Genomic DNA, 144,179 nt, shown 5'->3' on the forward strand with positions numbered 1-144,179 from the left:
ACCATGCAAAATGAAGACCTACTCCCAAAGCTAATATACATTTGTCCCATCACCAACCAAGACTTGTGGCCATAGTTTGCAGTGTCCCTGGCAACTTACCTTTTCAGCTATGTCACTGGGGCTTTGCCCTGCATCATCCAACTGCTTAAAGAAGTTACCATGGTTGTATAATGCAGTCTGACTTAACTGATTCAGACCCTTGAGGAATTTCGTCAGGCTCTCTTTGACGCCTCCATGAAAACACACACCCACAGAAACCAGACCTAGAAAATCAACTGTTTTTTTTTCCCTGGCCACACTTCATTAGATACTCTCACACAGGGAGTCAAGAAGAGACTATGGATGCCGGAGTTATTGCTTCTCATAATCAGTGTTGGCAGTTTTCTATGTTGGAAAATGGAATTTCCAAAAAAGCCTATTCTTTAATGTATTCAGGTGTGAGTTACTACGAGCTGTGTCGACTGCTGTTTAATATAGGCCTACTTATGTTCCAATTTTCCACATTTTTTGTCAATATGGTCCTAAGAAACTACCCAGGAGATATATTTTTAATATTGAAATTCATTTATATAGTAATTTAACGCAATCAGAACTTGAAAAATACCCGACTATCCTCCCACTGCTTATCTTAGTCATGGGGTCTCTGGAGCCTATTCCAGGCAGCATGGAGCAAACGCCGGCGCTGCGACCTGGAGGGATGCCAGCCAGCCCAGTATACCACGTATAATTTAGAGACGCCAGTTAACTCTGTCTTTGGACTGCGTGAGGAAATCGGTGTAAAAGGAGGCGACAAGTTCACACCCGGAACACGGTACTTTTCGAGCCCCCAAGTGAGAGGCAACAGTGCAACCTACTGAGTTATGCTGGTACACGCTTTCCAATAAGTTGCTATAACAATTTCGCATACGACCAGAGAGTGGTGGTATGCATCCACCAGTTTTTAAAATACCGTTATTGCACATAAGATTATTGTAAAATTTATTTTAAAAAAATCAATTCATTGACGTATGTGGCGCAGATATTAAAACGTATTTTTTAACATCCGTCTCCACTCCAATTATTTTTCCTCAGTTTTGTAAAATCATACTAAAACGAATACTCTAGTATCCCAAGTTGTGTTTTTTCCCCACCGCAAGAGCAAGGTTATCGGTCAGAAAAGCCATCGGCCTAATCGCCGGATTCCCGCTCGCACCTCAGACTCAGGCGCTCCCTCCCTCCTTCCTTTCCTCCGTCCTTCCTTCCCTCCTTCCTCGTGTGCACTATGTCCTTTTACTCAACTTTCGCCGGCTGACTTGCATAATTTAACCGAACCGAACTGGGAGAAAGGTTCCATCTTTCAGCTTCGGCTGCCTTGGGGAAAAAAAGAACCTTCACTTTATGACAAAAGTAAGAAACGAAGATTTTTTTTGCGATAGGCAAACACTCTCCAAAGTTCCGACGCAAATATCACCTCAGGACTTAAACCGTTTATATTTACACGTTACTGCGGATATGCGATCGGATTTTGAGAACCAGCCTTCTGTTTACGCAGCAGGTGGATGTGACGTCACGGCCCTGGAACATCAAATAATAACAACAATCCAAATCCGCCGAGCCTCCCGTGTCTAGAGGCGCATGTAACTGTAGTATTGCCACCGGCAGGCTGTGCCTCGTATCCGGCAGAGGAGCCGCCATGGAGCCGCGATCTCTCCCCCTAGCGCACTCCGCACAAGCCGCAGTCGCTCTCCGTTGCGGTCAAAGTTAATTCACCTAAAGCGGAGTAATATCCTCCTTTACGGAGAGTCTGCTGCGCCTTGTTTTCGGTGAACAGGATCGCCTGCGCGGTTCGGCAGCCGTGTCAAGAAAGTACTATAATTCTTCTTTTTTTTCTTGTTTGCGATCAAGGATTTTCCGTCTTCGGTAAGTTGGTGACCGCTGTTGCTAACGCACGGGCGGGGATTGCTGTACGATTTCTTTCCCCACCGTATTCATATGGAGTGTGGGGTTTTCCCAGGTTTCGTGTTCTGTGTGGATATAACGAGCGAGACGAATTCGTGTAAAAGCCCGACGCTAATAAGTATGACTAAAAACACAGAGTGCTATATTTCCCGTTTATACTGAGAAATGTACTCTAAGGTTCGGCATCTTACGTTTAATGCGCATGCAGTCTCTAGTTAACACTGAACCCCCATAAGTTACGGATGTGAAACATTGAGAATTAAAGTTGACAGATCGGTGTTTGTATGTGTTCGTTTTGCGGGGAAAGCGTGACTGTGTTCAGTGTGTGCGAACACGATTTGTCTGGAAAGGACTGGAACTAAGTGGAGGTAAGTAACCAGCTCCAGTCCCGTAAAGTCTGGGCGTGAGTCGCGATGCCCGCACACACGTGTCACACACTGGCACCCGGCTTTGTCGCGATTCTGCGGGGTTTAGTTCTAATCGCCGTCACATGTGTCCTTATGTACTTTTCTCCAACCATAAATAATGAAGAGTTTGTGCAGAATGATATTGGTATGCTCGTTTGGAAGAAAGAGCCCTGGAAAGATGTGGGAGAACAGTACTTTGATTTTAACTGATCTTTATTCTTGCGTACGTGCCCCATATTTTGTCATATATAGTTTGTAATTTTATGGTTATTATTATTATTAATAATAATAATGATAAAAATGTCCTGTTGTTTAACAAAGATGCATTTTGGTTTCTTTTAATGCGCTTAGATTTTTTAGGATTCCTCTTTACTGATGTTAACACCGGCTTTTCACTTTAATGCCAGTTTACACTTTTACATTTTGATTGATTGACCAAAATCATGGCGTAGTTTCACGTCTTAAGAAGCCATCGTTCACAGTTCGATTTCTGATTTCTTTGTCTAACTACATTTTGCCTTTATGCACAAATTGGCGTGTGGCTAACCTGCAAGGTACACAGTTTGTGCCGAGTTTGAGAATCTGACTCTGTTTCAACTATAGGTCATGCATCTTCCATCTGGGCCTTTATACCCTTACAGACTGGGTGAGGATTATAGAAAATAATTAAAGGGGTGTTTCTTGTTTAAGAATTTCTTATTTAAGAATATAAAGATATGATATTAATTGGGGTGAGAAGCCCTTATCTTATTTTCCTCCATATATTGCTGAATAATATTGGTAAACTTGCTTTTTGGGGCATCGGACTGTACTTGCCATTTCATTTCACAATAGCAAGTGCAAGAGGAGTGCGGATGAGAAACCAAGAGCCATAACAATGACGCACGCAGGACGAATAACGAACAGCCGGGTAAATATTTAACTTAGGCCTCAGTCCATAGAGGAAAACAAACAAACTGCAGACAAATAAACAGGAAAGCAAACTTTGAAGGCTGTGCCACCTGTATATGCAGAGGCTAGCCCCACCCTGCTCTGAATTAAAGGCTGAAGAGGCACCCCCCTGTGAAGTCGGAGCTCAGGTTGAGTGTGTTTCAGGCCATCACCAAGAAAACGGTGTGACATATGGAGGAGAGAGAGAGAAATGGCACACACAAGAAAGCTGCTTGTCCCAGCATATCTCCGTTGTTTGGATAGGCCTCCTGGTTATGGGAGTGCAGGCAATTCTCTCGCTCCACCCTGTTCCCACTTGACTCTGTTGCTGCGGAGCAATCGGTGTGACTGCTCCGGCCTAGATCTCACCATTAAGCTGAACGTTCGCTAATCTTATGTGTAGAAACCACCATGGATAAGCCTCCTAATAACAGTAGTATGCAGCCATATACCTCATAAAGGCTTAACACACAAATGGACGGTTTCAAAACCAGTACTGAGCCCACACTCCAACAAACCTGTTTTTATTTTTGTTTAACTGCTCTTGCTTAGGTCTCAGGTGCCACCGGCGTCTCCACCTTTTGCAAAAATGCGCTTATTTTTGTGTGACAGGCTTGTTTCTTAGTGTCATCCTCATAACATACAAATAGCATGAAGAATGTACATTTGTGTCTTTTTTTTCTGGGGGAAGTTAATTTTAGCAGCTCTGGTGTTTGTATTGGAACAACAGTTCACTGATGCAAGAATGTAAGATTGTTCAAATGAGACAGGACAATGGATACTACAGAAAAATGGGGCAAATAAAACGCTGTTCTGTTGTAAAAACAAAGGGTTGACGATTGATAAATAGGCTGAAATCTTCCAGGATTAAAAATATAAAAACATGAACTTAACATGCTTGTTCTGGAACTGGTGGAGTATGAGACAGAAATTGGGCAGTCTGTGCCATTTATTAACTATTATAGATGGGAAAGTAAGATATATCTAGATGGAATGGGGTATGCTGCTCTGCTGGCTGTTTGCCGAGAAGCCAACTGAGAAAACAAACTGACAGTTGGTGAATAGGGGCTGGGTCCTCTCTTGCAATGCAGGTCAGTGGCCTGTACATAGAAGTGTGATCTGCTTCAGTTTTGAGGACATACTGACCCTCTCAGAGCGTCTTTGTGAACCATTACATGTCTTTTTACATTTGCAGCAGTTCCCACACTTATGAAGTGCTGTTTCTTGTGCCGAAAATGGGCAATGGAACTGTGATATTTATTTATTTCCTTGGGTTTTAATTTCTGTAGGAAATCAATGTTCAGCGAATTTTGTGGTTAATCCTTGGCCGCCCTCTTGCTTACATGGCCTTGAGTGAATCATGCAGATGTTTGCTTTTTGACAGAGAAGCTTAATAGTTCCTTTTTTTCTTACCACACCCAGCAAAAGTACATATCTGCATTTCTGTTTGTCTGACACATGGCATATGTAAATATGTGTGCATATGTGTGTATGTAGACATTCTGGCTGTCGGATTGGATGTGTAAACATTGCACGTTTGGTGTTTGTTTTATACACATCAGAAATGTGCCTGCTTAAGGCACTGTTACCTGTGTTTGCCGTGAACATTTTCTACAAATTTGAATTCCTGAAATACGTGGCTGCCCCCTTTGTAATGTTCTGTGAGTTTTAGCAGAATTTTGATGTGAACTCAGTGTAATTTTCTATACTCTTGGCTAAAGTGAGGTTGCTGGTCTGAATCATGCATGGTTATAAAGTGTGTATCTCATGCTTGAAAATCAATGTATTTTTAGTTTTTTCAAAAGAATGTTTCATGTTGGTGGTATAATAAATATTCTTGACCGTAATGTATAGCTTGTTTCATACCCACACATTCATACCCTAAACACTCTTTCATTCAGTTTCCGGTCCTTTTTTTTTTTTCTTGTCATGATATTAATCAAAGTTGCTTCCCTTATTCTTTCAGCCTCTTTACATAAACTTTCAGTCTTTCTTTGTTCCTGTTGCTGAGTGGTTGTTAATTTCTTTCTTTCAGACTGTGACAGCTTCCCTGCTCAGCAGCCGTGTTCAGGAAGTAGCACGGGCTGATGCTCCGTTGGAGCGCCGTAATGACCATCTTGCAGGAAGCATTTGGGAAGAGGTGAGGAATCCTTGGGCGGCGTCTCCCTCATCATAGTGGTTGACGTATTACTGCCGTTTTTACAGATGTTGGACTGCATATTTACAGTGCAGTATGTCATTTGGGGCCTTGTTGTTTTGGTGTCAGTACATGTCCTTATGCACTGGGCCTGTATTCCTGCTGTGGATTATTGGGCCCCATCCGTTTACCTCTAAAGAAGCTTGGGGAAGGAGATACAGAAGAGCACTGTGCATCAAGTTGTGAAGCACTTGGGGTTTTTATTCTAGCTTTTGGTATAACCTGGAGCCCTCCAGATGTAAAAGTACAAGTCTTTGAATACTGCCAAAAATGCCAGTTATGCTATAGAACACAATTTATGATCTTTTGTAATATAAACTATATTGTGAATTTTATATCATGAAATTTCACTATGTGAAAGGACATGAACTTAATTTCCAGAATTTTTTTTCTGGGTTGCTTTAGAAACCAAAGCCAGCCTCTACCCTGTAAGTCCTTCTAGGTCATTCTAGAGCTCTGTCACTTCTGTTCTCTCATGGTTTATTCTCCGCCCCCTTCCCATTGCCTGAAGGCCAATTATTTTTTTCCTTCCCAAGGCAGAGACAGTCAACGGAAGGCTTGTGAGGAGGAGAGAGTATTTGCTTACAGTTAGCCTCGAAAATGTGAACTCAGGATGCGGTTTCACACAGGATATGTGCTCATCCCCCCCAATCTGCATGCATTTGATCATCCCATAAAATAATACCAACGACACGGAGTTGGGGGGGGGGGGGGGGGCTCTTGGCTCGGTGCCATCAGGAGAAAGTGTCATGTGACCGGCCTGGCGCTGCTGATTGTGGCCTTGAGAGCATGATGAACGGCATGTCCGCTGACTTAGGGCATCCCCTCCTTTTTCGCCTGGCTCTTCTAGGTCTTTTCGCCTTTGCCACTGTGGTAAACAGTCTTTGGAAGACTGCAGCAGAGGTGCCATGTTGGCTGTGAACGATACCATGATTTAAACGCTGCCAAGTGATTGGCTCAGCCCATACCTGTATTCGGAATGACTGGCCCTCTCTTAGGAAATTCGTTCATCCCTTGTTATTTTATTTAGGTACCCGAAGTGATTTTTCATTTCACGACAGCAGCGTTCCTTGTGGGACTGGAGTCCACGACTTTGTGTGTCCCAGCCAATAACCTGCTCCAGATAAAGCTGTCATCTGCGCCTTGACTTGTTGTTTGTTAATTTGTGTGTTTATGTATCTTATATCCTTTTTGTTATATACCCTGACTGTAAAATTGCCCTCTTTTTCACTCAGTTACTAGATATAATGTCATGCAGGAGAGAAGAGCTGCAATTAGGAACCCTTGGGATCTTGCAGGTACCCGACATGTTACAGGATGAGTGATCCTACCTTGGTTGATTGAGGCCCTCACTGCCCTTGGATGAACACAACCCTCACGAGCTGTCTGAAAAATTCACGGTGTAACCGGCAGATTCAGAATGAGACCCATTGGGTGACGTCCTGCTCAAGGAGAGTTTGTTACTGCTTTAGTAATTCTGGAGGTCCCAAGCACGATGTTTCATGGTTACTAAACCAAGTGTCCCCTTCCATTCATTTCAGTTGTGCCCTGGTCCGATTGGCAATACCCCACCCTATTATACATTGTTTTTTTAGCAGACACTTTTATCCAAAGCAAAGTAGAAGGGAGACAAACACCATGTTACAAATATATGACTGTCAAGGAGTCAACTAGATAGAAATGGAATAAGAGCTACATTTTCCAAGAAAACAAGAATATAATAGGACAATTATTTTAATCAGAGGGAAGGGCGGCATTAAGAGCATTTGTTGAACATGGAATTGTATAAGACAGTGGAGGCCTTCCTGGATCAGTTGGGTTTTGAGGCTTTTCTTGAAGGTGGAGAGGGACACCTAATGAGCAGCTCATTACACAGTGAAGGAACAACTCATGAGAACTGTCTGGAGTGACACTTCTCAGCTGCTGGAGGGATCTCGTAGCTCCACTGTTAAGAAGACCAAGGAGGGTTTTTGGTCCCATAATTAATAATTGTATAAATACTTCAGTCTTTTTGTAGTTTTCTATTTTCCATTTTGAAGAATACAGAAATTAGCAGCCTCCTGAACAATAATCAACATGGTTTGTGTTTCTTAAGCGATGCGTTAAATGTATTAATAAACTGTTTCAGTCGTGTCTATACCAGGACATTTTGGTATGGTTAAAAACCATTGTGATACTGTTCCCAGTGATCCAACTGTTCTTTTGGCCATATCACGCAATTTCATGATCACGGACCTCAAACAGTGCTTGGACCAATCAAAGAGAAGCAATTAATACGTATATTACCTGACATAACATGAAACTCTCAAAATGGCTTGCCCACGAGAAGCCTGTGACTGCTGTAATACTAGCTGTATATTCAGCATTGAGTCTTCTGGCTCTGATATCCTTAAACAAGCAGGCCAGATAGTTTTTAATCATAGGCCGTTGGTGTCCACAGGCAGAGGACACCAACGTTAATATCTTGTTAATATCTGCTGTAATGAGATTGGTTCAGCATTTTGAGTTGGTAGCAACTTTTGAACACCCCTTTGGTTTTCTAGATTACTTTTGGTGGATTCCAGTATGTCAACACCTTTGTCATCTTTCCTCTGTGTGTGTAGGCAAGTACATATATTATATTATGGGGACCGCATAACCCCACGGTGTGATTAAAAAGCTGTTATTTTTTACCTTGTGAGGACATTTTTCCTGTCTCCACAACAGAAGTCTGTTTTATAAAAATCTGAGACTGTAATAAAAAACAATAGGGATCTTGCAGCTGTCGCCGCTTGTTCCCCTAATTAGCCAAAAGTCTTTTGGTTGGTCATCTAGGGTTAGGGCTGGGTAGGGGTAAAGGTTGCCATAGTTAGGATTATGGTTTTGCCCATAGAAATAAATGGACGGTCCCCACAAAAATATAAAAAGAAATGTTAGTGTGTGTGTGTGACATAGATAAAGGAGTATCGAATGGGTTATGAAGGGTGACAAGTTTATTTAATACTGAATAATAATAACGGGATTATGAATATTAATAAATAATTATGAAAACCACAAAGCACATATTTGGAAATCAAGAGAATTATGTTAACGACAATTAACCTGTGCATATGCACACAATCTGCTGTTAGCATGCTTTTCCAGCTTCACCGGCAGCCTTGGTATTGATCTTTGCCGTTATTTTACTTTTGAATACTTCATAATTTACCATAACAATTCATTGTTCCGCTGCATTGCAATACATAGCCATCCTTGCGTGATTGGCTAATTGTTGCACGCGGCATGCTTTTATGTGTACACGCTCAGCAAGTAATCATAGTTTCAATAAAATGGCGACAGATTGCTGATAGTCAACGTTGTGATACCGTTTGTCTTGGTTTGCATTTGTATAGTCAAGTTGGAACTTATTTTGGAAGCTCTTACTTTGTTGAACCAGCTTCCTGATACAGGTCTGAGTTAACAGAACCGGAACTGTCTGAGAATTCCAGTGCAACTCAGTCTTTCTTGAAAGTTCCCTCTTCCCAAAAGGGAGAATTATGAATTATTTAACCATTCTATTTTTCGAGAAGTGTGATGGAGCCCCTCATTTTGCCAGGGCCTAGGCTATAGCCTTGGGTAGGCTATGCATTAATCTGCCCCGAATCATGAAATATGAACCCAGCATGGCATATCCTGAAGTATTTTTTACAGACTGTCCCCAACTTAGAACCTATGTAATTAGCTGGAGAACAATTTAAAATGGATTTGAGGAAGCACTTCTTTACACAGCGTATAGTTAGAGTATGGAATAGTCTTCCTGTTAGTGTAGTGCAAGCTAAAATCCTGGGTTCCTTTAAATCAGAGCTAGATAAGATTTTAAGAACAAGTTGAGTTCTCCCCAAACAAGCTTGATGGGCCGAATGGCCTCCTCTCGTTTGTAAATTTCTTATGTTCTTGTGCAACGTACATTGACTCCCCCCAAACGACCGAAAAATTGTGCTAGGCTGGACTATGCTACCTAGTGTGCGCTACATTACCACGGGAAAATACTGTACTGTATGGCAGCACATTGCATTCCGAGGTACAACCTGTCTGTCAGAACAGAACCTAGTTGTAAGTCAGGGACATTCTGTGTCATAGTTTCCGTTGTCCTGTAATTACCAGATTTCGACTAGGAAAATCTGTTGAAGTCTGACAAATTTAAACCTCTCCGTAATGTTTGTAAATGTTGTGGTAAAAAACAGTACTATATAAATAAAGATTAATTGATTGATTGAAAATAATTCCCATTAAGCAAAATTTAAATTGTATTAAAATACGCTTTCCTATATGCAGAATGAAACTGCATTTGTTTTATTCACTCTGATAACACGCGTCCGATAATAAGCACAGATAATAATTGAATGGAATATCTCCCATTTGTCTGGGACATTGAAATCTTACCAGATGTGCAGACCGGCACCAGTTTTTTCTAACACAAATGCTGGTCTGCATATGTGTTTTTAAAGTCCTGCTTGCAGTCATAGTGCACAATGGCACTAAGCAGGAATCAAGCTGTTTACTCAAAAGCCCGTTCTACTGGGATGGTTTGTGAGTTTTTTTCATTGCCATGGTGACTCTGGATTAAGCTCTGTGGAGAAGACACTTAAAAAAAAAAAAAAAAAAGCACCTCACTGCCTGGGGTCTGACGCAAGCCTGCATTAGTCTTTATTAATTACCTTCGGCACCTGTCCTGACCTGTACTGTGCCAGAGCTCCTGCCCGTGACACTGCGATGACAGCGTGCATGCACATCTGCATGCTACCTTCACCCAAAGACCTGCCCTGGCATGTTCTAATGGAGGCATTTAATGGCCTTCAGGGTCTAATTAGCCTTCTGAAATGGCAGGATATTTATATACATCAATGGTTCTCAATCAGTTTTAGTCTCCGCCCACAGCCAGTTCACATATTTGTCCCAGTCCACCACCTGCATGCCTGAGTGAGGTTGGGGTGTTTGTAATTAAGATCAGACATGTTGGTGGGGAAACAGGGCAAAAGACATGAGCTGGCTTGGTAGACTGGAGAACCACCGATGTAAGTGCTGTGTAAGTATGTGCTGTGTACAGTGCAGTTTGCATGTACTTGGCCAGCAGTGGCCTGTAATGAAGCACTTTCAAATTATAAATGAGAGGTTGGTGACTCTGATGTCCCACATGCCCTTTGCACTTGTCCTTCACAGCTGTCCTCCTTTTCAACTGTGCATTATTTTTGAGTCATTAAAAAAAACATGTATTGGGTTTTTTTTTTTTTAATTACTAAATGGATTTATTTGTGAGCTGCAGCGGAAATGATGACTCTGCATTCTGTCCAATAGGGTTAGTTTCACAGAAACACCAGCTGGGCATCACCCTGCCTCCCAAACGTTGACATTGAACTTCCGCTGTTCTCCGGGTTTGAAAAGCACTTCTTGGGTTCCTGGGGGCGCTCCACGCTTCCCAAGATCAGATGGCGTCCCGGAATAATTTCAATGGCTCTTTGTTGGTGCATTCCCTGTGTGCCTGTTGCTGCAGGGTGGGAGGTGGGTGAGTCGAGCCACGCCAGACCACGCCAGACCCCTCCCTTTGCTGGCGGGGAACCGGGGGCTTGTGCGCGACTGGTCACGCCGGAGCATGGTTTTCAGTTTTACGAGACTGCTGTGTTTTCGTAGAAACCCCCCGACCCCCACCCCCACAAACTATGCTTGTGGATATTTATGGAAAGAACTGACTTTCAGAACCTTGCTGAGGGATGCCACCCATTCTGCTCCTGAGTCAGCAACCGCTTAGTTCAAGAAGCTGGTTTCTTAGAAAGATTTAACACAGAGACATTTTATTAATGTGCCTTTGGGATGCGGCTGTGAGTCGGTATTTAGAGCTTCTCTCCCTCTCCCCTTTGCTCCCTTGAGGTGAGAAGGATGCCAGAGGAAGCGCGGAAATCTAATTTGCTGATTTTTAGCTTTTTTTTAATTTTTTTTTTATTTTAACTGCCCTCCAAAAAAGATTCTTCAGAAATGATCCCTCAACGGCAAGACCGGTTTTGAGAATGCAGCATTCAAATGAAATTAAGTGATATGAGTTTCTGGTAGAAAAAAAACTGTTCGGCCTATTATGCTGGAAAGAAATCTTGGAGTGCTTGTTAATGTTTGTATGTATAGAAAAAAACTAATCAAAATTAATGGAGACACTTTATAGTTTACATTTTTCCGTGCTTGCTCTTTAAACTTGGCTTGTTGTGGGGTATCGATTATTATTATTATTTTTTTTTGTAAATTAGCGCTGAACAGTTTTTAGTAATTTCAGAATAGCTCCTTTTCCATCTAAAAACAGATGGGTTGTATTGTGCAGCCCAAACTCCAGTTCAGTGGGTCCCTTGTTCTTTTCTGAATCCCTTGTTTTCGTCACTGTGACGTGGTTGTAGTATTTGTGTAAATTAGAATGATCTAAATAAGGCCCAGTGGATGGTGGCGTTTTGGACATGCATTCTCTGTGACCGCTGGATCATGTTTTGAGCTAAATGGTAAGAGGTCATAATTGGCTAACTCTGGGTTTTTCTGTGTGGTATTTGAAATTTCTTTGGTTACCGTAAACCTAAATCATTTTGTCAGGCATGTGTAACAATTTCACAATTCATCCTGTTTGTGGGTGGATTAGGTGCTGTGGAGTTAGATTAAACTGAGCATCAATCAACAGATGGAGAAATTAGTGAAGTTACTGAATTGTGATGACAGTGATCTGAAGTATGAGCTTGATCTTCATGGAAAAAGTACATGTTCTCCTGCTGCCTGTCCGTCCATGACATGTTTCACGCTACATGGAAAAAAAAATCCCAAATGAAGACAATTTTAAGTTTGTCCCATAGCAGTTCTTCACAGTCGATTATATTTTAATCCAATTCCTGATGTTAAGTATAGATTAAATGCTTTGGTGGCATTGTGTTGGGGGAAAATACTGTATAGATTTCAACAGAACTGGTTTACAGTGTAACTGGATTTTGGATGCAAAATGTCTTTGTGGAACTGTTTGGTTGAAAATGCATATCTCTGTGTTTGGGTGTGCGCTATAGTGTGAGAATTCCACCCAGGTCGTAGGTCAGGGTGCAGTTAGGTAATTTAGTGTGACCCAGGAATAGGGGCAAAAATGCACTGCAGGGGGCCTCGGGGGTGTACAGGGCTCCCTGTGCGACTAGTTTTCTGCCTCATTTTCTGTTTTTGCTGCCCTTTTTTCTCCTCTGTAAAGTACCATGTATAGTAAGTTGAGTGTATTATAACCCCCCAGGACAGGTGAAGGTGCCCAGGGCCCTATAAAAATACCGGGGTATCTGGTTTATGCATGCTGACTTGCTAGTCACCACGCCTCACGAGATGCACCGCCCTAACCCCTGGATCATGCGACGTGACTAGTCACTGCCTGTAAAGATGCAGTGCGTGGGTCTGGTAGCTCCATTGCAGTGAGATCACTGGTCGTGGCAGGCTACACGCTCCGTTAAAGAGGACAGGTTACAGTATCTGAAGGGCGCTCATTAGGGAGAGTCAGATGCTGCTGCTGCACGGTAACCAATCCTAAGTACTTGCTTATTAAGGAAGACTGGGGCACTTTTCAGCTGGAAACACCACTTTTTTTTCACAAACAACTGGCATGTGTGTTGCTTTAATCAGCAATCAACTTTTTTTTAAGTGCCAGTCATCTTTTATTCATTTTATTTTGTATCAGATAATTTATTGAAAGTATTTTTACTTCTGCAAAGCGAAAAAGTATACATATGCATTAATTAACCTAGAAAAGGCAGAATTGGCAGAATGTTGCTGATAGGCATGAAGCAGATTTGAAACAGATAGGGGTTTGGTTGTTTTTGTTGCGCTTGTCAGTGGTGGGTAAATGGCTGGGTCTTTTAGCTTATCAGACATCCTTGCGGTATGGGTTTAAGACTTGGACTGTTTGCTGACGTAAGCACGCGTGCCATGCTCTGCTCTCTGCTCTCCTGTGGATGTCTGCTGATGCCCTTTGACCTGCTTTGCTCAGACGCTAATGATCACAGCTGATGCTTTATGAAACCTGTCCTTGAGTGTTATCTTGTGAGGTTGGGGGGGGTTGTATGTGGTGTTTGGGATATGCAAACTGAAAAATTTGTTGAATCTGTATAATTGATATTTGTAACCCTGTTTTTGAGCTATTGTCAGTTTTTTTTTTTTTTTTTTTGGGGGGGGGGGGGGGGTTTGTCAGCAGGATTGTAGAGGATTACATTTGTTTTTATGATGTTTAATATCCTTGTCCTTCAGTAATGCCCTACAGTGTGCAGCGGCTGATGAAAATGCACTTGACGCTCTAGTGAAGGAACTGTCAGACAGCCAGTGCTGTCTCTAGAAGTTATAACTTTGATGCATCTGAACACACTCTACCATGAGCCAGTGTGTGTGTCTGTGTGCATGTGCATTTGTGTGTGTGTGCGTGTGTTTGCGCATCTGTATATGAGCTGTGTGTGTGTTTGTGCATCTCTATATGAGCTGTGTGTGTGTTTGTGCATCTCTATATGAGCTGTTGTGCGTGTGTGTGTGTATGTGTTTGCATCTGTATATAAGCTGTTGTGCGTGTATGTGTGTGTGTTTCTGCATCTGTATATGAGCTGTGCGTGTATGTGTGTGTGTGTGTGTGTGTGTGTGTGTGTGTGTGTTGCAGGAAACATCCTCAGGATGTTTAAAAAAGCACTGAGCTGTCTGGTTACTTTTACCAGTCTAGGATTTATTATTTTAATATTTTTTTTTGAGGTGGGGCAGAATCTAAACCTGAAATAAGTCATACTTCAAAGGAGCGCCATAAACTCCTGATGTGTCTGAGCTGAAGCTGCTGAATAAGATCACGTTCCTTTGCATCTGAGAAGGAACCGTGTGACCTCTTACCTCAGTAGTCTTTTATGGTGGGCAGTAAATTAAGCAGTAAATTGTTTAATTTACTACAGAAAACCATTTTTCTTCAACGCATATTTTCAAATTTTCTTGAAATTTATGCTGCATGTTATTGAATCAGTTTAGAAACTTTCCCTAAAGTCTTTAAAAACAAGCCCTGCAATGACATTAATTTGGTGGCGAGGTTATTTTCTGTATTGGGAATTTGCATGCTCAGTTCAGTACTGAAACATAGCTGTCTGACATGGCTCAATGCAGGGAAATGCTGCCACACGCCAGCAGCCAAATTATACTGTGCACTTCTGTGAACCCCTCTGCTCTGTTTTTATGCATCCTCAATAGCTCACTGCAGAAATTACTTATTAGCTAAATGGTCTCATTTGGTGAATTTATTGCCTGTTTGTTTTAAAGGTAATTGCTCTCAAACTGTGTTGAGCTGTAAAAAGTTATTGTTTAGCACGAGGATTAAGCCTGTGATTCTGGAGCCCTTTATAGAAATGCTGTTTTTCTGAGCCTTAATGACCTTGACAGCCCCCCCCCCCCCATCCACTGTATTTCTCTGCAGCACTGAGCACTTCTGGCAATTTCTGCTGGTTGAAATTTAAAATATACCCATTTGGATTGTAATCTGTTCAATCAACACTGATTAAAAGCAAACCAGAAATGCATTTCTGTCCATGATCTTGCTTGCATGATTGCATGATAAGATCATTACAATGCTGTTCTGTCAGTGGTCATTGGTGTACCGATATGTAAATGTGGTTTTTCATGCTGTTGCGTGTGTACATGAGGGTGTATATATGTCCAGGTATACCTTACCTTGTGGGGACCAAATGTCCTCACAACGTGATGAATACCCATTTTTTTTACCTTGTTAAGTTTCCTAGACCCCATATAGGAAAACTTTATAAATTTTTATAAAAATCCTAATTCAGGGTAGGACAAATCTGCCTTATTTGTGTATTCTGTTTATAACGAAGGTGAAAATAACGGTCTTTTGTTTATTAAATTCCATTTGTTGATGTTATGAATTTACACTTTACGGTAAAATAAAGGTAATCAATTTTGCCACGTTGGGGGAGTGGGAGTTGGGGGGGGGGCATGGAGTTTTTTGCCTAGGGCCCCCAGGGTCTCTAGAATCGTCTCAAATGAGTCATAGTGTCATATCACATGACCTGGTCACCTGACCTAAATACAGCAGAAACAGAGCGTTTTGGTCACTGCACAATTTCATGTTATTTTAGGATCCTTCTGATTTTCTTGTTTCCCGATATTATTTGTGCTGGTGAAAACCGCCACCAGATTAATTACTCTCTGACTGCTGAAATTATTACTGATGTCTCCTAATGTTGCATGAGAGGTGCTGAGATATGAGGTTATACTGTTGAAAAACAAAATGTCTGGTGCATTTGGTCAGTGAGTTTGCATTGTAGTCCTGGACTTTGCTATTGGACCTTGGAAACTCCCAGTGTTTCTGTAGCTCTTTGTTCCTGCATGTACCTTTAGTTTTACTCTTTTAAATGTTCCCCAAGTACTAATAATTAATTTTAGTGGCTTGTTTCATTACTTTTGTAATTTCTACTTGCACTAAAATGAATCAATTTGATCTAATAAATTCAGAACTGTTTGTATACAGTCATGTGAAAAAGTAAGTACACTCCTTAAAATTCTTTCATTATCGCAGTCAATATTCAGTTAGTGGTTCATTGTTTTAAAGCACCTGGTCAAAGGGTTACCTGAATCTGGGTTAACACCCACACTCTTACAATTTAAATGGAACTTCAACCAAGATCCAGTTAATTGTGCAGAAGTAATTAAAATGTCTTTGTGGCCAATATTCCGTTATATAATTTTTCCATAGATTTAAGGCTCTACAAAGCGAGGCTAATTTATAATAAGGCAGCATTCACGTTGGGGGAAAGAGACATCTGGTGGCCTGATAGCTGCTAGTGATGAGGTACCTGCTGGGGCAAAAGTAGCAAATGAGGTCTCATTGAAAAGACATGACAGATGTTCCTGACCTGTAACATACTACAGCAAGAAGGATGGGCTTCGGTAAGCAGTGTCTTGGGTTATGCTGCCAAGGGTAAAGAATTGTGCTTCCTTTAGACACACCTTTGATTTATTCACACTGAAATATTGTATTTTTATTTAATCTAAAATTGGTAAAATTGTCAGATATATTGACATGAAGTGAAAATCAAGACTGTAACAGTCAATCAGTCAGTCTTTACTTATATAGCACTGTTTTAACCACTTGATTTACAATTTTACATTTACATTTACATTTTAAAAGAAGAAAAATAAAGAAATTAATAATAGCTTACCTTCAGTGTATAATAAAATATTAAGAAGGGATTTGCGTGTACTGATGAGTCATCCAACTGATTTCTAGCTAAAAATCTACAACCGCAATCTTATCAAGACAGTCGTATTCTTGTATCTTACCACTGTGTGGCCACTTCGCAAGGTGCTCTTGCTTGTTAATACAACCTCCAAACAGCAAATCGTGGCTGCAGCGCTATTTTATAAAGCATTCAGTCAATCAAGAGGCTGATTATTAAAATAAATAAAGCATGTGAGCTAAGATATGCTGAGTGTGGTGTTAGGGTTTCTGCTAGGTATAGTCATTCCAGAAATTTGGAAACCATGCCTCTCCAGGGATTATTGTGCACCTCGATGTCCAGGGGTAAACAAATAAACAGAAAAACATCAAGTTAGCAACAGTCCTGTGGCTGAAAACACCTTTTTAATGAGAGTGGTCAGTGGAGAATGAATAGACTCCTTAAAGCTAACAGGACCATAGCACACATATCAGTTCTGTGCAAGAGTGGTGTGCTGAAAGGCATCTCTGAACACTCAATTTGTTGAGCCTTGAAGTGGAATGTCTATACCGAGCTCCCCTCCTGTCAGCTAGGAAATACAAGATGAGGCTGCAGTGGATACATGATCGTCAAACTGACCAATCAGAGTAGGGCAAAAGCCACATCTGACAAATCTTAATTTATTTTTGCGGCATGCCAATGGCAGGGCTAAAGTGTGCAAAAGCAGCCTGCATCCATCCTTGTAATGGTGTGTGGGAAATCTTCCTGGCAGACGTTATGCCCCTTAATACCAGCTCTGCATCATTTGAAGGTCACAGCTAGTACAAAATTGTTTCTGACCCAGTGCGTCTTTTCTTGGCCACAGATGGACACTTTCAACAGTAAAACATGCCGTGTCACATCATCTTAAGGTGCTTCCAAGACCGTGACGGCCAGTTTGCTCCAATGGCTGCACAGTGCTCAGGGACCTCCAGACAGTTCACATTTTTGCTCTCTCCAGGGAGCTCCCGGGCAGGGAGATGGGAGGGAGCAAAAAAGTGGACCGTCTTGGGGGTGCCATTGAGAAACAATGGCCTCACTCCCAACATAATAGAGCCTTTGGGATGAGCTTAATTAGGGGGGGGGGATCCAGTATCCAGTATTTTGTTGCGGGACATTAAGTTTTCTTAAAAACTAAGTGTACTGCACAGTTTTCATAGTTTCATTTTATTTCGCTGGGGGAATCTGTGGGTCATAACACAGACATATTCACTCCCCTAAAGAAGAATGCAAAACAGTAATCTGTTGAATAATGAAATGGCTTCTTGAATATAAGGGCATCTCTGAAGACAAAGAACTGTTAATAATACAAATGCTTTGCCATCTTCTCCCAGCGGACCAGTATCAGGTTCCCTGCTGTGTATGACTCCGTCTCTTTGGACCTTCTGCTTCATCTCTTCAAGCAGCACGTTGGCACTGGCAGCTAGGAGCACTGCAATGTCTGCTTTCAGGCTTTTGCTTTGGGCCCTGATGTGCTCAAAGTGGCTCCACCCCCAAGCCTGCACTCCCCGTATTCCCAGTGTTTGTGTTGCCCAGAATCTATGTTTATGACATGTTAGCCAAGTAGTATGTATAATGAAATTGCAACATTGATGCATTCTATATCCTCCCGAGACCCAAGGAAAAAAGTGTCTTTCAATTTTAGGTTATTTGTCTTTGGGGGGGAAATAAGACATCTTACAATTTAGAGTTTTTCAAATTTATTTTTATTTTTAATTTCACAGCATGTCCTCTTTAGTGTACAACAGGAATAAATACGTTTCCTTACATCAGTGAAAAGATAGATGCAAAAGCAAAATGTCCACTACAATGGACATAAATGAATGGGTGGGGTCTCAGGAGGATATAGCTGTATTTTTTTTCATTATGGTCTTAATGATGTGAAGTCTTTTTGTTAAATGTGAGAGGGTATATGTCTGAGTTTAAATAAAATGGCTTATAATTTAATAAGTTTATGCATTTATTAACATAAGAGAGAATCTAATATGGAATGACTTACTTGGGAAAGAAGAGGCATAAATAAGACATTTGGATATCAAACTTGCAAAAAGGATCGTCCGTAGAGAGGGGAATTTATATTTTATTATGCTCTTAAAGGGGCTTGTGCATCATACCTGGAGAGACAGTGAGGATACGCTTCCGATTCATTAGAAGTAAGAACTGTCCAACCTGATTTGTAATGCATATCAAGTACAAATGTAAATTTCACTCTAGTAATATACTAATCAGATGTTAGTTCAAATAAGACAAATAAAAAGGTAAATTAGTGGTACAAACTGCTGTTACTGTGTTGGGATCCATGTAAACCTAAAGCAACGTAATATTGGACAACAAAGCACTGATAATCTTACTGGAGGTTACTGTGGATTGGCATGTGTGTGATGTCAGTGCTTTCAGTGATTTACCGTTGGATCTTCATTTGTCATATATTAAGATCAAACATGTTTGGTTGTTTTAAACAGGTGTGGTTGCACAACAGATCACGTGGAAAGAGGTTGTTTTGGGGGAAAATGGCAGGCTGAGAACTTAAATTAGTGAAATGTCTCAGAACCTCTTGAGGTTAAGAGAATTTAAATAACATTTTCACATGAATTCAACTCTGCTGTTCTAGTTCTTAAAACATCCTAAAAATCGTACTGCTTTTTAATGCTTTATGTTTTTTTTAAGCAGTGATGGCTTATAGTAAGGGTGGGTTCTTGGTGTTGAGGAGTGTGTAGAAATTTAATGCACTCGAGCTGACAATACATTTGACCTTCAACTGAAAAGCTTTTCATTTTGCATCATCAGAAATAGAGTGGCTGTCAATGATCAGTTTCCTGTGGTGGCCTTTAATTAGCTACATAAATCTCCACCATGAGAGAGATAACAAACGTTGTGTCATTGGATGGAATCTTCTCTCGCATTTGTCTACTTATACAGAGTGACTGAAGAAGGATTGCAGAAAGGAAATGACAGCATGCATTACTCCTTTGGCATAGCTGCTCTGCCAAATGTGTCATGGTGAACAATGCCCCTATATTGGCACTATAGTGTGATTATTGTTCTCTTTCATGAGTACACAGCTTCCTATTAACATGGACACATGAAGCACTACCACGCTAAAGTGGAAAGGTCCATAAGATTCTGCAGAGTTTGGCGCTACAATGCTAAGCTGTTTTCATTTGGCTATTGTAGCTTAGCGGTTATCGGAGGGACATCACCCCCTGGTGGGGGGGCTCTATTCCTGCCCCTGGCTCCATGTGTCTGGACTTTGCATGTTTTTCTTGTGTTTGCATGGGTTTCCTGTGTATAGTCCCGTTTCCTCACACAGTGGTCTAGGATAATTGACGCCTCAAAATTTCCTGCCATAGGTGCTCATGTGCGGGATTGTGTGCCCTGTGATGCACTGGCATCCCTTCCACGGTGTCCTACTGCCTCCTGTCACGAGGCCTCCTGATTACTCTGATCCTGTAATAGATGAGTGGTTGTGGATTGAAGATATCAAATAGTGATCATACCTCTTGTACATGTATCACCAGCAGGACATAAGCTTGAGTAAACAGCTCTGTCGGTTATTACAGGATCACATCCTTAGCTTCAGGGCCCGAGAGGTGTTCTGCATATCCTGCAGGCTACATGCAGTAGATCTCAGGAGGGCAAGGCCTTCAGAACTGTGGAACCTTCATTTGATACTTTCAGAAATAGGGTACAAATATTTCCACCAAATACGCTGTCTACTCAACCTCTATGATGTGTGCTAGGTGTTCCAACCTTTGAGGAATTTCGTTCCAGCCAATGGCTTATATCCCAAATCGGTGCGTCATCAACGCTATTTACAAACTGTATTTCTTTCTTCAGTTTTTCAGAGTAGTTTACCTTACATTGTGCTTCAGGGCAGAACTCTCCACCGTTGCAAGTTTGTGTGATGCGCCAGGAAATATAACACAGGCCCTGAGCTTTTTGCTGTGTGTAGCACAGGAACTGTTTGTCTTGAGCTTTTCCCGGGTGTTTATTTTAGTTGTTCCTTGTTTGAGTGAGCCTGCATCCCCTTCAGGCCTGGGCTGTATCGCCCACCACTGATGTTTACATTAGCGCTGTTTTTGAGTGTCACCCTCCAGTCTGTCATGCGCTCCGCCTGGTTAACGTTAAAACGACATTTGAAGACAACATGTTTGTTTACTAAAGTGAAACCGGTTTGTTGTAGCCATGGCAGCAGTCCGGTTTGAAGCAAATATCTGGTGTGCATTTTCCAGCTGAGAGGGACTGTGTGCTCGTACCAGAAAAATGTGAAAGCTCCTGTCTATCGATAAAAATTGTGCTGTAATAAAGAGGAAAGAATGAGTCTTCTTTTGTTTGCAAGAACTGAATTTTTTTCCAGTCATTGATGCAATTTCAATTCTTGTATAAAAATAAGGGTTGAGGATTCTTGGCATTAGGAAAGCCATGGTTGCGAAATGTGCAGTGCGGAAGGTAAGAGGAAAGTGCCTCTTTTTTCTACGTGGTATTTATTTCTTTAATGGATGTGGTGATTTATGACAAGCTAACAGTTAGCCCTATCTCAGAATATTATAAATTGGTGTTACCTGCTGCCATTACTTTACACATGGAATTATTAGCCTACATATGATTTTGTTCACTGTGTAATATTTTTTCAGAATATTGTTCTTTTAGCTAGACAGGCACAAAAATTTGCAGGCCTAGTAAGATGTAAAGTGTGTGTGTCTGTTGGGGTGGGGCATGTGTATGTATTGAGGTCAAAATGTCCCTACAGTGAAATCCTGTTATTTTGACCCTGTGGGGACAATTTTCTAGTCCCCACAAGAGGAAACTCAATTTTACAATGCATTCAAATAACTAAAATAGCCTATAGACTTGTATTTTTTTTGTTACTTATGTTTGTTAGTTATGGTTAGGGCTGGATAGGGGTTAAGGTTGACATAGTTTGGATTAGGGTTATGCTCATAGAAATGAATAGAGAGTCCCTACAAAGATATAGATACCAAGTCTGTGTGTGTGTGTGTGTGTGTGTGTGTGTGTGTGTGCGCGCACGTGCGTGTGGGTGTGTTTTTAACTTAAGCTATCTTGTGATAAGACCTGTCACAATTATTACATAATCGCCTGACCGCAATTTTTTGTATAATCATTATAATCGTCTTCATTCTTCTGTATAAAAATAGCCCGAATTGTCATATTTCTATAACTATTTCCATTTCATTTTGACCCACGCTTGTTTAATGACATCATCTCATTCCAATTCAGAACTGATCCATACCACCTGTCCTTACTTGTACCTTGCATGTCTGCGCATGCGGTGCATTACACTTCACGACACCTTTTACCACTGTGCCTGATTTGTACCACTCCCAGCCTGATCCCATTAGTATGTTTTTCCACTACTTCAGATTCATAACGGGCAGCTTATGAGTGATCTCCACCAGCCCGGAGTATCAGCCGCGTATTCCGATTTTGGATTCTTTGTGTTCCGTATTTATTAAAAGTTCTGCATAGCGTCTGCACTGTCTGACTGTGTTTTTGCATCTCGTTCTGGTGAGATGACTGTATATGTTCCTGTCGGCTGCCACTATTATGCTGCAGCAAAGTGAAAGAGAAATTTATGTTATTTTGTCCATTTGTTTCTGATCCGACTGCTTTGGAGTGATACAAACAGATTATTTCTTGTAGCGTAAATGCGTACATATTTTACATGAATTTGCGCTGTTATGACAAGAAATTACCGTGCATTTATGTGGCTAATTTGTACTTTTTTCATGGTATAAAGGCTAAAATGTGCACTGACTTCTTGTCATGACAGCGTGAATGCACATAAAATAAATATGCATTTGCGTACCAGTTATGTGTGCCACTGCATATAAATATGGCTGAAACAAACACAAAATACACCAAATTTTATGTCAGTTTAGAGTGAACCAAAGCTATATGTATACCAAAATACCATGTTGTTGGATAGCAGCAATTTTGACTGATGAAAATACAAACTAACATTTCAGATATGGGATATTTAGGTAATAAGTGTTAACCCAAAATCTGGAAATAGATTACTGGAGTGAACACTTCAAATGACAAGCAGAGAAAATGGATTGTTTTAAGTCAACGAAATCATTAATCCCAGGTGGTCTATACATGCTTTACAATGCAGGATTTCTTGCCAGTTAACTTCTCAGATTTAAGGTACCCCAGTTTAAATGGATTTTATCTTTGTTCACATATATTTTCCCTCAGACTACCTTAATTCCGGCTTAGTTTGCTGCAAATGTAGACTATATGATTTGCAGTAAAATGGCAGGATGAGCACATCAGGTGGTACAGACATGCGAGGTAAAATCGGGCAGGTGAATCGGATCAAGTAGCGACAACACTAACTGTTTAACTTCTTGTTTGTTTAGTTTGTCGTATCTGGCCAATACATTTTTTGTTTACAAAGGTTAAAAGGCAAATGCAATTTTTATTTATATGTTCCAATATTCTGTATTAATTTCTTCATAAGGTCTATGTGTAATATTAAACTATGACTATGATGAACTGTGTAATAGCATTATAAAATGAACAGAAAAAGACAAATCGTTAATCACAATTATTTGTACGACAATTAATCGTTGACTAAAATTTCATGATCCTCTCAGCCCTGTGATAAAAATTATATGCTTCCATTAACATGCGTGGACACAGCTAATTGCAAAAAGGTCTGGTTGCATTGAGTTGTATACATATCACAAACTGTGTGAGGTTCAGACTACAGTAATGTATTTAATATCCAGCTAAAGTAAATATCTTTGTCTGAAGATAAATTAAAGGACAACTTTTAGTTGTATGGTTGAGATGCTTAGATTCTCTATGTGTTATTGTATATATAAAAGGCATAGATGCATAAGCTGAAACAAAGAAGTCATAAAACTTATTATGGCCATTAAATTATTACACATATTAACAGCCTGTTCAGTCAGCTGAGGATGCATCCAAACCACAAGGTGAAGAAACAATTTCCATGTGAGCTCTAAGTTACTGATTTCAGAGGAATTTTAGCAATCCTGTTTTCAGTTAATAGTAATAGAGGTGTTTTTGAAAAGGTTTGCAGACAGGCAGCTTCAGAGGAGGGATTATTCTAAAGGACTATTAAAATACTTTCAGTAGTGTATGAAATCACTGAAATAGGATTAGCTGAAATCAGATGCATTTAATCACTGAAATACGATTAGCTGAAATCAGATGTATGAAATCACTGAAATAGGATTAGCTGAAATCAGATGTATGAAATCACTGAAATAGGATTAGCTGAAATCAGATGCATTTAATCACTGAAATACGATTAGCTGAAATCAGATGTATGAAATCACTGAAATAGGATTAGCTGAAATCAGATGTATGATATTTTTTCACTTCCCAATGCGACCTGTAGATCTTCGCTGTTTATACATCTGGAAATTAATTTTCGGAATTCATATTAAACAAGGTAATGGTGGAAATGAGAGTCTCTCTCAGCTCTGGACACCTGCAGTATTCCATTGTGTGTAGTCTTTGTGCCTCTGTAATACTACTGCGCCTGTTTGTAGATAGGATGATGAAGTTCACTTCACTTCACCTGAACCTGTGTAATCAACAAAGAAATAACTTTATGATTTTACGTATTATATTCTATTCCTTATTTAATGTAATTATGGGGGCAGAGGGAGTTTTGGTTTGATTTGGTTCAGCTTACCCCATAGTTTATTTCCAGCCATCTTCCCTTGGTCCTCTTTCCGATATTCCGCGTCCAGTAAATGAAATGGGTGGAATATTATAAGGTCATGAAGTAATGGCCTGACAAGGCTGCAGTATGAGCCTGAGAAAAACAGAAGGTGATTATCTCCTTTCAGACTGAGAACATACCACTAGGCTCTCCTTGCAGTGTTATTTTTGTTTTCAGTTGACTTTCCAGGATGCTTGTGTGGCTGAATTTTAGAAATGTCAGTATTTTAAGTGTTTTTAAAAAGAGCATACTCTACGTGTGTGTGTCTTTTCCCGCATATGTGTAAATAGTTTCAAGTAGAATGAACGAGTATCTTTTTCCACTGCAAAACAAATCATATTGAAACATTTCATCGTATTGTTTTTCTGCATTTAATTTCAGTGCCATCTCGCAGAGGTCGGTAATTTCCCCTGCTTTTGTTGCCTGGCCAGCCGATACCTCCCCTTGACCCGGTATAGATGTGACCGTCACCAAGCTGGAAATAAAACAATTTATTACCACGTGGAAAGAAAGACTAAGCACACACCTTCCAGCAAGTCAAAGCGCTATCAAAGATGAGCTGTGAAGTCAGCGAAATGCAGGGCTGGAAAACCTGCAATAAGAGAGAGAAAAAAACAACTTTGTGGACGGAAATGACACGTTTACCAGTTGGCTGGGGTTAAAAGGAGCCCAGGGTGTCTCAACAGTTATTCAGCAATTATTTCACCCGTGGCTCATCTGGGCTTGTTTCAGGTCCTGAAGTCATGATGCATGAGTCTGGCACGGAGCAGCCGGGGCGGAGCAGCTACGACGGGGCCACGGCCGAGGCTGATGGGGGCCCCGGGGCCACGGGGGAGTCTCCGGAGGCCGAGGCTGCGCACATGCAGCCGCATAGTCAGGTAAGCCAGCAGACCCGCAGTCCAGACCTGCAATGCAGCACACATTCCTTCTCTGTGCTTGTCTGAAAGTTACTGAAAAGGGCGTCTGTTACTAGAAGACTGGGTGTGTGACCACATATTCCCTTCATATGTATTACTTTAATTGCTTTCTTGCTTTTTTCAGGGAAAATTATGATGATTTTCTTTATTATTGCAAGTGGTTGATTGAGGTGTGATATTTTAGGTTGAGTATTCTGTTCAGTAGTGCTATGCCATGAACCCCACCGGGTTCGACTTGACAACCACCTTCCCAGGCATAGTTTGTTGTGGTGACGGAAATGGAGTTAGACCAGTTTTAAAAGAATGTCCTGTCCATCTTGTATTGTCACTAGTGTTCAGAGTTGGGTAATTCAGGTCCGGAGAGTAAAAGTCCAGACCGGGATTCTGTTTCAACCAACCAGTTGAGTGACTGTGACTCTCAACTGCTCGGTTGAAACAAAATCTTGGTCTGGACTTTTACTCTTCGGACCTAAATTACCCAAGTCTGCTAGTGTTTGGATGCAGAATGAGCTCCCCGAAAGACGGAAATTATAATGTCTGCTTTTTTTCAAATGCATGGAGGGCAAATAGTTTAGTAACTCTGGGAGCAATACGCAACGGTATGTCCTTCTGTAAGTCTCTGCTTGCATAATTTGGGAAAGTATGTGAAAATTGTAATAAAGGTCATTGAGTATAAAAATATCTATCTTTTAATAGGATTTTAAACATTTGAGGTAAAATTGCAATAAATGGCACTTTATTGGGGAAAATGAGCATTTAAAATTTTGTGCCGTAGACTTTAAGACTATGACAAATCGCATAATGCATATCATCGTGTTGCACTGGCACCCTAACGAAGATCCAGAGTTACAGCGATGATTGTCCCGACCGCAGAACTTTGTCATTTGCGGCTGCTTTTTACTCACACCTCAGTTTTGACTCAAGTGTCGAGTGACAAATGAGTGTTGGTACGTGTCCCGTAACCTCGCCACTCCTCATTCTGGGCTCATTCACATTAGTTTCGATGTGATGGCCCCCGTTCACATCGTCTGTCTCATTGCCAGATGGGGCCGCGATATGCTTGCAGAGCAACACCGAAACGTGCGTCAATCCTGCAGCTCCGCTTGGGACTGCCACGAGCGGTGGTTGAGTGAACTGAACCGTCGTCATCCTTTTCTGGAATCATGCTCAGTTTTGCTTTGTTTCTTCTGCTGGATTTATGGGTATTAGTGCTGGCCAGTATACTGGTTCATCCAGTATGCTAGTTTTATTTTCCCTTATTGTATTAATTTTTGATATACTACTATACTGCTGCTTCAGTGTGTGCCTGAAAATTTGTACTAGATGTAATATAATTAGGTCTGCAATGAAATGCATACCGGTAAAGCAAAATCAATATTATCAAATTATCACAGTAATGCTTATTAAAATCATGGCAGTTAAGCAAGCATGCTGTTACCAAGCTAAATATACAGTAATAATAACTGATGAACAGTTATAATTAATATAACATATTACTATATAGCTAAATATACATGATTAATCTAATAAAACATGTCAGTGATGCAATTCTTATGACGCTACATACGCCGTTACAATCAATACAACGTGTCACTATTGAGCTGAATATCTAATAAAATAAAATAATCTAATAAAACATGTTAGTTATACTATCAGGATAAATGTAAATGGTTTTATATTAATTAATAAAAACATTATTTAAAAAAAAAAAAATCATCCATTTTCCGTAGCTGCTTATCCTATTCAGGGTCACGGGAGGTGACACAAATTTTTGATCATACCACCCAACAGTAATAGGTATCACTGAGAACACAGACAGTGTAGCAAGGAAAACGGTTAAACCATCTGTATTGCAACTTGTGCTGGGTGATTGGTTATTTCTTTGACTATCTTGATTTGTGGAGGGCATTTTTAAGCAGTACTGTTAGAGATGCGTGATATTTTGGTTAACGTACAAGTATCGGCTGATATCCATTCAAAATCACGATAGCTGTCATTTTTATGTGTAAGTCTTGCCCAATATTGCCGGCTGATAATTACTCTTTATCAGTATTCAAAGCCAGCAGTACCAGAGCTAAAGACACAACTGCTAAAATAACAGGGATGATTGCATTGGTGAAGAACGAAGAATTTCATCAGCTTGCTCACTACTTTGAAGAGGTTTCAAAGCACTATCCTCCAACATCTTTATACTTCATTCAGTCTTTCATATTGATCTTTGCTTTCTCTAAAATAATAATAATGATAAACATGTAACATCATTTTGCTAATTTGTGCTGGAATGTTCACCACGTGTCACTGCCAACACACCACCCCCGCTTAGCATGTGGCTTAGAGATTAGCCAGTTATTGGTATCAGTATCAGCAACAATGCACAAAAATATATCTGTTAGCGGTATCAGTCAAAATTTCTATATCACTGTTACCAGTAAGTAAACTAATTTTGTTATTTTATTGAACAGCTCTTATAGTCCCTAACCAAGGTTGTGGAATGTACAACCAAGAATGTAAACTGTAAATGACTGTTCACCTTTCTTATGTCAGCATCTGTCCCCTGCATCATTACTGATGTGGTTACACCAGAACGCTGTCTTTGATGGTCACACTTAGCTCAGATGTTGGTGGGTGGCAAACGCCCCCATTTAATTGTGCCACCACTCCAAGGTTAGAGCCGTTGTTCGTACTGTGTTTGTTTGCTTATGGGGCAACTGTGTTACAGTGTGTGCTCAGCTAGCTGTGATCTTCGTACTGCCAATAAAAAGGTTAGCCTTGGCCACAGGCCAATCACTCTTATACCTTATGGATACAGTGTACAGCTGAAACTTCACAGTCCAACAGCTTAAACAAAGCAAACCGCAATGTCCCTGTTGACTAAAAACACAAACATGTATTTCTTGTTTTTGGTGTGACACTTGCCGTTGGTTTTCCAGTGCTGTTTTTGTTATTTGGTTGTTTACATGGGCAGACATGATGTCATGGATTGAGCGTCAGCATATAGTGTGAGGGTAATGCCCAGGGTTTGTCATCATTCATGCCATTTCTTAAGACCAAGTATGCTCCATTCCTATTATGGAATATAACGTTTCGTTTGGATAGCACGTATGTCAGGCAGCATGTGTGAACGCGTTTGAAATCATGATTGCTTGCAGCAGTGTTTTGTGCAGACACTCCAAGTCACGCATGTGTTTGCGGGAACTTTTGAAGCTTTGAGAGACTTGGACAGGAGAATGCTATAAACAGTGTCCTGGCATGCATTTTTGAGTTGTAGATCTTACTTCTCCTGGGGAGAAGTATGAAGGCCTCATTCCTGTATGAATAAGAAGGTGAGATGCCATCCGAACCACTGGATTTGATTTTAGCAAGCAGGATGTGGCACTGTTAGCGTAAATGTATGTTTTCATGAGATGATTTTTCTTCCATGTCCATTATTCCATAATTCCTTCCAATTATATCTTGGAGGCTACTGCCTGAAGTATGTAAGTGATCTGTGGACATTTACTACCCATCGAGATTCGATACATTGCCACTCACCTGATTCAACTGTGCTAACAGTTTGTAAGCAGTGTGCACTGCGGTCAGCTATTTAGAACAGTTCTCTTTACACTCAGCCGTAGCAGCGATGAATTAGGAAGTTGGAAACCCTCCACTCTACTATGCTTTCATATATTTTCCATAGCTTTCATGTAGGTGCATGCATGTGTGCCGGCAGGCGTTTTGTCATGATTCAAACTTTGTTGGGTGGGGACAGTCTTCTGGAGCCAGAAGAAGTTATGGTGCTGTGCTAAATGAAGCCACCTGCTCACCAAGCCATTTGGAGCCTGGGCTGTACTTTTGGATTTGTGATTCTAGGTGAAGAGCTCTATCTGCCTCTGTTGTACTTTTACTCCTTTTCTGTATTGAGTAATTTTCCCTTCAAAAAGTTGTGGGGCCATTTCCTAAGAATGATACTTTATTTGTCATTTGTACAAGAAGGTTGGGGTCAGAATGTAGGGTTAGCTATTTTGCTGGCACCGATGCAGCAGAATTTGGGCCTTGATTAAGGGCACGTGTGCATTGATTACTGTGCCAACCATGAGAGACCCATAGAGCCATGCAGTTTTTAATCATGGAATTGTTAAGCATTTTTTAAAAACTTTACCCAAGATAAATATTTCAAGGAGAAATCTGATTTAATGCAAAGAACAGGGAGTGATTGTTTGTTTTTTTGACGTTCAACTGAGAGTTTATGTTTTCTGCCTGGTGGTTTGGAAAATCTTTTATAGGTTATTTTATCATATTTGTCATATGTAAAATGCTTTACTGGAATATTTAGTTGCCATTTATCAGAAATCTTGCGGTTTCTGATATGTATATTGCGTACACATGTAAAACACATGCTTCCATACCCACTGGTCATCTGATGATGTAGCCACACGGGAGATATTGACTGGAATAGGAAAATTAAATATCTTTATCGCATCATTTATTATGCTCAGGTGCTTGAGGACCAAGATGCTCATTTCACTCTTTAGCCGGCTGTCTGCTCAACTGGAGCCATGGCAGTTTATCCTTCTGCTGGTCTCCAGATGACCTGGGTGGTGGGGGAGGGGGTGTTTGGGGGGTTCATGTTACACAAGCCCGTAGCTCTTCAAGCCATCTCGGCTGCTGGTGTCACATTCAAGGTGATCTGTGCCATTCAAGTGGAGGATGTGAGTGAAAACAGGAACATGAGGTTGAGAAAAATTAGCCCCCTTTAGGTTTTTTTTTTTTTAAACATTTTTTTCCCTGAAATGTAGGAAATATACAGTAAGTGACTTGTCCACATCCATTGTTTTACCAAGGTCTGTATTTCATTTTTTTTTGAAGACCATCAATTTCTGCAGCTGTCATCAGAGTGTAATTTTTTTAAGGACATTTTCAAGTATTCTCATACTGCAACTGAAACGAAATGCAAACACTGGTAAAGTGAAACAACATGTACACTTTAATATCGAGAAAAAAAAACGAATGGAACGGGACGTTCTTACATTTTCAGAATGTGCAATCATCTTGACATTAGAGGACGGTAAACCTACTCACTGAGTACAATTCCGGCTGATTTCAGTGTGCTGTGACATCTCTCGTAACTCCTTTATCGTGGGAGTCTGTACATTCGTTTGCCCTGCTCAATAAAAGTGCAGAATACCAATATGCTAGCTGCTTATTCCATCCTAGGAGTTTGTAGTCTGAAATATAAGGGCTTCATTGTCGAGCAGGTGCCTGCTTTTCAATAGCTTACATCTGTATGCCTACACCGCTCTGTCCGTTTATCTTACAAAGCTTTCTGCCAGGCTGCTTCTATGATTTGAATCCATCTCCTCCTGGTTGCATGTTCTACCTGTTGGTGTGTAAAATAACGCATCAGTTTCCCTCTTCATTTTTGCTGGGTATTTTTGGCTTGGTACCTAAAGTACAAGTACTTAGTACTTGGTAGCTAAAGTACTAAGAGGTCTTAAGGATTACTACTTTAAACTGTTAGGTTACTCTGTATTATCATTGCCATTATTATTGCCATTTACTGTCTGAATATCAGAATCAGAAAACTTATTATGCCGAAGTTCATTGTTTGTAGTACTTCACATTACACAAGCATACAAGAAAATATAAATAGATAGTATACAGTACCACATACAACAATCTCTGTGTAAAAATAAATAAGAATGACTGATAAAGAGCAGTGTTTCCCCTATCTTCCAGAAGCCCAGAAAGATACACCGTAGTGACAAAAGCTGCACACTTTGTGGATAGTTATCATAAAAATAAATGTTCCGATGTTTAGTTCAGTTGTTATATTAATTAACTACTGTCATTAAAAGAAACACTTGAACTCCCCCCCCCCAAAGCTGTAAACCTAGGGAATGGGAATGACTTGCTACAAGAAAGTATGGCTTTCCCCATAAAATTGCTAAAAGAATTCAATTTGTCAATGTGAATTCATTTCATTTTGCAATTAAAAAATATCTATCTTACTAACTGAACCACAGCATTGGTTGTTTCACGGGGTGTTGGTCTCGACAACATGCGCGTTAATTTTCCTTTTGAACCCAGGATAAATACAGCCCATAGACCCCCACTGACACGGTGCTTCACTGGGAGTCTAAGGAAGATTCATGTGCGCTTTGTCTAAATGGACAATAGACAAAACCATATTGGTGAATATGCTTTGATGACATGTTTTCAAAGCCTACAAAGACTCTGGGAGTCTGAGAGCTTCATACATAGTTTTTGCTTAGGCAACATTAATTGCACAGATAAATTTCCATTCAGATATTTTAGACAAGACGAGATAAACTGCCATACCGTAGCTTAAACAACAGCTGTAATGCTTCAATAGGCAGCAAATTACACAATACTGCCCACTGCGAGAAGTACTACGGATTGCAGTGCAGACCCCTGTTAACTGGAACTCCTGTTAACTGGAACTCCTGTTAACTGCGTACCTTTCATACAAATGCTTGTAACACAACAGTTCTCCATATACAACTGAAGCATTGTAGTATTTATAAGTACTGCTTTTGTCTGTGCCTAAAAATTTAGATTATGTGTAATATAATTAGGTCTGCAATTAAATGCATATTGGCAAAAGAAAATCCTATAATATAAAAATAAAATTATTGATTTGTCATGATGATAACTATTATAATCATGATGGTTAAGCAAACATGTTATCAGTTAAACATACAGTAATAATGAATAAAACATGTCTATCTGGAGCTAAATATATGGGTAATAATCAATACAACGTCTCTGTGGAGCTAATTATATAGTTATAATCCATAAAATGTCACTATCTAGCTAAATACACATTATTAATCTAATAAAACATGTCAGTGAAACAATTCTTATCAAGCTAAGTACACAGTTATTATCAAAAAAACATGTCTCTGTCCAGCTGAATATATATTAATAATCTAACAAAAGATGGCAGTTATACCATCAAGCTAAATGGAAATGGATTTTTATAATGAATAATAAAAACACACCTTTTTAAAAAGATTAGTACATGTATTTCATTGATGTAAATGCTTGCTGCCTTGGTAAGGGTTATGCTTTATACTTTTGAATCTTAGATACAAATATATGTGATTAGTTTTTGTTAATACTGCCCACTGCTAGTGCCCCATTTCATCCACAGAGAATCACCGTCAGTATGCTGTCGCAGTCCAGGAATGGGAGGGCACTCCTGTATTGGGTACTATGGGAAAAATAAAATAAACAAAAAAATTCAGCTGTGGCTTAGAGAAACGGGAAGAGCCAGCTCCTCCTCCACAATCTGCCGCTTTTGTAAAGCCAAGACAAAAACAAGAGAAGCTGCCCAACTGTCACATTTTCTCGAAGTTGCCGACTGAAAGCTATAAGGTGCCTTAGCGGTACGAGTGCAGCCTGGGGTGACCTACAGACCCAGGGGCCGGCATCTGCGGCAGGGAGAAAGGGCCACACCAGATAGGTCTGCTTTATAGTCAGCCATGAATAATCTGCTTTACTGAAACGTGAAGCACAGGAAAGGGAGTGCTTGTTTTGAAATGCTGGGTACAGCAAAGAATTATTCATGTTTCCTGCCTCGGGTGGTTTGGAAATCAGTGTTTATAGATTATTTTACAGCTTCAGCTGTGCTGAAGGTTTGCTGGAATAGTGACTTTGTGCCGTTTTATCAGATTGTCAGTGTCGGTAAGTTACTTTTCTGTTTTTGCAGGTACATATATATCATTTGTTTTGAAGTATGCTGGTTATCTGACTGCTTGCAGCTAAACGTGGAAGAGGAGGTTATTAAAAAACAATGACGAGATGAGAGAGGGACCGAGGGGCACTGGGAGGATAAATAACACTTTATGAGGACAGGAGGTGTGAGCCCCCCCCACTAACTACCTGCCCCTCAGCTGGTTAGTGATTGATCTATCCGCATGACATCATCCCCTAACCTCTTTTGTCTGGATGGTCTCCAGCTGCCACACTGCCTGTACAGGCTCTGCATGCCCCAGCCAAGCCAGGCCGGGTGCTTCTGGATTTCTGCACAGCTATTCATATTTTCAGCCTTTCCCACCTGTCTCTCATTCAGTTATTCTCTCTCACTTTATCTCTCATTTTGAATCTGGTGGCATTTCATGTTGATGTAAGAAATGACTCAGTTTCAGTATGCCAAAAAACAGCTTAGCTGTTTACTCAGATGTTTAACTGCTGCAGATCTGAGCTTCAGAGGGCTGCAGTAGCCTGTGTTGGGTAGTTTTGTGTGTGTGTGTGTGTGTGTGTGTGTGTGTGTGTGTGTGTGCGTGCGCCCGCGTGTGCATGCATGTGTGAGGGGGTCATTTTTCAGCTGCACTCTGTTTCCTGCTCCCACGCAGCCGTCTGCCTGCCCTGTGTGGTCTGGGGAGTTTTATTGGGAGGGGAAGGGGAAGAGGGAGCGGTTCGAGCCACTCGCACATTTGCCCAGTGAGCCTTTTCCTGCTGAGGAGGATGTGCCTTTAAATAGATGGAATACCTACAGTGGAAAACTTTGAGTATTGGTTTGTTATGGGGAAACATGAAGCATAAACCAACGAGGAGTGATGTCTTTAATATCCGTGAATGTTGGGCACTGTGTAACCTTAAATGTCTTTGAGAAAAACAAAATATCAGTTATCAGATGGGGAAAAGATTCAATGAAAACCCATTGAAAGCAGTTGACTTAGGACAGATATTTGCATTATGTTTTCTTGCAAAGTCATAGATTTAACAGGGTCTGAGAGTCCCAACTTAAAAAAAAATGTTATTTTTTCTTTGCTGTTGTGGGAAGTCATTACATGATGTCTACACTAAAGGAATTCTTGAAGTCTCAGAAGTAGCCTGAAGCAGATGAATAGTCCCCGCTGAAGTCATGTTGTTTGTGTCATGAAGCAGTGAAGTGATGTTTGTCTTCATTCTGGCCCTCTGGAGTTGTTTTTTATCAAAGCAGGCATGAAACTTTTAGAGTCAGTTCTCCATGCTGTTAAAGCCTTTCCTTTAAAAATCACCACCCCTCTATTTCTAAATGAGCCTTTCGGCTTGAGCTAATCAGAAGTGGTTCATTCTTACCCAAGACTGTGTTTCCTGACTGAAGCTGTGCACCTCTGTCTATCATTCTAATTCTAATGTAGGAGAAATTTCAAGGAGCCCTTCAGTCTCTTTATGTAGCATGTCCATAGCGCTGGGCACATGACCCTTGCACCTTAATGCCTCTGTCTGGGCTTCAGTTTAGGCTGTCTGGCAGCAATCACAGTGGGTTGGCAAAGCCATGGGAGGGCATTGCCTGACAGGAAAGGCAGCCAGGGCAGCAGAACAATAGAGGGAGCAGCCAGTGGTCCAGGATGGAAGTGAAAGGTGTGGACATGAATGTGAAAGCCCCCCCACCCCCCCCCCCCCCCCCCAACTTAGCAAGAATCGGCAGCGTGTTTTGTGCCAGGCCTGCTGCACAGATCCAGGCATGTTGAGTTGCTGGGTCCGACCGCTAATATCTTGTCAGTCGGGGCAGCTTCTTGCTTTGCCTTTAGGTTTTGTAAATTCCAAAATTGTCATTTCACAATTGTTTAAATAATGGTTTTATATTGCTTTATACTATTGGAAAGTTTTCTCAATTTTTTGGTAAAAGTTCTTTGATCTTTCATATAATCACTACCCATCTTTCAATCAGTTTGATATGAGGCTCTGTCAAAATATGTAGTGCAGTAAGTAGGTGTAGACTGATGACACATTTCAGGCAAGCGGTTTATGAATGAAGAGTTTTCTTGTGTTCAGAGGCCAGTTAATGGACTTTAAATGATTGAATGGGTGAAAGAGAAGTGGGGCACTGAAACTGGCTTTAGTGTAACCATCATGAATGATGAATGTGATCACCCCAGCATGTCTTCATTGAGCAAGGAAAATGGCTACAACTGAATGAAAGTAAGTGTGAGTTTAACTTTGATTTTCTCACCCGCTGGAACTGAAGACTTCTACATTTAATCATGAAAGACCCAAAAAAATATCCCCTTCTCTCAATTTTAGGCTGACAAATCAACCTCTGACCTGGATTTGCTGATTAAATGTGAAAATGGCTTTCTATTTAAAACTACCAGATCCAAAACCTGGCTTTAACAAGAAGCACGTTTGATAAATATGACACATTTGCCCAGGAAGCATTTGCTTGTTCTAGGATAGGTCCTGTTTTATTCAAAAGGTAAATATTTATAACTATGTAGTGAAATACTCCAGACAAGGAAGGAAAATGGAATGTGTTAGTGCTTCTGCCCAAGGAAGAGTGACATCTTAGCTGAATGAATGTTCTGTCATGTAATGATCTATACTATCGTTCAGGCATTTAAAGGATGTTAGCATTTTCTTTCTTTAATCTGGTTTGTTTTCCGCTTTCATTGCTAGTCTGTTTTGTGTCTAGGCACCACCATATAGTTGCCAATGTTTGGCTTGAAATGGTTTTGCACCCCTTTGTGGGGTAGTTAGTGTAAAATCTGAATGCAAAAATTCCTAATTGGGTAATTGGACAGTTTCTCGAAGGAGGTTGTAAGGAATTATAAAGTTTCAAGGAAGAGTTATTATTGTTGTTTTAATAATAATAATAATAAGAAGAAGAAGAAGAAGAAGTCTGTAGGAGTTATCAAGCAATTACCAAATTTTGCTTACGGCACAACTTTCCAGGGAAGCTGCTGAACTCTTTACTGCTGATTTTCCAGAGGTAATTTCAGACCCAAAAAGCCTTCAGCTGCCAGTGGGGAAAAATGCAGCATGCAAACCTGAGCCCTTGTAAGAAGTCACTGGAGATGATGCTCCTGGGAAGCAGTGCCCATACAACTATGAACCACAGTGGACCAATGCAGTTCTGTGGAATGCATGGCGAACACCGTGCAGTGTGTCCTCTGTCTTTGGGCGCCTGCCTTGTGTCGCGCTTTCCACTGGTTCGCTGTTGACACGGAGAGCTCGGCACGCTGTGGTTAAGATGGAACTCCCCTCAGCTGACTGGCAGACTGAACACAGGGAACCTCGGGGCTCCGTTCGTCTGGCCGCCATATCAGCCACAGGGGTCGGCTTTACATTGGAAATGGGCACTGCAGCACTGCCAAGTGATCTTTGTTTTTATCCTTTTAGTTCTCAGTTTTACAGCAAGTGTATTCAGGTAAGAGAGACCCTAGAAAATAGGAAGCATCACCATGAAGTGTGAGTATGTGGGAGTTTGTGAAACTGATGACAGATTACGATTAAAGCTGGTTTCCTGTTCATTGAGTGACTGTTGACAAAAATAACAAGTCTGTTAAAGCTCTCTAAAATATTCCATAACAATCTGGTTCTGGGTACTATTCCACAAAGTCTATTCAGTTTTCAGAGACAGAATTTTTGAATGGCAAAAGACAGCTGACTTGTATTGATATTTTTATGTTTCGGCAAACTTGGATCAATTTGTCAAGGTATATATGTACAGTATATGTGTAATATACACGTATGCATTTGGATACATTTTTTGAAAAGCACTAAACATCTGCTGGAAAATCTTTTCTTAAAATAATGACCAAAAAGGGAGAAAATTTATGGGGCAAAAAAACAAATGACCATTCAGTTATATCTCTAGCCATTCCCCGCCCCCTTTTAAAAAAAAAAACCACAGGCAACATCACCCTTTTAAAGATTAGATTTTTTTGAAGATATTCAGACATTGGTATAAACTTTCAACCATTGTCGGGTATACTGAGGTGTTTATCTGAAGTTCTGTATCAAAAAATTATATATATTTATATATATATATATATATAAAATATTCTTTTTTTACCACCTGCAGACACATAAAATATGCTAAATAATGTGGGCAATGGGAGGGTCACGGTTGTAAATATGCAGTATTTATTTGAAATTTAGCAACCCTTTAGAAATGACAATAGAAATGATTATGATTATTGTGTGGCACTTCTCTTTGTGTGTGTAGCAGTAATATTGTTATATTGTTATACTTATTATTTTTAAATTTACTTCTTATTTTTATATTATTTTTCCATTTCCATTTGAAATCCAGCTTAATTTTCATTGAGTTTTCAGTTTGTATTTTAAATATTTCTGTTTAGCTGTTATATATTTTAATTTTTATGTTTTAGTTATTTTATTTCTAGAGATTAGTTGGACAGCTGTTTTATGTGCCTAAACTTCAGATGAATGCATAGTGTACATTATGTCCTCAAAATAGGCAAAACATATTCCATGTATTACTAATGGTGATTAAAGATAAACGGAAAGATGATGTACTAAAACCGGTAGCTGTGTGTATTTGATTATTTAAATTTTATTTTTTAGTTTCAGAAGCAATATTTATAGTTTCCATTTAGGTGTCTTTTTATGTTGTTTTCTTTATTTTATTTTATTTCAGTTTATGTTTTTTTTTTGTGCCTTGGTGCGTTGTTTTCCCTGTTGTGTGGGGTTCAGACGGGCCTGTGCCCATGTGGGACTGGCATCCTGAGTTAGTCTTCACACTTCTTCTTGGCCCTGACTAGGAAAAGCGCCTGGATGATGGATGAATGGATAGTATTAATACATTTCTGTATTAGTCCAAAGTCCTTTGTGAAAAGCTAAACGGCCATTTTGTTTGTATAAACACCCAATTTGGAATACAGAAGTGCTGACACCTTTTAGAAAGTGAGTGAAACAACTCAACTATCAAAAAAGCAAGCATAAAAATATTTTAAAGATACAACAGTCTCACTGATGTTGGGGGCAGCGTGTGGATCAGTCGGCTAAGCCCGTGTGCCTGTAATCGAAAAGTCACCGATTCAAACCCAGCTTCACGACGGGGATCATTAAAGTATCTATTATTATTATTATTATTATTATTATTATTATTATGTTACTTAGAAACTTGTATGATTTTTCACTGAGGCTCCATAGCAATCAAATCATTTTGAGTTCTGCAAGATTACCATACCCATACAGAACTGTCAATCACCGATTAATAACAATGGAGGCAGTGTGTGGCTGGGGGTCACAGGTTCAAGTCCGGCTTTGGCAGAATAGTGATGCTTGTGGACCCTTAAGTAAGGCCTTTAACCCCCAGCTCCATGGGGGCCGCTGCAGGTGGCTGCCCTTCGCTGCCAAGTTTGCTCTCACCTATATATTTGTCTTTGTCTCATGGAGAGGAAGATGAAATAAGCGCAAAGAGAATTTCCCAGCCTGCATCATTGAAGTGTCACTGTTATCATTGTTATTACACCTACACTTGGCTTCATGACTCTGCACTAAAGCATCTTTCTGTTTTGAGAAATCAGTCAAATTTGGTGTGACAGGGAGTGTGAATGGAACTGTTAATTTGCCTGTGTGTTATGTTGGTGGTAAATACTGACCTGACTGTTGAAAGAGTCCACTTTATTGTTCTCTCTGATTAAATTAAAATAGGAACTGAACGAGACTGGTGGTGAACATATATTACATATAGGTCCTACCTGTTTCCATGTGTACCATAACAGGAAAAGGTGATGGGGGGGGTGACCAAAATGAGGGAAAGTGGGGTCTCAGAGACCCCCACCAATGTCACTGGTAGTATACTACTGTTCTTTAACACGATACACAAGGAATTGTTCTTTATGGGGACATTATAGTGGGATCCAACTGCCAGAGAGTTTGAACCAGATAGTTTCACTTCCGTTTTAGTGTAAAAATGTCATTTATTTTAATCATTGAAACTAAGGCTGGCCGATATCACATTCATATTATATCTTACCTGCGCAGTAATCACCAGGGCTTCAGATAATGGGCTCCAGCTGTTCAGTACTATACAGACATTTATTTACGCTCACAATTTGTCAAACAAATTATTAGCGTGCTAAAATATTAATGAGATGTGTTTTGTGACACCCAAAAGTTAGTATTCTGTAACAACTTGGTGTACCTTTATGTTAATTAAATTTGGTTAGCGGAGCACACCACACACGCTTTGGTATACCCTGGTTTGGTATACATCAGTGCTGTACTTTTTGCAGTTTAAAGTACGACACATTTATTAAACATAAAGATATGCTGAATTTATACTGATTACTAACTTTTGACCGTCATAAAATACCTCATTAATGTTTTAGGTGCGCTACTAATCTGCTTAACAAATTGTGGCTGTAAATAAACATCTGTATAGTACTGAAAAGCTGGCCAGATGTTTTGCCCGTCATCTGAAGCCCTGGTGATTATTGCTCATGCGCGGTATAATATCGATATCGCCCAGCTCTAATTAAAATTATTTTCCTTTTAATTGTGCAAATATCAAGGAATCACATTTTCCATATTTGATAGTTTATGGGAAGAATGTATTCCATTCAGTCATCTGTCATTTTTCCATAACTGCTGGTCCAATGCGGGGCATTGATGCTATCCAATGAAAGATGGGACACAAAGCAGTATGACATAGCATTCCATCACAGGGCGCATACATGCATAGCACCTATCTACATGTCTTTGGGCTATGAGAGGGAACCCAGAGGAAACCCTCATAACCATGGGGAGAAGCTACAAACACCCAAACCAGCGCGGTTAGAAAGCAAACCCACGGCTCTGGAGCTCTACCAAATGCGCGTTACATTTGCATCTGTTTATTTGGCAGATGCTTCTCTGCAAAGCAGAAATGCAGTCACAGTTGAGCAAATTCCCGGTTTATTTTCCGAGCGTAAACGCCGCTGGCAGACCATCCTTAATGGGTTTTTGGCCCACAGAAAAACAACAACAAGAAAATGTGTGGGCTTGTGTCTGCTGTCATGGAAACAAGGGCGAGGTTTGTTTGGCCGGCATGTCCGTGAGGGGACGGTGCTGTAGGGGAGTGGGCCGGCCATGGCCTCTACATTGTGACCCCGGAGGGGGGGGGGTGAGGGGGGAAGCCGTGAGCTCTGGGTCAGTTTAACCTCATTGAGTGCTAATGGATTGTATTACTACTTACGCTGAATTGCAGAGGTAGGGATTTCAAAATGAAGTGGACACCTCAGTGATTTGGTACCATTTTCTCTTGCAGTGAGTGCGTCTAGCGTCATGAAGTCATCAGATTTTTTTGGGATTCCCCTGCAGTCGCTGACCATAAATCACAATAGGTTCTTGTTTTGGGCGCTCACTTGTTTTGGAAGCTGGAGCAGAAACACCGCTATGTGAAGTGAGTGTGGGAAAATATGACTGATAATGACAACAGACTGTCTAGCATGCCGTGTATTCCCCCCGTTTTCCATTTTGCAGAAAACAGACTCTGCTAGAAGCTTGTTTGTTTGTGGTTTAGAACTTAATTAAAAAGCTATTTAGTTTCCCTCTTTATGCCCCCCGTCGGCATGTATATATAGGCTAGTGATTGTGATTCTTGTTTATCTTCACTGCAAACATTTGTAAAGCTACCTTAATTTTAGAGATGAATAGTAATTTGCTGGAAGCTCACGAAGGCTTTTTGGTTTGCATACTGGGCGTTTCTCAGAGAATTGCGTTTTTTTTTTTTAGTGCATTAGTAACTTTTTCCCTGCAGTTCCATAATCTTTTTATGGATTATTGTCGAATTTCAGTCAGATTACTGGATTTTTTTTTTAAGAAACAAATTTGCAGTTTTTATTTTAGAAAGAATTAGGGTGTAAGTGTTGCACATGTTGCTCTACATTTTAATAGAAAATGATGGGAAACATAAAAGTACTATATAGTTGGTTTTTCAGTCTTGCATGAATTCAGGAAAATAAAAAAAAATAAAAAAAGTGTGCCTGTCAGGAAAAACACAATTCTCATTTGTGCCATTAGTCAGCAGAATCATCACTGAAACACCCCAATGTGACCATAGTGTGTAGGAATCGTGGGTGGTAGTGGGTGTGGTCAACCACTTATGCAAGATGGACAAAGATAATACAGGATGTTAAAACTGCAGCCTAGCAGGTCCTGGCCGGGAAGGGTTCCGAGCCAGCGCAATGTGAGAAAGTCAACTCCGGTGTGAGTCATTTACAGATGACATTTTTAATATCACAAATATCAAACTCTCCGGGCTCTCTGTCTTTCTCATAGGAAACTTGCATACATGTTTAGCTTCCAACTGTTAAATCAGTGTTTTCATTTCAATGATTCATTTATGGCATGAAAACCCAGAGTAGCTTTACTGTCAGTTTCTTGAAACATTTCATAAAAGGGTATAAAAATAAAAAAGAATATTAAATAAGGGCTGTTAAATTCTGACATATTTCTAACAATCTGGAAATTAAACAAATATATACCACCATACGATGATTTGGTTTTTTTTGTTTTTTTAAGCAGGAGAGAGGTAAGGATCATGCACCGATTACAGTGCGTTGCTGCACCCACCACATGACAAACCACCTCAGGGATGAGAACCTGAGTGCAGCCATGCAGCAGGTGATACCTCAGCACCACACTGGTCCGAATGGACCATTGTGAGGTTTTTTTCTGGTGGCTGGAGTTCCAATCCTGCCACCAACCCCCAAGTTATTCCCTGTAAGTTGGAGGACCTCCTTACAGGGCCAGATACAGATTAACGTCATACGCAGGATGAAGCAATTGCAGGTTAAGGGCCTTGCTCAAGGGCCCAACAGAGTAGAATCACTCTGGGCATTCACGGGATTTGAACCAGCAACCTTCCAGTTGCTGACACAGATCCCTAGCCTCAGAGCCAGTACTCCATCCCGGAGCAGGGATTGCTATAAATTACCCAGAGCATCAGCTAGTCCTACATCTTCCAGAAATGAAATAAGCATTCATTTGGCATTATCAGTAGAATGCATGGCTGAGTGATATGGACTAAAACCCAAATTTCGCTATTTTTAGGCAGAATAGTAATACATAATATATATCTCGGTATTTTCTGTGAAGTGGTTGAAATGTTCAGTTGTGAGTCAAAGAATCACAACAATGTAAATCTAAACTATGTAAATCTAATCCTCTGTGGCAAATTGCTTTAAAAACAGAAGCCAGACAACGATTGAAAGTGCTCTTAATAACTGGAAACATGCTCATTTTAAGGCATTATCAATAAAATCAAACAAATAATGCAACTGATAATATTCCAATGTTTTGTTTTTTTTTATCACGACCCCCCATGAGCCCCACCTTTGCCCTCCATCAGCTTCCCCATGAGATGCTAACTGAATGTTTTCATTGTAGCTATGAATTCTGGGATTCTGTGCCAAAGCTCCCACGTGGTTTAAAGACACGAGTGACTGGTGTGTGAATGTGCCCCATTCTGGGTCGTTCCCTGCCTTTTGCCCTGTGGTGGGCTGGTGCCCCATTCTGGGTCGTTCCCTGCCTTTTGCCCTGTGGTGGGCTGGTGCCCCATTCTGGGTCGTTCCCTGCCTTTTGCCCTGTGGTGGGCTGGTGCCCCATTCTGGCTTGTTGTAAGGGCATGCTCACAAATCATTCAGTCACAAACACACACCTATGGGTTTTTTGGTAACTCCAGTTAAACTCAGCATGTTTTTGGACTCTGGAGGGAAAGCGGAGAACCCAGAGGAAGCTCCACGACACCTGCCTGAGACTCAAACCCTGTCCCAGTTCTAACAGTGCTTCCCCAAAAAAATCACATCTAAAAAACTGGAATCGTCTTATATTTGAGGTCTATATTTTAAAGGGCAGTCTACATAGGTTATGCCATCTAATGTTGTCTATCTGTCTTCAGGCTAAAGACGACCACATAACTGAAACGTACTTGACGGTATTGACTTCGTTTTAGCAATACGACATCGTATGAGCGATGATCACCCACACTGCCACCAAGACTGGCCGACATCATACGATCATACGACGGTCTTGGTCAGCAGGGCTGATTATGCATTTACCTGCATGCTTTGCAGCACACTGCGTGCATCTTTAAATAGTGTAAATTAATACGTGTATCTTCGTATTTGTTGATTGTAAATGTCATACCTGTGTAATGGGTAGATGTTTGCCATGGAATGCTTGTGTTTCTTTACTGTGTAATCATTAGTGTCACGTAAATCGTTGGCTTCCATGTCTATGCCACCGCTAGTATTAAACCGATAGTTGGTGTTAAAAAAGAGAGTAACTTTAATTTTAAAGGAGCTGTCATCTCCATTATTAAAATGACTCAATACGTTAAATTTTTTTTACATTTATTTTGCCCTCTTTATGTGGGTCTGCTGCATCGAAAACGTTCTGCTCTGCAGGAGTTGTGGAGTTAGTAATATTCATTATCTGCCCCCCCCTAAACAATACATTTATTTATTGGAATGTTTGCTGTTTAATATGCTTATTGTAATGCAGTTGTCTGTGGTCTCTTTTTAGCATTAACTTTTTATATGTTATATATGGGTAATTGGGATTGTCTTATATTCGGATCATTAAGGTATTTTACATTAAGGTGAATTAAGTAACTAGGACGCATGATTTTGTGCTTCAGGCTTTTGGTTAGAAACTTTAGGTCACAGTCATGTTGACTCCTTATTTGTTTTTAGTGGAAAATCAAATGCCTGTCCTGCCTCCCCCCTCCCCACCCGCACACCTGTATATCACTGAATAAGGTTTCACTGAATAGTCGATTTTTAATTATGTTGTCTGTTTCTGGACAGGTGCAGGTCCTAGCGTCGGCCGCCACCCCCCAGCTCCTGACTCCACAGCAGATGCTAAGTCCGCAGCACATCCAGGTTCTGCTCCAGCAGCAGGCCCTCATGGTACAACAGGTGTGTTTGCGTGCGCTCATGCCTGCTCACATGTTTCGATAGTGAACTCCAGATTCTTAAAAAATGGAACTCATTTAAAAACTGGCTGAACTTCTCCTTTGCTGTCACCTTTTATATGTGCCTGATTCTGCCAGGAAGAACGTAAGTCTGAGGTTCTGACAAAAACATGCATTTGTGTGTGTGTGTGTGTGTGTGTACCTGTCTACCAAACAACCAAATGTCTTATGTGTTGTCTCTCAGGTTATATACATTTTCACAGGAGATACAATTTCTTGTAGACTTAGTAAGATGGAACCTTTCCAGAGAATATCATGGCCCTGTCTGTTCAGCTCAGTGTGCAGACGAATGTGACATTGCATCTTTGTAATCTCATGTCCCCAAACCGCATCTTTGCAGCAGCATCTGCAGGACTTTTACAAGAAGCAGCGGGAACAACTGCAGCTTCATCTCCTGCAGCAGCAGCAGCAGCAGCATGCGAGGAAAACAAACAAAGCGGTAAGCTGTGGTTATAGTTTCACCCTGCCCTCACTCTTCATTTCAGGACTCGCCTAAAGACCCATGCAGTCCATCAAGTATAAATTACCAGTCACTCGTTTGGGCGGCGCTAAGCACTTAGCATCGACTCTTGTTCAGATAGGATAAGCTGACCAGCCATGTCACTCGTTTGGACAACTTCCACCGACCAGCAATACTACTACTTCACTTGGACAGCTTAATTAAACACTGGACGCTGCTTTACTGAGTGTGCTTAGTGTGGTGCATCATAGCCATGTGAGCAGGAAACATTCACTTGAATGATAAGTGATCTGTTGCAGCCACCACAGTGGGCTTGGTGGTTCATGTTCCAGACAGGATTGAAGTGTTGTACCCTTTAGAAAGGTCAGTAGGGCTGACCCTAAGTCAGTAGGGTTGACCCTAAGTCAGTAGGGCTGTGTATCGCCAGGCCTTGGGCAAGACAAACCATATCATGATACAACACAGCAATACTCAAACCGGTTTGCGAGACATAAAGAAGTCAAAACTTGTATGTAATAATTATGTCTTTATTGCCTGGAAATTCTCAGAATTGTCGACCATTCAGATATGTAATAACAGAAAACTGAATGTCTTTTTTCTTCAGTGTTTTAATCCAGAAATGTCACTTTACTTATCAACAGTTTACAGTTGGATTAGCACACTAGCGATGTCCCTATCACGATTAAAGTTCCTTTGTTTTAGTCTAAAGTTTGTGGTTCCTCCACTATATTTAAGCCCCATAAGGTAATTCTTGCAAACCACATGGGCCTCACCTTTTGTAGAAATCCCAAAATATTTGCTTACTTTGGGCATTTTGGAAAGGTTTTTCCTGGACTCCCTGGTTTACAGACAACAATTGTGCATCACGAGTGTATTATCTATATACAGTTCATCAAATAGGTCTAGTCCCGAAACACAAGAAGAATGTTATTAATCTTCATTTTTAATTTATGGAAGATTTGGCGATTAAAGTTCCATATCATTACATTTGTTTGTCTTTTGAAGAGTTACCATGTTTGATATTCTGAATACATAAAACTAGGTAGCTATGGAACAAGAGAGCTTGAAAAATAAAACAAAGCTGGTAAAAATAATATCTGTGGTACAAAAGTATAAACATCAGGCATCCTAATTATATGTGTTGAAGTCTTATTACTGAACAGAGTAATAGAATTCACAGAAACTTCTCATATAGCAATCAGGATCTAGCTACTTAATAGTATTCAGTTTTTGTGTTTGTGCTTGAATTTTAAGCATGATTCTTGAATTCCCGAGACTTTGGATGTTCATTACAGCCCTTAAAGTCACCTCAGCTGGACCAGGTTTTACAGAGACTAGAAGAGCAAAGGTTGTGTTTTCTGTGTTAATGACAAAACATTCAATTTATTTTTCGATTCATTTTATTTATATATATATATATTTATTTATATATAATTATACATTCCTAAATAAATACAGAAAAATTCAAAAACAGGCAAAAGGGAAGACAAAGAAATGAATTCAAGAAAGAAAGAAAAAGAAAGAAACCAAAAACTCCCAAGTAGGAATAAAGAAACCTCTCTGAGGTCCAAAGTCAAATGGGTGCCAAACCCCCAGGGCATGCGAACATTAATGAAAAATAAAATAGTGGGCTTGTTGTAAACTGTGGTCAAGGTCCAAGGTCTTCATGCTGGCCTGTGTAGGGTGGCAGATTGAAGGCTGCACCCGTGATGTCACTCTTCATAAGTCACACCCACAATGTCACCCCTCCATGGGACTGAACCAGCACTCCAGCTCAGATGCTGCCCACCTTGGGCACCATCCGGACATGTGGGAATGAAGACAGAGAGCATGGATGGTCAAAACATGCATAGACACATTAATGGACAGCAGCACCAGCAGCCTTAGTTACAGTGTGTTATGATGTTAGTCCAAAATTATGAATAGGTAAATTAAATTACTGAACACTGCATTAGGTTTGTGAACCCTGCGATATTTTGGGAGGTGAACTATATGTGCTTGAACTTTAAGCATTATTTGAGAAATCCCAAGAGTTAGAATACACTGGAACAGTGACTTTAATAATCTGCACTAAAAGCACTCACTGCTGCTGGATTCTCCTCATTATGCTGCTTCCTTTAGCCAGTGTTCAGTTTTATGTTATTCATCTGGTGTCTTGTGTTTTTTTATGACCAGAGAGTAGCAAAACAGTGTTTCATTTTATAATGACAATAACATTTTTTTTCGTTCATTTATTCATTAAGGTGCAGATAACATAGACTGAAGTAATAGGTTCTTCCGTCAGCATTGAAGGACTAAGCAAAAGGCTTTATCGTCAGCTGTTACTTTGTTTACATGTGGAATGACAAGGAAGCTTGCATTCTCTGATCTGAGTGGAGACTGCGGCTTGTAGACTTGAAGTAGTTCTCTTAGATAGGCAGGTGCTGGACCTTTAAGTGCCTTATATGTGGGAGAACTCTGGGCTTTTTAATTAATGACTGAACCGAACAGGAAGCCAGTGCAAGGAGCTAATAGCAGGAGTAATGTGTCCAAACGTCCTGCTCTTGGAGACAATTTGAGTTGCTGCATTTTGAATATGCTGCACGGTGTTTAATGTGTTGTGTGCCTCCAGATCACAGAGCATTACAGTAGTCTAACAGCTGGTTTGAGACTTGCTGTGCATCTCAAGGTATAGCCTTTATTAATATTTGGGACCTTTTTCATTGTTGAGGTCTAATCAGGCACCCAGACGTTGTATTCAACTCAGATGGTCTTGTTAAGGGAGTAGCTCTCTGCAGTTGTTGTTCTTTAATCTTTGGAAGTGATTGAAGATGAACCACTGTGTGGGACATGAATACATTTGCACTTGGAGTACTAGGCACCCCACCCACTGTACTGAAAGCTTCTGCCCGCACCTGCATGTGTGTCTCCGCGACTAGCTTGATAGCACAAATTTCTCCGCTCAATCTCTCCATCTCAGACCTGTCTTACGAGACTATCTCCGTAAGCTGGAGAACTTTTTTAGAGGAAATGCAATTAGTCTGCTGAATGGGAGATTTATGCGGAGGGTGCTGTATTTTATGATCACAGGAAATCCTTGCCCTCGGTGGCAGCTCAGATTTCTGACAGCCATCTAGTCCTCTTCCCTTCCGCTTCTCGCTTTCGGCTGCCTGCCGGTTAGCGACCTTCTGTTGCTCTGTATTGCCTCTAAACAATAAGCATTTTCAAAGACCTTGAACTTAATATCTAATCTGGCACTGCCGCCCATTCTCCTTCATCTGCCTCGTTCCAGCTTTCCCTCTCTGTCTCACTCTCCCGGCTGCTTGTTCACCCTGTGTTCGTGTTCTCCGTCACCCCCTCCAACTGACCTCAGTGAAGCAACACAGAAGGAGTTAAACCTTTGAGACAGTACTAATATATACACCCATTCCCTTGTTCATAGTTTGCTAGTTGTGCTCACTCATAAAAAAATCTTGAAAATAGTTTCTTTACACATAAACCCAAAGTAAGACACAGATAGTTCGCCCATCACTAACAGAAATTGAAATGCAGACCGAACAAATTAGGTATCATTTTCTTTGGAAAGTAATCTGAATGAATCACCACCAAATTGATTAGTGTATAAGGTGACTGTACTGTAGAAGAAAACACTGTATGGAACAAAGCAAGACTGATAGACCTTATTCCTTATGAGATACATTTATCTGATGATGATGATGATTGTGATTTTTTTTTCACAGTTGTTTTTTTCGGGTCTAGTCATTACTTGAAAATCATTTTGTCATATGAGTGTGACACACTCCAGATTTACACATGTACACATACAGCTCTGGAAAAAATTAACAGACCACAGCAAAATTTTCACTTTCACTCATTTCTCAATTTATGGGTGTGTATGTGTGTAAAATATGCATTTTTGTTGCAAACTTCAGCCTGGCCCTTCCCTGCTTCTCATTGATGAAGGGCTTTTTCCTTGCTTTATGGGTCTTCAGTCCTGCTTCTAGGAGCCGGTCATGAATCGTCCTAACAGTGCACTTCACACCTGCACTTAATGTTTCCCATTTTTTTGACGGTCACTTGAGGTCATCCACCGATTTAAGAGACACTGCCGGATAAGTTGACGGTCATCTCTGGCATTAGAAAGTTGATTCTGCCCTCTGCCATGCTGGTTTGTGGTCACTGCCCGTGTCTCCTGCTTCACTTTGTTCTCGTGTTCTGCTGTCTTAGAAACTTTGAGCCTGGAAGCAGCTGCCTCGCAGTGTAGCCTTCTGCCAGCAGAATCAGGATTAAACCAGGTTTTAAAAATGCAGATTTAAAATATATATATATAGAATGGTCTCTTATGCTGGTATAGTACTATGACTCCTAATGATCAGTATCACTGCATGCTGCATTAACGCATGGAGCCTCACCACGTTCCTGCTCTCTGTCCCCATCAGGTCTCCGCTCAGCAGGTAGCTCTACAGCAGCAGCTCCTGCAGGTTCAACAGCAGCACTTGCTCAGCTTGCAGAGACAGGGCCTGCTGTCCATCCAGCCTTGTCAGAGCGGCCTGTCGCTGCCGCTTGCTCAGGGTGAGACCCCGTCCTTTCCATCACGCCAGTGCCGTTGCCAGACCGTGAAGAACCACACCAGAGAGTAGTGGGCTCTTTTCTGTCTCTTGCGAAACATATAAATAACAGGGTTTTTTCACTCTATAATGGGGACCCTCACAGATTCAGGTATTTTACTTCAGTAAGATCAACTTTCTAGCTAATCTAGTTGCTAGGTACAGTACTGTGCAAAAGTCTTAGGCAGTCAAAGAGAATGATGTTTAAATGATCTTCATGTTGGTGTAAAACTGACATTTTGTCTGTCAAAGTGTGTCAGCTTAGCAATTTCAAAATCTCACCTAAAATTATTTGCAGCAACCATCCATCCATTTTGACTCAACCCCACCTCATATGGCTAATCGATATCTCATTGACTTGTTAAAACCAGTTTGATTGATTGATTGATCCATTAAGCTGGATGTGAAATGTAACAAATAGCGGAATGGCTGGAGTGCCTCTGAGGAGAGGGCTGAGAACTGAAGTGGTGTTCTTCTAGCGATCAAATAACTGGTAACTTTTTTTTGAGAAATTCTAGTTAATTTTTGTTGTTATTCTTAATCTTCATATGTTCCATTGTTAAATTGTGCTTTTCGTTCTGAGCGCATATACCCTTACTACTCAGATTAATAGCTGTATACATTTCCTTTGACTGCCTAAGACTTCAGCACAGTACAGGACATTATGAGTTTTGCTTTTGATCCCATATAAATATCATAAAAGAAGCTGCAGATTGAAAATCAAAAGTCTTTGTTGGCTATTTTCAGTGATTGATTGTGAAAGCAGATTTGAGATGTATATACGGCACATATTGCATCTGCATACTTTGTAAGTTGCCAGCTGCATAAGCGACAGTTAGATCTGTGAAACGGTGCAGCCAGTGTTTGCAGCTTAGTCATGCAGCGTCGTTCAGAGATTTTTTTTTTGATGAAGTGAGAATCGCCTGTTTAAACGATCCTTTGCAGGTCTGATTCAAGCCAAGTTGCCCTGTGAGGCCAAGGGCAAAGGAATGAAAGAGGAGGACGGATCTGGACACCACGGCAAGGAGGACCAGCCATCGGCTGCCACCAGCCACCCAGCGGCTCGTAAAGACGCATCTTACAACCAGCATACCTCTGTGAACGGGCAGCACGCAGCCCGGGCCCCAAAGAGGGAAAGGTAACACGGATATATAACCACTGGCACTCCATGGATGGATGGATGGATGGATGGAAATACATTATAAGTGGTATAGAAGCCAAAGACCTAAATTTGCAGTTGTAAGTCTCAGAATTTAACGAATGGGTATTTAATATGCATTATTCCCACCTTGCGATAGACCGCCGTCACAGTCTCCCCTGCCTTTCTGTCATGTAGATCCATATATTCAGTCATACAATAACCTCTCTAAGTCTGCTTCTTGTGTTCTTATATAGCAGAGTCAATGTCTGATTCTTATTTTTTTCTAGTCTTTCTTTGCTTTTATCTTGACGGTAAATTGTGTTGCTTATTATCTGCAAATAGAACAAAGCTGTTGAACGTTGGATGGAGGGGAGGAAAAACATCTCAGATTAGAAAATGCTGAGGAATGTGCATTAAACGGTATATTTTCACAGGTGACTGTGCCCTGTGAGCTTTGTGTACATACTGTATACTGTAATGCTCATCGTACTGCTCTGTTACATAATTATAATTAGACACCTTGTGTTGCACATGACAGTGTTACTTAATGTCTTGAAGAGGAATTTGGAAAGCTGGATAGAGGCGGTTTGGTTGCTTTACATTTCTTTGAGACAAGCAGTAATTGTGTCTGCTGGGGATATTATAATAATACATCTGGGTAAATCTTTCATGTGTGATGGATATTCAGGGTCCTGCAGTAATCATCCAGGGGACTTTTCGATTGTTGTTTGTGAGCGTTTTGTGAGGCTTGTGTCTCTGTTGTTCAGTTGGCCAGTGAGGTATTTACTCATCGTATCTCAGGCCTGTTACAGTACCAGTCTCTCACTGTGAGTCCACACCCCCTGGATGCCAAAATTGTAAATCCATGGGGCAATCAGCTCTTCTTTCTCCAGGGTGTGGAAGGATTCAGTCCCTGTCACCGATGGTGAACAAGAGGCCCCACATTTTCCCCCCACCTAAATGAAGAGCCCCCCTATCAACAATTCTGAATTTGATCCGCGGTTTCCTTAAAGGTCCCAGGCACCTGCGATGGTGCTGCAGTTTGGCTGCGTTTCACGAAAGCCGTAACAGGAGAGCTGTGTTAAAATGAGACATTCCGGTCTGTGACTGCAGGAGATGTGAGATGTTGTTTCCTCAAATGGAATTTAATTTGCATTGTGAGCAATTTACTCATGGTCTTAAGAAGCAAACATGCTAAAAAGTGACCAAGAGATATTCTGGCAGAAATGTTGGCACCTGCAAAACATTTTTATTAAAGTAATAAAAAGAAGATAAAATTCATGCTGGCTAATACATTTCCAGATACATGTCCTTTTTCCATGAAGTTCAGGGGTCAGCATGAATGCGGCCCAACACAGCCGCTTCCTGTATGATGCAACTTCCGTTGCGCCGTTTTCTTAGCATCTTGTTGTTCATCTCTTTGGGCGAATTATCATATAATTATGTTCTGTTGGAAAATGGATTATTTTAAGTACACCATAAACAAGGCTCTACTTGGCACTTAATGAAACGTTGTGGGAAATTAATGTTTTCTTTACTGGCATGGGTGACTGGCAAATGGGCTCTGTTTGTTTGTCTGTGGGCATATATGATAAGGAATTTGTGAGTTTGTTTGTGTGTGCTTTTCCTTTTTCTGGCAGCACAGCACAATTGCTGTGTGTGTGTGTGTGTGTGTGTGTGTTTACGACATGTGCGTTCATGCAAGTGTGTGTGTGTTTTTTTGGGGGGGACACTGTCACTCACCATGCTCATGTATCTGTGTCTGTATGTTTCTGACAGTTCCACACAGGATAACCACTCCAGTGAGAGTCACCCCCTCTACGGTCACGGTGTGTGCAAGTGGCCGGGCTGTGAGGCCGTGTTAGACAACATTCGGTCCTTTCTCAAGTGAGTAGCACAGTCACCCTCCTCCCAGCATTAACTCCCTAGAGATACAGTAGCACTGTTTCTGTCCTTCTGTCATTAACTCCTGGGTTGTTGTCTTTGTTGTTGTGAAGGTAAACAGAGTTGGAGATTTCAGGTCCAGAGAGTACAAATCCAGATCAAGATTTTGTTTCAACCAAATAGTCGAGTTCTCTGTGACTGTGACTCTTTATACTCAGCTGGGTGGTTGAAGCAAAATCCTAGTCTGGATTTGTACTCTCTGGACCCGAAATCTCCACCTCAGAAGGTAAACAACTGTTGAAGGTAAACAAGTGTTATTTTCCCACTACTCCCCCTAGTGGTACAGTTGTTCTTTCTTTCTTTCTTTCTTTCTTTCTTTCTTTCTTTCTTTCAGTCTATCTATTTATTTGCTTGGTTACTTAGAAATTTATTTGTTAGCTCGTTTATTTGAGGTCACAGGCTGAGTAGTGTTTCCTCATTTGGCAATGGCAGTTTTAGGTGAAATTCCAGGTTTTTAAGGTCATCAAAATCCAGCTGTCACAAAGCCTGGCAGTTGTACAGTGATTGACCATGGCCTAGAGCTCTGATGTCACCATAAATTCCATAAAGAAACGTTCATAGTTGTTTATTGTTTTCTTGTAATGTATGTATATAATATAACTTTTAAAAGAACTATAATGTAAAAGTAACAAGCACACAGTCAGTCAGAAACTCCTTATCTAAAACTGGGAATGCTGGGATCGATGCCCGAATGGCCTGGAATGATGTGGGGATAGCATGAGAATTTTAGATAATTGTATCAGTGTTACCACTGTAATAACTAACCACCTCGCTTTTCACTTGCTAATGAAGCTGTTTTTGCCAGTTTCCATGGCAACCATGCATTTACCCCAAGGTGCCTGTCAGTATCAGCTGAGAAAAAAATATCTGAAAAATCTGTGCAAAGCCTTTATCACAGCAGCAAGTGTTTACATCAATAAATTACATTTGTGAAAGTTTTTAAAAAGGTGTGTTTTTATTAATTATTATGTGAAATACACATGTTTTATTAGAATCATAATGTATATTTAGCTTGATAGCGACGTTTTATTGATTTTCTAAAGAGAGATAGTTTTAAAGGTCCTTCTCCTTTTCCCTCCTTATTTCTTTTGTTCAGACATGAGATGTGAGATGTGCAGCATTCTTATTTTATTTTAAAAAAGTGTTTTTACACATCCATTTAAAAATATATTGAAGTTTCAACTATAATACAGCATTTTTTTCAACCAAAAAATCCCTTGTTTTCATTCCTCTGTGGGTCATTATAACTAATAATAATAATATTATATAATTGTGAAATACCGTACACTGTGATATTATGAAACCGTGATAATTGCTGATATGGTTATCATACCGTGAAATTCTCATGATGTTGCAAGCCTACATGTGACTAATCTAACCTGTTTGAATTTAAAGAAATGTAAGTACATTAATTGATGCAATTATTCAGTCTTCATCTTAATGTTCTGCTCAACGTTTTAATTCTTATTGAAAATAAATGTTCAAGGTAAACGGTATTTCCGGATATGAATTTGTCTGTCTGTCCTGCAGGCACCTGCACAGTGAGCACACGCTGGATGACCGGAGCACAGCGCAGTGCCGTGTTCAGATGCAGGTCGTGCAGCAGCTGGAGCTGCAGGTATGCTGCGCCCACAAACCCACCCCCTGGGCATCATCAAGCCCCCCCACCCCCCGCTGCCAAGCTTCTCCTGCCTTGTAGAAATGCAGCCTGACAGCCGGAGATTTAACACAGCTCTACCGATCGCGGTGCTCCGCCTGCAGGCACACGTGGTGCAGGATTCCGCACACATGCACGTGAAACTGTCGCATGTGTGCAGTGCGCGAGTGCCAAGTGCATTAAAGCCAGCAGCGCATTTCCCCACTCGCTTCGCCTTATCTGCTGACAGGAGGCCGCGCTTTGAGTCACGCACGATGCCGCTTTTCATGTGGAGCTGCATTCGCGTACATTCTCCAGTGGGGTTTTTGACACTATTTCGGGTTCCCTGTGCCTCAACGGGCCCCATAAACACATTCAGAAATTACACTTTCTGAGGCACCAAGAAACTTTGTGCCAAATGCTTCCTACTGGCTTCATTTCAATATCCAGGCTATGAAAGGGAGACGAGTGCAGTGGTTATTTTTGTTCCACACACACAGTTAAGCCTGGCAGGTTGAATGCAGATAATTAGAATTAAAGTTCTGCTGCCTTCTGGTCATACGGCAGTAATATATCTTTCTAACCTGTGGCACAAAGGCATGTTAAGTTCAGCTTCTTTGGGGGTGTCCCCCAGTGAAACTGGATATGGATTCCCTGCAAAATAAAAGAAGATTGCGGGAGCATGTGCACTGCAAGTGCAAGCGAAGCAGCATTTGGAATGCAGTGGCTGTGCAAATTCTGCAACATGATTTGCTTGTAATCCTTTTTTTTCTCTCTCTTGTGCTTCCTTGTTTTTGAGGGTCTCTTTCTTTCTCTGCTGCTTAGGAATTGCATCCAAAGTTAAACCACCGACACAGAGACTCTCTAGCACTTATGATCTGGTCAGTTTAAATCAAAATGCTGTGTTGGGCTGGGTAGAGGAAAGGTAGAGGGCTGTGAAGAAACTCCAACTGTCAACGGTCACTATCTCGCAGTCCTGCATCACAGCGTTCCCACATTGATGTATATTGTTTTTGTCACTGGTGGCATTAATGAAGCTTACTGAGCCCCCCCCCCCCCCTCACTTGGCCTGCTTGCTTTTCCTGCTCAAGCCTGTTTTAGAGTAATCTCTTCTCGTTCTTGGTGTGACAGTATGCCTCCCATCTGCCCACAGCTGGCCAAGGACCGGGAACGGCTACAGGCCATGATGACTCACCTGCATGTGAAATCCACTGAGGCCAAGCCAGCCTCTCAACCAGTGAGTAGCAGCAATCAGTCCATCAGACGGTTAATTACCCCTTATGCGCATTTGGGGAAGTGTTTCTGGTAAGCTAGGGAAGTAACGGTTTGAAACTGTTTCAACTGTGTATGTGTTTGTAAATGTGCATGCACATTTGTGTATGCATTTGTGGTTGGATTGGGCATCCGGTGTGACTTCCACTGGTACAACATTAACCTTAAATGATAAATCTGTGAGCTCAGAATGTCCAGGCTGGCTTTTAGATCGGAATGCTGTCACAGCAGATGGTCGTCTATATACCAGCACCACATATCACCTGTGCTGGGCATCTTACATGGCTGCAGATTCTGGAGGAAACACTCTTACCACACAGAGAAAACAGTATCTGGCTGTATAAAGGGATACGTGTCCCGTATGCTATGCTTGTTGATGTTGATCAAAGGCTTCCCTGTGCATATAAATAATAGCGCAAACCAATTTTATAGTGTTCTTTATTAAGGTAGCACTCTGTAAATGCTCTGGTATAGAGTGATTAGTGTTTTTTTAATTTCCCCTAAATTGTTTTGAGCCATAAAAAGTTCTTGCAGCAGATGGTAATGCTGAGTCCTCCAGATGCAGAGGGATGCCAGTCAGCAGGCCAGAGACGCACGGCGCCTGGCTTCCTGTGTGGTCCTTTTATGGCTACCTGTGCTGACTGCTGGCAAGCTTGGGAGCAGTTGTTTGACTGTGATAACGAGCCCGCTGGCTGGTGTTTACGCCAACCAAATGGCACTGCTAAGGCAGCGAATGACAGGAAAACGCACTTACGCCATTTTCACATCTGAGTGTAAATTCTCCCACGTGCATAAAGCGTTAATTACGGTTTATGTTTCCTGAGTTTCAAGGGCATCTGTAGCTTTCTGGTTTCTGTTTCGGGAGATAGAGTGGATAAGTAGTCAGAGCGCTGGCCGAGAGTAGCAGGCCGCGAGCAGCAGGCCGCGAGCAGCAGGCCGCGGAGGTGCTGTAGGAGCACTTATCCCTCCTCCTTATTTCTGTTTCCTTCAAGGCACAGTTTCTTCATTCTTCTCAAGTTTCACTTCTGGTGTGGCTAAGAGTCGCTCGGCGTCAGCATGCTTGTATGGTGCTCGCTGCTCATTGATCTTGTGACTATGGCAACCCAGGCTTCACCACATTAAGTAATTGTGTACAACCAGAACCCCTTGCCCTGGTACGTGCAGGTTTTGTAGTTTGTACTGATTGGAATCTTGCTTTTCTTTTCTGATGCCGACTCTCTGTCCCCCCCCCCTCCCCTTACCTGGATGAATGTGCTCGGAGCCTGGAGCATAAAATTGTGACTCTGAACTCAGTCCTCAGCCCACCTCCACCACCACTGCCACCATCACCTGGTACTCAAGGTGTTTATAATTAGTTGACAAGGAAAGTCAAGTGGTAGAACAGAAGAAACATGGATGTCATTGCAGTCTGAGGACTGAGCTCAGAAGCACTGGCTGGAGTAAGACTTGGAGAGCAAACGGTAGCTGGCACAGCAGAAGAACCATAGAGCTTTTTTATGTGAAGTAGGAGCATCATGGCTTCAGATCATCTTCCAGCTGACAAGGTCTTAGGTGTTAGCGTCACTTTGTCCCTGCGGTCAGAGGTCATGGAGGTACGGTCAAGCTTTCTGTTCTGCTTCATTTCAGCTGAACCTGATGTCCAACTCCGCCCTTTCCAAAGTGAGCATCCCAGAGGCCTCTCCGCCTCTAAGCTCCCCCCAGAACCCAGCGATGCCCCTCCCCCAGAACCTGTCCATCATCAGCGGCCACAGTCCGCCTGCCGTGGGCCCCATGAGGAAGCGCTACTCGGACAAGTGCAGCATGCCCCTGTCCGCAGGCGAGTCTGTACCACTGACTGCTCTATGCTGCCCTTTGCTGGCTGGTCTGGATATTTCTCATTCTTCCAGTAAGTAAGATCCCCACATGTTTTTGTCCACACCCACTCTGCAGCAAAGTGGAGACAAGCCAGAGGCCTTACTCATGTCTGCTTTTTACAGTGTTTATCAGCTTAAAAACTCTATTTTTCATGTCTCTTTCTGACAGACATGGTCCAGAATAAGGAGTTCTACAAGAGCACCGAAGTAAGACCCCCATTCACATACGCCTCCCTAATAAGGCAGGTAAGGAGCTGCTCTGATTCTCTAGCATGAGGAGGCTGATAGAATTGTGAGGATTGCGTGTGAATTTCATCTGTTTAAAAGTGCAAACTAGGAGGAAACACCCAGTATAGATACGCTGCTTCCTCCTGCCTGACAGTCCAGGTTCTGCGACAGCAGACGCATTGAAAGTGTCATTTTTGTCTGCTTCCAGGCAATTCTGGAATCTCCAGAAAAGCAGCTGACACTAAATGAAATCTACAACTGGTTCACACGGACTTTCGCTTATTTCAGGCGAAACACAGCCACGTGGAAGGTAACAGCAAGAAAAATTGAGAATGCATGGTTTTAACTGTTAAAAATGGCACCTTTAAGAAAAATAACTTAATTCTCTCCTAAAAGTGTATGTCCTCATTGGCAAACCTTAGACTGCACTTATCCTGTGATAGATGTATGACTTGACTGCTTTTTGCTTCCTTCATTTTCCAGTTTTTGATTAAATTGTTACTGGTTCATCTAAGCAATGCTGACAGCATTCAGGTGTTCACTGACTGTCCATCTCCCTTAACTGGCATTTTTAAAACATGTCTTTTTAAATAACCTTTGTATCCTTGAGTACTTCCATGTTGTGCGTCCGTATTGATTTTTCTATGTATCAATCTGCCAACGGCTTATCAAGTACAGGATAATGAGGAAGTCTGGAGTCTTCGGAGTACAAAGCAGGACACACTCACATACACACACACACACACACACATACACACACACACACACACACACACAAACTGTGAGTAACCTGCAGATGCCAGTTCCCCTCCACCATAGTCCTTTGCACTGTGCTGTCATACTACACATTAATATTCATATTGAACAATATTATATAGCTAAATATTTCATTTTTGGTTCATGTTATATTTTAGTGAAGACTATAAACACAGCTGGATAGTAGAGGCACTGTATGTGTCAGATTTTTACATTTGTCCATCACATAATACTTCTTGTTCTTGTATCACAAGTGAACTTTGAACTTGACATCTTTGGTCTTTCCTTCTCCAACCCTGACCTCAGAATGCAGTCAGGCATAATCTCAGCCTCCACAAGTGCTTTGTGCGTGTAGAGAACGTGAAGGGGGCCGTGTGGACGGTGGACGAGATGGAGTTCCAGAAGAGACGGCCGCAGAAGATGAGTGGGTAAGTAAGCCTTGTGCTTGTGTGGTGCCACTTGGTTGGCATTGATTGGGTTTGGAACAGAATGGCCAGTATCCCCCCTGTACCTCTGTTTGAAGCTTTTAAGGCTGCTCTAATGGAGAGAGTACTTCGTCTGTCTCAGGCTTTGCTTTAATCGTCTCTCCCCCGCCTTGACTGCACTGCTCTCTGCTTGCTTTTCTTTCTCAAGCCTGTGTTCCTGTTCCCTGCGACCCCTCCCCCTCCCCCCCCCCGCTTGCTGCTCCAGGGTTAGCAGAGCTCTGCTGTGTCTCCCCTGAGCAGATGTTCACTGCAGCGTCTGCCTTTGAGATATCCCAGTGATACTACTACTAAAAAGCAAACATGCATCCGGCTGTATCACTTCGGCTTTGCTCTGTCAGTGTCTAATGCTGTTCCGGCGGTTCTGGGGATCAGGGCTGCCTGACAGCTCTCCTGAGAAGCTGCCTGGTGCTGCTCTGCAGCTGCCCTCTGATTGGACACTCTAGGCTTTGGTTTGGCCGGCACACAGTGCAGGGATGCTGCCTGGATCAGGCAGGGTCCTGCTGTATTGATCGGAGCCCAGCCCCCCTTCCTTCGTTAGGCCGCTAACAGACCAATAAAAACAGCTGGAGAGAAGAGTAAAATGTGTGAGGATTAGCACCGCGGTGAACTCGGAAAGACTGATAAAAAGCATTAAATACTGCTAGTTAATAATTTTCTGTTAATTTTTCAAGTTATTTTCAATTCATATTTCATTTTGTGCTATATTTACTTAATTCTGCTTACAATTATCACATACTAAACATGGTGCACAAGGCTTAAAAATAAATATTTTTGATCTAAATGGGAAGTATGTGAAATACGTTAGTTTGCCAGTATAATTTTTCAGTAAGAATTGGCAAACGGTATAGATGATACATAACGGTATAGATGATACATAACGTATAGATGATACATAACGGTATAGATGATACATTACTTAATAAACTTATAGCACTTATAGTCCTTATTTTGTTGAGTTTCTTTTGTCAGTATTATTCTCCTGTCGTGAGGAAACTGTTTTGAGGGAAAAAAAATTCTCGTTTTGTGAACATTATAAAAATATCCACAGTCGAGTGGCAGAAAGGATTTTGTGGACCTTGCTAAAGTTCCTTTGAGCCCTTGAGCAGTTAGCACAGAATAAGAATATTGCGTTTTGTTTTTCTAAGCGTTCCATTTTTAAAATGTAGAAAAATGGAAGTATTTACAGTAAGTGCAAGTACATCAAGTCAGTCTTTTCAGTGTGATTGTGTGTTCTGACCTATAGGTCTCCTGCCCTGATGAAAAATATGACGACCAGTCTAACCTACAGCCCAGCCTACAGCTCTGCTTTTGAGGTAGGAGCGTGATTAGATTCATGATGCTGGAACCCCACAGTCACTGCCTGTTAGATTTATATTCTGAAAGTTCATACTTGCATAAAGCATAGAGAGATACAAAACAACACACAGTAGATTGACTTTGAACAAAGGAATCCGGAGGCTGTACCTTTGATCAGAAGGTCACTGGTTCTTGTCATAGGATCAGCAGAGTGATGTCACCATTGGCCCCTGAGCGAGGCCCTTAACTCCCAGGTCCTCCAGAGACTCTCTGACTCTGGCTTCTCGATTGTATATCACTGTGGATCAAAGTGTCTGCCAGATAAATAAAATGTAAAAGTAGTAATATTATTAATGTGTGTATGTTTGATATCTTTATGTTTCATTGGAGCACAGCTTTGAATCTCCTATAACAACAAGCAATAGCCTAAAGAATGGTGATGACAGTGGCGATGATGAGGATTATTATTATTATTATTCATTTATTACTACTAACAGTACAACTAGAGTAGTCCCCCCCCCCCATCTGCGGGTGATACATTTCAGTGCCCACCTCAGATAGTCACAAAACTGGAGATGATAGCGAACCATTCGTGGATCCCATATATAATGTAATTCTCATGTACATACATATGGTGAAGATTAATTGGTAAAGTACGCACAGAGATTACCAGCATTAAATACAGTAAAAATAAAGTACATTTTAGATTATTGTACAGTTTTGTACTCTCTGAAATGAAAGGGGTTCTGACTTTAGCTCAATTCTCGAGACACTAGATACCGAAACTGTGGATACGGAGGTCCCACTGTAGTAGTAGTAGTAGTAGTAGTATTATTATGTGCTCTGTACATATATGTGAGATCTGCATCTGTTTCTGCCCATTCAGACCTCAGCGGCAGACAGGAACATCCCTTTCTACACTACCGCCCTTACAGGAAGTCCTCCTCTGCTCTCTCAGCCTTCTCTCCCCCACGAGGATGCCAACGGATTTACCGAGGACAGTGTGGACAGTGACGACAGTCCCGGCCCCTCTGCCCTGCCGGCCCTGTTAGTGTCTCAGCTGCCCTTTTCCTCTGTGGAAGAACAATCAAAGCTCTCAGATGCCTAAGTTCAGGCTCCTCCCCCTGATGTTTTCATACTGTGTGAAGGAGAGTTCTTACTTGGCTCTACCTGAATGCAAAAACAGCCATTTTTTTTTACAGTTATTTTTTTTAAATAGAACAGTGGACCTCCCCCCCGGGCATCTTGCTTTCATTTTACCCCAACGTTGCTGTTATCTGCCTACCAACACACCCAGTACATCAGAGGAATAGCTCCACTATAGAATTCCCTCCTGTTGTCCCTGTCTCACACCAGTCTTGCATTTAATATTTAATAAGATTTATTTAAAAAGTGAGAGCAAGTGAAGTAGCTCTCAGTGCAGTAAACAACACTTAGAATGTGCCATCTGATAGCCTAGAATTATTTCAGTACTTTAAAAAAAAAAAAAAGTTTTAAAAGGTTTGAAGGCCTTATGTTTTCTCATACTCGGGGACTTATTTGAAGTTTAAAGTAAATAGCATGTTTGTTTATTATTTGAAAAATGCAGAGTATTCCAACACTGTGGTTACTTCATCTGCCCTAACTTGCCTGTTGCCTCCTCAGGAACGACGGAGATATTAAAGAGGAGCCCATGGCTGAGGAGGGCGATCTGGCCCCACTACGCACTGATGACTGCAGCTCTGACCTCGGAAGCCCGAACGGAGACCCAGATGATGACCAGGAGGACAATGCTGAGGCGGGTGTTCCCGGCTTCTCCTGAAGGAGAGCAGCAACAGACCTTAACCCCTGAGACACGCCTGGGCGGTCCAGCACATCCGACAGCGACACAATGTGTCACCAGACTGCCGAGTGACTGTTAAATGCTGAAAGAAATGTACTTCTTTGTAGTGTTTTCAAATTATGGCTCCTTTTTTGTTTTTCTAACACCGTGGTTTCAGGTGGCTCATCGTGTCTCGTACACAGGGCCTCTTGCAGCGTCCTCTCCAGCATATGGCTGTGCGAGGTACCGCTGCCAGTCCTCCGTGGGGCCCCTGGAGCCCAGATTGGCACCGGGCATGAATTTCAGTTCCCAAGCACTCCCCTGATCTGCTTTGTTTGGGGGGAGGTATTCAAGTACAGGGACTGCCCACAATCCGTTACCTTACAGAGGCTCTTCCTGTGCATGTAGCTTCACCTGCAGGCAGTTTTAAATTTCAAGGGGATCAAAGTAAAACGTAGACACGAATAGTCAATTCCTTAAAACTGGAAAAAATGCTATTTAATTTGTTAATGTCAGAATCCAATATGTAATTCACTTAGTCAAATCTTACAATCATCTTCAGAGTAAGACAACTGCTCTTGCTTTCTCCACTGGAAGGTGCCCTTTTTATACAGTGTCCATGTGGAATAATACTTTACTGGTATATATATAGGGGCAGCTTGGTGTGATGGATGTGCCCTTCAGCACTGGTTATATGTACATACGTTTAGTGGTTCAGACAGAGCCACTGTTGTACATCATCATCCCCCTGCACCGTTTTTAAGCAGGTCGAAAGACCTCCAAGCCGAAGATGGCATCTCTTTTACGGGCTCATCGGGTTTTTTTATACAAGTTCATTCCGACATCACAAATCGACAGGAACTAGGGCACCTCTGTAAGACAGGCTTCAGTCCTCATGCTGTCTGTAAAGCCGCCTCCTGGCTACAGCCAGATACCAGGGTGGAGGTCAGGCTGGACTGCAGCAACTTCTCCTCACTCCAGACGAATGTTATAGTTAGATGTGTTTTTCAGAAAGTAGGACTGAGGCTGCCAGTTTGTCCACTGATTGCTGATGCTTTCACAGTGAAATTGGCGGTAGTTTTAGCTGCTTTATGTTAATTATGGGTGCAAAATTTGTTTTTAATTTCACAATTGAACAAATACTTGATATCAAGGCTTTAATAGTTACTTGCAGTCATCTTCTGCTGCAGCTTTAAACATCTATAACAAACACCAAACTTAATTTTTCATTTTTAAGAAGTCTTGTTCATTTAGGACTGCAGCAGACCACTGCTTTGTCTTTTATATTTATAAAGGGTTTTTTTGTTGTATAAGTTTAGATTTTAATGCCTGTATTTTTGTTTTCAGTGTTTTTTTTTTCCCTCTGAGTACCAAAGATAAAGTAAAAAGCAAAGAGCACATTCAGTGTCTGTCCCAAATGTCATCCCCGATCCTGGATCACGAGACAGACCTCACAGCTGTGTGTAACCCTGTCCGACAAGTCTTACAGGACTGTGTTGAACCCTCAAACCAAAGATATGGCACATTACTATTTTTATAAATAGCGTGCAACTGTATAAGGGAACAGTTTGTGGCTATGTGAGGGAGCGTAGGTGTATGAACATGTGTGATAAACAGAAAATTAGGGGAGAGGAATGATATTACGGCCGTTCATCCTCAACCTGTCATAGTTACTTAACACCTGAATTGGGAGGTAAGAGTTCATTTTGAATGATGGCAGGACAGGCGACTATTTTCTAGCAGAGAATGTGAAAATTCTTTCTAGTCAACTGGATCATGGTGGTGTAAGTGTTCTATGCATTTTATTAGTTATGAAGTTTTCAACATTTTAGGAATTATTTTTGGTTTTGTTTTAGGGGTCTGTTATCACTCAAATTCTTGTTGTTCTTTGACTCCATCAGCTGTATGATGCCTTCGGTTTCTGTGACCTACTTATGTTTTATATTAAACACTTCTGACAGTGAAAAGTGTGCACGTGCACTGTCTGGCACTGACTTTCAGTTCCTTTCAAGAATCATTGTAGGGAAACAGGAACAGCCCAAGGTCTTTGATTCTTCTTTTTAACCTTTTATGTTAAAATCGGAGCAGCTCACTGTAAAAATAATATATGAATTTTCAAAAGTGGGGCTTTTGCATTTTTTATCATTTGCTTAGTTTTAATAAATTACTTCTGTCTTGTGTAGTATGTCCATAATGTTATTCTCTATTTTTAATTTCCATTTTTGGGAAACATTTTGTGAGTTTAGAATGAATATCCTAAAATTGCAAAAATGCTCATTTTGGAGAGCAACATCTCAAGCCTTATTTGATTTTCCAGCAACCTGGGATGGACAGCAGGCTCTTCAGGCAGTATACACTACATGGACAAGTATTAGGAATTTTTATGACATCCATAGGCATCAGTATGATGTTGGTCTCCCACTTTGAAGCTGTAACAGCTGCCACTCTTCTGGGAAGGCTTGCCACTGTTTTGGAGTGTGTGTGGGAATCCAGAAGATAATTTGTGAGGTCAGACACTGATGTTGGACCATTCTAGTTCATCCCAAAGGTGCTCAATGGGGTTGCAGTCAGGGCTCCGTGGGCCAAATTCTTCCACACCAAACTCACCCAAGCATGTCTTTATGGACCTTGCTCTGTGCACTGGGGCACAGTCATGCTGGAACCGAGAGTCTCCCCCCACAAAGTTGGAAGCATAGAATTGATCAAAACATATTGCTATGCTGAAGCCTTAAGAGTTCCCTTCAGTGGAACTAAGGGGCCTAGACCAACCCCTGAAAAACAACCCCATACCATTATCCCTCCTCCACTAAACTTTACAGTTGGCATAATGTAGTTGGGCAGATAACAATCTCCTGGCATCTGGCAAACACAGACTCATCCATCAGACTGCCAGACAGAGAAGCGTGATTCATCACTCCACAGAACACATTTCCACTGCTCCAGAGTCCAGTGGCAGTGCGCTTTACACCACTACATCCGACACATGGCATTGCGCTTGGTGATATGGGACCTGCATGCAGCTGCTCGTCCATGGAAGCCCATTCAATGAAGCTCCTGGTGCACAGTTATTGTGCTGGAGTTAATGCCAGAGGAAGTTTGGAGCTCTGCAGTTACTGAGTCAACAGAGTGTTGACGTCTTTTATGCGCATCAGCACTCAGCAGCCCTGCTGTTACTTTACATGGCTGAGTTGCTGTTGTTCCTAAATGCTTCCACTTTGCAATAATAGCACTAACAGTTGACTATAGAATATCTAGCAGGGAAGAAATTTCAGAAACTGACTTATTGCAAAGCTGACATCCTATGACAGTACCACACTTGAATTCACTGAGCTCTTCAGAATGACCCATTCTTTCACAAATGTTTGTAACCCTGACTGCATGGCTTAGGTGCTTGATGTTATACACCTGTGTCAATGGGTCTGAATGAATCAGTTCAACTCAGTGATTAAGAGGTGCGTCCCAATATTTTTGTCTACATAGTGTACTCTCCGCCTCAGCCTGAGAAGCAGTTGTGAGCAAGTCTGAAAATTTTGTGTGAATATCTTGTGCGTTTAACAGCTCTGGAAACACTGTGCTTCTCCCTAACAGGAAGCACCATTCATCTTCATGGCCAGCAGATGTGGGGGTGCTATTCCACCCTAGGGCAGCACTGCTGGCTGGTGCTGTGCTTGCACTGAACACCTACTGGGCCTTCGGCTACACAGAATGGGGATGTACGCTACATCGATTACTTGCAGAATTCAAACACCGATGAAAAGCATGAGCTTGTGAAATCTTGGCTACCATCATTGAGAATGAGTCCATTAGCACAGAGCTGAGGCAGTTCATTCTGGCCGGGTTTGGTGACTGAGGTGGTTGCAGCAGCGCACAAATGCCTGGTTGCAGCCCAAGTGGCAGCTAAGGTTCACGGTCGGCACCTTGTCTTGGGCAGGTACACACTCTGCCTTCTCCTCGGGGGGGCGTAAGGAATTGGCAGCTGCCAATAGTTGATCAGCACTGCCGCAGAGGTTTGACAATCATGTATTAGAAAAGTTATAACCCAACCCTGCAGGACTGTTGAATGGCTGTAATCATATAGGTGCTGCATTATTTATCACTGCCTGTCTTTATGCAGCACAGAAATACCAGATAGACACCCTAACGGCACCTGTCCTATTGAGGGGATGATATTGTAGTGAATGGTGAATCAAGCAGGATTTCAAAGGCATGACTGTTTCTAGTCTCTATGGTAACAAAAAGACGAGTGGCCTAGTTGGCTGTGGTATTCTGGAGTGCGGGCTAAGCTCAACTAATCAGAGCTCAAGCTGCAGCATCGCCATCTGACAGGATATGAAGCCTGTTGTTCCACAGAAGGAGCTCTGGATTGACAGGGGATTGTGTATGTGAGAGATATGAGAGAGCAGCACTGAACCACATCGTTTCCACCCTCTGCGTCCTGCAAGGCTGGACAGGGAACATGTGCGAAGATTCCATTGAAAATAGAGGAGAGAAATGAGCGATAGAAAAACGTGACAAAAAAGCTTAAAACACAGAGATATTTGGGGAACTTATGAAGTAAAACCACACTGATCATAAACTTCACTCTTAGTACAGTTTAATACATTGATGATGATTCTATTTCTTTGTAATTCTTTGCCATTGGCCAATGAGTTATGAAATTTCAAAATTCCCATTATTCCAAGAACTACTGTGCATACTTCGCTCTTGTGGTCTCTAGGTTACAGTGAATCATACTGTTCAAACAGACCAAATGCAAATTAGCCTTGAAATGGAAAAATGGTGCTGAAAAATGTGTGGAACAACATATTAAATAGTGGAGATGGATGGGATTTAATAGTAGCAAGAAAAGATTAGCATGCATATTGTTAGACAATATATATGCAAACGACAGTGATACACAAAATGCAAATTCAGGGTAATTGCGGCACAACAACAACAACAAATTTATTTTTGTATAGCGCATTAGCACAACATTACATCGTCTCAAAGCGCTTTACAGCATCCCCACCCAAAGCCCCCAGTGAGTAAGCCATAGGCGACAGTGGCAAGGAAAAACTCCCCAGAAGGAAGAAACCTTGGGAGGGACCAGACTCAAAGGGGGAGCTCATCCTCCAGGGGCCGGCAGAGAGAGTCAAATACAGCAAAATTTCAGACACAAACGGGGAGCAGGGGGGAGATGACAGCCGGTGCCAACGCTCCCTCCAATCACCAGGCAACCAGAAGGCAGGCAGCGGGTCATACATGGAAGATGACATAGGCAGAACAGTGAGCTGGATGCACGGACGTCATTGGTCGTGGCGACGTCACATGTTGCAGGGTGTGCTGGACATCTTGATAGATTGAGGTCTCCAGGCAGCCCCCCCCCCCCCCCCCAGGAGGAGTAGGGGAAATAAAATGTGCAATTAGTCAAAGTAGGGGGGACTATAGACAGTGCTAACAGTTAGGTGAGTGCAATATGAAGTGCAATGTGCAAGCTCCAGCAGATATGGCTATGGCAGCATAAGTAGGAGGGAGAGGCAAGTGGGAATGCAGGCATGGGGAGTCCCTGAAATGTCAGCACTCCAATCCCACAAGCGATTGTTTACAGGTGTGAATAGTTCAAAAGGTAATTAACTGCAATCAGTTCTACCATTTGTAATCGATTATTTCACCCAGTGGGTGGAACACCCCCTTCCCCCCGTGACGGACTGTGGTAGATTTTTCATCACAGAGGGGAAACAGTTCCACTCCCTTGGTAAAATAATAAGTCACTGTAACTGGCTCGATGGAGTTTCCTCATCAGCTTAGGGGAAATATTCCCATTAAGTCCACACTGTGTATTTCACCAGGTTCCATTACAGCCAAGGGTTAAAGGTGTCTAGCTGGAACAGTGTTAGGTGTTCTACATTTACATTGATCTGGGTTAGGGGCCCAAAACCTCCAGCCTGCCACATGTTTGGCCACCAAGCACCCTGCAAAATGAGAAGCAAGGTCTTTAGTCTTCTGAGATGTCCTCCTAATGGGTTGTCATAGTAGTACTGCTGAATTTCTGTCCTCGATTTTTCTGGCGCCACCAACCAATAGAGAACATCATCTCTGCTTAATGCTCAGTGGTACGTTACATCCTATAATAAAACAAATTTCTTCTCACTGATTCTGTTCATAGGCCATCTGTACAGTATATATTCTATGTATGAGTCATTTCAGTCGACAGCATGGATCTCTGAGAGTTGCATCAGAGACCTAAATGTGCGGACCTGGCCGAACATCTGCACAACCAGAATCCTCCATTCAATAAAGCTTGGTAAAACTAATGCGGAATGATTCTGTTGCAACATAAATGCATATTGTGTACAGGTGCAAAAAGCTGGAAAGTGTGATGAAAATAACACATCCACACAACAATATCCAATACCTACAAGTATAAAGCGCCAAGCAGAAGAGACGTCCAATGAGTGAATGGGTGCGCAGATTTTTCCACTGGATGAAATCTACAATGTCAAGTGTCAGTTTGAATGAAGAGATGACAAATATATTATGCATTGGGATTAATGTCCTGTGTCTTGTGTCCAGTCTCAGAATAATGCTGACCGTTGCCTGTCAGTAAAAAAAAAAGGGAATTTCAACTGCCAATATAAAGTCACAAATCTGTCCTTAAATGGTCTGTGATATGACTTTCATTGTTCTTATGGTTCATAGATGATAAAGTTTGTCAACGCCTCTGAGTGAAATGGCTGAACTGAGGTTAATTAGTTCAGTCAGGATTAGGATCTATGGGATTTTTTTTTATCAGCATTTGTATTATGTACAGCTGTAAATAATTTGTTCAACAGCTTTAATTATGTAGTATAGCGACCTCTGGTGGTCATAAAAATACTGCAGTCACAACAAAACAGGCATCCCCCTTGCATACCTATTATGGTTATTTCTGGAAATAACTGTTAAAATGGACCGTCTTGCTGTCCACCGGATTTTCCACCCAAACCATTAACTACCAGTCATCCCGTATCAGCAGAAGCTACAGCGACTGAAATTTCATTCACCATGAAATGAGGTAAGCCTGGCTAGTTCAGGTCTCTAAGGAGCTTAAGTTTAAAAGTTTACAATTCTCAGTTACTGTTTTGCAGTGTTTTGCCAAATTCCATCTGTCATATGTTCCAGCCTCTTGTTATAGTTAGTAAAACTTGCTATTGTGGATGGAGGAAAGGGAACTTTAGAAATGCAATGAAGTCTGAATAGTGATTTGCTGTTAAGAACAGCAGGCAGGCCATTCACTGAAATGACCCCGAGGGAGTGACTTGCATATTTTGCACACTGTATTATTCATATGCTTTTACACTGACAAAAGCTACAGGTGCATCTTCTAATTTACTGCCAATGAAAATGTGAATGAAAATACATTTCACAGGATGCTACAGGGACAAATGGAAATCCATAAGAGTATTTAAGTACAGACTGTCTTACTTACGCTCATATGCAGTCTACCTGTCTCACTAATCGCTGGTCACCATTAGCTGTCATCACTTAGGCACAAACCTGGGCTAATAAAACCTTTTGCAAAATGTATTTTTTTTTTGCTTTTGCTCCTTACTAAATGAGCTTGACAGGAAGAGGAAGGAAATGGCTGCGTTTTGTATCAAAGGTAATTCTGCAGCCTTGTGGCAGAAAGTTCTGTCCTGGAGTCAGAGGACACCCTGGCAACCTAGATAATCTATCAGTGAGCTCATAAATCGATCACATTTTGGAGTCCTAAAACACTGTAGCTTTACTCTTTTCCAACTGTAAATTCTCATTTAATAGACCTTGGAAAAATATGCTGAAGTACCCCAACCTCACCTCACTGTTAAAATACCCACAGATCAATGGGCTCACTGCCCCAGATGGTTACTAGCACTATTTGCTAATAGTTTTCGATATCAATATATACCAATGCAATTGAAGAGCAAGCGCCACCAATGGGGTCATTACAATGTCCCCAGGGTCCAAAATCACAAGGTCCTAGGTTCCCCAGATTTATATAGCACATAATGGGACCAAGACAAAGGGTCCTATGTTCCCCATCTCCATATAGCAAGTAATGAGAACCTGAAGGTGAAAAAGCTGTTCCCCAGCATTGTATTTGCTTAATATAAAATTAGCTATTGTGGGAACTCATCAAAGGTGTTTCTGTCCCCCAGCACTGCTACATGGCTCTAATACAATAGGTCAACACTTAAGGGAACTTATCAAATGGCTGGAATCATGGAAAAATGAGAAAAGATAAAAGGGCACATAGCACACTGGGGCTGTCTCTGGATACACTGCCTGGTCAAAAAAAGTCACCATTTGAATTTATATCAGCAAATACTTAGGAGCCAATGACTGTATCATTATTATAGTTCAGCAACATTATGCAGCAATAAAGTAAAGTTAACTGAGTACCTGAATCTTCTGAATGGCCAGGTTACACCTCCATCCATCATCAATGGATTTTTTTCTTCCCTGTTGGAATGGGCATATTCCAGGACAAGAATGCCAAGATTCAATGGGTTCAAATTGTCAAAGAGTGGTTCAGGTAGCATGAGGAATCATTTTCACGCATGACTTGGTCACCACAGAGTTGTGACTTTAACCTCATTGAAGGTCTCTGGGATGTGCTGAAGGAGGCTTTATGGAGGTTCAACTCACTTGTCATTATAAGATCTCGCTGAGAAATGAATGTTAATCTGGATGAAAAAATAAAGGGTGAGGTGTTGCATAAGCTTGTGGAAACAATGCCATGACAAATGTGCGCCATAATCAAAGCTAAACGCGGTCCAACGAAAAATTCAAATGCCGACTTTTTTTTCGGCCAGGCTGTGTATTTCAGACATCTGAGGCACAGCCCCTAAAGAGAATCTGAGATGTGCATGCATAGCACGCATGCCAATTACTTTTTAAAATGATTATTATTTAATTCATATCATACACCAGTGGAATGGAAAGTATAATATGGTTTTATGAATAAAGTTGTAAACAACAATGTCTAGATATTCAAGAAACACATTTATTTCAAGTGGGACTTCAAAATCAAGTGTCCCTGACAGAGTGCATTGCCACTGCCTTACACGCACACTAGAGAATTCATTCCATAGGGAACTCCTGAATACACACTCTTGCTTACAATACAGTTAAAAAGGGCACCATCTGTTCCACTTATACCTACTACAATCACATGCTCATGCAAAATGACGTATGGAAATGTCCCAGTCTGAGGGACTCGTGCGCTTCATCATTCTTAATAAGTGACTTGGGGGGAAATATAAAGTGTATTATTTTCTTGCCTCTTGTAACTGCAATATAAAAATATAAAATATACGTTTTCACAGTGGTAATCAATGCAGATAAAGGCTATTGTAGCGGATATTAATACAGTAACATCCCATTATAACGGACTTCAAGGGACCTGGCGAAACAGTCCGTTATATCCAGAGTTGCTGTATGCCCAGAACACAACTACAGGACACCGTTTACTCATGCCACACCCCAGCAGACACACTTGTGGTATAGATTATTATATTGTACATGTAGTAATCCAACTTTACCTGACCAGATGCGTGACTATTAATAATCCCGACTACGTATCTGTGCTGGATATCACCGGCACGCCACGCACCTTGTAGGCGGAGCTGCATGTCCGTTATAGCCGAACAAAACTACAGCTAAAAGCGGCCCTGGGGACCAGATTGTTTGTCTGTTATAAGCGAACACCCTCTGGGACACAGCAAGTACACTGCACGTAAAACCCACCTGTTGGAAGCTTTTGAACTTTCTAACACAGAGAGAGCCAGCCGGCTCTTTTCACGTCAGGGCCTGGGCGGTGGCATGCCATCTGAGCTAATGGAACAGATGCTTAATCTCCGGGATGCAGAGAAATTCAAATAAACCCAGTAGGGTGACCACTACTGTCTTAGGGATGTCCTGTGGATGGACTGGCACCTGGTGGTGTCCATGAATGAGGTCAGTTTTGGAGAAGATGCTTTTCCTGGCCAAGTGAGCAGAAAAATCCTGGTCATGAAGCACTGGGTAGTGATCTGGCATCGTGGCATTGTTGAGCCGGCAGTAATCGGCGCATGGAGACCATATGGAGGGCGAAGCCTAGGGGCTGTTTGAGCAGCGAACAATTCCAAAGAATTCTATGGTGGACACCTCCGCCCTGGTGATAGCGAGCTTAGCTGTGTCAAGGAGCCATGCATGGGTGAAAACAGGCGGGCCTGAGTTTATTCGATTTTCTTCACATGCCATTTGGCCTTAAAAATGGCACATAGACTTTCCAGCCCCTCATGGACTTGGCTTTCCTTTTGTCTATCTAGATGACATACTGGTTTCCAGCACCTCCAAAGCCGAACACCTCAATATTCCATTCGAGCGGCTCGGCCAGTTTCCACCATTGACTTCCTCGGCCACAGGGTCACTAGGGACAGGGCTGTCCTGCTAGTGTCCAAGGTGGATGCTATCGTGCAGGTCCCACACCCATCCACTGTCAAATCCCTGCAGGAATTTCTAGGCACGGTGATTTTTACCATCGTTTCATCCTGGATGTGGCCAAGCTCATGCATTCACTGTACGGGGCGCTGAGTGGTAGGGGCCCCAAGACATCTGTGGACTGGTCTACTGAGAGGACCAAGGCATTTGAGGCCACTAAAGCCGCACTAGCTCATGCAACAATGCTGACCCATCCATCCCCCAACACCCTGACCGCCATCACCACAGACACCATGATGGACAGAACCGTTCCGCTGTCGGCTTCCCTGTCCACAGAGGTTTTTCACGATTACATTGAGTCCTCAGTTGCCTGTTTCGGCACTCCGTCTGACGTCTCGTCTTACCATGGCTGACAGTTTGCTTCGGAGCTCTGGACTGCCGTAGCGGACTGTTTGGGCATGAGGCTCATGGCAGGGTGGAGGTGACAGACCACCTGAGTCAAGCTTATCACCCTCAGTCCAACAGGTTGTGTGAGCGATTTCATTGCTCCATGAAGGCTGCCCTGCAGGCCAGCCTCAAGGATGGCAACTGGGTGGACAGGCTCCCATGGGTCATGCTGGGCCTCAGGACTGCCCCTAAGACCGACCTTCATTCCTCCTTGGCCGAAATGGACAACCAATGGCGTTTATTCCCAACAGCATGGATCCCTGGTTCGTCAAGTGGCAGCTCACCCTGTTCTTGGACAATACCACCAGTTTCACCCCTTGGCCTATTTCACACAATGGCCATCCGCTGTCTCACTTCCCTGCAGGTCTACGGTCAGTGAAATACACTATGCAACACCCACCAGGGCCCCCTCCAGCATCCTTATGAAGGCCCTGTCCACATCCTGGAGGCCGGTAACAAGCACTTCCTCATTGACATGGGCAGCAAGCCTGAACTCCTCTCTGTAGACCGCCTTAAGCTAACTCATTTGGACCTGGCCCGATCGCCTTGCTGGGGGCAGCTGTTGGATCCCTCGCCCCCCTGCTTCATCTTTGTGTCACTGCAGGGGACCAGTCCCTTGTACGGACCCCATTTTAGCCCCTTGCCATATCCGATGGAGCTATCGTGGCTGATCTGTCCATCCCCCTCAACATAACGTTTTCTGTTATGATGAATTCTGGGGGGATGTATGTAGCAGATATTAATGACACTATCCATGACAGTTCAAGGTTCAATCTATTGCGAGCATAATTCACAGTAGTTAGAGTTCAGAGTAGGATATGCTTTAGTCATTTATACAGTACATCATGCCTTATGCATGTTACAGGGACGCAACAGATAATGCGGTCCCTTTAAGGGCTGGGTGTTTTGATTGGGCAGCGGACAAGTCTGTCGATTGTTGTTTAATAAACTAAGTGGACATGCGTCCCCACTTGTGAGAAACTGTCCGTCTTTTTCTTCTAATTTCCACACTATACAGTATACTCTAATCACATCAGATCAGCAAACACTTGCACAGGAAAAGGTGGATGGCATACCTTCTTGGATAACTAGGCCAGCTGCACTGAACATCTACTCTGACAACTTTCCAAATTATTTTTTTATTATAGTCTTCCACAAACTGAACCATCTGAACATCAGGTGAATAAATAAAGGGGTCTCTGTATCTGTGTTGTCCAGTTGAGCATGAATGAAATTGCTCTTCTCTGTTTAGTGAGAGACTTGAGTGACTGAGAGTGGGACTGTGAAAATACAGTATAAGTTGAACAGTTCAGTCACTTTACTGTCATTATCTGTCAAAAGACATAAAGCACAGTCACAATACTTCAAAATGGAAGCAAAGATAGTGCCAGGAAAATGAGGGAGGAATTTTAGTAGGTATCATACACACCACCTCAAGGAACACAGTGTTCAGTGGAATTGTTGGAGAGAAAACTGCTGGACAAAACTGGTCACAGACTGTTCTGATGTAAAGGAGGACTACCCCAGTTTTCAGGTTCTCATGGTCTGTGAATATGTGCATGTCCCTGATACTCAAATGGTGAGCAGGACTGAATTTCACAAAGCAGTCTCTAAAGAGGTGCGGAAGGAACCCACAGTACCCACACAACGCACTTTCAATACTGACCATGTAGAACTGCGCCGTCAGAACCAGGGTGGAGGTGACAGACCACCTGAGTTAAGCTTTCTGTCAGTTAGATCTGATATTCTCAGAGCCAAAGTAATGCCTCCCATCCCAGCTATTTGAAGATATAAGGATTGAAGGCCCATTGGCCCACCATACCAGCTATTAGCAAGTGGAGTTGATTCTGATGGCTCAGGAGAAGATAGCATTCACTCTGAGGTAGGGCTTATAGCAGTTTCTACTTCTCCCCTTTGGGCTCTGCAATGAACCTGCCACGTTCGAGAGACTCCTGGAGCAGGTGCTGGAGGGGATCCTGGAGAGCTTCTGCATTGTGTTTTTGGATGACCTGCTCATTCATGCCACCACCTTCGATAATGCAATGGCTGACCTGCAGCAGGTGTTTGGGGCAATCTGATGGGCTAACCTGCAGCTGAACCCAGCAAAGTGCTTTCTGGGCCACATCCTCAGAGAGAGGGGCATTGTGATAGACTTGAACAAAGTGAGGGCAATGGAAGCCTGGGGAGTGCTGTAGCCAATCCTGGAGCTGTACTTCCTGGATCTGGCCTCCTATTATAGGATATATATCCGACCCTTCACTGACATCGCCACCCCCCTACAACAACTGACTAGGAAGTAGACCGCCTTCCAGTGAGTCCAAGAAATGCAGGCTTCCTTACACTGGCTGCAGGCTGCCCTTGTATCCTAGCTTGCCCCAATCCCACTGTTCTGATTTTAGGGGACATGGATGCAAGCAACACAAGCATCGGGGCAGTCCTGTCTCAGCTGTGACCTGACAGGGAGCAGATCATCACCTACTTCAGCCGCTACTACAGCAGGTCTGAGTGGAACGACACTGTCACACGACTAAAGCTACTGCCGGTGCTGGCAAGGCTGTCCCATTTCCACCTGTACATCGATAGCAGCTGGTTCACCAAGGGACAGGCAGACCACTGCACCCCAACAGCTTGAGGATATCTGGATCCTCAGCCCTCAGGAGCTTCAGCAGGCCCAGGCTGCAGACCCCACCTTGGCTCAGCTCCTAGGCCGGCTACACAAGTGCAGAAAGTCAGAGTGGTCAAAGCTGACATCTCTTGGCACAGCCATGAGGGTGTACGCCTACCAGTGAAACAGTCTGACCCACCATGACAGACTGATGTATAAGCAGTGGTGGAGTCCTCTACTGGGGCAGACCATGTGGGAGCTGCTGGTCCCAAAGGTGCTCAAGGGGACACTTCAGACACTTCAGACCTTGCACAGCCTTTGGCAGCAGTTTTACTGGTCGGCTGCTGCTTAGACATGGAGCTACATGAACATTGCTGCTACGGCCCAAAAAGGACCCCATGACCACTCCCGAGCCCCTCTCCACCTCATGCAGTCCAGCAGCCCCATGGAATGTGCCAGCAAGGACATCCTGGGGCCTTTCCTAATCATCACCTGCGGTAACCACTACATCCTTGTGGCAATGGACTAGTTTACCAAGTGGCCCAAAGCATATGCGGTTCCTAGAACCAAGTATCACTGCAACAACAAGCGAGCTGGTGGACAAGTACTTCAGCAGGTTCGGAGCCCTAGAAGAACTGCATGGCGGTCAGGGATGCAACTTTGAGTCTCTGTAATTGCAGACGTCTGTCAGCTGCTAGGTACGAGGAGCATGACCACAACCCCCTGCACCCACAGAGTAATGGTCTGGTTGAACGATTCAACCGGATCCTCACCACCCAGCTCTCAATCCTGATCAGCAGACACCAGCATGACTGTGACCACCATCTCCCAGTGACCCTGAGGGTTTGCAGGACGGTAGTGCAGGAGTTGACCGGGTTCACCCCCTCCATGCTGTTTACCTCGGTTGAGCTGGTGTTCAGGAGCCCTCCAGTATGGAGCTTGTCATGGTACACGAGGGATCTGCGATTGCACCTGGAGGCAGCTCATTGTCTCACCCATGATCATTTGACTGTGGTGGGCCAGTGGCAGAAACAGGTTTATGACATACACTGCTAGGGGGCTCCACTCGATGTTGGAGCAGCAGTCTGCCTGTATAATCCCCACTGGCGCAAGTGACTTTCACCCAAGCTGTCAGATTGTTGCCAGGGCCCTTGTGTGGAGCTTGGGAAACTGGCCCCGCACCATCCCAAGGCCACCCAGGGTCCAGCTCCTGCCAGCAGCCTGACCTTGCCAGTGTCCGCCAAGAGCCCAGCTACCCCAGCAACCATTATCAACCCAGCTTCCCCAGTGGCCACTATCAGTTTGACTCCACAGTGGCCTGCAAGGGCACACTGGCACCTGCTGTGCACCTTCAGGACTTTATCCCTGACTGGTGTTGAACTGGGTGTGTTGGTCACCGGGGTGGTTGACCCTTTGGGGGGAGCTACGTGATGCCTAGGAACCGGCTTCCACATAGTGGCGGCTGATTTGCATGTCCTGGCATCCTCCACTCTAAGTCTATAATTAGCCTTGTGTTTACTGTTGTAAATAGTTCTATTATGCCTGGTTCTGTGGGATGCCACAGTATTTTGGCTGTACAAGAGGGCCAAGGCAACGCTGCTTTTTTCATTAGCACATTTCTTAGCTGTAAAATGACCGTTTTAGGTGGAAAAGTATTGTGTCAAAACAAAAATGAATCTACTCATTCGTAGATATATCTAATGGAAGATGTAAAAAAAAATCATCATATATCATATACCAGTGACCTTATAAATCATCCGCAGTCACACTTAGCAAATATGAGATTCATCCTGTAGATCCTGACATTTTAGATACAATTGAAGGCTCTTAGCAATATAAAAATTAACCAAAGTGAGCTCAGAAGGTTAAATTTGATTATATTTCTATCCTTTTATATTGCCTGTACCATCTGTGAAGCAAATATATTGCAGGACTTACACATTTTATAGAAATTTATGCTTTTTTTCACAGGAAATGGTTGCCAACCTTTTGCAGGAGATAAAAGCCAACTGTCCACGTAAAATATTCATGTCTGAAAGGGGAGTGTGGGCATACGTAGTGATGGGAGAGATTTAGTCGCTTACGGAGCATAAAGTCGCTGCAGCAGTTGCCTCAAGTGCAATTACCCCGTGAAATGTGTTTATAACAGTTCTGATCACTCCTAAAATAAGCTACTTACTTACAGTTTGTCGGCTTCCTGTTGTGGACTATTCTGTATTTTTTCAGGAAATGCAGTTTTTTGTGGATTCATCCTTAAGGCTATCGACACTGATTCACATTAAACGCAAGTTTAATTCTTTTTAGTGTGCTGCTTGATGGAACGGGAATCTATAGAGAAATAGCGAAAGGAGTGGAAAGGTATTAATGAAAGAGGAAGAAGACAATTCTGTACGGTCTGGTAAGTAATCGTATACAGTATACTGTAGACTTACTTGTATGTGTCAGGGTGACGCTTTTATATTTATTCAGTTTTATTCTATAATTCAAAATAATGGCCCAGATAATATTTAAGTGTCATTATATAATAAAAAGAATTGGAGTTGCCAAAATGTCTGTGTGTGTGTGTGTGTGTGTGTGTGTGGATTATGTTTACATTACTTTGAGGGGACCAAATGTCCCCCACAATGTAATAAAAACCAGTTTATTGACATTGTGGGGACCATTTTTCGGGTCCTCAAAAACATCTGTGAATGCGATCAAAAAAGTAAAAATTCTTGTATTTTGTTTGGTTACTTATGGTTAAGATTAGGGCTGGGTAGGGGTTAAGGTTGTCATGTTGTGATTAGTGTTTTCCCCATAGATATGAATGGAGAGTCCCCACAAAGATGTAATTGCAAACCTGTGTGTGTGTGTGTGTGTGTGTGTGTGCCCTGCGATTGGTTAGCATCCCATCCTGCGTACAGGGTCAGTGCTCCTGCAACCCCACATACTGTAAGACTAGCGGTTATAAAAAATAGATGGATGGATGAATGGATGGATGGACTGGTCTCAAAAGTCATGATAGCATATGCCAAATGTGGACCAAAGAATAACAGGAAAAGTAACTGAAAAATCATTTAAACAGCCATTAGACAATCAAACAACGGCCTAAAGCCTCATCTAAGTTTGACTTGTGGGTAACTGGTGTTTCTGCTTTTGTTGTTGACAAGAAAGTGGACCTGCCACATCCAGAGAGCCAGAGATGCAGGAGGGACTAGGGAGAGGGGAGCAGATGCTAAACACCATATCAGAGTATGAGGGGGAAAGTGCTGCCCCCTGCCAGGACCCCCCAGGTGACAGTGAGCAGGGGAGATCCAGCTGCTTCTCCAGTGTCTCCAGTGACACCCTCCAACCTAGCATGGGAGGTTCGTCTCTTAATGCTCCTCTAACCCATTTAGCAATGCTTCACTTTTTTCAAATTCTGTCACACAGCCTTCAGTTCGACTTATGCTGTTAAGTTTTGCTTTAGAACAGGGGTGACCAATCTAATCCACAAAGGGCCGGTGTGTATGCAGGTTTTTGGGATGACCTTTAGGTCAGCTGTTCAAACCCAGGTGTGAGGACTCTTCAGCCAATCAGTTCTCTAATTAGTAATCTAATTAGAAAATTGCTGTGAAAACCTGCAGACACAGCGGCCCTTTCTGCATAAAGCTGGCCGCACTTGCTTTGGAAGTTGAGCTTTGGTTCTATTTGCAAGAGTCATGTTTCTACCAGGATCCTATGAAGCCAGATCAAGGTCCAATACGCCTTGTTATTTGTAAGCATTTATGAAAGCCATATTTGGCATGGATGTGTGCAAAGATGGATATGTGGTTGTTCAACCTTAATAAACCTTTTAAAAACTCTACAAGAAACCATAAAAACAACAAACGTCTGATGCAATCCTATGATGCTTTGAGTTTTTAAAAAGTAGAGACAAGGAAGAAATTATAACTCAGAAATTGACCATAGCATGAATTAAAAATGCAAAACAAAACAAATTGACTCCTCAAAAGTACTAAGGAAAATAACAGATTTAATGAAAAGATGTTTTGTTCCATTTTATACAAAATTTTCTTGTCCTTTATGTCCTATGGATATATCTCAGTTTTTATATTTTTCATTCATCTGCCACATTTATTTATCAATATAATCTACTCTGGGAACATGGGTATGTTCCTGTGGGCAATACATTAGCTTCATGTCAGAGCAAAGCTTTTGTTTAACACAGAAGGTTTCAACCCACCTGGATGATGTTTCAGATGTTACAGTTACAGTTTAGTTATGTAAATGTGCTTTTATTATTCACTTTGTGAATAATCCGTTTCCTTTTCCCGGCACAACATTATATTTACTTGAAATAAAAGATTCAGTACCTTCCAAACTAGGTCAACAGAAATTGCCTTTGTATATTTCTAATGGGTAAATTAAATTCACCATTAGGTCTGGTTTTGGTAACCAGCCATGCAAAGTTGTTTCTCCTGTTTCATTTAATTTGTTATCACCTATTTCTTTGGCACGCAGATGACTGTGCAGCTATCATACTGACTTGCCTCTTCTGCCAGTTGTCGGACTTCTTCCACATTCTGCCTGAAGTATTCAACAGAGCCCTGGACCGCTGCTTCCCCTCATGCAAGTACCTATGCGCACTGTCTGAGCCAAATTGCGACCTTGACTGCTGCAACTGCACACTGGACCTGGACTGTGGCTTGATGGGCTCCTGCCACGAGGCCACTGAGCTTCTGGAACTAGCCCTGGAGGTCTCTGAGGTCTGCCATCGCTGAGCTCGGCGTGGCGATCATGCATACAGGCAGGTGGATGGTGCATGTGCAGGGTTGGAGTCAGACTGAGGCAGACAGAGGGCTTTGTGACAAGGTGGACAATTTCTACCAGGCCTGTGCTGGTCCGGCTGATGAGAAAGAGGAAAAAGGTGCTTGCAGCTGACACTGCTAAATGCATGGAAATGAACACACATCTGTGGTTTATTAGCCTTTTGTGCTGTGGATGCCGTTATGTTTCCTGTGTTGGCATGAACGTGTAAATGACTGTGCAGACAAACTCCACTCTGCGCTTAGCCCAGTGTTCCCGCAGCTTTGTGTGTGTAAATGTATATGTCGTGCATTCTGAGGCAGCTGTGCTGTGAGGGAGCATTATAAAAATAAAGGGATCTCAACTGAATTGAGCCTGTGTGTCGTGGCCGATGCAGAGTTATAATAATTAGACAGCCACGGATAACTCAGAATGCTAAGTTCTTTATTTTAACGATCAGTACACAGACATCCAACTAGCCAAAAAAAGACATTCTCCCTTCCTATCAGTTAATTTAGTAACACATTATTAACAAGCTAGTGTTCTGGCAGAAACCCACAACTAAACCTACTGTAACACTGTGATGTTGCTCAGGATATTTGGTTGGAAAGTGGATGGATGGATGGATGGATGGATGTGAAATAATATACTAAATCCTCACCTGGTTCAGCTCTTTCCTTCAGGTGGATAGTTGGATGTATAGATATCCTGAATTGAATTAGCATGAATCAATTATGTTATGATACTGCACTTTACACTTGCTGTGCTTTATATTTCATGTCAAGTCAAGTTAGTGATAGTGACTGAGTGACATAAACACATGGCTGGGCTGCAGCTTATTTAATCACAGCTCAATGATTGCTGTCAAGTTAAAAGCTAGGCAGTAAATACCCCAGGGACCAAGATGCTACAGTCTTAGTGAGACTCCTTGCTAGACACTAAGGTGCAAACTGACTTTCTGCTTTAGTACTTCAATGGCTGTATAACGTCAGCCTGAGAACAAAAATGTCCATTTAAAATGTAACCTCGCTGTTCTGGGGCGGGTTTCCCGAAAGATTCATAACGCTAAGCAGTTCGTTATCTAGCATTCAAGGTCAATTGTATCAGTCGTTCAGAAAGAACACAGAATACCATGTATCTGGAGAGCAGCAATTTCAACCGAGGGAAAAGTAAACTAATTTAGGTAATGGTGTTAATCCAAAAACTGAAAATAGGCGACCAGAGTGAACACTTAATGACAAGCAAAGAAAATGCATTTTCCCCCGTTTTATAGGTGGAATCATTAACGCCAGTTCTCTCTCAATGAAAAAGCAACGAATGTAGTTTGCTGTAAGGGTAGGCGATATGGTTTGCCGTAAAATGGCAGAATGAACGGATCAGGCCATAATGTGGTGTACGGTATACGTGTCACTCCCCAATCTCTACCTCGTGTCCAATGGCAGCCCTTCGTACATCTGCGCATGCAGTATGTTGACTGAAAAACATCTGATTTCTTTGCTTGTTATTTTAAGTGTTCACTCTTTGGTTTCCGAACTCACTGCCGTATCTGAAATAAAAGCTTATATTTCCATCAGTTTAAATTGCTGCTATCCAGCGACATGGTATTATGGTATGCTTTGGTTCACTCTGGTGTCTTGCAGCCATATTTATATGATATTACAGATTAATGGAACCAGAAAATATGGACAAAATAAATAGGCCTACCATAAATTTATCTAGTTGTTTGTCCTAATGCTATAATATTTTGGCTTTGCTGCAGCATAACAATGGCATCCATTAGGGACATGGGACATATATGATCATCCCATTGTGACTGGGTCACCTAAAAAGACCCATAAACAGGGACACAAGCAATCGAAAATCAGAATATCTGGCTGAATATCCCATTCTGGGCTGGTGGAGATCGTTCACAAACAATCTGTAAAATGTATTGCTGTGCATGTGTGGATGGGGTAGTTACAGGCTCTGAATTCAGGGGCTGAATCCTTTAAAGGACATGGTCTGTGAAAGCATAGCCTTTGTAGGCTGCATTCTTCTAAAGTCTAACAGAAAACATTGTGAAATGGGATGGTCTGAGTTACAGATCATTTCCTATTTGCGCATAAAGAACATATACTGTAAAGATGGGCTGAAAATGTGATGTTGCTTCCTTGTAAACGAAGTGCAATGATGAGCAGCAATGGGAAAAGGAACTAATACTTCTCAAAAGAAGCCTTAAAACAGCTTATTGAGGAGGTCAAAATCATATATAAAAATCAAATGTTTTAATAAAATAATTACATTTCTGCAGCTTAAAAGCTACAATTACCTACAGTTAAGGGTACAATTGACAGAATCACATCTTTAACATGCCCAAAGCCTCCTCTGCAGCAGGGTGTGTTCTTCGGTGCGCAGTGGTATTACCTCACCTCAACCATGGATTCAACACTAAGAGGATACCTGCTGTCTTACAGTAACCAGCCACCAGAAAACGCACCACACTTTGCAATCTGACACACTCTGACAGGGGCCTTGCTAGGGATTCTGGGCCCCATGAAAGCAAATCATTTTGGGCGCCACAATCCAGACCAATCCAGTTATGTTCCAAATTTTTTAGGGCTCCAGCTAATCAGGGGTCCTTGGGAACATACCCCCGCCCCCATGGCGCCCCTGCACTCCAAAGCTGGAGCAAATATAAGCATCAAGTGTCTATAAAATATCATTGATGTTTGCAAATCACCTGGACATTTAGACCTAGTGCCAAGAACCTTTTTCGACAAATCGGGATTCAAGGGGCTGCAAATACGAATAGGGTCGAGGGTCCATCCACTTCACCTACAATGCAAGGTGTGCCTGCAATGGCATGAAAACTAATTTTTGTGTCATGCAAGGCATCCCCTCCTGCTGGACATTGTATGTAGTTGTGTGCACAGTGCAACAGAAATGTGATCATGTGCAGTTGCAGGACTCAGCAGACCATGAGTTGAGGCCATGTGCATCATCTATGGTCTGCCAGATGTGGCATTGAAACAGGGTTACTTGTATAACTGTACAAAATGCTCTTTCACCATGATACACAAAATCACAGTTAAAGTATTTATTCTATAGGTGATACTTCAAATGTGGCGTGTGTTATGAATAGCAGTGAGATGCACTGACTTTTCAGGCAGGTGTTCAAACAGGGGTGGATGACCGACGGGTACTTTTAGCTGATGTAAACATTCATGATCGCGTGTTCGGGGGTATGGGCGGGATTCAGTTCATGCTGTTTATGTTAACATGCTGGATAATTCATATTGAAATATTAATCTGTATTGTTGAAGCTGCACTTACACTATGCATATGAATTTATGTGAAATCAATTCCATTTCAATGAATTCCATTTCAATCAATTCCATTTACCAATTCTACGTCCTTATATTCAATATCGATTCTGTACCGTGCTTTCAACAGATTTATGTACTGAATTTGCTTTTCAAACTCATTCTCAAGTCACTTCCCAATGTTGCACATCCTTGTTATGTACTCAAATGGCATATAGGTGAATACAACAAAGTGCCCCATTTCCATTCATTTATAGTCGACATTATAGTTTTATATTGCCGAATTGACCTCTTATTATATCATCAGAATTATTATGGTGTCCAAAAAAGAGCGTCAATGTGTTTTTGTCATCTGTTTTGGCTGATATCTGTGTCTCTGATAGGACAGCAGGCAAAAGTTCAAATAAAGAACGACGTAGAAAATACCGAGTGGGTCGGAGCACTCGTAAATCTACGAACTACTTCAGTTATGAAGGGTTTCGGAAACACATGCTAATTAACGATGGGTCTTAAATACTAGATAACGAACTACTTAGCGTTACGAAGCTTTCGGGAAATCCACCCGATTCCGCTTCTCACGTTGATATTGTCATTTGAGGCTGAAGTATCGGGATTTATGACTCATGTCATAGTTAATGTACTGCTGGCTGACCTTTGACCTTTGCACATTTTATTTCTTCAAACACTGTCTATGGTGGCTGCTCCAAGCCTGGTAACTAGCACCTCCACTATAACAGCTCCATGGCCATGAGAGAAGCTTCTTCTCTGTGCAACTTTAGTGTTTTTCATCCTAGAAAGGGAAGGTTGAAACACTGTCTGGGAGTCAATGTCAGAATTGCACATGGCAGTGAAAATGTTCTATAAAGCTGCCACCATGAATGATGGAGCACAATGCAGATGTACAGGAAGCACTTAGTCTGTAGGGAAACACCGGCTGTGATGGAGCGCAACCCGACCGTGGAGGTCGAGACTTAGAGAGCATCGCTTTCCATTTCTGATATAATGGACTTTGCCCTCATCAGTCAGACAGCTATAGTAATGGAGACAAAATTTATAATGCTTTAAAATGCCTCATAATCATTTTCCCTGACAGTAATGTGCTGTACCTTAAGGAATGTCATTAAAGACATCAAAAAATGATTTGATCAACTTTCACTGGACCCTGAATGAAAAAATCCTGCATCAATAACAACTGCTAATGAAGAGCTCTGATAACATAATAAAGTTTATTGAGACAGTGTCTTGCAATTGCATGTCTTTCATATTAATTTATGTAAAACAAATAATACCATACTTTGTGCATTGTGATACGACGGCCTGCTGGGAATCTGCCGTGCACCAGAAGTGGGCAATCAGCACTATGCAGGCTAACAATAATCATGGTATCCACAGCTTCAGCCCCAAGGAGTGCCAAGCAGTGATTGGCCCAACCATTAAACCAATGCAGGGAGGATGTGAGGGACAGCAGGACACTGAATGCCTGCTACACAGGTGTGCTTACTGTGTCTTTCCTGTTTGTTGCTTTCGATTCCTTTTGGTTTGAAAAAGGGGCCTAATTTGCAGTTAGTGGGCTTCTGTTCAGATGTCATATTGATGTTTTTAATTCATTATATTCCCACTTTCCTTTCTCCCTTTTGTTTAGTTTGATCTAAAACCTCTAGCCTTTTACTCCCTTGGTGAAACACCATACAGGGCTAACACCCACCGGCAGCAGTAGATCAAATGTAATTTGATCTGCATACCAACACTCCACATTTCTTCTCTTTTCCACACTTTTCCAAAAAATCTCACGGCTTAATTGAGCAAAATGCATGGAGTCATGCATTAAGGACAGATCAGTTTGCAGGGAAAATGCTGTAAATTTAATCTGTTCTCAGTTTCTTCTTGTGTGATTAATGACAACTCTGTCAGCACCGTGCTCTGCAATGTTGCTTGCAGTGGCCAAGTTACAACGTAAAAAACATATAATGAAACAAAATGGATTTTGTGCTTTGCAACGCCTCTTCTTGCAGTTTGGTCATCGCCTTTCATGTGAGGCTGACAGCATGTGATTCTAGGCCCGTTGTTGGAATCTCAGCGGGGGCACCCAGTAGACTTGACTGTAAACTGCATTGTGAGATCATAAATAATAGTGGTCCAGATTCCAGAAGCTGCACTTTGAGCTGCAGATGCAGATTCCATTTTGCACTTATGCTGCTTTTGTGGAGGGAGGGGGGTGGGTCTGAATAAAAGCTCTCAATAAGCAGTGTCTTGTGGTTATTGTAGCCATTTCATGGGTCATAGGAGCATACTGACATACAGACTTTTTCCTTATTTGAATGAGTTGTGTTAATCGGCTGGTCTCTTAAAACCAGGACAAAGTGCAGATGGTCTCCTTACCTACAATCATTGTCTGATTGAGTTTTGCTGTTTTCAGTCCAATAAATTTGTACAATCCCTAAAAACAACTGCAGCCTTCCTATGAAATAAAGTTCCTGTCCCACCCTCCGGGGCAGGGATACCAGATCAACCCATCTGCCCAGCTATAAAGGGCGACTCCGTGATCTTTGCCAAGTATTGTTCATATGACAGCATTTTAAGAACATAAGAACATAAGAACATAAGAACTATACAAACGAGAGGAGGCCATTCGGCCCATCGAGCTCGCTTGGGGAGAACTTAACTAATAGCTCAGAGTTGTTAAAATCTTATCTAGCTCTGATTTAAAGGAACCCAAGGATTCAGCTTGCACTACGTTATCAGGAAGACTATTCCATACTCTGACTACACGCTGTGTAAAGAAGTGCTTCCTTAAATCCAGTTTGAAATGTTCTCCCGCTAATTTCCACCTATGGCCACGAGTTCTTGTATTTGAACTAATGCTGAAGTAACTATTCGGTTGAACAGCATCCAAACCTGTTAGAATCTTATAGACCTGGATCATGTCCCCCCTCAGTCTCCTTTGCTTGAGGCTGAACAGATTTAGCTCAAATAACCTTTCCTCGTATGACATTCCTCTAAGACCAGGAATCATTCTTGTGGCCCTACGCTGCACCTTTTCTAAGGCCGCTATGTCCTTTTTAAGATAAATTTGTTGCCCATATCATGAGCTTTACTGAACCTTTTGCCTTCCTTGTCAGTTGTATCTGCTCATCCTGCTCATCCTGCCTGTTTTGCCTGCCCTGCTCATCCTGCCTGTCCTGCTCATCCCGCCTGTTTTGCCTGCCCTGCTCATCCTGCCTGTCCTGCTCATCCTGCCTGTTTTGCCTGCCCTGCTCATCCTGCCTGTCCTGCTCATCCTGCCTGTTTTGCCTGCCCTGCTCATCCTGCCTGTCCTGCTCATCCTGCCTGTTTTGCCTACCCTGCTCATCCTGCCTGTCCTGCTCATCCTGCTTGTTTTGCCTGCCCTGCTCATCCTGCCTGTTTTGCCTGCCCTGCTCATCCTGCCTGTTTTGCCTGCCCTGCTCATCCTGCCTGCCCTGCTCATCCCGCCTGTTTTGCCTGCCCTGCTCATCCTGCCTGCCCTGCTCATCCTGCCTGTTTTGCCTGCCCTGCTCATCCTGCCTGTCCTGCTCATCCCGCCTGTTTTGCCTGCCCTGCTCATCCTGCCTGTCCTGCTCATCCTGCCTGTTTTGCCTGCCCTGCTCATCCTGCCTGTCCTGCTCATACTGCCTGTTTTGCCTGCCCTGCTCATCCTGCCTGTCCTGCTCATCCTGCCTGTTTTGCCTGCCCTGCTCATCCTGCCTGTCCTGCTCATCCTGCCTGTTTTGCCTGCCCTGCTCATCCTGCCTGTCCTGCTCATCCTGCCTGTTTTGCCTGCCCTGCTCATCCTGCCTGTCCTGCTCATCCTGCTTGTTTTGCCTGCCCTGCTCATCCTGCCTGTCCTGCTCATCCTGCTTGTTTTGCCTGCCCTGCTCATCCTGCCTGTTTTGCCTGCCCTGCTCATCCTGCCTGTTTTGCCTGCCCTGCTCATCCTGCCTGCCCTGCTCATCCTGCCTGTTTTGCCTGCCCTGCTCATCCTGCCTGTTTTGCCTGCCCTGCTCATCCTGCCTGCCCTGCTCATCCTGCCTGTTTTGCCTGCCCTGCTCATCCTGCCTGCCCTGCTCATCCTGCCTGTTTTGCCTGCCCTGCTTGTCCTGCCTGCCCTGCTCATCCTGCCTGTTTTGCCTGCCCTGCTTGTCCTGCCTGTTTTGCCTGTCTTGCCTGTTTTGCCTGCCCTGTCTGTTTTGCTTGTCTTGCTCGTCCTGCCTGCTCTGCTCGCCCTGCCTGTCCTGCCTGCCTTGGCTCACCTGATCCTGGCCATCTCTGCCTCCTGTGTCATCTGCTCCCCTGTCCGTTTTGTCCACATACGACTGACTCTCCCGACTGCCAAACCTTTTGGATCGTTATCTGTGACCCTCCTTCCTGCCTGACATTTTGGATTTGTTTGCTCTCAATTCCTAAATAAACTCCTGGCCTCCTGCACATTGGGTTTAGTGTTCAGTGCTGTTCCTGACTCTGACAGGCCTTTGGTACCTGTGTTCCCTGTGCTGTTGTTTGTTTTGGTTTCTCCCCACTTCTTTTATTTACACAAATTTCTCTTCCTGTTCACAAAGTAGGTGTTTCTTCCTCGCATCTCCATGACATGCTCACTGTCTGTCAGAGTGCAAGAGTTACACAGGTTCTTTATACAAGAAAAAGGAAATTGCTCAGGAAAATCTTGTGTAAATTATCTATTAAAAATGGTGGTATTATATGACTGGTTAAAACTGACAACAGGACTTGCAAAAGTATGCTATTAACATTAAGTACGCTTAATGCTTTGAGAAACTATTATGCATCATTTGTCATAAATAATAAATATAAAAATTATATGCAATTAAGTATTACATAACATGCTATAAATCCTCAACCTGAACATGACATTTATTTGTTATGTGGCATGGAGTTATTAGAGTAGCAATAGTGCATTTTCACCACATTGTCTCAAAGCGCTTTACATTATCTCTGCCCAAAGCCCCCAGTGAGCAAACCAGGGGTGGCAGTGACAAGGAAAAACTCCTAATAGGAGGAAACCTTAGGAGGAACCAGACTCAAAGGGGGACCCATCTTCCAGGGCCCAGTGGGGGAAATCAAATGAACAAGATGACAAAATCCTAATTTATAGAGTCCAGATTTTAAGATTCCCCTGTAAATTCAGAGGGCAGGCAGATGATGGTGCTGCTTCCAACTGCAGGATGAACTGTGGTACAACAGCAGAGCAGGCAGGAGAGACGTCACAGGCAGGAGAGACGTCACAGGCAGGAGAGACGTCACAGGCAGGAGAGACACCACTGGCAGGAGAGACGCCACAGGCAGGAGAGACGCCACAGGCAAGAGAGACGCCATGGACAAGAGAGACGTCACAGGCAGGAGAGACGTCACAGGCAGGAGAGACGCCATGGACAAGAGAGACGTCACAGGCAGGAGAGACGCCATGGACAAGAGAGACGTCACAGGCAGGAGAGACGTCACAGGCAGGAGAGACGCCACAGGCAGGAGAGACGCCATGGACAAGAGAGACGTCACAGGCAGGAGAGACGCCATGGACAAGAGAGACGTCACAGGCAGGAGAGACGTCACAGGCAGGAGAGACGCCACAGGCAGGAGAGACGTCACAGGCAGGAGAGACGTCACAGGCAGGAGAGACACCACAGGCAAGAGAGACGCCATGGACAAGAGAGACGTCACAGGCAGGAGAGACGTCACAGGCAGGAGAGACGCCACAGGCAGGAGAGACGTCACAGGCAGGAGAGACGTCACAGGCAGGAGAGACGTCACAGGCAGGAGAGAAACCACAGGCAGGAGAGACGCCACAGGCAGGAGAGACGGCACAGGCAAGAGAGACGCCACAGGCAGGAGAGACGCCATGGACAAGAGAGACGTCACAGGCAGGAGAGAAACCACAGGCAGGAGAGACGCCACAGGCAGGAGAGACGTCACAGGCAAGAGAGACGCCACAGGCAGGAGAGACGCCATGGACAAGAGAGACGTCACAGGCAGGAGAGAAACCACAGGCAGGAGAGACGCCACAGGCAGGAGAGACGTCACAGGCAAGAGAGACGCCACAGGCAGGAGAGACGCCATGGACAAGAGAGACGTCACAGGCAGGAGAGAAACCACAGGCAAGAGAGACGCCACAGGCAGGAGAGACGTCACAGGCAAGAGAGACGCCATGGACAAGAGAGACGTCACAGGCAGGAGAGACGTCACAGGTAGCAGGACCCAGCTGGCATTCGACCGACCTTAAACGTTTAAATGTGGTTGAAATAATGTCAGTTTATAAAAAAACATTCATTCAACGTCAAAACAACGTTGAATACCAAATGGTTGAAATGGTGTTGTTAACTAACTATGGATTCAACATAGAAATATAAATAAAATTTGAGTTGTACGTCAAATCAACATTATTTTTACAACCATGCATTTGCAAAATCTAAACAAATTCCAAAGGTTATCCAGCACTGACACCTGACGTTGATTCAACGCTGACTCCACGTTAAAATGCCAGCTGGGGAGTGTCGCAGGCAGCAAGGAAGGCAGGATATTTAGATTTTTTGAGGGTCTGCTGGGAGCCCACCCCAGGAGGGAAGGGGGGGGGGCATAAAAAGCATTAGCCAAAGTAGAGGTAGATATAGCTATAGAATAAGTAGGAGGGAAAGGCAAGTGGGAACACAGGCATGGGGAGTCTCTGAACATCAGCACTCCAATTCCACAAGGGGGTGTGAAACCAGACTGACAGGACTGACATTCTAATACAAGTAATAACATTTTGAACTACTGTAACTAACTATACTGAGTTAATGCCTTAAGTATTACTTCTGCATATATAGTATATATAATCTTATTTAACTTTTACGAGCCATCTGGCCACCTCTCCACACTTTTCACCATTTAATCTAATTTATTTTTTGTTTAACTGTTATTTTGCTTCACAGTCTGAGTGACCAGATTTGCATTTCACTGCGATTTGTACCTGTATGACTATGTATATGACAAATAAATGAATCTTGAACAAACGTCTTCAATAAACAAAACTTATTCTACAGTAATACAGCTGATGATGATCATCACTAGAGATTTATGAAAAAGGGATCTAAGCCTGTAATGGCAGGTATGATGAAAGTGACCTCAAAATGAAAATGAATGAGAACACACTATTTAAACTAATTAATGCACATTTAGTTGGGAGGGGGTGCAAAGAACATTTCAGGGGGGCCAAGCCCTAGCGATACCCCCGATTTCGATAATAATTATCAGCAGTTTATAAATACAAAGAGACTGGGGAGTGGCCAGAAATCCCGGGCACCAGAGAAAGTGTCCCCTCGGGCCCCTTACTTGGGTTGGCACTCTCAATTGCTCACTTGATTTTGCTGAGTGGGGGGGGGGGGGGGGGATTTTGGGGCCCCTACAAAGTGCTGGGCCCCCGAATTTGTTGTGGTATCCATGGTTCTCCGAAGCCTCTGTAATGAGATACTAAGCCATTAAACTTGATGAGGTATTAGGCTCATTGATGTTAATGTGTTAAGTCCTTATTTACATTTGAGAGACAAACCATGGTCCCATTTGTGCACAATTCTTGCGAAATAGAGCCAGCATAGAAAGAGGAGAGCATCAGGTATTGTGCTGTGTTTCACCCCAGGGGGGAGCTGTCAAGTCAGCTCTGAAAAGACTGGGCTCACACACACTCTGGCACACGTGCTGCATGCACCCCCACTGAGGAAGAACCGTCCCACAAGCAGCCTCTTGCATGTGCTCTACTCATAAACCTTCCTTCCCAACTCCTCTCTCCCTGCTCCTCTGCCCCTTTTCCCAGATCGTAGAAAGGTTACACATAATGCCTAAATGGAAGAAACATTGTGTAATGTTACTGTAGGTGGTGTACATATTCATGTTTGGTGTCACGAGGATGGTCTGAGACATAAACAACTGCCTTTATCATTGTAAAAATATCGAAAGTTCATGCCTTGTTGCCAGGTTCTGCTCCCTTGGTGTGCAACTCAAAAACCTCATTGTTAAGATTCCAGCTGACCATTAATCCTTGAATCTGGTTGTCTATTGATCCACTGCAATATACCCAGGAAAATAACAGTACCTGGGCAATGACTGTTCTATTCATGGGATACAATTATGCACCAAAGGCTCGAATATTTAGGAAGGTTGCACAGGATTCCTTGTGAGAAACTCTGCTGCCAGAGTCCCCACAGAGTATTGCGTGGCTAGCTAAAGCTAGGTTTGTGTTACTTTTATTCTTTGTATCGTTCTGTATATGTCTAAAGCAGTTGTGTTATGCCCCTGAGTGAGGCCCTTAACCCTAAATGGTCCAGACATTGGTTAACCCTGCTACCTGACTCCAATCTTTTCTTACTTGTATGTCACTTCAAATAAAAGTTTCTGCTAAATAAATAAATGTAAAATACAATAGGCAGAACTCTAAAGGCTAAGCCACATGGAGGTACAAAGGATCTCATTCATGTCACTTCTATAATTAAAATAATATGACATGGTAACTCAGTGGGTAGCCCTATTGCCTCATACTTCGAGGTTAGTGGAATCCCCCACCCTATTACCCACAGCAGGGCTCTTCAACCTTGGTCAGAGCACAGACCCCATGGTGGATAGAGACACACAGCAAAGACCCCATGGTGGATAGAGACACACAGCAAAGACCCCATGGTGGATAGAGACACACAGCAAAGACCCCATGGTGGATAGAGACACACAGCAAAGACCCCCTCATTACACATTAGAAAACACTGTTATGGATTAGGCCTGGCCTATATTAACACACACATTAACTATATTAACCTGTATATTTATGAAATAATGAATAAAAATAAATAAAACATATAAACGTTATTGATTGAGGCTTATTATTGTTACAAATTTTACATCACATTTCTCTTTCATTTCAGATATTTTTAAGGTGTGTGTCTATGTGTGTGTAGTTCAGGTAACTTAGTCAATACTATAGGCTGTGAATAGGGTTTCATTTATTGCTTTAATGTCCACTGTTCATGTAATTTAGACTGCAGGTGTTTCTTTGTAATTTGTACATTTTTGTTATTTTAACATTGTATGTGACTGTTCTCATTAACATAGCGCATTTTAATTGCGCAGCTGGGCACCTGTACAATAACATTTGAGCTGAATAAAGAATCTGGATGACAACTAAGCATGCGTGTTTAATTCATAGTTATATGGAGTTTATAGTGATTATTGATCAGTGGCTTGACTTATTACTGGCTTGACATTTTTTATAAAATTTCACAAAAAGTAGTTTGTCATTATGCAATGATTCACGGACCCCCTGCAGTTTCTCTGCGGACCCCTTGTTGAAGACCTTATTTTCAGATATTACTGTATTCTCTGTTCAGTTAGATGTTCCATGCCCAGTTTGTAATTAACTCTCAAACATTTCTTTTTTATTCTTATGTACAAATCTTCAGTGACACCCGCAAAACAAAAGAAAGAAAGCCTTCAAGAAATGGTGTGATGGACTGAGGCAAGCTGACAGAATGCGCTCTGACCTTGAGATCTGCTTACAACTGCCTGAAGCTTGACTGCTTTCAACCTTCAACGATAATAAAACATTCACTATTAACAACGAAGTTGCACTTGCAGGAATGAAATTGTACGTGGAATGCTATATTTGAATAAGGGAACAAATCACTCAGACTATATCTGAAAACCATTTAATCATCTTTAATATTTAATATCCATGAAGTAGTTCACATATGCAGTTTCAAAGAAAACATTTTTTAATCACTATTCCATTACTACGTCAGTAGCTAACCACACTGGGCACAGCCTCCCGTGTCCTCGGGTGAACAAGGTATTGTCACATTACAGTAGCAGGCATCTGTGTGGAGGCAGTGCCTGAGAGGCATCTGTTGGGCGACGGGCAGCAGGCATGGACCCAACGGATGCCTGGCAGGCTCGATCCGCAGTGGCTGCATTCCACCAGCCGGTGGACGGAGTGATAGGCAGCCACTACCAGTTGTGTGTGAAGCACAGACCCGTGGTCTGAGGAAGCATTCTCCAGTGCATCGCGTGTTCCGACACTGACCCTGTAAGTGCGTGCTTGTGCTTTATGCCATCACCTCATATTGCTCTGACCTAAATATTGCTTCATACAGTAAAGAAAATTTTATTTGACAGCGACGACACCGTCAGTCAAATTAAAAAAGCGAAAGAAAAAAAAAAATCGGTAATACATTAAATACATTAATGTTTATGTTATATTGCTTTGCATATAAAGACATTCCGTCACTTTGATTTTGGCAAAACATTTTGGCAGTCCACACTATCACATTTTGATAAAATAAAAACACTCCGACAGAGTGAACATTTGGATTACAGACTTTTTTTAAGGCTACACGTAGAAGGCTAAGTGATGGAGCACTACTCTTCTGTAGACCAGAGTTGGTCCTGCGTCCCTACCACGGTAACGCGAACATCCTTCCAGAAATCCTACAGTACTTTCCACCCTGCAAACGTACAACAACGCCCCCTCGTGGCAGCTGAAGACGGAGCTTCCCACTGGCTCCCAGTTGACCACAAAGCTGTTTCAGTGGGAGCTGCAGGAACCTTCCATGCACCAGCTGCCCAAATGAACGAAAGTAAGATGAATCTTAAAATTAAGGCACATCGTCCACAAACCACCTTTCCCGTCGCACGCCGCTGTCTCAACACTGGTAAGCTTAAGAAAACAACTTGATCCTGATGTCTAAAACACACAGGCACAATATATCTACTTTAAATACTTATTGCATATTCGATTATTGCGATTCAGAGGATCGTGTTTTTGTTTTTAAAATTCACCTTTTCAGAAAGCGCAATGTCTCTCCGATATCTAACATCGATGGTTATTGCCATTGACGTAATATTGAGTAGACTGCTACAACTTTATGTTGAAGTTAAACAGAGGAAATAAAACAATAAAGCCTGTTATTCATATAACCAACTACCATCTGTCATACAGTAGCATGAGTGCAATAAAAACTCTTTAGAATATACAAAAAACTGTTTATCAAATCTTCATTTCATATCTGACAGCCGAGTTTTCTTTGAGTTTTAAGTAACAACGTCCACGAGTCATAATAAAAAAAGTCTCCTTATATTCCTTTTCAATATAAACTTTAGCACAATAAAAATGTCCTGAAAGTTACTGTTAGACACAAAGAGGCATGCAGAGCAGAGCCCATGACGAACACAAACCGTTACCTGGATATATACTCTTGCTGAGATCACAAGAGTTCTTAAAATTGCCACGACTGAAATTATCCCCACATTCATGTTTTTTGAAGTTTTAAAATGAAAATGATGTTAATCAGATGTGTGCTGTCATCATATTGTCTACTCAAGAGGATTCTGATATAAATTATAAAGAGTCTGCATTTTCATTATAGGCTCGACATTTTAGCGCTGCATTGAATAGGAGGCCTGCAGACAGGAATATACAACTGAAGTGGTCAGTGACACAAAAGAAGCATGAGAGCTAAAAGGAGATGCATCCCTGCATATTGATATTGCTCTTTTTGTTGGTTTCTAAGTTAAGGGCAGCAGATGGCATAGTGATTAAAACCCTGGACTTGTGCTAAGTGATTGCTAGTCTGATTGGCCTTTCATGTGTAATGATTCATTCCCAGAGCTTCAGCACAGTCAGTGAATAAAGTGTGATGGGGATGTTTTTAAGTATAAGGGTGATGTCACTTTAGGGGTCTGTTGTTAGGGTGATGTGGCACCATCCATGCAGCCACATCCAGTGGGATACATCACAACAGGAGGTTTATGCTGGAGAAGAGGGGTTTGTATATCAGACCTCCTTCGGCCTCAGACAGCACCATACGCATGAGGAAAAGGTCACTTTAACAAATACTGCTCTCAGTATAATATCCAGCGCTGGGAATATTAGGTTCAGTAGCTAAAAATCCAGACTAGGATTTTGTTTTTACCAACCTGCTGAGTACTCTGTGACTGTGACTCTTTAAATTCAACTGGTTGGTAGAAACAAAATCCTAGTCTGGATTTTTAGCTACTGAACCTGAAATGCCCATCGCTGATAATATCTGCTTCTCTGTTGACTGGTTTTAGGGGGTCGAATTGAATTCTTTACAGCCACAAAATATGCAACGCAGGAAGCAACATAAAGGATGCTACCATCAAAACCGTTTGTGAATATTAAACACACCGTTTCTTCAGCCACTTCTCATTTATGAAACTGCCTAGTAGTGCTGCTGGATAGATAAAGCAGGAGGTTTGCCGCTTAAAAGCGATGATCTATAACCTTCGCCTTAGGAAATTTGAATATTTTTAACATTTTAAAGACTTAGAAAATCAATTGCAAAAGTAAATGAATCATTTCTGATTAAAGCTGACTACAGTTTTGCCCTACTCAAATTTAATTAAATATCTATCAGTGATCAGACAGTGATTCAGACTGTTAGTTTAAAGAGGTGGATGGCAAATTTGAAAAAAGGAAAAAAAAGGACAAGGGAAATAATGTAAACAATAAAAGAAATACTTGAGAAGCAGCCTGCAACCACCACGCCCTCCTCTGCAGCAGCGTCAGCAGGGGTGTTACTGTACAAGCTGTTAGTAGAGCTGGGGAGCCGGCTGGCGTGCGGCCCGCTAACAGCCATGCTCGTTCTCCTCCATGCTCATGCTGTTCTCGCGGCTGTTGTCTTTGGAGACCCCTGGTGAAACGCAGCACAGCAGCGGGTCTTCCACACCCGCAGGAGACACCGCCTCGTCCATCAGCATGCTGTCCAGCTTCGAGGACCCCTTGGTTGCGATGCTGTACACACTGGGCTCTCCCTGGGTCGGGGGCCCATTGCTAAAGCTGATGGTGCCGTCGCTGAGGTCCAGAGTGGTGGGTCCTGGTGGCTTGGAGGCCGCGTGCCGCTGCTGATGGTACAGATCCTGGCTGCAGTCTCCCCGGACCGCTTCCTGCTTGATGGCCCGATTTGCAAGTTCAGGGGAACAGAGGGCAGTGGGTGCGACCACAGCCAACCCATGAGCGCGAGCCTGCATTTCCAGTTCCTGAATCACACACAAGCACTAAAGTTAATTACACTGGCACAAGTGTTGCTATGTTTAACCCAGTTACAAACATGTCCCTTAATGAGTAAATGAGCATTACTATATTACTATATTGGGTTTGCATTTAGTCAGCTCCAGACCGATGGCAACAGCACATTTATCCAACCCCAGGCCGTTATAAATGTCAACAATGGCCAGCCCCCTCCCCCAACCCACAACTGCTCTATTCACGGGATGTTCAGGGGATGATCAAGAGACAGAACCCTTAAAAGGCAGCTGGGACAGACTCTCAGTCCACCTTGAAACACTGCACTGCAGTGATACCTCACTGGAGACATGCCACGTGCCAACCTGCTTCAAATCCTCCACAATCATTCCTAATCCCAAGAAACCAAGGATCACCAGACATTATGACTTCAGATCCATCAACCTCACTTCTATAGCGGTGGAGTCTTTAGAGCGCCTTGTGATGTCCCTCCTCAAGCCTACTCCTGGACCCTTTGCAGTTTGCCTACAGAGCCAACAGGTCTATGAGCGATGCTATAAACATGGCCCTATACTTCATCCTCCAACACCTAGACTCTGATAGAATGTATGCCAGAGTGCTGCTTGCGGTCTTTAGCTCTGTATTCAATGTTATCATCCCGGCTCTGCTCCAGAGCAAGCTCTTCCAGCTCAATGTTCCCGAATCCACCGGCAGGTAGATTACAGACCTTCTTTCTAACAGGAAGCAACATATGAAGCTGGGAAATCTCTAATCCTCTGCCCAACAGCATCGGCTCCCCTAAAGTCTATGTGCTTTTCTTACTACTATTCTCTGTATCCATGGAACAGCTGCACCTCTAGTCACCACTCTATCAAACTCTTGAAGCTGGCAGATGATACCACTCTCATTGGACTGCTCTCTGAAGGGGATGAGTCTGCCTACAGATGTGAGACTCTCCCTCCGTTATCCAGCAGAATCTGCTGCTCAATGCTCTGAAGACAGTGGAGATTGTAATAAACTACAGGAGAAGCTCAGCACCATCCGCCCTCATCACTCTGCATGACTGGAGTGTTTATGCTTCCTGGACACCTTCATCTCTTAGACGGCAGCTGAACATCAGTTCCCTTACCAAGAAAGACCAGCAGAGGATGTACTTCCTGCGGCAGCTGAAGAAGTTCAATCTGCCAAAGACAGTGATGGTGCACTTCTACTCTGCTACCATTGAGGCCATTCGTCTTGTTTCCCTGCAGCTACATCACACTGAGCACATTACACCCTCCGCCACCACCTACCTGTCCAACCTGCTCCTACACTGCACTATGAAAATTATCTGCAGTAGACACATACTGTAATTTGGATTGTCCTGAATTTTCAAGATTGTTTTGCCGAACACCCCAAAGTATATTCCTTGCATCTAAAAGTACTTGGCGATACAAACAATTCTGATTCTCTAAAGGAGGGATAAAATCGTTCTTCTGAAAAGGGATCTCCTGCAAAATTGGATCTCCTGCAAAATTGGACTGTGCCAAGTGAGGAAGGGCTGGGGGGGGGGGGGGTTACCTGTATCCGTAGCAGTAAGTGCCTGTTGGTATGCTCCAGCTTTTTCTGCCTATTCTCCAACTCTTTTGAACGCTGTTGCTCACGCTGCAGCTTCCTGATGTAATCCACAGAGGCCTTCAGGATGGTCCCCTTGTTCCACCGCATGTCCCTGAGGAGTTCAGAAACCCAGAACCCCAAACATAACACGAGGAATGGGACACAGCTCTAGACAAATGCATACAATTATTATGAAAACTGAGATATCCTACAACATTTGTTAATTCATAAAGGGTACAATTTTAACCATGATTATTCAATACTGTCTGTTATATTTGTGTTCTATATCCTTTTACAATTGTTTTTGTTAAATAACATATTTTTCCATCACCACTATAGTACTGTTATTTTTATGTCTGAAATTTAGAAAAGAATATACATAGTAACATGAACAAAAGATGCATAAAAACAAAACACGTGCTTCTAAATTGAGTTCTGTTTTTTTTTTGGGGGGGGGGGATCTGAAATTCTGCAGCTTCACAAAATGAATGACACCAGTAATGGTTCTGGATACAACATCACACTTACGGGTCGTTTGATTTTGGAATCATGGTTCCGAGTTCTTTGATTCGATCATTAATGTTAAAACGACGTCTTCTTTCAACTAAAGAGATCAAAGTAAAAAGAAAAATACATTAATATGTTTCACTGGAAATAACAATCAATTCAATGACTAGAGAAAAATGAACGTCACATACTTGTCCAAAAAGAACTTGTATGAACAGAGTATTACTGCTGATGCATAAACAACTATTTATGTGATTTGTAGCCAACATTTGAAGTTCTCTCACTTCTCTCAGAATCCTAACATTACATATTAAATCCAATTAAACATATAAATCAATAAGCTTTCTGCAACTACAGAGCAGGTCTGGCCATAACATGGAGAAAACTCACTAAGGTTGTGGTTGTCCTTCTTTTGCCTTTCCTTTGCCAGAGCTCGGAATTCAGCCTCTGCAACCAGAGTGAAAGGGACATTCATCTAGGAACATTATGTTAAAGCATCACAGAAATATGCACTGAAGAAACCAGGACGGCAACATCCTTTGTTGTCTGTTACAAAGCCTTCATTTCTGCTCCGTCAGAAAACAGTGTTTGAGACTTTTTTTCACCTGGCCTGTCAGGTAAATTGTAGCAAAAACTGTCAATTTTAGTGGTTCAAAGCATTTGACCTTCCATTTCATGTTCTATTTATGGCGATAAGACTCCTGTCACAAGGGGTAAAATAACAAAATGATACAGCACAGGTAGTATCTCGATGGTGAAATTTTAAATATAAAATGTCTTTATCAAGTATGCTTCTAACAAATCCCTTTATTTAGTTTGCTCGTATATTTCAGCTAACACAATAAAAGACCTGGCAAATTTGCTTCTGGGTGAAAAATGCTAGTATATCCCATATTGTGTGCAATATTGTATATACTTGCAATAATATGTAAAAAATAATTAGCATGGATTGAAAAAGTTACATGGCAACTGATTGTGCACATTTCAGGCTTCCGATAATAAGCACCATAAAAATCAATTTGCTGATGCAGTGCAAAAAGACAAATTTCTAATCATACATAACTGTGTAGTTACTACATCAGCACAGAATAACATTTGATTAGATGAAATAAGTTCAATAATACGTAGTTACATTGAATGTATTAATTTCACATTGTTTTCAGCAATAAGGGAAATTTCAAATACATTGCACGTTAATTAAATATAATTGCCTTATACACAGTGTATCTAATTGTACAAAACAATGCCACGTTTGAAAGACAAATAATGAAACGTACCTACTGGAAAGCCCTCAGGGTTCTGATAGCTTTCAAACTTGTCACAGGATCCAGACTTGTCCAGCATGTGCACCAAGGCCGGAGAAAGGGGAACTATTTGGCACATTATATTTTTGTTGTGGGTTTTCAATTGCACACAATATGGATATCTGTACTGTGCTGGGAAACTACCAGCAAGCTAAAAACTAAACACATGACTTGGTTTGAGGGAACATATAGTTTATAATTTTGACACCTCTTTCACACAGAAATGATGCAATACAGACAGCCCCCAGGTTATGAATGAGATCTGTTCGCTAAGCCTGTCTTTAAGTCAAATTTGTAGGTTAGTCAGAAAAATAATAATACAGCACATGATAATAATAATTATACAGTGATAATAAAAGTAACTATAAATGATACTGTACTGTACCCCGTGCTGACGAACTGCTGAAGCTGCTGAATGTCAGAGTTGTGCGTGCATTCATTATTACAAACTACTGTATTCAACCTGATTTATTAATACTATAGGCTTTATGGCATTCCGTTCGTTATTACGAGTTGTCTGTAAGTTGGATGTTTGTAACCCAGAGACTGCTGGTACACAGCCCCGCACATTTTATCCCATCTGTGTTCTATCAAACTCATTTCCAGAGTTGTGTTTGTGTGAGGATAGTGTTAGGCTATTTCCTCTGAGCTTCTGAATTCTTCAGTACTCAGTTTAGGGTTTTAGTTGATAACGATTTAGACACACCATCCTCAGTAACGAGCTTGTGTCCTGCACCACACCAACCTAATATTCGGTGGACTTGAAGGAGGCCCATCCTAGCTTGCAGACTATCCTCTGCATGCACTGTGCTAGCTAGGGGTTAGGGTGTGGGGTCGTGCATTTACCCGAAAGTTCCCTCTTGATGTTGGGCAGGCTGGCAGGGCAGGAGTTGCTAACGGAGAGCCCGTGTGGGGGCATACACTGGTTGCCATACATATCTAGGAGGTTAGCTGACACTGGGATCTGTGGGACATAACAGACTTTGGTTTGAACTCAAAGAAAACCGCAGCAACAGATGAGTCAAGACAAGTAACCACAGACACTGCTGCTAAACCAGAGGGACATTCAGAGACCTGCAATAGACTTGCTGTACTTGGTAGCTGTAACGACTGCTGAGAGTCACTAGAGGGAGACAAAACACAAAACTACTGTGATTTATCTCCACGCTTCTCAGTCCTGGTCCTCACTATGACCCAGTGTCTGCACTGATCTGCCATCCAGCTCATTATTCTGTATTAATTAGGTGCATTCTCATTAAAAATCATTGTGTACAGTACGTGGAAAGACCAGGAATGAGAACTCTTTATGCTACACTGACACAGTATAGTGTATCCCCACAGAATTTATTTGAACTCCCTTGTTCCAATGGCCTGCATTTAATTTCCTACTTAAATAAAACACTGAATATATTGCAATTGTCATAAAAATGTAAACTATAACAAAACACTTTGTCCACTGAATGGCTCAAGCTTGTTAATCGTCTTTCACGTTACCCTCCTCAGGTCACATCTCTAAAATACACACATTATGGCATCTGGGGAAATCTCATAAGAAACAAAATAATATTTATAGATCAGCTTCCTTTTGCTATTTCAAGCCACACTTTATGTTAACACAGTGTTAACAACAAAAGTTGTACCTTCATACCTGCTTGCTGTAGACGTGAAGGAGATGAGTAGAATGGGTAACCTACCGTATTGGCCAATTGGAGTCCTGGGTCCATAAGCCCAAGGATATCGTCATTATAACTCGATTCCAGACTAATAATGTCATCAATGACGTCATCCATCTGCAATTAAAGAACATAAACACTATGACACTGCAATCCATCATACTCAGGAGCTGTACTACCTGAGCTTTGTAGTGTTACTGTAGGTATATCCTCAAAAAAACCTGTGAGCACTAATATCCTATGCTTACAAAGGTTTATGTTTGCAAGGAACCTGTTAAGATTGACATTTCAATGGAAATGGATCATACTTGACAAGAGGCAAAAGGAAGGGAAGATCTTGTTCATATTAAATCATGTTGTACGTTTACCATTATTTTGCTGTTTAGGTAATTTACATCGCCATTTAGCCAAGACACCCAGTCAGTGCACCCACTGCACACTGCATCATTCATTACATTTTCATTCTGGATTGAAATGTGGAAGCAAAGACATTCCAGATTATAGCTGCTCACCCATCTTCACATTTGTCATTTGTATGGTTTCCTTTTAGTTGTATGTATTGGTTGCTATTTGGATTTGTTGTTACTCAGTTGCTGTATGTGTTTTCTCTGTTGCAATAGTTTATGTATATGTTGTCCCCCACATCAGTTATTATCAGAGTTTAGATTTTTTTATTCAGTTTTTATTTTATATATTGTTTTCAATTTTCATTTGAAATCCAATTTAATTTTAGTTAGTTTTCAGTGTGGTTTATTAGACTGTAATAGTTTTTATTTTAAAAATATATTTAAATTTAGTATATTTTATTCTCAGTTCAGGTTTTGATCATTTTATTTCTATGGATAGAAGTTGTAGAAGTGTTTTATGTGTCTGATCTTTGGAGTATCCTACATAATACACTGGGAATATACAGTGCACATTACGTACTAATGTCCTCAAAATAGCAAAACATGTTCAAAATGGGTAAAATATCAATGGTCATTAAAGATAAACAAATCATTATTTACACCTAAATATTATTAAAAAAAAACTGTAACAGAAAATATTTGACAATTGTTTTTATTTCAGGTTATGAAATGGTTTTCTTGAAGCTTAAGTTATTGTTATTGATAATGACCCTGTGTCCCACATATGCTGGTATTCTAACCCACACGTTATAATGCAACTTAGTCATCTCTACATCTGCATCAAATAAAGATTACTTCTCATTAACACCGTTCTCGACAAATACGCTATGCTTGTGTTTAGAAAAAATAACCAAATGCCATTTTTAAATTAATCCTACAATAAATGACTATTAGGCTCCAAATAGTTTTCTGTACTTCATAAAACCATTTAACATCCTGCATTCATTTATGAAGAATGCTTAGGGCCAGATTTACCAACACTTTGTGCCAATGCAAACCGACTTTTGCCGTTAAAATAGTACTGCTGGGATTAACTAAAGACATGCAGTGAAAAGTTAGCAGTGGAACGCTGTCGACAGTTAATTTTGCAACTGGCCATACTGCATATGCATTCGTAGGAGTTCCTCTTCAAAGCACAAATATGGGGGAGGAGAGTATTTAAATGAATCACACAACGTGTGATTTACGGTAGGAAATGTACTGCAAATTGTGGCATTAATTAATTCCAAAAAAATCCTCTGGATGCCGGCATGTCGGTCCAGCCCATGCAATGCCCTGCATCGTCCAAAGTGCGTATTTGGGGTGACACACACATAGCTGCCGGTGAAACCTGGACTCTTGTGTGGTGTTGGCAGCGATAGAAGAAATAATGCTATATGTTAAGCACGCTATTGTAAAAGGATGGCCAACCAGAGGCAGGCTAATAATCAGACGTTCATAAAATGTTGCCTTCTGAGCCAAACATGGACATGCGTGACTTGCTCTACCTCTCTCTCGCAGTTGGTATTGAGGGTGAGTAGTGCCATAGGGCTGTTGGGGGCGCTGTTGCCAGGTGCTGGGGGCATGCCCCCGTGCTCAACAGGCTGGCTGGGGCAGGGCAGACTGATGGCCTGGGTGCCGAGTTTGCTTCCCAGAGTGGTGGACAGGTACTGCTTCACTTGTTGCCGCTGGGCCTGCTGAATGTGATACTTGGTAGGGTTCTCCAGGTGAGTCTGAACCTGCGTGGGAGACAGAGTGGAGATGCATGGATCAGGAGCAGTTACCTGGCAACACACATTTTCTTATGCATCCAACAAATCCTTATTGTTGCAGGTGGTATCATTGATACTGATTGTATCTGATTGGAGCTTCTTGGAAGCACGAGTTTAATTCCAAGCAAAAAAGTAACCTCATGAAATTAATGGCTGAGAAATGTGGAGAAAATCTATAGTATATGCCACATTTACTGTATAAAAATGGCTTACTTTTTAACACACAAAGTTCAACCTTGTCTTCATATTTACATTATGAATAACCTTGTTATTAATATCTCAATACATTTTTCTTGACTGCTTAAGTGTTGTGGCGAGTCTGACACCTCAAGAAGAACAGGGAGGTTACGGGACACCCTGGACGGAGGCCAGTTCACTACAGAGCGCATACTCGCACCATAGGCATCTTAGAGGCACCAGGATATCTAACTACATGAATCCGTAGAGTAGAAGTGTGGCCGTACAAATAACAAATAATACTGTCTGCAATCACAACCGGAATTTCTGTAGCACTGACAAGAAACACACACCATACCTGATAGTGACTGTACTCAAGCATCTTCAACATGCTGCATATATGCTTTTATCCTGTCTTCAGATGATGGAAGACTTAAGTGAGAATTTCCCTTATCGCAGTTCAGACAGGCAGACCATCGAAGGGGTGGAACACGGCCAGGCCAAGTTATTAAAAGCTTAAGGGCTCATTAGTTATGCATGTAGATGATTAGAGGAAAACAGTGAACCTCTCTGCCACTGTGTTTTTTTATTGTAAATAGAAACATATGCGCTTAAAAATCTGCTTTGACGTCAGGATGACTGTATCTCAAAGAGCCCATTCTGTGGCCAAGTCACTGTCCCTAAACTGAACTGACATTCGCTTCAGGCCAAAGAACATTTCATCTTTAGATACACTCCTCCAGTAGAAAACATTATTTGTTCTAAGAATCCAGATTACAATTATTGCCATTGTCGCTTCAAAAGCAGGAAATACTAGAAAATATAAGATTATGTGTTTTTTTTTTTTGTGGACACACATTACATTACCTCACACGGTCCTCTCAATTGGCTACGGTCTCCTTGTATTCTAATTCTGGAGAAATCAACTCATGTTTCATGTTTCATAAGATAGTAAATAATTATGGGTAATTCTCTGAGTATATCTCATGATAGTAAAATATATTTCTTTACAAAAGTAAGCATCAACTGCAAATTTACTTTAAATTTTAGTTTTTTGTTCTCATTGCATTAAACATTTATTACACAAACAACTGAATGCAAATTTTACATAGATGTCACATCAAAAACAAATACTTTCCTTGCACATGCCAGATTAGCGTTTCAGTATCTCAAGCTGTCGTATTTTAAATGTTAACATTAGCAATGTGCATCCGTCTAAGAAATGTTCAAAGGACATCTTCAACTCCCCTAAAAATTATTCAATACAACAAAACAAAACAAAACAAAAAAGTACGAAAACACTCATTTTAAAACTATACCTCCATTAAGAATGACTGAAGTGTGTAAGGAAAAATGTTTTAACAAAACACACTAAGGACACCACAGCCTGTGACTCGATACAGTAACATCTTCTAGGCAATAAAAGAGAAAGCAGGGAAATAATTCTAAGGTGCTCAAATCTCTTCTAACTTACACAGACTGGGACACAGTTGCCCCTGAAGAGGTTCCCCGCAAGTGTTTACTACAATGACGAAGCCCACGAATGCAAACCATGATGCAAAGATTGCCTTTTCTCCTCTATGACATTTTAATTTCAACACAGACTACTGTACATATATTGCATTTGAGGAATGTGAATTCTTTTGAGTTGTGCTATATGGTGGATCAATCTGTGAGATGAAAAGCACCCCATCTCCTGGCTCACAATCTCCGTTCTAGTCCATCCCAAAGGTGTTCGATGGGGTTGAGGTCAGGGCTCTGTGCAGGCCAGTAAAGTTCTTCCACACCAAATTCACACAACCATGTCTTTATGGACCTTGCTTTGTGCACAGGCACAGAAAAGGACCTTCCCCAAACTGTTCCTATGAAGTTGGAAGCATGGAATTGTCGAAACCACAGTGGTTTGCTGAATCATTAAGAGTTCCCTTCACTGTAACTAAGTGGTCTAGCCCAACCCCTGAAAAACAACCCCAAACCATTATCCCTCCTCTACCAAACTTTACAGTTGGCATAATGTAGTCAGGCAGGGACTGTTCTCCTGCCATCTTCCAAGGCCAGACTTGTCCATCAGACTGCCAGATTGGGAAGCATGTTTCATCACTTTACACCACTCCATCCACCACCTGACATTGCGCTTGGTGATGTGAGGCTTGCATGCACCTGCTCAGCCATGGGTCACAACTTCTGAGTTCAAATAGAATGCACCAGAATTCAAAGTGCTTTGACAGTGGTGACAACACTAAATTTTATCCCGTAGTGGCCAAAAATGCATAGAGCAATGAGATGGTTTGAGTTCAGTTTGCTTTTGGGGGTCTGAGCTCATTATGAGTGAGTTCAGTTTGCGTTTGGGGGTCTGAGCTCATTATGAGCTTAGACACATGGCCCACATTGCGGAGAAAACACACCATGTCCACTTAAATTGGCTGAATCGAGCCAAGTGTGAAAACATCACTTAATGATTGGGGTAATGGGAAAGCCTTCATGGTATTAGGTTCAGTCTCAGTGCCATCTGCAGATACCACATGTCCTAAAAATGCATGCATTCAAAAAAGGCTGCACTTTGTCCTGTTTTATTATGGCCAACAGAAATAGCTTTAGACACTACTCTTCAGATACCACACTTACAATATGGTATCTGCTTCTCAAACTAGTTTTTTTATCTGGTGTCTGCTCCGTGTTCTCCTCTGAATAGCATGCTATGGCTAGGGTGCACGGGGGTGAACCTAGAACAGCTATCCATGGCTAAATAGAGTGCAAACAACTGCCTAGTAAAAGTAATGGTAGGTGTACTGTATCTCTCTTGGGAGACCATCTAGAAATCTAGGACAAGACCTGATGAATTTTTTTTTTTTACTTTATCTCAATGAAAGAAGAAAAAAAAAAAACTAAATGCTGATTACGAAACAGACATCTAGCATCCACTGCTACTTGCGGAAAGTGCTTTCCAACTTGTTCCATAACTAGGTTGGCTTGTCTACTTGGCAATAGTAATATAGGCAGGATATGGTTGCAAATCTTCACATGCCTGTTTGATTTTGTGCCAAGGATTTTTGTATAAGGATATATGTGCATCCAGGGTCAAGAGGAGCAAACATATCAACCACTTTCAAGACCATGAAGGGTTTTCTGAAACTGTTCCACTACTGTCTGTCTGTAAAATCCTCATGTTACTCTGTTGTTTCTTCCTGCTCCCTTAGAGGGAGCTTCTTCTGCTATCGAGCTTTACTGACATTTGATCAATAGGACTCATAATCCCAAAGGTCTTACTCTAAAAAGAATTTCCAATTCTGACCAGCTCATCAACAGTGTGTGAAGAATCTATTAGCAAATTGATTTGCAATGTTTTTTTCTACAAAGTCAGCCCGGCATTTCAACTGGAAACGTCTCTGTCTCTCTCCTTGATGATTGTTGGTATGGGTTACTTTTTATCTCCTGAAATAATGGCTTTTCGAGACACATGCTTTTCATTGGACAGTGATGATATACGTTATACAACAGCTAGTTCCGATCAAGAAATCTGACTGGACAAGAGGTGCTCTGTGAGTGCTATTATCAGAGTATAACTGCAATCGGACATTTCACATCAGATGTGTCACTCCGCTTTACAGGTGTGTCTAAAAACTGTTACATAAACTTAATTCTCCGGAGCCCCTGATCCCCCTGCGGGATCAAACAGAAATCTCTCCAGACTGTCTAAAAGACTCTGCAAGTTTATGTCATAGAAACATTCAAATAAAAACACCCCCAGAACCCTTCAGCAGTCTACTTTTCAAATATAGACACTACCGGTTAAAAGCTGTCACACACCACAGGTTTTTCCCACTCTTGCATATATTTCGTAAACTGCAGATTTTTTATTCTCGTTAAGCCCTGCAATGTGGAGGTGGATAAATGAAAAGATAAATCTAATAAAAAGTTTCCTTTATAATATGAAGAGAGTATGTAACAGTGCATGTCTGACATGCTATTAACTAGTTGTGTGGTGATGGCATCGTGAAATACTAGGCTGTCCTTTAACTTTAAATGAACTAGTTAATGAAACAGAGCAGTATTTAATTTCCTTTGTACAAACAATGCCTCGATTTTTCTCTGCTGTTATAACTGCTAGAGGAGCTTATTTTGATGAATCAAAGATATGACATTTTCTTGCTAATAAAAGTACTCAAATGGTGAACACAAGAGCACATGTCTGGGTTCTGTTTACATGGACTGAAGAGGTACAACCTCTTATTTTGGGATGTGAGAGAGTTTCACTGAGGAAATATGATACAAATATCTCTTCAGTTCATGGATAACTGCAAATTTGGGTAAGCAGGAACTTTGTAAATTACAAATGTCATTTGTTTGTTTTCTAATTCTGATCGCTACTGTAAAAACCTGTCTTTATAAATGAATGCAAGCGGTTGGTGACTAGGCTGTTGTAGCGTTTCTCACTCCCTTTATGAGACTACAAAGCCATCATTTTATTTAACTTATTATGTTTGTCAAAATACATGTCGTAAAAGAGCTTAAAATAGTATAGATTGTATTTAATGAAAATAAGATATTTTACATAAAATATTCACTTTTGCACTAAAAACATCTATATAATTCAAGTAAATGATGCAACTTACATGTTCTCTGTTTGTTCAAAAACAGAAGATGCCAAGTTGTGACACAAAATTAAAGAATAAAAGCAGAGCGGGGGGGCAGGTTTCCCAAAAGCATACTTCCTAATTACATTAGCATCTTACACATTTAGAACCAGGCAACTGAATGGTTTTAACTAAGCTGCTAACAGGAACTTTTGGGAAATGAGTCTTAGTTCAGCAGTAAAATATAAATATATTTTGTGAATTATAATATAATGCAAAGTAGTTGGGAGTGAGTGTTTGTGTTACTTGGCAACAGTCAACAGTTAGCTGGGGGGGAACTTATTTTATTATTTTATTTTTTTTTTGCGGAAGTCCGTAAATGTTTAAATAAATAATCAAACAAAGTATTATCTGTTGTGGCTTATTACTGTTAACTTATAAATGCTACTCGATGAACTGTCGTATAAAGTCAATAACATACTCAAAGTCGAGCCTATGACCGAATCACAGCCGCGATATACTGGGGTGCCACCGCAGTCCTTCTTGGATGTTATTGCTTAAGTGTATGTAAAATACAGGGATGAAAAAAATCCCCCACCCCCGTAGCAAATTGTGCAATACTGGAAGGACCACTGCTTATTCTCCGTCAGTTCACGGACAGGCAGTATTTTTAGAAGAGTCTTACAGGCAATGCTGGAGGCCCTTTCACCTTTCACCTTTCACCTTTCACCTACTGAAAACCAGCTGATAGCAAAGAACACTATAGCAGTGTATACAGTATGTTCCTGTGGCTTTTCAAAGGTCAGTATCAGAAAAAGTAAAAAAAAAATAATAATAAGGCTAAAAATATTATACATATAGTAGACACACACATAGTGACATACATAAATTAGCCCCAAGACCCTGTAGTTCATAAGACAATAATACTTCTACCAAAGAAACCAATGAGTTTTGTCAGTTGACAGACAGACCATTTCACTAGATACACAAAAAATAATGCTTGTGTGACAATATTATAGATTCATTAAATGTTCAAGGTAGGATTTGACTGAATAGAATGTGGTAAAAATGATAAACAAAAAAACTTAAAACATAAAATTCCAACTGTATGAGCCAACAAATGATACTCACTGTTTAAAAATTTGTGTTAATACATAATGTATCTGGACTTAGATTTTAATTTGAGTTGGATTTAATTTAATTGGAGTGATCGGATCACAATGTGTCTTGGTAGTCGTTTACACTTGTATTTAGAGCTTTCCTCTTGTGATCCAATTGCTCAAAACACATTTTTAAACCAAGAACCAGACAGAAGACATAGACAGACAGATTATATCCATTCATTTCTATGGGGAATACTCTAATCCCAACATAACGACCTTAACCCCTGTCCAGCCCCAACCTTAACAATAAGCAGTTAAAACATCAAAAAAAGTCAAAATTTCAAAAAAGCAGGGATAAAATGTCCTCCACAATGTAATATAAACCTAATCCACACACACACAGACAGACAGACATAAAATACACAAGCAAATGTAATATTACCTGAGGATTAAATGCTATTAATAACATAAACCAGCATTTAAAATGGTGATTGATAAACTCCTCTTGATTTTAATAGAATTATAATAAATTGTAATGAAACCTAAAAGGCTAATTGGTGCATCAAGGTACCGAGTCTCAGCTTAGATACAAATGGATTCTCTGCTGAAGTGGCTGCAGTGCTGTGCAGTGCTGCAGTGCTGTGCAGTGCTGCAGTGCTGTGCAGTGCTGCAGTGCTGTGCAGTGCTGCAGTGCTGTGCAGTGCTGCAGTGCTGTGCAGTGCTGCAGTGCTGTGCAGTGCTGCAGCACATTTCTCCCCTGATAAGAAGTAAATGATTTTTTTTTATATAGACCACTAAACAAAAACAAAAATGCCTCACATAGACCAGTCATTCATTCATTTGTAACCAGCATAGTGTTCCTCTGATGTGAACATTGCTATGGGTTACATACATTAACCGGAACATTCAAGGCAAGGCAAAAGGGGCAATGCTGCCTGATTATAATGTGACAAAGAAAACTGCATGAAATGGTACAAAAGTAGTGACAATTCTACTGTGATGCGCCTGGCACTAGGTGTGCGGTTAAAGAAGACAAATCAACACCCTTCCACCAAACAGATTTGAGATTTCAACAGCAGTGCCATAGTGCAACAGCATGATAATCAACATCTCAAAGCCGCTCAAAGTCATCGCGTTTCTTTTGGGAGGTAAAGCAAATCTACAGAACTCTCTTCAAAGATACGCTTGGATCCAAAACCCCCTCAGGAGGATGAGACTGACTCCACACCAACATCAGGCAGGACTATAATATTCATTATATTAACATTGGTTAGTATAATTCAATATATTAACCAGTGGGTCGCCTTTTGTTATTTGGACTTTTTCCAGAAACTTGCAGTTAGGTCTCTAAAATGCCTTCAGCATGTGAATGTGATCCCATTCAGATGCCCCTTGACCTGTACACTGTGTTTCATAGGACAGAAACCAGGCTCACTGAGACTCTGTACTTATAAGTACTTACAGGCGATGGAGGGATTAATATGGAACATTACCATGTGTTGCAATTTACAGAAAAAAAGTTTCTGATGAGCCAATAAGCTACTGGAATAAGTTAAACCCGGGGCTGCTACACAATAACTAACATGTGTGTCCAAAAATCCATTATTTCAGGTGATATAAAGTAACCGAAACAAACAGTCATGAAGGAGAGTGACAGACGCTTTCCCAGTTAAAATGCTGGGCTGACTTTGAAGAACAAGACATTGCACATCATCAACAGCCACGCAAGCATGACAAAGTAGCCTGAAGTAGCTGAAGTTTTAAAACACATCAGTGCTGCTTTCTGAAGGCCTGAAAGTAACCTTTGTCAGTTAAATGAATTACTCCCTTAAATGGTGTTTGGCTATCTGTATGGACAAATATGAACTCGAATACCAAATGCAGCAGTATCAAAATATAAAAATTAAAAAGACCAGGTACAAAATACTTGGTCTTTTTAATCTATTTAAAAGCTGATATGGGTGCACTAACATGACAAATTGGACAGACAGGATAGTAGGAGAGAGTAAGGACAGGGGAGTCCCATCCCCACAGACAGACAGGATAGTATGAGAGAGCAAGGAGGGGAGAGTCCCTACCCCACAGACCGACAGGACAGTATGAGAGAGCAAGGACAGGAGAGTCCCTACCCCACAGACCGACAGGACAGTATGAGAGAGCAAGGACAGGAGAGTCCCTACCCCACAGACCGACAGGACAGTATGAGAGAGCAAGGAATGGGGAGTCCCTACCCCACAGACAAACAGAATAGTATGAGAGAGTAAGGACAGGGGAGTCCCTACCGCACAGACAGACAGGATAGTATGAGAGAGCAAGGACAGGAGAGTCCCTACCCCACAGACCGACAGGACAGTATGAGAGAGCAAGGAATGGGGAGTCCCTACCCCACAGACAAACAGAATAGTATGAGAGAGTAAGGACAGGGGAGTCCCTACCCCACAGACAAACAGGATAGTATGAGAGAGTAAGGACAGGGGAGTCCCTACCGCACAGACAGACAGGATAGTATGAGAGAGAAAGGACAGGAGAGTCCCTACCCCACAGACCGACAGGACAGTATGAGACAGCAAGGACAGGGGAGTCCCTACCTCAAAGACAGACAGATAGTGGGAGACTTTAATACAAGCACCACAAGTCACATGTCATGTGGCCATGCTCCTCACTACTTAAGGCTTTTGTTGGTGATCAACAACCCCCACCCATCATCTAATATGGCATACTAGTTCTACTCTTTATGAAAAGACAGATGTCTGCCCCTGAATGTTGTTATAAAGATGGTAAGAACTTCAGATTAGTTAAAATGGCAAAACATATTCTATAAAAGTGGTAAAATGTATATATTTTTTATCAGAAACTAAGAAAAACTAATGAAAATGCATTAAATGATTTTAAAACAAATGCTGTACATAGCTGTAACTTTTTCGATGCATAAGGACAATTCACATCCTTGTCACTTACTCGTTCTATTCCCATGAACCCTTCCTTTTGAAGTCGGGCAGAACATATATGAGGTATTTATTACACACATGTGTAGTAATCTCAACAGTCCATTAAACTATAAGTAATGTTTCTAAAAATGTAAGACAAGACAGGATCCGAACATTACTGTAAAGCTGTATCATCCCATAGCATGCAGTGGGGCATTCTTTGGTCAATTTGTGTTTCATGTGAGATCAGACTGTGCTTACCTTTATCTCAAACCATAAACCAATCCCTTGCTTAATAAATTCACTGGAGCTTAAACTTAACGTTTAAGGTAATGCGGTTCAATCTGGTCGACCTAAGCTAATCTTTCTCGCCTGTGTGGTTTTTGCGAGCACTCTGTTAATCTGCTCTCGGTTGACCAGGCTGAGACTGCCTCACGGTGCAGGTCCAGGCCGGAGACGCCTTCTCACTTAGGTAATGCAGACACTGAGGAATTCGCTTAAGCGCATCCAGGATTACAGGCACTCCTGTGTCACTTTCAGTGTGTTGCATGTGTTACAATAGCTTCTCTGAAAAGTGAGAAGAGGCCTAAGGAATCATGTGCGAGGAGGGCAGACCAAGCTCGCCACCCTTCAGAATCTATTACTTTTTGCATAGTACAAATGCAAAGATGAAGATGTAACAATAAAGAATGTGTGTATACTTTAGAGCAGGGTTATCCAACTCACGGTCCTCGAGGTCCGAGCACTGCTGGTTTTCCAGCCTTCCTTTACCTGTCAGTCAGGTGTGAAGCCTCTGACCAATCAGAGTCAGTGATTATTAAACAACTACCTGGGAGAACTGAAAACACGGCCTGGATTTGGAATCGAGGTCCAGAGTTGAAGAGCCCTGCTTTAGAGTGTGCATGGAATATAAGAAGCAGCCCCCGACTTATTATTTGGCAAGTTTAATCGAGGTAAATATCAAACTTAAAAAGTGCAAAGAAATAAGAAAAAATAAGCCACAAATAGACGATGATAAACACTAACTATTTCACATTGCCAAAACTAATATTTCTAATTCGGTAACAAATCAAAAGAGCTGTCTAGAACTACATATCAATGTAATAAAATATCCAAGAAACTATCATATACTTTCAGTGACATATTCTCCAGATCTGTATTTGATCTTGAGTTTCCTCCAGGTATTCTGGCTTCCTGTGACAATCTCATGGAGTGAAATATGATCAGTGCGATAAATAACTAAACCTGCAGTTAATACACGTGGTAAGAAGAGAGGTGTAAATACATGATTCATATGAATAACCTAAGCAGCTTACAAAATTAGATCCATCGATCTTTCCATTTCCCACAATACAGTACAAGGCCACAGTCAAAAAATAATACATATTCGTAAATTATTCATATTCATGTCATTCTAGATACTGTAACTTTCAGTTAAATAGTAGCGCAAAGGCCTATAGATTGTTGGGAAATTAAATATTCAATTCAATTTGTAAGAAATTTTGTGATCACAAAACATTAAAAACATAATATAGTATAATATAATATAATTTTCTATATGCAGAAAGTTTCTCAAAACCTCCACTGTTCCCAATCACTCATCAATAGGAAACTTTTATGGGGCTAAGTACACAAACTGAAAGTTACAACAACCTGCAATTCAGCAGGAAATCGGAAGCATCCTCCACATGTCTGCAAATTCCAGCCTTTCTGCACTTTTTCTGCACAGCCTGCACAAAGCATACCATCATATGTTCTCACCTGGGAGCAAACACATTCCAACTATGCCAGCCAGTCCATCCTTTTCTCTGAATGAAAATCACCAAGCTGGTGACTAGCAGAAATGCCCCACCTTCCCCCACCCCTACCTGCCCACATGCATGTTTAACACTCAAGGGAACATTAATCTTCACAGAGGACAAATCAAATCCAGTCAGATCAAATCAAATCAAATTTTCCTTCATCTATATCTATCACCTACTTATTTGCCTATAGAACTCTTGCATTCTTCATTGTGCCAGTTCATTAAACAATCTGCAAACAACCAAAAAAAAAAAGGTCCTTGCATTCACAATGTAACTCTTACCAATAGCTGACAGCCTGGTGTGTTCTCAAACCTGTGATACCTATAATAATAATCAACGATGTCACTTAAAGCACAGATATAATAAACGTCTGTGGTCTCCCAAGCTAACAAGGCAGCAAAGCTACGAAAAGACGTCACTGTAGCTCGGGAAATAGGATTAAAGATGCCTAATTCCAAATGGCTGGAAACACAGCATGTATTAAAGAGAAATTCTTTCAGAAAAAGATAATCCCCATATGAATTTTTAACAAACTTCACTCTTTATGACTAGTTTTTTGTTCTTTTTTTTGCTTTTAGTTGTGCGATTTTCTGGCAACGCCATTGAACCGAATCACAAAATTCACCTTCAACTTCAAAGCACTTTTAAAATAAAAAATAAAAAACACTGGAAATGTTACACAATTTACACATAACTGACCAATGTAGTAGCCCAGGCAGGCAGGCTAACTGAGACATCCCAGAATTCAGTTCCAGATAGAAGCCTGGGAAAGTGCACCAAACCATGAGGTTGGGGGTACGACACAGCGGGCCCAGCATTGGAAGGCGGGCCAGTGGTGTTGAGGGGGGGGGCTTACCCTGAGTACTTCCACAGGCACCTGCGAGGCAGGAGGGAGGCCGGGCGGCGCGCTGACGTTGATGGCCGGGCTCTGGGTGCCGCCGGCTGGCGGTGGGAACGGCGAGGTCTGCCGCCGCTGCTGTCTCAGCTGCTCACGGTGCTCCTGCTCCTGCAGCTGCTCTCGCATCAGCTGCTGCCGGAGCAGGATGCGGGACGTCATGGCAGAGGAGCTCAGCGGCGGCTTGGCAGATCCATGCCGCTCGGGGGGGTTACTGCGGGCGCGGCCGTCGGCAGGGCCGCGGGGGGGGGCGAGAGGAACGCTCCATTAGAACACAAACAGCAGCTTCTGCTGGCTCTCTGAATTATAGACATTTGAAGGCTTAGCAACAGGGGGGGGGAAATCACCAAATGTAACAGAAATGATAAGGAGGAAATCCAAGCACAGAGCAAAGGAGTGTGAGGGTTTGGAGTGTGACTCTCCTACACACGTTTCCTGTCCAACAGAATCCCAGATTTAGGGTTTTTTTCCAGAATCCCCCCCCCCCCAAAGGCTGGAGCGGCTTAAGGGCTGCAGCCACACAGCTGATCCTTTCTGATGAGCCTGCACTCCGGCTTGCACTGATGCATAATAATCGCACTAATTAGCTGGCTGAGTCGCAGAAAAATGCCGAGCATTCAGGACTGCATGTGTAATAAACTCAGGCTTGCTTAATAAAAGCAGCACGTCCCCATCCTGGCAGAGGAGAGAACGTCAGCTTCAGTTTTACGACATACTCTGATGCCTCTTTTGACTAAGCCGTGAATCATCATCAAAATTACACCCCTTAGTAAACTACAACTGCCTTTCCCAGCTTTGACAAAATGCATATTTACAACAATTTCATTGTTTTAAATTTGAGTGGCCATTATTTAATTGAAAATTGCTCAGTAATACTGGCCAAAAATAACACATAAACATTGTCATTGTTTTCACTGTTGCTATTATTAAATCCAGCTGGAAAATAAACCAAGTGTAATAATTTTATTAGCTGATGCTAAATACATCTTCAGCTGGATTGAAAATTAGTGTACATCATGCTATTTAATTTACAAATTCCAATGCATACACGACACTAATTTAGATACTGTTACAGATGGGCATGGTGAAGGATGGACGATCCATGTTTTGGCTGACAAAATGGGACTTTATTAAACTCAGAAAGCACACTAGAAGTCAAGAGGTCCGCGAGGGGCAAAAAAAACAGCAAACCAACAATATAAAGGCAGGAAGCCGCAGAGAAATTACCATAGCAGAATAGCAGCAAAAATGATGACCACATAAGGGGCAGGTGCGGACCCGAACAATTAACCAAACACTAGGGTTGGGAACAAGACAAGGGTAAGGATTATAATAAATACTTAAGGGTTCAAACACTAGGAGAAACCAGGATAAGAACTGTGGCACAAGGAATAAAACAAAGGTACAGAATAAGAGAACATGCCAAAATACACAAATGCACAACAGGAATAAAACAACAAACATGGTGAGTCTTGTGGGTTTGAGATAAAAGGGTAGTCTGGACAACAGCCGACCGCTTAGCACATTAAGCCACACGGCGGCCATGGGGACAGGGAAACACTAGAAGCTAAAGACCAGCGACACCTGCTGGCCAAACAGGGAACAAACATACCGAAGGGGCAGGACACGGACCGATCAAACAGACACAATGACCACACAGCTATCAATACTGTATTCTACAGAATTAAGAAGTTTAGCTGGTGTGACTAATTTATTTGTATTTCAGCTACTGCCATAGCAACCTTGGAAAACTGATCAAAAGCACACTCAATGTCATTCCAAAATGCCAATAATTTAAAATTCAGAAATTGTAAAGCAGATTTTGAACATATAGAACAATAGACAAACTGACCTTATTAACATTAAGAGCAATATCTGAAGACACTATATATAGTATGCCCTTAATATTGTTTGATGGAAACAATTCACAATCAAACTGAATACATCATAGTATCATAAAACCCATATATCCTATGAAGTTGAATACAAATAGAGGTGACAACTCTGCGTGGGCAGCATGGTGGCTCACACTACCAGTGTTGGGGGTTTGAATCCCACCTTCCACTCTGCGTGGGCAGCATGGTGGCTCACACTACCAGGGTTGGGGGTTTGAATCCCACCTTCCACTCTGCGTGGGCAGCATGGTGGCTCACACTACCAGGGTTGGGGGTTTGAATCCCACCTTCCACTCTGCGTGGGCAGCATGGTGGCTCACACTACCAGGGTTGGGGGTTTGAATCCCACCTTCCACTCTGCGTGGGCAGCATGGTGGCTCACACTACCAGGGTTGGGGGTTTGAATCCCACCTTCCACTCTGCCTGGGTGGCATGGTGGCTCACACTACCAGGGTTGGGGGTTTGAGTCCCACCTTCCACTCTGCCTGGGTGGCATGGTGGCTCACACTACCAGGGTTGGGGGTTTGAATCCCACCTTCCACTCTGTGTGGACGACATGGTGGCTCACACTACCAGGGTTGGGGGTTTGAATCCCACCTTCCACTCTGTGTGGATGACATGGTGGCTCACAATACCAGGGTTGGGGGTTTGAATCATGGGTGGAGATTGCCTGGGTTGCTGTTTTAATGTTACCCATAGCGGGTATATGCATTATTAACCAAACAACAAAGAAGGGGAACATAAGAAACAAATATCATTTCAATGAACTGCCAGACTGATAACTTCATTAAAAAAGTAAATCTAATATTCTCATTCTCTGCATAGAATAATGTTCTGTTAAAAGAATGAAAAGAACTTCCCCATAACACAGTGCTACAAATCAGGAGGCACAGGGCAGCAGGCTGGAGATACCCGAAAATAAGTATTTATATAGTTATACAAAATACAAAAAAAGATTTAAATAGGTTGTACCTGAATTCTAATTATCGAGTTTGATCATTCCTCTAAAGGAGAAAATGTAAATTAAAATTTAAAGAGGAAATAAAATACTAACAGTGTATACTAACTAAAGATTACAGTGTCATAAGTGGGTTAATTTCTCTCTGGAAGCTCATACTTGGCTGTATGATGCCCAAAGCCTGGACCAGTGGCTTATCACAGCGGAGTCTGATAGAGCCCACACAGCGCCCTCTACAGGCCTCCTGCAGAACCACTGTAAACTAACGAGAAAGAAAAATCTTTATCGCGGGACTGGAGTAATTTTCCACTTCTGAGTATGTGGCTGTAACACACCTCCTCGGCCTGCCCTGTATGTTTATAAACACAATGTCAGCACAGTGCTGCATGGCCACTCCCACCACCCCAGCCCCCAGATGCGGCCACCAATCGATGAGCGGCTCCACCCCGCACCTAGGAGAGCCGGAGCACAAAGCACAAAGCGAGAGAGCTGAGCCCTGTGTTTTGGAATGGACAAGAACTCAGCATTCATCTGCCCACAAGCATGACAAGTCACCCACAGTGTGGCGCACTGCATGACTTAAACACAGGACCAGTGCAGATGGCAAATTACAAATAACAAACAATCAGCTATCATTTTAACCTCTAATCAGTGTCTGCAGTACTGCCAAGTCAATCAAACGCAAACTTAATTGATTAAAACCTATTCTGTCTGACACTGACTAAATAACGAAGTACATATGGCTCAGATGCAGTTAGCGTTAGCATTTCCTGGGGAAACTTTCTAGAGTTCAGTGCATCTCCTGACTCCTGACCTCCTGGCTTCTGTCTGCTTAAGCTGCGGCGTCTCCGACGGCCTGCAGATCCGATGCTGCAGTGCCGTCCTTCCGTTCTCGCGTGCAGGGTCGCCCAGAAACTTTAACGGCAGACGCATCTGCGCGAGGCAGCCACATCCCGAAGGGCACGCAAGCATTGTCACAGCACTGTCCCCACATACAGACACACTATTTATAGCAATAGCTGCATCTACACGAGAGGGACGCCTACACACGCACACTCTTATACCTGCACGCATTTGCTCATGCACACACACGCACACACATGCTTCAAGCCCCGATCCAGGGGTTGGTGTCGGAACTCACGGGTAGCAGCTGTGGAAGGAGCAGGGCCTGTGCACTTGCACCATCAGAGCTTCCATCTTATCTTTCTGTGCGTGAAGGTGCACCGGCTGCCCTTGGAAGGCAGTGAAAGTCACGCTGGTGCAGCGGAGCTCTGTGTGTCAAGGGTGGGAGGCTCCAGGCAGCCCTGGCAACTCCAATCCCCACACAGCGAGGGAGGGGGGACAGCGACCACAAGGCGCAGGAGCGCAGCGCTCTGAGCGGCCGGCAGACCCGCTTAATCCAGCGCCTACCTGAGAGCTGCATTCAATGCTGTGTGCTAGCTTGTGTTCATACACACAAACACACCTTGCACTACTCTACTTGTTCCATTAAGGTTGTTTAAGCTAATGCAACATATTTTGGCCAAAAAACACATATTGTGAAAGATATATTCATAATACTCCTGCTTAATAATTTCATTTTTATTCCTCCCATTAGCATTTCTTCCCACTGTGAAGGATGAGTCTGTCTATCGGATCATAACAGTTTCCTTCCCACTTATCAGCTTTGCTGAATCATTGACGCTGGACGTTATATCTAAGCTCCACTCCACTGCCGCACGCGAGCTTTTAGCACTAAGGCCACGCATGAGGGTCTGGCTGTGCGTGCAGCTGCCAGTCAGCTTTTCCCCTGCCAGACATTTTCCAGGGTCAGTGCCAGACGGCCGTTCACAGGGAGCCTCGAAAGCGAAAGCAAGGCTGGTGGCAGGCTGCTACGCCAACCTAGCGTGATGCGTCCAACCGCTCGACCAACCTGGCCTGTCAAGGACAAGCCTTGTTGAGTTAACAAGAGCAGCTGTGGAAACAGAAACTTAAGCATAGGTTTACGGTCCAGGATCAAGGTGAGTGTTCGAAATAAATAAATGAAATAATGAAATAATATCCTGAATTACTGAAATTAAATAACATTACCTGTGCAGCTGTACAAGTGGTCTAAAAAAGTTGGATAAAGACATCAGCAAACAATGCTGATAATTATCACTGTCACAAGTGGTGCAAACATTATACTCTGAATAAAGCTAGTTGCACTCAAGATTTCTATTTCTATTATTTCTATCTATTAAAATCTGTCTGATATACACCCCAAAAAATATATTTTCTCTAAATTCCCAATGTAAGTGTATATGAGGACTTGCTATCATCTGGAGGCCCCTTCTCCTTGTGGCTTTTCTTTGGAACCTAGCAAACATAAAATCTGTTTGGATACAAAAAAAACCCAACAAAATCAAACAAACAAGCAAAAAATGCATCATAGTGTGTAACTTTATTTCTGCTTGATGCCCGATTGCGTTATTGCATTTTGAAGAATGCATATTTGTTTATAATGGATGTGCATATTTACTAACTCAGTCAACAGAAAAGCTCAGTATCAGAGCATTGTTTTCTCACAACTTGTTACAGATAATTAATACATCAAACCAGACCCAATTCAGTAACCATACTCGTCCACCAGAGGGGGCCTTTTCTCCTTAAATGTTCACCTTTATTATCACCTCTACTAACAGAGCAATTAGCCTCAGCAGGTTAGCAAAGCAAGCAGATTCTGGCATTTGACACAGCTTTCCGAAAGACACTAGCCAGTCTTCTGCAGATAGTACTGAGTGATCAGATCCAACAGCTCCTTTGTACATCACTGTAATTTAATTATTTTCAAAGGGTGACATTTGGTATTTTGCAGAATGTGTTTTAAATGATGCATTGAACAGATCTGTACTGCTCCTGTCTACAGTATGACAGTGAGCAAGTCTCTTTCCAAATCTGGCATAAGGTGATTTTGAAACAGAAATAGCTGCGACTTCACCTCAAAGCCGAGACATACAGACAGAGAGTCACCGCATCAGCAGGAAGTGGTGTAGCGAAGGAAACAGTGGCCTGTCTCACAAAACTGGTTCAACAAAGTCAGCTTGACTAAACCAGATAAATGCAATCCGAGATAAACGGCATCACGGTGCTCACTGCCAGTTATCTATGTCAATCCAGGTTTTCTCAATATTATCCTGAAACTTAACATGGGGCCCATGTCATGATGATGGATTCTTTGCTGAACCGGATAACTTTGAGGATAAGTAGTGGTAGCTCTGGCTTTTTGAAGTCATGCTAGAAGTCATGATTATCCAATAGGAATGCTCTATACCTGAACTATTATTGGACAATCAAGACATTTTAAATGGTCTTCATACTCTGGAGCAGAGCTCATACTTTAGTATGTATATACACAACTTATATAAATAGTGAATAGCACCTCCAAGGTAAGGAGTTCGTGTTCCACCTCAACTTTTTCTCTCTCTGGAGTTAGCCAGCTTCCACTGGCTTCCTGTTCAGCACGTTTCCCTGCCTAGTGCCCAATGCTGCCTGCCAGAGCTCCCCTGTGACCCTGACCAGGATAAGTGGTTACATGATGCACAGATGGATGGATGGATGGATGGATGGATGGATAAGTATTTAGTACTTGTGTATATGCAGCTATAATTACACACAACTGAAATTCCTGTTAAGCCTTTTGGTATTTATGCAGTTATAATTGTTCTTAAACTTATATTGATGTGTCATCGTTTGTGAACAGCCATTCAACCCATTTGATACTGGAAGAAAGAAACAACGGCTGTCTTATCCCCAACGACTTACTCTGTCTGTCTTCACAACAGAAATTTGGTGCTTTCATTTCCTTATTAAAAAGAGGTAAAAGCCGCTTTATGGAGTCGAAACACACAGACTCACTTGAGCCACTCACATCTGACAGAGAAGTTTCACACACAATGTAATTCTGCAGCACTCAGCAACAGCACAAGCTTTTTGCAGACGTGTCTCCTAATGAAATGACCAGAAACCCCCACTAAACACCCAGTTACTTATCAGCCTTTCCATTCATTTTGACATGATAAATTACTCAATCAGCCATTTTTTTTCAGCAAATAGGATTTAGCCTCCCTACCTTGTTATTTTCATTATTTGCAGTCTTTCTTGTAAATGATTCTGCGGTGACTCTGTGGCCAGAGTTAAAGGGATGAGTTTTAAGGTCTCAGTGAGCTACAGCTTCCGGGAGGTGATGAGTCTTTCCTCCCCCGCTCTCTCTCTCTCTGTCAATATCCCCTTTTTTAAAATCAAATTCTTTACAATCTAAAGCAAAAAAAAAATCCCGATTAAAGTCTGCAATCTAAAATATCATCATCCAGTGACAGACTTCAGAAATCAGTCACTTGAGACCTAATATCATGAGACATAGATATAACTGTTATTATTTGAAAAGGTGTCTATTAGATATACTACTATTGTGGTCAGGCACACTGGTCAGACTCTGATCACAGACTCATCAGTCACTTCCACATCAGCAGTTTATCAGTACTGATCAAACATGGTCATTAATGCACACTGATCAATGAAACATCTGCCAGTAATCAACACTAGTAACTGACATGTTGACAACCAGCCAATGCCTTTCACTGGCACAGTTATCAACACTGTCTTTCAGTATTGTAAGTAAGGCAGCAGGCAATAATCAAGCACAGCATTCTTTAAAAGTTCAGCCGAGGAATTGTGAACTCATTCATCCAGTCGCCAATCACTATTGATCACTGTCGCATAAATCACTGGTCAAGACTATTCGCTAGCATATCAGCTAAACAATATCAAACAAGCAATACCTACATTTAAGCTGGCAACTAATCAGTAAACACTGTTACATTAGTAAAATCCTCAGCATTTCACATACCAGTATTTTAAGTGTCCTTGGGAGTGTTTTACACACTTTTTTTTTCAGAGGATAATTTTGTTGAAGAATCCTTGTGATTTTGACTCAGTGGTATGTGTTACATGAGCATATTTTTATAACGTAAAAGCTGGAAAAAATATCTTCATTATCTACAACAGCGTCATTGAAAACAGGAACAGCGAGGTGACTCAAGGGTTTGTAAGGACAGCCGGTCTCTAAAAATACATGCTGGCTTTACCCTCCTCTTGTGAAAGACATCCTTTGCAGTGATGCCTTCATCAGCTTCACATCTATCTCTTCCACATCGGCGTTTGAAATTAAGCAGAGATTCAGCCACACATAGCCCCAGTGAGCTAGACGAGCAGAACAAGCCTGGCCTTGAAGCTGCTTATCATCCCACATACAGTACAAGTAACGACAAAGCATGCAAACAGGAAACATTATTCCCGCAGCAAATGTGGAGGGGCTGCTGACAGAGCCTGGTTTCACATGTGGACTCAGCTTTCTGGTGAACCGCGAGAGGGCTGCATGAAGCCTCTCCCTGTTTTACCATCATCCCGATCCGCTTCTGCGATAACAACATGAAGCAAGAGGAGGCGTCCAAAGCCCCCAGCTGGTCGCTTTAGACGTTACGTCGTGAGTAAGTGTGCAGCAATGTGCTTGCACAATCGCGTCTCTCAAACATGCACCTGCCGATGTCGCTCCGCTCATATCTCTTTACTGGATTGAGCTCCAGGACACCACAAACCCACTGCTATCTCACAGCTAATAAAATACCATTTACATTGACAGACTAATAATGCTCTCAATTTGCAGTGATTAATGGGGCATACTGAGCCAAGCTGTCCTGATTTCAAGTTTTTTTTTTAATGGATGATACTGAAGAGTGTCTCAGTGTTAACTTCAATGCAAAAGGTATAACCTATGATTGCTTTCTTCCTTCAGTTACTTTCCAATGAATAGGGCCTAGTTGCATCCTGCAAAGATACTCAAGGTTCTCCAAATGAAACACTTCAGAAAGTGGAACATAAAGTTCACAATATTCAGAAAAAAAAGAAAACAGATAGTTTTCTGATTTTTTTAAAAATATGTATTTGACATGTCTTGGGGGGAAGAAGAACCAGTGTCTATTATTATTCCTTCAGATATTAATTTCAGATATACTTCACAGCCGTAACATTATCAAAAAAAAATTCAGCTGTGTGATTCCTACGGATTTGAACAACGCAATGTGTCGCCCCACACACTGACTGTGCAAACGGCACATTTACGGAAACTTGGTTATCTTTCCCTGAGATAATGCAGCGCAGGCCACTGAATTAAAAAAAAAAAAGCCTGTTCACTCCCAGTTGCTGATACAGCCAAATTGACTCCTTGTGTATCATGTTTCACTGCCAGCCTTAATCTTTCCAACAGCTCAAACGAGGAACCTGGAGTAGCATAGCAGGGAATTAAACTTTTAAGATCAAATGGGGAATGAATACAACCTCTGGTATGACCACGTATCTAGAAAATAGACCACAGAGCTCTCGGTTATCTAGATGCTAAATAGAGAAAGATACAAAAAGAATTTTAACTGGCCGATGATGGCCACTGGCGGAATCTGTTCTGAGTGGCACACTCCGCTAACACAGGCATATCCACTCTTATCTCCCCCCTGATGAAATCTCACTTTCATTGCTAAATTTATTACGCCAATTAGCACTTTGCAGGCAACTTGTTTTACTGCTCACCAAATTCCTATAAATACGCATGCTGATTACGCATTGGGCGCTGTGAACAGGTGCCTCCGATAGGTGTTTTCGATGGCTGTATTTCAAGAAAAGAAAGCATTCCAGGTAATAATATTTATCGTGATTTTAACGATTTGTCAGAAGTTCTTCCATGACATCTTCAACGAAAGCTGGCCTGTTCATTTTTGATGATGGTGAAGTTACCCAGAATGTGAGGAGCTTGTTACGTCCTTTGAGGTAATTCTGGGTACATCACCTACCTGTCAGTCGTTTAGCCTCTTAGCTGTCACAGTGTTAAGGCTGAGAAGGCCAGCCCTGGAGCTCGGAACTCTCATGCAGCCATGTGTGGACACTGATGGGGTGCCAGATGGTCTACTGTGTGTCTCACCAGCAAGCGTGCCACTTAATGAGGAGTCTGTCAGGTTGAGGATGGCAAACTGACATGAGGAAGTGACCCTCAGCATAGTGTCACTGGGCCTGGCTAAGGACAATCACGCCAAACTCTGAGTAATCCCCTGACCCAATTGAAATGAAAAGCAAAACCAGGCATTAATTTTCTGTTGGGTTTTAGAGGAAGCTGAAATCATGAAATGACCTTGCAGTACAGATTTACTCAATCATACACAAACAAGCTCAGTTTCACTTCTTCTGGTGTTCTGGTTTAATAAGGATGTTGCTTTGATGTATTATATTCTCCTACAGCCTTGCGATCGCTAAAAAAAAAAAAAAAAAAAAAACATACAGCAGCCATACTGCAGGACCTACTTCATGGGATATTTCACTGGATTTGCACAGTGCAATCCAGCTGGCTCACTTGTCTCATTTGCAGGTTCCAATAGGGATAAGAAGGCCAGCTGTGCTGTTAATAAAGCAGAAGGGCCTGAAGCACAACCTACACTGCAGCCCTGAGGTATTATAAGTGTGAAAATGAGAGAGTTTTCCAACTGGCATGACTGGCACCAGTTAAATTTCCCAATTTAGGACTGTACAGAAGGGCAGACAGGATTCACCCAACCATCCGTCTTCTAAAGTTCCCTTTATTATAACCTGGGTCGTGGCACATAACATTTATAAGGTTGTTTATCCTCAAGCTTAATCAATAAAAATTCATATGAGAAACCCCCTTATGAGACAGCATTTATTTTCAACACTGAGGCCAGGGGATTTTGCCGAGATTTAAATAAGGTTAAAGGTCTCTGTGCTCTGTGTCAATGTTTTCTTCCTCATTCTGAAAGGAACAGCACTAGAAAAAATGGTAATGAGGATAACAGGAACAAGAAGATGTCTCAACGATGAGAGTGTAGGTGTGGAAACAAAAGCACTAGCTAACTAGGATGCACCCCCCCCCTCTTTAGGGGGTCCTCCTGCTCAGTCAAGAGGTCACATGTTTCCACACTGTGTTTGACGTGTCGGAAAAGGAAAGGACTCTGTTACTCTGATTTAAATTCCATTTCTTTTATCATACAACCGCGGCTAAAAAAGGAATTTCGGAATTCTGGATAGAGAACTACGCTACCAAGTAAACATTCCTGCTAAACATTAATTTCCTTGCTGCTGAAAGCATCCCTGTACGCAGCAGTGGATTTTCCTTCTGGGAGATTCATCTTTGGAATCAGAAAGGTTCTCCTCTGACAAAATTTAACATTAGAATCCCTTAAGAGAGATAAGGGAAACACACTGCTCTTTGATCCATGTGCACAGCCAAACTACAGTATGTCAGAGCAGAAACTCTCCACGTCCTGACAGTCTTCGGTAAGGGGCTGGAAGGTCAACGGCCATGTGTCAGCGCACCACATATTGTCTGCTTGGGGGTATATATGCTTTAGTCGTACAACTATTGAATGAGACGCCACGCTTAGTCATTCGTAACTGATATTACCAACTGTAGTGGGTGTAAATCCTTCATAATTGAATCGGATTGCTCAAGTTGTTTTCCATTACGTTTCTAAAAAAAACTTTAAACTAATCAACATCACTCAATACATTTTTAAAGACGAGTGAGCGTAAATCCAAGTTCACCCACAACCTTAAGCGCAAAAATGGACCTCTGCATAAAGCAAGCATGTCTGCCCAAAATCCGATTCTCATAAGTGAAAAGGTATCACTGTTTTGAAGATGTGAAAAAATGCGCAACAAAGTTTAGACAAACTTCTGCAGTCACGGCAGGGTAGTTTGGTCGGTAAATAACATGGACGAAATAGCCTCATCTGCACTTGTTGCATTTCCACTGTAGTAGAAAACAGCTGGGAAAAAATTAGCTCAGTTTAAATAATGACGTGGAGTTTTCAGGGAAGCATATAGTGACATAGAAATCTCTGTTCCCACTGGGTAAAAGGGAAAGACAAGTCTGTACACACTTACCCAGGGTTTATTAAGTATGCCTGGATGAATGTAGAATGCAAGTTTATCAATTTGTAGCTAGATGTTTCCAATATAGTAGCCTATGTTGTTACGAGAACAATAAAGGACTGGACAGTCGTCATTGCACAATCAGTTGCCTTCACATTTCATTATTTTTATATCAATTAATTAATTTTATTCGTCGTTTTTACTTCAGACTCACATTTTAATAATAGAGGTGCATGTACGAATTTCTCACTGTCCCATTACATAACATATTTAATTATAAATTGAACGGTCAAACTTCAAGCCAGCAGAGGACAATGTGTGTCCTCTAAAGAAAATGTTACTTTTACAAATATTTTATTCACAACATACGATACTACTGAGTTTTAATATTGTTCAAATTTTCTGTACGTATAACTGGCTAAAGAATGAACGCAAGTATAATAAACATCTGCTAATATTTGCAGATGGTGTCGATAAGACAACAGCCGGTGTTGCATAAGTAAACCGAAGACACAAAACACAGAAAGGGGGGAAAGGAGGCAAACAGATCCCTCCCAGAAAGCTCACGCAGTTAGGAGGCGATACAGGCTTCTTGCAAATTGTCTGGGACCGCACAGTTAACATAGGGACGCTGCCCCAAAAACAGAACTGCTCTCGCTAACAACAATAGGTATCAGAAAATATCCTTGCAAATAACACAATCTTGCTTGTGATTTCCCCCCCTCCCTTTGTATTTTTTACTTTATAAATATAGACATTATAAATAATATACAACTTTGCATTACTGACCTGTAAGGCTGGCTCTTCAGTTCATAGTATGTTTTCGGCTCTTGCTGAAATTCCTCACCCACTTCGAAGTCGGGGACGATCCCCGATTCCGACTGCATCGCTCCAGCTGTCACTGTCAAATTTCCCCCAAAATTGTGAAACACGACGTTCCTAATCCTCGTGCGAGCGCAGCGTCAACCGCAGTGGTAGCAAACTGCCATAACACCCTCGCCCGCCCATGCAGTTAGGAATTGGCTTTTAGCCGTAAAGTCCGCAGCACTTGTAGTCCTCCACAATGTATCGGTGAGCTTGGGCGACGTGAAACCGGAAGTAGTCGGAACTACAATCCCCAAAATGCTGTTCGGCAGCGCTACTTCTCCGGCAGTTTGCATGAGCCAATGTCAGCAGCTTTTCATTGGTCGGCGAGATTGGTCGGAGTTTGTCTTTCCTTGTCAAAGCCAATCCGTTAAAGATGCTCTGAAAATATAGGCTTAATGACGCTCTGTTCTGTGCACGTTACTAAATTGTAATAGATTTTTACCTTAGGAGAATAGATTCTGTTGAACTTCCCGCTTCTGAAAACGCCCGAAGTTTCTCAGTTACAGTTGATTCATACACCTTGTGGTGAACTTCGACACATTATCAGCGATTGTACCTGAATAATAACAACAACAATAATAATAATAAAGGTATTGGTCATGGTCATTTGATTTCTAATGTACATTACAGTACATATAGTACTGTACATGCAAAATAAATTCTGACCATTTTAATTGTGTATATGCCTTTTGGTTTTGTACTTAAATGCCGCCCCCCCCATTTTTTTTTAGTTAGAAGAAAAGTGTTTCCCCTCCTGATAACCATATGATTGCAGTTTTTTTATTAAGGCATAAATAGTTTCGAAAGTAGCAAGGACTTAATTCATATGAAACCCCCTTTTTTATTTTTAACACTGAGGGAAGTGTCCATACCAATACTGTGGGAGTACCATGAGTGTTTAGGAGGATGGGGGATTTGGGCTGATTTGAAAACAAAACTAAAAGTGAAGGTACCTCCCATGGATACTTTGTTTGTGTCCTTTCATGAAATAATTCACATGATCAGTTTCAATAACGATTTGCAAATCCATCCATCCAGCAAGATCCTTGTTGCCTTAAATCCAGTAAGGATCCACAGAATATCCCAGAAAAAAAGTGGGAAAAGGAAGGGAATTACCCAGGCATCAACTCATAGCAGGACATGTAATCTGAAAGTGAAAATACTGTAAAAGTGCTGTAACGAGTTGTACAATAAATACACACATGATAAATATCTATACACTGGTATATACGGTATGTATATAGTGTGAGTAGAAAATCATCATGTCCCTTTAAATAGTCACCTTTTATTACCTTACTGACATCAAAAACCAATTACAAACATTTTTTCCCGCTTTATTTACACATTTTACCTTACACCATTCATGCAACAGTTCAGAAAATATATAAAAATTTAAAAACCAGAAAAACAGGATTGTTAAAGTGCTCAGCCCCCTGAATTAATGCATGGTTGAGCCACCTTTTGCTTTAACTGCAGCCATCTTTCTGTTTGGATATGTCGATACCAGGTTTGTGCACCTGGATTTGAGAATATTTGCCCATTCTTCCTTTGTAGAACTGTTCATGTTCAGTCATATTTCATAATGAGTGGCTATGGGCTGCTTTCTTCAAGTCCATCCATAGATCTTCTATCAAATTCAGATCATGGTTCTGACTTGGCTACTCAAGGACATTCACCTTCCTATACTTAAGCCCCTGCATTGTTTTTCTTGGAGGTGTCTTTAGAGTATTTGTCATGCTGGAATGTGTGCCACCTGCCTATCGATAGCTGTCTAGCAGAGAGCCAAAGGGTTTCCTGAAGAATTTGGGTCTACTTGGCACCATCCATCTTCCCCTCAATCCTGACCAAGTGCCCAGATGCCACTTATGAGAAACACCTCCACAAACACTATGCTGCCACCACCACGCTTCACACAAGGCATGCTGTACATACGTGTTTTGGGTGGCGTGCTGTGTTTGCTTTTCACCAAATATCGAGCTTGGAGCTCAGTCCAAAACGTTCAATCCTAGTCTCGTTTGACTGAAAAAACTTTAACCACATGTGCGACTCAGTAACTTATTTAGAAAAGGCTTTTTTTCTTGCCACCCTGCCACAGAGGCCAGCTTTGTGGAAAGCTTGTGAGATTGTTGCCACATGCACAGACTGACAGAAAGACTTGAAAGACCTTAAAAGTTGCTATTGGTCTTCCGGTGGCTGCTGGGCAAGTCTGTAATGGTCACTGCTGAGGGGCTGATGACTTATCCAAATGGGATATGATGATTTTCTATAGGCACTGGATGTATGATTATACTGTATAAGCAGTCTGAGAAAAAATAGAGAAGAAAGAGAGTTCTGTACAGCGTACTTGTCTGTATATGTATATATTTAAAAGTGGGAGGGTATGCGATCCATAGTTATGGGTGGAACTGGATGAAGATTAGCAGTAGTGCAGAGAATTCAGCAGGGAGACAGCGGTGGTGAAAAATCTGTTCCTCAGCCTGTTGGTGCAGGAGTGGAAGCTTCTGTACCTCCTTCCAGATGGGAGTAGGGTAAACAGTCTACGGTTTGGTCGGGAGGAATGCCCCCTAATGTTCCAAGCCCTGTTTCAAATTCAAGGTTGAAGTTCAAGTTTATTTATAAAGCACACTTAAAACGACTTAAAAAGTGTTGAACAATACGATCTGCGAGTCACATACACATCCAACAACAAGATACAAATACTTTAAACATAAACACATGGACAGTGCCCCAATATAAACAGCCACAGCACCGAGGAGCAACTAACTATTGGGATCTAAGCTGTGTCAAATAAAATTGGGTTGAAACAAACAAAATAGAAAATTAAAACAGGAAATAGAAATAAGTAATTAATACGTAAATCAACAAAATTCAAAATAACTAGACAATAAAAGAGGTTCTCTCTAACTGAGTTAAAAGCTAAAGAATAAAAATAAGTTTTGAGATGAGATTTAAAAGATGACAACATAGGGGCCTGCCTTACATTGAGGGGTAAGTCATTCCAAAGATTGCAATGTCTGCAAACGGCCGATCGTCACTTCGATTCAATCGAGATTTCGGAACTACTAAAAGATAGATTGTTTATGCTGGTCCTCGATGGAGGGGATCTGGGCACCAATGAGGTACTGGGCAGTTTTTACCACCAATTACAGGCCTTTCTGGTTGCAAGACAGAGCAACTGTTGTACCACACCATAATGCAGCTGGTCAAGATGCTCTTGATGGTAGACTAGTAAAATATGGTCAGAATCTGAAGGGACAGGTACTGTACACTATAACTAGTCTGGCAGCCTGATGAACAAGCCTGAGGTTGGCTGATGCTAGAAGAACATTACCTGCCTGACTGCGGTGTGACAACAGTAAAGCGTGGTGGAGAAGGGATAATGGTATGCGGCTGTTTTTCAGGGGTTGGGCTAGACCCCTTAGCTCTTAATGCTTCGGAATACCAAGAAATTTTGGACAATTCTATGCCCCCAACTTTGCGGCAACAGTTTGGGGAAGATCCTTTTCTGTTCCAGCATGACTTTGCCCCAGTGCACAAAGTAATGTCCATAAAGACATGGTTGGATGAATTTGATGTGGAAGAACTTGACTGGCCCACACAGAGCCCTAACTTCAACCCAATCAAACACCTTTGGGATGAATTAGAACAGAGATTGTGAGCCAGGCCTTCACATCCAACATCAGTGTCTGACCTGAAAAATGCTCTTCTGGATGAATGGGTAAAAATTCCCACAGACACATTCCAAAATCTTGTGTAAATCCTTCCCAGAAGAGGTGCAGCTGGTATAGCTGCAAAGAGGGGGGGGGGGACAAACTCCATACTGATGCCTATGGATTTAGAATGGGGGGGTCATAGAAGTTCCTGTAGGTGTAATGGCCAGGTGTCCCAATACTTTTGTCCATATAGTGTGGATGTTCTTCAGTCTTTTCAGGAAGTGAAGAGATTGCTGTGCCTTTCTGACCAGCATGAAGGAGTTAATAGACCAGGAGAAATGCACTCTAAAGTTCTAACACTTTAGTAATCAAACCACGTAAAATTTCAGAATGTCTCATTCACCTATGTGTAGCCAATCCTGTGTCTATAAGCTTCAGAGCTCAAAAGTCTTACCTAGAAATGTCTATAATGTGTTTTTTTTACAATTTCTCAGCATGCCTGAAATAGGTTTTTGAAAAATATATGTTTAAAGTTGATTTTAACAAAAAATAGAATAATAACATTCTAAGTGGTCTCAGATTATTAGTGCTGAGTTTGTGCTGAATAAAAGCACATGTAACACTTTGGGATAAATGTTTTTTAGATAGGTGAAATATTTAAAAATGTCAAGGCACGTCAGACTACCCCGAAAGTGGCTGAGAGGGCTCAGGCTGCTGAGGGTTAAGCTGGAGACATAATCCACCTTATTTCTCGCTTAGCCAGATAACTTGTCCGATAGTTATATACTGTAATAATAATCTCTTGTTATGCTTACTGGGGTACTGAGAGAAAGGAGGATGGTGGGAGATATTAGAGAGTACAGTCAATAACTGTCCCAGAGATTGAATAATAAAAGTCAAATGTTTAGCAGGAGGCTTCTACTTGAACAGAAACTGAATTACTGGGCAGAAAATGAATAAAGCCTTCACCAGGCACCCTGATCTCAGGAGACCTGTAATCCAGATTTGTTGATTTACTCAAAGCAGGAAAGGGTTACAAAGTCATCTTGGAGAGTTTAGATATTCATTATTCCACATTTAGAGAAATTGTCTGTAAATGGAAACAATTCAGTACTGTGGCTCCCTGGAAGTGGGTGACCAGCGAAGATCCAAAGACATGAAATACACTCCAAAGACAGTCACTGGACCTGATTAACATCTCTGTTCATGAGTCTATCATATACCAAACATTGAGCAGGCATGGTGTCCTTGGCACGATACAATTGAGCTTCCTTATCCAAATAACCCTCTCTGGGTCTGAGGTGTTGCTAGACCCCATAGAGGCCTCACAGCCCATCACCGGTCCAGAAGAGCTTGCATCTCCAGTTCCCAGTCCAGAGTAGCCCATATCTCCAGTTCCCAGTCCAGAGGACCCCAGATCTACAGTTCTCAGTCCAGAGGAGCCCACATCTCCAGTTCCCAGTCCAGAAGAGCCCGTGTCTCCAGTTCCCAGTCCAGAAGAGCTTGCATCTCCAGTTCCCGGTCCAGAGGAGCCCACATCTCCATTTTCTGGTCCAGAGAAGCCCACATCTACAGTTCCCAATCCAGAGGAGCCAATGTCTCCAGTTCCCAGTCCAGAGGAGCCCACATCTCCAGTGCCCAGTCCAGAGGAGCCCACGTCTCCAGTTCCCGGTCCACCGTCAGCCACCCCAGCAGCCACATTGCGAAATGTCCTCACAATGTGATAAAAACCTCTTTTTTTTTTACCATATGGGGACTGAAAAATGTCCCCAAAAAGGAAACTCAATTTTATGAAGATAAATGATTGCAATCAGAAAACTTAAAATATCAGGAGTGTTGTATTTTCGTTTGGTTACTTATGGTTAAAACTGTGTGTGTGCCCTGTGATGCACTGGCATTCCATATAGGATATTCCCTGTCTTGTGCTCTATTTGTTCTCAGAGACATGGTTCCCCCCCCCCCCCCCCCCCCCCCCGCCTCTTGCCCCCATATTAGTAATATAATGCAGATCTAAAGAATTATAATAAAGTTATTGCTATTTTGAAGATATCTTTATTGTTTTTATAAACCATGCCAAATGGAACTCTAAGTCTAAGCTATTCAACAGCGCCATCTACCTGAGTAACCTATATTCACTAGATCTACAAAATATACTAAAATTGTGGTAGTTCATAGATGATTACATTGATTCCCACTAGGCCCGGGTCTGGCAGAAATTAAATGCAGTATCAGACAATTTTTTTCTTTATTCCCCATCTGAAAGTGATTGAAGCTTTGCCAAAAATCATTACGTGGCATGGAGATCTTGGAAAGATAAGAGAATGTTTCTGCTTAAGGTGAAGGCAGGACAACTCCTGTGATGTCACAGGGGGGTGGGAGAGGGCCTGGCCACCACCTATTATTACCTATCTCTGAAGACAAGGTTAGGATTAGGCAGTGAGTGTTGCTCACAGAAGATATAATCCCTGGATTTCATTCCTAGATTGCATGCTCCTTTTCATTTACCTCTAGGAATTTCAACAAATGACCATGTAAGTATTTGCATGTTTTATAAAATAGAAGTATTTTTTTCTGAATGTAATGTAGAAATTTGTTTCAGTTTATTCAGTCAACCTCTGTTTTCTTTATAGATTGATTGTAATTTTTACCCTGCACTGGATAAGCGACATCTACATTACCTTGTACTGGATAAGCAGAATCTGTATCTGCACGATTCTATCCAATTATTTCTGTTAATTAATATGTTTGTTGAGGAGGAATACTAAATGTGTAGCTGCCATAAATATTATTTAAGTAAAAATATTTGTCTGGTTGGGCTATGACCAGGAGAGTGTATTGCCTTCAGCAGTATTTCTCAGTCCGGTCCTTGGGGACGCCTAGACGGTCCACGTTTTCGTTCCCTCCCAGCTCCCTGCCTGACAGGCCACATTCTGCTCCCACCCAGCTCCTGAGAAAAAAAACTTGGACTGTCTAGGGCTCCACGAGGACCAGGTTTGGAAACACTGGCCTACAGATCTTTGAAAAAAATTGGCTTCCTTATAATAGAGGTCTCTGCAGTGTCCATTCCAGTTCCTATAGCTTAACTGCCTGAACCTATATAGCTTGTGTTGGTTCAAGTTTACTAAAACATTTAAGTTACTAAAATTTTATTACTATGGATACATTTTCACATGAGATTATGTAGACATTGAAGTCTTTTGTAATGAAAGTACAAAAAAAAACATATATTTGTATATATTATATATACAAACGCTCCTCTACTTACGAATGAGTTACGTTCCGAACGGCCGTTCGTAACTTGAAATGTTCGTAAGCCATTATTCAACATCATTTTAAGGGTATACGCAAGTACAAAGAACTAGGATGCTGGGAGTTCGCACGCTACACTGCTGCGCGGCGGGAGTAGCGGCCAGAAGCCGCACTAGGCGGAACTGGAGAGCAGAAAGAAAAAAATTGATGTTGCGGACAGGAAACGGGAGCCCAAGGAACACAATTTGGACTTACAGTCAGTCCTCTTCGTTCGTTCGTTTCATGTCTGAAAGTTCGTAAATTGAAAGTTTGTAAGTAGAGGAGCGTCTGTACATATATATAAAATAAATATTTTGTTTCATTATCTCAACACTAAATGATTATTAAAGGATTGCTTTCTTGATATTTTTGATGTTATGCAGCAATGGCAGACTTGGGTTCAAGTGAGGAGTTGAGGAAGATCTCTGCACTGAGGAGGAAAGAGAAGGAGATAAAGGAAAACCTGAGTCAGAAACTTGAGGAGCTGAAGGGCATCTGCTTGAGAGAAGCAGTAAGAACCTTCTAAGCACCAGGCTGATCATTGAATTTAAGGGAAATGGGTGATCCAAGGCTGAAGAAGGTATTAGAATGTTAACCATTTACTGCTTGCTTTGCAGGAGCTGACTGGCAGGCTTCCGGAGGAGTTCCCCTTATCTCCAGGTGAAACGGCCCCTACGGTCCGCCACAGGGTGGGGGCCATGTTCAAGCTCAACGACATTCCCCTGAATGGGGTATGTATGAAAATTCATATCTAGGTTTTTTTTCCCCCTGCTACTTGTGATTTATTTTTAACATTGGCTTCCTTCTGCAGCATGTATTGGGACAGCGAGAATTACAGATTGTGTTGATGTGTGTTGTGATTGTGTATTGCGAGCAAAAAATGCGGCAGCTTGTGTCAACCATTCACGCTTTACTTACCACTGCATTTGTGCCATTATGTCATCATGAAACAAGCCAAACAAGTCGAGGCTCTTAAACAAACAGTGGGTGATTAATGTACAAGGAATAGTGTATCTGTAATAATATAAGGACAACAACAACAGTAAAGAAACAATAAAGTCTAAATAACTGAACAGAGCCAGCTAACTTCAGATACCCTGCAGGACCCTTACTTGAGGAGCTTGGAGATGGGTTATGCTGTACAGCAGAAGATTGTGGAGGCATCTAACAGTCTGGCAGCTGAGGCTAAACAGCACAAGTCAGTGAAGAAGGCGAGAAGGAGAAACTGCCTGAAAGCTATGCGGAAACTTAGTGACATAAAGGAAGAAATGGACCACTACAGTGCTCAAATGAAAGAGACGTCAACACACACTAGTTGCCCAATCACCGACGGTAAATAAAAGCCTGAATCATAAATTATCACTCTTTATGATGTTAATTTTGTTCCCCTTTCAAAATGTATGTTACATGTTGTGTGTACACCCTTGTATTATTTTAAAAGCCACTGTTACTTTTGCTTTCACATGAAAATCAGTCTCTGTTTTGTTGTATCTCATATGTGTACAGAGATCACTGTTTATTTTTAGTACTAGCTGACCTCAAATGAAGTTAATCCCTCTCGTAATGGCTGGTTGCCTCAGAAAGATAATAAAGACATTACGAGTGAGTAAGGACCGGTGTAGCAATACCGCATTCTCCTTCCAATCTTCTGTTTAAATAGTGGAACTTCTTATGAAAAGTCTAGCTAGTCTTCCTCACTGTCAGTGTCGAATATCTGTGTGATGTGCTTGACAGTATGATATTCTTTTGGGCACAGGCACTCATTGTGAGGGTAGCTTGGTGCAGTGCTCATCCCAGCAACTGGCACAGTCTTCATCTAGTGACCTGCAAAGCGATGTGGCCTCCGACAGGTACAGTATTATCACTGATCTCATGGATGCTGGTAGTTAGAACCCACGTGATAAAAAAAAAAATGACACTGTAGCTTTAAAATTCCCTTTGAATGTGCTGCAGATGGAGCTGCAGTGACACTGCAGAGGGTCCAAATGCAAACCCCGGAAGAATCTTATTGGCCCATAGTAGCCCTTTCAAAGATCCATCCAGATACCCCAGAGTCATTACCCAGCATTCCCACTGCAGCACCAGGCTAAGGTACAATAGCGCAGTGTATGTGCTACTGATTTTTGGTGGCTGGTGTTGAGGAAAAAGTAAAAATTGTATTGTTATATTTCTGCCCTGAGGAAATAAAGGATTATAATATGGCTAATTAATGTAAATTTTACAGATTTGAGAGCGATGACCAGCTATTTCTGCAGTTTGATGAACATTCAAAGGCAAAGTCTAATATCACAGCCGTCTTAACCACCCTGGCCCATACCAGCACTGGCAATGATGTCCTGGACCACAGTTTGTCGGGTTCGAACCAGCTCAATAAAGATTTCAATTGTCCAGCATACAGTCCCAATTGTACTCTAGACTCTAGCATCTGGAGGCAGCCATATCATAAAAATGGAATCATCCCTGTCAGCTGTAGTAATATGCCCAACCTGGTGTGTAACATCTGCTGCCCTGAGTACCAGGTCCTGCCTTGGAGATCTTCCACTGCACATCGCTTCGTTGGGTGCTCCTGCGGTATTCACTCCAGCTCTGATTACGGAACCTGTCAGTCTGCCCATCATCAGGAGGGCGGCCATGTTATTAGGCCTGCATGCAGAAATGGACACAGTGTATATGAGGAAACAGAGAGCTTCCCCCACAGTTTCTATACCACAGTCCCTAGGCAGGTATCCAAGAGCATGCAACGGGCCCGTGTGGCAGAACACCTCCAAGACTGGTATCAGCGTAGTGTGTCACAATGGAACTTGGCCTGCAGTCTGCAGGGTAGGTTTACCTATGAGAGGAGTCCTATGAAGAACCTGGGCTACCAGACCGTATCATCCCATCTGAGATACTCAAGGAAGGCTCCTTCCAAAAGCTCAGGTGAGATTCTTATATCCATGAAAGCCACATTCATATAACATGTAAATGACATATTTACACAAATCTAAATCTTCCTATAGTTTCTGTTTTGTACTATAATTGCTGTGTTAGACTCTCACTATGTTGAGATATTGCATCACATTTTGACATCTAATCTCTCTTGTTGTGAAGGTATGAAGCAGCTGCCTGATTCCTGAAAACTGTGATGCCTTGGCACGATGGGTTCATTTGGAAAAGGGTGAGAAACTCGTATCCTGTTACAAGTGGTCTGTGTCACCTGCAGTGAGCCATTTGTGTGTGGCCTGCTATGCCTTCACCTGAACGACTGCTCTGAGAAGTACTTTTTCTTGGAAATGGACCCCCAGAACAAGGCTGGGCAACAGTACAACAGACCCTCTTTTAAGATATTTACATGAATTTCGTAGTTGAGCACTTTTGGACGGATGAAAATTCTGCAGGGCTGAGGCTGTACAGAACTGCAACTGAGAATGTTTTTGTTTTACATAGCTGAGGCCTGTGTTTATTTTGGTTTATTTGGCCTGTAAGGCAACAACAGTGCAGTCTTTTTTATATATTTCTATCATCCAAATAACAGTATACTTTTGGTCCATTTCTGGTTGAACCAATTTTGCTATATCAAAATTAATAACAAAGAAATACATAAAGCTTGCACTATACCTTAAACTTGTAGCAGATTAAAATATTTGTGTCTTGTCTTGCTTTGAATGTTACACACTTCTGATCATACATCCACTTGAACAAAGTGAACCAGTTGGTGAAGGACTCATGACTAGCGGATAGATGTCTGGAAATCAAGTGAAACACCTTTAGCAGGTGCTGTCTAACCACAGTCTGACCTTGTAGTGTGATCATTCTGTCTGCTGTCTGTATGTGCTCTCGCCCACCATCTTGTGTTCTGAGGGTAATCTGAGACGTCACAGAAACAAAAGAGCTACTGTGCACTGTGCTGAGACTTGTAAATCCTGCAGATGACTGAATTATGCTTAATGAATTTTAGAATGCCTTTAGTGTTTTAGACAAGGCTTCTTTTACTAGGAATTCAGACTGTTAGACAGATCATGAAATGAGTCACATACTGTCCTGTCCTGAATATTGTGGCTATGGGTAGAGTAACTAAAGCATCTCATGATGGTAAATGGTAAAATAAAAAAAACAAAACAAAAAAAAAAAAACAAAAGAAAAGCATCTGGTTAGACCAAACTTGTAGAAGCACGACTACGCCAAAGGGCATTGTATGGCTTGGTGGAAACAGGAATCCGGAGACAAAGCCATTTACACTTTACATGCATGGGTGGTTCCCTTATACTTTCTCACAGAATTCACATTTAATGTTACCTTCAACCCACTTGACCAGATGTTTCCATATGGAAGCAACAGATGTCACCTCCTTCACAGATCAGACAATAGACTCTCACTGTATTCGGTGCCAATCGTTCTACTGGAGCTACAAGTCACGACTGTATTGTTATGCCACCGCTACCAGCATGGGAGGGACTGGTAGCCGGGGCAGCTGCCCTAGTGCCCGGGCCCCCACCAGCGACGTCGACCCCCCCCCCCCCCCCGACTAAAAAGGTCTCATATATATGCAAAAACATCGGTGCAGATAAAGGCACTGATGTCATACAGATTGTGTGAGTTCTTGACATGCTACTTTTATATCTCTCATTTTTATGTATACAATCTCACACACACACACACAGGTTTGTGTGTCTTTGTGGGGACATTCCTTTCATTAGAAAAATCTAATCCCCACAATGTCAAAATAACAGATTTTTATCACACGTTGTGGGGGACAGTTTGTCCCCACAATGTAATATAAACCAAATACACACACACACACACACACACACACAAATTTGGTACAATATTTAAAACAATTTTGAAATGTAATGGTTTTGTAATGTTTTGTAGTCAAACGAGGCAAGTATTTAATAAAAAAGCATGTTTGTGGAATCTGCTAACTACTGCAGTGCATGATGGGTATGATATTTGGAGGTTACTGCTGTAACTGCCATAGGCAGGATGTATGTGTGAATTTGGAAGGGGGGAGGGGTCCATTTTTGCCCCAGGGCCCAGTATATAGTTGTTCTGCCACTGCCCACTGGACGGAATCCTCGCTTTCATAAAGAACAATTTGCATTCATATTAAGAACATACTAATTTTGTAAAATGTTACAAATTTGTGAAATGGAAGACTGAATGTTTAAAGTTGTTTATGCGTTGGTAGAAAAGAAAGCTTTGTCACTGACATACATGTGAAATGCTTCCGTTTTAACAAGAGATGCCAATAAACGCTGGAGCTGTTTATTTTTGTCTGATGCTTGTACCTCTTCAGGGAAGGAGGTTCTTCAGTATGATGGAGTGCATTGTAATTTAACTGAATAGATTTTACATAACATACCTTTATTCAGAACTGACATTTTTCACTATGATTTAAGCATCGCACACTGATTGTATTCTAAATTTGATTTCACTTTAGGGGTGATCATACACCTTCTTGTATTATGTGAATGTCCAACCCCCCAGGGCATGCTAACATTATAGAATGCAGGGAAAATGAGACTGCTTTAATAAAAGCAGGGAGTAACCTGTCACCATGGCCAGAATCCATCAATGAGCAAGTTATCCAGGCAGGGCAGTGTAAGCTGGCACACTGAATTCTTGTCACACTTCCATGTGACTGAACCAGCACTCCAGCTCAAACTGGGCACCATGTGGACAGGTAGGGAGCAAAATAAAGGAGATGGGTGGTAAGAACATGCCTAGATGCATTGATAGACGAACACAGCAGGCCATACGGGCATGTACAGCAGCACTAACAGCCATTGTTACAGTGTTGTTTTTTGAGGTGTGGATGAACCAAGCTAAAATAATAGCTTTAGTAGGGATTGGTGAGAACAGTGAGAACAATTAATTGGTGAGAACAGTTCGGCATCCCAAATCTAAACAGGCAGACTTCTCCACAATATAGCGGCCCTATAGTTAAAGCCTTCAGCGCCAGCTACTACGCCATGTATATGTAGGACAAGGAGACTTGCATTCTGTGATTTGAATGTACGATGTGGCTTGTAAACATGAATCAGTTCAGATGCTTGACCTTTAAGTGCCTTAGATGTAAGGAGAAGAACTTTGAAATCAGTTCTGAACCTAATTTGAGGCCAGTGCAGGGGACTAAGAGCAGGGATTATGTATTTATAATTATCTAAAGCAGTTGTAGCAACAAATAAAACCTAGTGGCAAAGCTGTATATAAAGAATATTGGTCATCTCTTCTAAATACACCATAGATAATAAAGATATGTAACAGATCTCAGTATTTTAATTCTGTCACTACAATCTGCACACACAAAGACATAGGCACAGAGACACACATACAGACCTGTACTCATATCTGATTGAGGATGTTACATTCATTTCTATGGGCAAAACCCTCATCCCAACAATGACACTAACCCCTACCAAGCCTTAACCATACGTAACCAAAGAAAATACAAGTCTTTTGCCATTTTTTGTTTTCTTATTGCAATTGATTTTTAGAAAACTGAATTTCCCCTTGTGGGGACCGAAAAAAATGGTCCCCACAACGTTAAAATAATAGGTTTTGGTCCCCACAATATAAAGTATATTTGAGACACAGACACAGACACACAGTTCCTTTTGACTACCATCAGTCAGCTAGGTTTTCTCTTGTGATTCCTGATACCCCCGACTGACATACGGTATCTTGACGACTCACAGCGGTGTTAGCAGACTGACCATTTGACCTTCAAACTTCGACTGCAACCAACTCGTCATGCTCTTTTAATGAAAGACATACATTGAGAATAATTTCTTCTTTTTCATTTTGCCTTCTTTTCCCATTATTTTGCACAGCAAACACTTTCAGTTGCCATGAATCCGTTTCTAATACTATTACCCACCAACTGATTGTTCTCAGCCTACTCTGGAAACAGCGTAGATTAAGTTATTTGCTTTTTCCCATCCCGAACTTTAACAGCCACTGTTTTGAAGCTCTCTCTGACGGATATCCTTACTCATGTCGCGGAACTTTGGACAGGTGGTTCCATATGTTCTGGATTGTGAATATGCCACCTGTTTATGTCAATCAAGTCTCTCTCTCTTTCTCAAGTTAGTGGCCATACAGAAATATCAGGGGCACTTAACCAGCTGACTCAAGCTGCTGAAAAAAGAATATGTTAGCATCTTTCCTTCTTGCACCATAAATACCTTCCCCTCCAACGAATGTGGCTTAATTTTAGGACTGCATGTGGAGTAGAGCAGCTATTCTCCTGACCGGAGTGGAAGCCTGCGCTATCCTGGCTTAAACACTCTGATCAAACTGGGTGGTTTTATTATTGTTGCTTTTATCTTATTATAATTTAATCAAAGTTAGAAGTTAGTGGGAAAATGTCTAACCACAGCGACCAGGAGTCCTACACAGATGATATCGACGAGGATGAGATCTTAGCCAACCTCTCTCCGGAGGAGCTAAAACAGCTCCAGAATGAGATGGACGTTATTGCACCGGACGAGTTTGTACCAGTAGGGCAGCGACAAAAAGACCAGACTGACAAGCCTCCAACGGGGTCTTTCGACCACAGGTCTCTGGTGGACTACCTCTACTGGGAGAAGGAGTCAAAGCGCATGCTGGAAGAGGAGCGAGTCCCTGCCACTCTGCTTCCCAGTGAGGTGAGTGTCCTCTCCTAGCCTTTCAATAATCATTGCACAAATGTGTTTATTACGCATGATCAGAATCTACTGGCCTGAGATGTATCCCTATTAATTGCTCAAGTATTCAATTCAAGTATTTTGCTTCCAATGACATTAATCATTGAAACCTTAATACTGCTTTTTGTTCTTAATTTGTTCACAAAAATTTCTTGTTGACAAAGATTTAATCATGTATGAACAATATGACTTCATGATATTGTGATTCAAATTTGCAATCTCAGTATCTGTATTTCTCTGCAATGCCGTATACATTTATTCAAGCTTAAAAATTTGTTTCTGTGTTAGAAAACTATACCAGAATGCACTGAGGATGATGACCAGAAGGAATATCATGAGGATAAGGAAAATGTGTGTGAAACAGCAGAAGAGAAAACTGAAGAACTAGAGAAATGGCAAGATGAGCTAACAAAACGGGACGACAGCAATTCCCCAGAATTTCCACCGAAATGTGAAGAAAACCTGTCTTCTGACACAGACATCCTACTTCCACCATCAGAGTTTGCAGATGCACAGGAAAATGAGGATGAGATCTCAGGACCAAAGGGGAGTGATCCAGAACCACCCAGTGACCCCCAGCCGTGTCTCCTCCAAACAGACACAATATCTATGGCTACTGATGCAGCTGCAGAAGAACCAAACCCAGAGGAACCTGAAGTAAAGGAAGAGAAGAAAATATCCAAACTAAATATTCCAAATAAACTTGCTCTGGGAGGCAACTTCATCAAACTGACAGCAAGGCCTTCTGGGAATGAAACTAACCTGGAAAGCACCCTGGACAAAATCCGCAACAATGGCCCTGACATCAAAGAAGTTAACCTGAACAACATTGAAAACATTCCCAAAGACATGCTCGGGGACTACGTCAATGCCCTGAAGAAGAACAAACATGTGACGACCTTCAGTATCGCCAACACTGGCGCTGATGAAAGCATTGCCTACCTGTTGGCTAATATGCTGCGGGAAAATCGAAGCATCACCACACTGAACATTGAGTCCAACTTCATCACGGGAAAGGGCATCATTGCTATCCTGCGTTGCCTGCAGTTCAATGAGACACTGACCGAGCTACGCTTCCACAACCAGCGCCACATGCTGGGCCACCATGCTGAGATGGAGGTGTCCCGCTTGTTGAAGGCCAACCACACCCTGCTGAAGTTGGGCTACCACTTTGAGCTGCCAGGGCCTCGCATGGTAGTGACAAACCTGCTGACGAGAAACCTTGATCGCCAGCGGCAGAAAAGGCACGAGGAGCAGAGACTGCAACAGGCGAAGGAGCAGAGGCAGCTAATGGAGATGTACGAGAACTCCTTCAACCTGCCACCGGGCCTGTTGGAGATGCTGGGAGGCTATTTACCCCCTATGGAACTTGGACCCTTACCTCCGCAGGAGGAAACCCCAAAGCGGCCTGTGGTGGCTACCCCACAGGGTGAATGCCAACAGGAGCCTCACCAGCCTTCAAGTCCCAATTCCAGCAATCCTCTGAAGGACGTGCAGCTTAAAAAGACCCCCAAACGACGAGACCCCCTGCTAGAGCTCAACCTCAGAGAAGACAGGAGCGATGAACGACCAAATGTCCAGCTTCGGAGGACACCGCGGCACAGGGACGCGAGCGATCAAGCAGACGGGGACGAGAGAGCCAACCTTAAAGACGTGATAAAGACTCTGAAACCTGTCCCACGTCGACGACAGCCTCCCAAGGTCGACCTGACCCCCCGCGATCTACTCCTGAGTGAAATACGGCAGAGCAACGTAGCCTATCTCAAATCGGTGAGTGGTACCGACAGTAATAACATTAGCACTGTATTGGCAAAAGGGAAATTGCTAATTCGAATGGTGAAGAAATTAATTCAAACTGTATTAAGCATCAAATGTACATGCGCGTCATCTTATTTTATTAAAATCAGCAGGACTAGAGTTTATTTGCAAAAAACTGAAAATTTCACAGCAGTTGCTGTTTAGAGTCTAGCAGTCATAACACCCAGGTGACACTGTAGTCTATTTTCAGTACTTCCTATGTCAGTTGCTGGAGTGAATTGTGTATTTGGAAGTGACTACTGCCGTCATTTTAATTTTTGACCTTTGCTTTAATCCTTTTGGTCT

General features: G+C 42.0%; 5 protein-coding genes across 20 annotated transcripts in view; 4 read left to right on the forward strand and 1 right to left on the reverse strand.

The window, feature by feature from the left end:
- Positions 1 to 1,231: 1,231 nt before the first annotated feature.
- On the forward strand, positions 1,232 to 63,692 carry LOC111842318 (forkhead box protein P1-like). Of its 9 annotated transcripts, none has more exons than XM_023808811.2 (17): positions 1,232 to 1,386; positions 5,311 to 5,415; positions 25,168 to 25,313; positions 43,886 to 43,996; positions 44,393 to 44,491; positions 48,931 to 49,063; positions 50,044 to 50,236; positions 52,019 to 52,126; positions 53,714 to 53,801; positions 54,973 to 55,056; positions 56,718 to 56,976; positions 57,114 to 57,190; positions 57,381 to 57,482; positions 58,235 to 58,356; positions 59,657 to 59,726; positions 60,596 to 60,756; positions 61,354 to 63,692. In XM_023808811.2, exons 3-17 carry the CDS (start codon positions 25,179 to 25,181, stop codon positions 61,508 to 61,510), a joined length of 1,899 nt encoding a protein of 632 aa, XP_023664579.2. In that variant the 5' UTR covers positions 1,232 to 1,386; positions 5,311 to 5,415; positions 25,168 to 25,178; the 3' UTR covers positions 61,511 to 63,692. The 9 variants fall into 9 exon arrangements, with proteins under 9 accessions (XP_023664579.2, XP_023664578.2, XP_023664576.2 ...); XM_023808810.2 differs by lacking the exon at positions 1,232 to 1,386 and adding an exon at positions 1,428 to 1,899; XM_023808808.2 differs by lacking the exons at positions 1,232 to 1,386; positions 5,311 to 5,415 and adding an exon at positions 20,928 to 21,161 and having other exon boundaries at positions 44,396 to 44,491.
- Positions 63,693 to 68,417: 4,725 nt separating this feature from the next.
- LOC111842321 (myoD family inhibitor domain-containing protein 2) lies at positions 68,418 to 80,097 on the forward strand. 3 transcript variants are annotated; one of them, XM_023808821.2, is made up of 4 exons: positions 68,418 to 68,543; positions 77,289 to 77,382; positions 78,134 to 78,328; positions 79,467 to 80,097. In XM_023808821.2, exons 2-4 carry the CDS (start codon positions 77,349 to 77,351, stop codon positions 79,724 to 79,726), a joined length of 489 nt encoding a protein of 162 aa, XP_023664589.1. In that variant the 5' UTR covers positions 68,418 to 68,543; positions 77,289 to 77,348; the 3' UTR covers positions 79,727 to 80,097. The 3 variants fall into 3 exon arrangements, 2 of the variants coding, with proteins under 2 accessions (XP_023664589.1, XP_023664588.1); XM_023808820.2 differs by lacking the exon at positions 68,418 to 68,543 and having other exon boundaries at positions 77,081 to 77,382; XR_011992048.1 differs by lacking the exons at positions 68,418 to 68,543; positions 77,289 to 77,382; positions 78,134 to 78,328 and adding an exon at positions 78,597 to 78,720.
- A 12,643-nt stretch (positions 80,098 to 92,740) lies between these two features.
- On the reverse strand, positions 92,741 to 127,614 carry LOC111842299 (microphthalmia-associated transcription factor-like). Of its 5 annotated transcripts, none has more exons than XM_023808769.2 (10): positions 127,391 to 127,613; positions 114,761 to 115,013; positions 103,055 to 103,285; positions 101,182 to 101,277; positions 100,334 to 100,451; positions 99,461 to 99,553; positions 98,574 to 98,630; positions 98,205 to 98,280; positions 97,641 to 97,788; positions 92,741 to 96,094 (listed from the first exon to the last, which is right to left on the reverse strand). In XM_023808769.2, exons 1-10 carry the CDS (start codon positions 127,486 to 127,488, stop codon positions 95,684 to 95,686), a joined length of 1,581 nt encoding a protein of 526 aa, XP_023664537.1. In that variant the 5' UTR covers positions 127,489 to 127,613; the 3' UTR covers positions 92,741 to 95,683. The 5 variants fall into 5 exon arrangements, with proteins under 5 accessions (XP_023664537.1, XP_023664540.1, XP_023664538.1 ...); XM_023808772.2 differs by lacking the exon at positions 127,391 to 127,613 and adding an exon at positions 121,743 to 121,898; XM_023808770.2 differs by lacking the exon at positions 127,391 to 127,613 and adding an exon at positions 118,794 to 119,015.
- Positions 127,615 to 133,567: 5,953 nt separating this feature from the next.
- On the forward strand, positions 133,568 to 137,892 carry LOC111842276 (FERM domain-containing protein 4B-like). 2 transcript variants are annotated; one of them, XM_023808703.2, is made up of 8 exons: positions 133,568 to 133,652; positions 134,793 to 134,920; positions 135,027 to 135,140; positions 135,513 to 135,741; positions 136,166 to 136,259; positions 136,363 to 136,500; positions 136,634 to 137,328; positions 137,500 to 137,892. In XM_023808703.2, the coding sequence occupies exons 2-8, from the start codon at positions 134,795 to 134,797 to the stop codon at positions 137,523 to 137,525; spliced, it is 1,422 nt and encodes a 473-aa protein (XP_023664471.2). In that variant the 5' UTR covers positions 133,568 to 133,652; positions 134,793 to 134,794; the 3' UTR covers positions 137,526 to 137,892. The 2 variants fall into 2 exon arrangements, with proteins under 2 accessions (XP_023664471.2, XP_072568987.1); XM_072712886.1 differs by lacking the exon at positions 133,568 to 133,652 and adding an exon at positions 134,620 to 134,681.
- Positions 137,893 to 141,541: 3,649 nt separating this feature from the next.
- Positions 141,542 to 144,179, forward strand: part of lmod3 (leiomodin 3 (fetal)) — a 5,599-nt gene continuing 2,961 nt past the window's right edge. The window contains exons 1-2 of the mRNA XM_023808702.2: positions 141,542 to 142,037; positions 142,365 to 143,846. Of these exons, the coding sequence (XP_023664470.2) occupies positions 141,756 to 142,037; positions 142,365 to 143,846 (1,764 nt within the window). The 5' untranslated portion in view covers positions 141,542 to 141,755. The remainder of the gene's footprint in view (positions 142,038 to 142,364; positions 143,847 to 144,179) is intronic.

This window comes from Paramormyrops kingsleyae, chromosome 6 (genome assembly GCF_048594095.1).
Source record: "Paramormyrops kingsleyae isolate MSU_618 chromosome 6, PKINGS_0.4, whole genome shotgun sequence".
In the NCBI taxonomy this organism is placed as follows: domain Eukaryota; kingdom Metazoa; phylum Chordata; class Actinopteri; order Osteoglossiformes; family Mormyridae; genus Paramormyrops; species Paramormyrops kingsleyae.

What these genes read in the sequence shown, in the direction of transcription:
- LOC111842321 (XM_023808821.2), top strand. Translation starts at nt 77,349, where the DNA reads ATGAAAGAGGAAGAAGACAATTCTGTACGGTCTG. An exon ending in AGACAATTCTGTACGGTCTG is followed by an intron (nt 77,383 to 78,133) that starts GTAAGTAATCGT and finishes GTTGTTGACAAG; the next exon opens with AAAGTGGACCTGCCACATCC. An exon ending in CCTCCAACCTAGCATGGGAG is followed by an intron (nt 78,329 to 79,466) that starts GTTCGTCTCTTA and finishes TTTGGCACGCAG; the next exon opens with ATGACTGTGCAGCTATCATA.
- LOC111842299 (XM_023808769.2), bottom strand. Translation starts at nt 127,488, where the DNA reads ATGCAGTCGGAATCGGGGATCGTCCCCGACTTCGAAGTGGGTGAGGAA. An exon ending in CTGAAGAGCCAGCCTTACAG is followed by an intron (nt 115,014 to 127,390) that starts GTCAGTAATGCA and finishes CCGCGCCCGCAG; the next exon opens with TAACCCCCCCGAGCGGCATG. An exon ending in ATACCAACTGCGAGAGAGAG is followed by an intron (nt 101,278 to 103,054) that starts GTAGAGCAAGTC and finishes CTTTAATTGCAG; the next exon opens with ATGGATGACGTCATTGATGA.
- LOC111842318 (XM_023808807.2), top strand. An exon ending in ACGCCTCCCTAATAAGGCAG is followed by an intron (nt 57,191 to 57,380) that starts GTAAGGAGCTGC and finishes GTCTGCTTCCAG; the next exon opens with GCAATTCTGGAATCTCCAGA. An exon ending in CCCTCTGCCCTGCCGGCCCT is followed by an intron (nt 60,757 to 61,353) that starts GTTAGTGTCTCA and finishes TTGCCTCCTCAG; the next exon opens with GAACGACGGAGATATTAAAG.
- LOC111842276 (XM_023808703.2), top strand. Translation starts at nt 134,795, where the DNA reads ATGGCAGACTTGGGTTCAAGTGAGGAGTTGAGGAAGATCTCTGCACTG. An exon ending in ACGACATTCCCCTGAATGGG is followed by an intron (nt 135,141 to 135,512) that starts GTATGTATGAAA and finishes GATACCCTGCAG; the next exon opens with GACCCTTACTTGAGGAGCTT. An exon ending in GGCTCCTTCCAAAAGCTCAG is followed by an intron (nt 137,329 to 137,499) that starts GTGAGATTCTTA and finishes CTTGTTGTGAAG; the next exon opens with GTATGAAGCAGCTGCCTGAT.